Source organism: Lipophrys pholis (assembly GCF_963383615.2).
Source record: "Lipophrys pholis genome assembly, chromosome: 16".
In the NCBI taxonomy this organism is placed as follows: domain Eukaryota; kingdom Metazoa; phylum Chordata; class Actinopteri; order Blenniiformes; family Blenniidae; genus Lipophrys; species Lipophrys pholis.
This window is the reverse complement of record NC_137634.1, coordinates 8,111,189-8,233,084: the sequence shown is the minus strand read 5'-3', so window position 1 is coordinate 8,233,084 and position 121,896 is coordinate 8,111,189. Positions and strand designations below refer to the sequence as shown.

The following is a 121,896-nucleotide window of genomic DNA, read 5'->3' as shown; positions in this document are numbered from 1 at the left end:
CCTCTCCCACTCTTGTCTGTGTCAGTTCATTTTGTGAACTTGTTTTGTCGTCGTCCCGTTCCCTGCTTCCTAGTGTCATTTGTGTGCTTTACGCAACGTTTTCAAGTGAAAACAGAACGCTTTCGTTGCATTTTGGGTGTCTGTTTACATGCCTTGGAGCCACGGAAAATGCAACTTTTTAGAGACTCTGAAGTGGAGCTTTTTGAAAATGCTCTGACTCAGTCTCTGTGTAAACAGTGGAAAATGCAACAATTGGGAAACACACAAGCACGAATAGATTGGTACAGATCTGAACACCAGACGGGAAGTTGACTATTTTGAAAATTTGGGCCCAAATTGAAAAATTTTGAAGCGCAAACTCATCCTAGCAAGTAATTCCAGTTTACCTCACATTTGTTTCTGTGGATAGAAAAGGTAAAAAAAAACAGCCCAGCAAAACATTATGGTGACGGTACACCATGCAGAGACAAAAACAAAATTTTAAATATAAAATATAGATTTTTTCACACCTTCAAAAAATGTGTACGCATGGTGCGTACAGGATTCCGGCTGGCGGCGCCACTGACTCTCACTTACAGTGCCATCTGACGGCATGGCCGTGGCCACGCTTGCCATGGAACAGAAGGTGCAATGTAAATGGCCTGAACTTGTTCAGATGGGCCTCAAACTTGACACATCGCACCAGAGTCCTCCCCTCATCACGGCCATATCACAATGACGACAATCAGTTATGGCGCCACTTGCTGGAAAAAGGAAGTGGATTGTAAATAACCTGAATGTGCTCTGTTCTGCCTGAATCTTCACACATTCCATCACATGACTCTCAGTCATAGCTCCACTTGAGGGTATGGACGTGGCTATGCCATAAACCTTAGTATTCACCATCAAACAGGAAGTGAACTGTTAATACTCTCAACATCCTTTGATTGGCCTCAAACTTTACTCGTTGCTTTAGAGTCCAGATCTGATCATATGACAATAACAACCATCGGCCATGGCGCCACTTGCTAGAAACAAGAATTAGGCCATACATGCTCTGATCTGGCTCAAATGTTACATGTTGCATGAGAGTCCAGATCTGCTCACAGCCATTTGACGATTACAACCATCGGCCATAGCGCCATTTGCTGGAGACAGGAAGTACGGTCTACATAACATATCCAGGCTCCGACTGAACCCAAATTTCACCTTTCACCAGATGACTAACAGTTCCGCAAGTAGCGAGGACCAATTCAAGGCTGACTGCAGCTTTAATGTTTATAGCAACTGAAAGTTTATACCAACTCATGGCCCAGCAGGAAAACTTCACAAATGTCAGTGTTTCTAACATTTGTGTATAAATGGACATTGTTTTCAAAACGTTGCCCTAAAACTTTCCTGAAACAAAATTGCAAAAATAATGCGTTTTCACAGTTGTGTAAAAAGGGTCTAAAGGCTTTTCTGATGAAGACGAGGAACACTGTCTTAACATGTCAAAGGTTCATGGTCAAACCCTACTTGCTTGAAGAGGAGAAAGGAAAATAAAAAAATACAAGTATAATGAACTCCACTGAGCCAAATCCCAATAAAACCCTATTGCTATGGAATGTTTTCAGTTTTTCATTAGATTTTTTTGTAAGGCCTCATTATGACTGAATATATTTAGGAGGAGGAGAGAGGAGTCAGTCCTCCAACTTTTAACTTTGAGCGGCTGTTCCAGCAGCAGACGCTAGGAGCTGTCCGCGGTGCTGAAAGCCTCGCTCGGCTTCCTCTTTCTCTCCATGTGTCCACAGCTCACACAGACAAGGAATCCGCTTACGGAGCCTCCAAATTAAAAAAAAAAAAAAAGAAAAAGAAAAGGACCTCCGCGTTTCACTTGATTATTCTCGACCGTCTTCACTCCGAGAGAATTCTTGAGGAAGTCATAGAGACCGAGCCGCTCGCCTCCGTTCACGTTCCCGACGATCAGACCCTCGCTTTGCTCGCTTTTTGTTGTTTTTCTCCGCTGGAAGTATTTTTTTTTCCCCCGCTTCCTCAATATATTTTTGCAACCGAAGGGACGTGCACGGTAGCGACGTGGACAGCGACCTCGACTTTGGGGAGACATGTGCTTGAGACGAGAGCGGCAATTTGAGAGCCTCTTCGCGGTTTTGGTTGTCGCTGCAGCCGCCGTGGCTCAAATACACGGACAAGGTGAGGAACTTGCATGCACTTTTGTGCAAATCACAGTTCGTTCTCCGTGCGAGACGGATGGCAATTTGTCAAATCTACAAGTGGTGTTAATTTGATACATCGACACACATGATTCGTTATTTCTGTGTAAAGTTGTCAAGTTGCTGATCCTAATCTGACAAGCAAAATATCTGTATATTTGCACTAAGTTGCAGACTTTTATTTTTTTTTGTTTAAATCCACACAATTTTTTTTAATTTTTGTTGTTACTTTAACTACATGGACAAAATATAATTAGAAGGACAACAAACGAGAAATCCACGTGGTTCCATTTTGTCCACGGGGGATGTCTAATGAGAGGTTGCCACAGGATGAAATGTGTTTAACATTCAGTCAATTACATGACAACCTACTGACAACTTCCACAAAATGCTTTACGTTGTTTTTAATGCACACGCACACACACACGCGCGCGCGCACGCACAACAATGTGAAAACAACCTCTGGGGAGGAGAGAACTTAATAAGACATCCACAAACTATAATGAACCCAACTCAACCTGATGTGATCAATGTTCTTGCGGGGTGGTTAGATGGTTATTTGTTCACTGAAACCCGGAGCAAACAGTCAGGAAGTGACTTGTTTGGGCACCGAGGTCTGTGTGACAGCCGGTGCTCGGTAATAAGACTCTAATCCTCGGGAATTGCTGAAGATTATTGACCAAGCTGTTTGACACAGTTGAGTGCTTGTGGGAAGCGGCAACGGATTCATGCACAGTGGCCTTGTCCTAATTATTTCTCTGGTGTGCGTCTGCCCTCTCTTCATCATTATAACTACGCTTTCTGTCGGAATATCTGTGTTTCGGGCCGGTCTACAGTTTTGCAATCACCCCTATGTGGAGGTGATATTTATCTCTTTTTTGTCAAGTTTCCCCCAAAGTAGTGCAGAGTGATCAGTATGCAGGGTATGACTAATGCCTCGTAAAAGTCTTGGAAAAATAAATAAATTTGATAAACACAATATACACCTGAAGATATTCTGTTGGAGCAGGATCTCTTAAGACAGTACAGTTGACGCATGCAGTCACTTCCAGTTAGTGAGGCTTGTAGTATAAAGTGAAATAGATGCAAGTAAACTCAACAAATGTCCTCATCTTTTTTGATGAAGCCTGTTATGGAAGCTGTCCATTCCACGTTAAAATTGAACGGATTTATGAGGAAAAAGTGATTACTAAACAATGTAATATGTATGAAGATGAATTTTTATTGCCTGGGCTGGTTTAGTCATTATATGCAAGCCCATTGAAGACCGAGATGCAATTCTGCACCGGTGGCTGCAACAATATTTTTCACCATCAACAAAACAGCTACTGATTGAATATCTAATAGAGGAGAGGTGCTGCGTTATTACAGTATTGGAATTTCCAACCTTATAGAAGTGAAGTTCAAATCATGTTACTTGTGCTGCAGCCTGATCCACTCAGAGGATATTTTTTTATTGTTTCAATGTTAATCAACTTGTGCACACACTCAGGGGTGATTGGGGGGGGGGGGCAGTTGTGTGCAGAGAAGTGTACATTTTCGGTGTTTTCACTGGCACAATTGCAGAAATCCCCCAGAACACACCTGCCTCGTTCACTCACTGCTTGAAACTCTTGGGAGAGAGGGGAAAAATGCACAGTGCATTATTTTTCAGAGCAAAATGAAATTTACCAGTTTCCATGAGAGAATTTCTTTGCTGTTGCTTAGCCAGCAAATGGTCCAACCACAGTTCAGCTTCCCAGGCGTTTCAGCTTGTAGTTCTTGGAAGTGTGATGATTTGTCATTATCGAAAGACTTAGACTTAGTCAAAAAAATTAAAGATGTGGTTAAAAAGTGGGTTAAACCTTTTATTGGCATTACTTGTTTTTTTTTGTTTTTTTTTTACTTTTTAGAAATCAGTCTGTTGCTTAGCAGGGAACACAAACAGTCATCCATCTCTTTCATGGCAAGGTTTCAGGAACTCTGTGTGCGTGTGTGTGTGTCAGTTTATAGTTCCAGAAATGAATTATATCTAGTACCAATGAGCCAAATGCTTTTATTATTAAGCACAAAATTGTTTCTTAACCGCTGGGTCATTTGCATATTTTTCTCTTTATGCGTTAATTTGCATTGCCCCTCGCTCTCTCAATTTGCATTGGCACGTCAGGCAATGTTTGTGATTTTACAATTTATTTAACCCCCAAACACAGTGTCTGACAGTCTTCATTATCTTACTTTTCCTATGTATATTGTGATTTCTTTAAAACATTCAGTCTCCTCAGCATCCTTTACACTTTCTGATGATCAAGATGTAAACTGTTCACTATTCATGAGTGTGGATAACCTGTGCGAGAACAGCGCACTGTTATAAAAAGATTTCCTTTTTTTGTTTTGTTTACTTCAGCTCTTCATGCTTGCATGCACCTCATGCGATTGTGATTACAAAGCTGCATGCTGAAAGAGGAAAGACTGATACATTATGATAATGTGGATATTTTAATGTGCTGGCTTTTGAATAATGTTATTTCACAGTCATTCAAAACTTCAAATTTATAACCGAATACATGAGGATAACTTACCTTGAATAGGAATGAGCGTAGTAAATAATCTTACCCAGTAAATTAATTTCTCAAGCTGCTTATTCTTTTATTAATTTTTTTTGAAATCACATTATTAAGAAGGATGGTTGCAGGGGCATAAGAGGGGACTTTAAAATTCTGCTCAGCACTTCTCAGCAATTTATGTTTCACTTTAAATACAAAAACAACAAGACAAATTAATCGTATTGCCCCGAAACATGTCCTGTGCTTTTTATGTCTTTGAGTCTTTTACTTATGTTCAGCGGAAATGAGAGCAAGACTCAGAAGGTCCGTGTTGAGTTTGCACAGCTTCCCCTTCACCTTCACCTTTACATTGACATAGTTCAAACAATGACAAGTTAAATAATACATGACTATAAAGACATCTTATTTCATCTTGTATGCTTTTTTAAACACTTATAATTATCCTATTCAGTAAGGTTATATTGAAATAAAAACAAACAACGTAATTAAACCAATAAATAGAATAAATTAGTGGACAAAAAATGTTTTTTTACACACCACAGCAAAGCATTCATAAGACAAATGTGAAGCTTATAATTATTATCCCAGTGCTTTATTCAGAAACTTTGATATACAACAATAAAGGGAAAACCTGAACCTCCCCTACATTAAATAAATTCCATTTAAGCGCCTATATAATGAATGTAATATAAAGTAGCTCTTAGTATTTTTACTGCATTGGAACAAGTCACAAGTGACAACAAATCCGTCTAGATATTTCTAATCAACATTTTATGCTTAATCTGCACTTGTGCATGAGTATAACAAGAGATTTTTTTGTGTTTGATGAGGCACCTGAAGTTATCTTGATGCGTACACGTTATCCCTGCCTGTCAACAATAGTCTGTTGTTATCTGGGGAAACGTGGTTTTATGTTTCCTAAATTATCTTGATTTAATTACATTTTATTGAGCTTCAATGGCATGCTGTGAATTGTTGTAATATCATCCACAACCTGGGTGCCATTTGTGAATAAACCAGACGCGGGGGAATGTTTTTGATGCGGACGTGTGTGGTGGGGGGGGGGGGGAGGTAAGTTAAGATAAAAGTTGCAGACTTTTATATGTATTCTTATCGCCACTCATTGTAAACTGTTCTTCTTGCTACTTTAACTGCATAGACAACTCAATTTTTTAATTAAACGCAACTCAGCGTGAGACTCAGTCTGTGCCCTGTGTGATCTTTGAGAATGTTGCATGAATTTCGTTCTCTGTTTGTAGGAGTTGGCAGCCCCGTTTTAATTCATTTTAATTATTTCATGTGTTTCCTCCAGTCTGCTGGAGAAGCACCTTTACTCACCAAGAGGGAGATTGATTAACCCCTCCCCACCCGGCAACTTTCAGCTATGTAAAGTTTTCAGTGTTGGGAGATATGGCCTCGCACATAAGCTTGATGGGATGAATGTCTGAGGAATTTAAAAGGCCAGTCTTTGCCTTGTTTTCAAATCATTCCTGATTTTCTTTCTTTCTTTTCTTTTTTTCGGGGTTTCTCTCAGCAGCTCAAAGCCACCGCAGCCATGAAGGAGTATATAAATGGTCCGCCATTAGGTAGCAACATCCACATGAATGACCGAAGCATCACATTGCCTCTCACATAAGTGCACCATGCTGCTATTTTTCTTACAGGTAAACAAAACTAAACTAGCAAGCCATCCAAATGTTATGGGGAAAAAAAAAAAAAAAAAAAAGTCTTCTCAGTTGGCCAGCGTTGCTCCGTAATCCAGCTCATTGTTTGCACTTTCAGCATTGATGAGAGGCCCGTATGATCTGCTAAGCTTTTAGCCAGTGTCACAGTCCTCAGATGTTCTTTGGGCCAGGCTTTACTCTACACATTCATCAGTATCCCTTGGGTGCCTGTAAACCTGCAGCCATTTTACTGCTTGCTGTGTCTTGAGTCACCCTTTGTAAGCTATTCGCAACAACATACCAGGAAAAAAAAAGAAAACACACACACACACACACACACAAAACCTGTTGTATTAGAGATGCTCTGACATTGTTGTCTGGCCATCACAATTATGGCCCTTGTCAAAGTCACTCACATCTTTATGCTTGGCCCGTTTCGTTTGCTTCCAATACAACAGCTGCTGACAGCTCACTCACCGGCTAACATATATCACCCGTTTGTCCGATATGATCACTTCTTCCGTCAGTATTTCAATATTGTATCTGCACAGACTGAGTTCCTGATTGGAATATTGTCTTAAGAAATTAACCACAATTTAGCATCCAGTTTATGTGGACTTAATATTATAAGATGTGCATAGTCAAATCCTGTCAGTGACTGACTACACAGTCAAAAAAAAAAAGGCATATTGTAGCTATTCTTTTGTATTGACACCTGTTACCACAATGGTAGCAGGAAGCGCCATTCACTTCAAACAAGCATTTTTGTGTGCTCATTCAACTCGGTAGTAATTCCCCCTGTTAGTCACACAAATGTTACAGGATTCAGAACTTGATTTTTGTATTCTAAGGTTGGGGCTGTTCAACGTTCACAAATGTTCATGAAATTTACCAGGATCATGGGGATAAGGCAGGATGAATTCTGCCTTTTGGGGAGGCTGCCGCTTTGAGCGGTGTGCGGGAAAAATCGGAACATCCTATAATTCCAAGGGAGGAAACAGAAATCATTCAACACCTGTTTGTTGGATTGCCAGTTATTAACTTCATCAAGGGCTATTCAGCATCTGTGTGCTGTCATAATTAGTTTAACTTTCCCAAGGCCTGTCAATGGTAAATGAGAGTCATTATGCCAGAATGCCCCTCTTCAAGGCTTGGCGCCTGCCTGCCTCAGCCCCTCTCTGTGCCTGTCTCGGTCTCTTTCACTGCCTCCTAGGTGGAGCTCACAGCTTGGCTGAATGCGAGTCATTTTCAACTCTTCATGTGCAAATGCCTCTCTCGCTCCGTGAGAATGTTCTATGCATCCTAATTTGAGTCATTGCCTCATATATTTTCTTTCACAAAAGTGGGGAGCTTTATTTGTCGAGGGAAAAAAAAAAAAAAAAAGACTATTTTTGCAAGGATCTTTTGGATTTCATCACTGTTTTGCTTAGAATGCCTCTCTAACAGCTGCGTTCACCCTATGGAAAGGAAACTGAATATTTTAGTCCACTGAATCAGGCTGCGCTTGGGCTAAATCTGGAAGATTACACAGTTCAAATAGAAAAACTTAGAAGAATATGAAATGATTGACAACATCTTTTAATACAAAAGTATATTCCAAGCAGGTCTCTAAATGCATCTTGAGATAAAGAGGCTGATTACTTAAGTTTATATGAATAATGTAATAATTATGGTTGTATAAAATTGGTCACAGAATACCAACAGTTTGTGTGTATATCTGAAAACACCCATTCATTCGTGAACATGTACAGTTTCTTTGATATTCTAAGAAAAAAAACAAAACTCTTTAAAATCTGTATTGCAAGCAAACGGAATTATTAATTAATTTCATAACTCAAACTACTTGACCATCAAGCAACTTTAGTGTGGTGACATGAATAGTCACTATATTCAAGGCTTTTAGATCAACTTACATTGAGCTTTTTGTGTCGACTTGATAAAGAGCATTTAGCTCATACTTGTATTTGAATATATATACTAATAACTCTCTGTCTCTCCCTCTCTCTCTCTCTCGCTCTCTTTATTTATATATATATATATATGCACAACACAGTCTGTAAGAAGCCACTGGCTGTTTTTCCTGATAGCATTTCACATTCTCTTTGTTTAATCAGTTTGACAGTTTGGATGGACCTGAAATGGCTTTCCTGCATTTAGATAATTATGTGAGAGGTTTTTCCAACAGCCTTTGTGTTTTGTCTCAACACAATCATCCCTTCAGAGATTTAAAGTAACAGCTTTACAATGAAATTGTCAACATGTATTCTCGGCACAGGAGAGACATTTTCTCAGGAGCAGACGCTTTGAGACGCCTTGCCCACAGTATTTCCCTCTCAAAGTGGGCGGCAGGGGGTTTAACTTCCATCGGGGCGGGCACATGGCACTGAAAAAGTGGCTAATTTGAATTGGGAGGGGCCATCCACATTTAATTTATATCAAGTGAAGAGAAGCCCTGTAGCAAAACTCCAAATGAAGAGATGTCTACCACTTTGTCAAGGCACTACATTGCAGGCTTACTTTATACCTGTTTTGCCTTTGGCCTTGTGCCTTATCGATCCCACCAGTCGTCGACTGGAAAAAAAAATAAATAAAAAGGAAGTCAGCAGTGCTAGCCTCCCTCAGGCCAAGCCTCCTTTCCGCACCTTTTACGCTCTGCCTGGCCGTGTACACACCTCCCTAATCAGGACTGGCGTATTTTGCGGCTGCAGTGGGGATGGCTCTCTGAAACGATTAGGCCTAGGGACAGCTCCAGCTCTCTTCCCCTCTTCTCCACGCCAGATCCCATCTAGAAAGCATTTCATCTGTGGCACTGGAAAGGCTTATGTAGGGTCGGAGAGTGCTATGTGGAAAGCAGCAGGTAATAGGCTGTGTAATGTGTTTGGGGGAGTAGTTTTAGTATTCACAGTTAGTGCTGACCTCTGGCAGGCTGAGCCACCCCCACAGTAATTTCCTCTGAAAAGATGTAATTGAATTCATCAGGATGAGTAAACATATTATAAGTAGCAGGGAGAGATAACAATGTTGTGGATAGATCAAGGAAGGGGATAGTCGTTCTACGAGTAATTGAAAATAGTCAAAGACAAACACAAGCAGTCAAAGTGCGCAGGGCAGTGGGGAGGGTTACTGCTTTTAACTTTGTTCACTTTTACTTTTACATGTCTTCCACTTTGTCTATGGATGAATTTAAAAACGTCTCTAAAGGGTTTTTGCGCACCAAAGATATTTTTCACTTTGAGACCTGGCCTGGCTACAATTAAGTTTCAGATCTCGGCCATGCATACGACTCCCATTACTTTGTTAAGCTGACGTCCAAACAATACAGGCACATCGTAGAAAACTACTATATGACCGTAACATTTGTTCTCTCTGGTGAGATATATTGAAGTCATGTCCCACAGGACCTTGTGTATAATTCAGAGGTTCTCACATCGACCACCATCTTCAAAATATCGAACATTGTCAGTCCGAGCTACTGCCGGGTGGTCAGGCAATTGTCTGTCAGTTACAACGCTGGCATCTGCCTTCGCTTCTCCCCTGGTGATGGAGAGCCAGCTCATTGTGGCCATTCTCATCTGTCAGAGCGGCGAGCGGCCTTAAAAAAGAATACTCGCCCTTAAGAATGGATTACTTAGTGGGGAACAGCAGCAGCTCTGTTGGACCACATCATTGATTGCTGGGCTATAGCTTTTAGTGGTAAAAGCTGGTCTGTGCATTTCTGACATTTCTTTCAGATGCTGTGTGAAATAGAGGGTGAAGCAATGTTTAGCAGCTTCACGCGAGGGGAGGAAAAGCCTTGTCGACCAAACAATACCTGTCAGATATGCGAAGTATTCAGCTCTTTAATTTCTGTGCGAGTTTGTTTGTCAGACTGCAAGACAAAGAAGGCGTGACATCTAAAACATCTCAAGTAGCTTCTTGTGAATATCTGAATAGAAACCCTTGTCTTTCCAAAGACGGGTCAGCTGATTTTTCTCTCCCTCGACGTGGTGAAATGGTTTTACCATCAAATGGAAAGCCACTAAAATCAAGACAAATTTGTTCTTTTCAAATTCTTGCCAACGTCCACAATAATATTGCATCAACATTCTGAAAATCCTTTTGAGCTGGGTTTGTGTTTGAACTGATTTCCGCGCGTTGGCAGGCTAACAAACATTGCGAACAAGGTAAATGTAACCGTTGGTATACGGGAATGGTCATATTAATGTTGGTCCTTTGCCCTGAAATTATGTCGATGATTGAATCAGCCTGCTGTCAAGTGGAAAGCACAAGCATTTGAAGGATTTTTCGTTTTTATTTACGTCTCTGAATGTATCTTCAAAGGATAGCTAAGCAACGATAGAAAGCAGAGACAGCCTTGCCCTGCTGAAGAGGTCAACAAATGTAACCTTCCTCAATTGCCTCATAAACTATGTTGCAGGAGATTTCGTTTTAATTAAATATTTGCTGCACTGAGGAATAATTTGTGCAACTTTAACATTTTAGTCTTAAATATTAGAGCTGTATTTGCATTGAATAGGTGCATTTAATTACAAATTTCTGCAATATTTGTTTACTTTTTCTGAAACAACAAATCGAACACATTTCTGCAAATGACAGCTCACTCCATATTTTTCAAACTTGAAATCATTATGAGGTTTTATAACTGCCTCAGAGTTACACACGCACGCAGAAGCGAGATTATTCTTTGATTTATGCAGGCGGCACTTGTACAGTAACAACGTGTGTAACATTTCATCGTTACATTTGTTGTTTCTGTTCCAGGAGCGAATGTGAGTTTATCATCACATGGAAAAATCCCTGTTTGACTTCTGCCTTAACCTCCGCCTCAGCAGCTTGGGGGAGGTGCATATATTCAGCCCATGAAGCCTGCCTGTGTATACTTTGTGGGATTAACTCTGAATTATAAAGGCAAACAGTGAAATGGAATTCTGACAGTGAGGGATCATCCTCACAAAGACCGGACAAGGCCTTTTTACATGGTGTGTACTCGGAAATACCAGAGTGCTCGAGATGTGATTAGATACAAACTGTCGAGGTTTCCGAAGGGGTCAAAATCACTAAATGAGACTGGAGCCATATGGTAAATGAACTCCAATGCTTCTACAGAATGATTCAAGCACTTTGTTTTGTTTGTGAGAATTTAAAAAAACAGGTTCAAAACCCTGCACAGCTAAAATGTTTTTTTTTTTTTTTATCCTAGATGACGTTTAATTTGAAACAGGAAGTGACAGAATTCAGCAGGATAGTTTAAAAAAAAAAAAAAAGGTAACAGGCACACAGTGCAAAAGAAATTAGATAAATATGACAAGGTGACGTTTGTTTTGCAACAATAACCCTTTTCAAGTTGCCATGTCTTTGTTGGATATTTGGAAACGGTGCGAATTTACTATTGCCTGACTAACACAGATATTGGTGTTATTTTTGCTTTGGTATAGTAAAGAGAGCGGGGAAAAAACCAGGCAGAAGATGTTCTTCTAGTGCTGAGAGATCTGTGAAGCTTTTGAAAGGAATAATATCTATCCATCTTGTAGACTCACATATGAATGTCTGTCTGAATATAGGTGGAATAAGGATTGTGCTGCCTCTATCAGGTGGTATGAAGTGCCCGACTGTTCATAGTTTGAAAACACAAAGCCTACAAAAATATATATCATATTTAATATACATTTTTTTTTTCTATTTTTAAGATATTGGGTTATTTACAAACCGCAGTATTCTTTCACCTCCACCAAGAGCTTTATATTCTGAATGGTTGGGTGGTCGGCAGGATATCTCAAAGGCTTGTGCACAGGTTTCAATAAAAATGGCAGGCGAACAGATAATGGGACAAAGAAGAAATTATTTATCTTTCTGTGAAATCTGGATCAAATTCTTATGTGCTCACTGAGTTCTTTCTTCCTGTTAAAGTTAGTTTTAGATTCAAACCCAAGTCATTGTATGTAGATCTCAACGGACTGATTGCACAGAGATGTTTTTCTAAGAATCCTAAAAAAAAAAGAAAACATGTAAAGAAAATGACTCTTACATGTACACATTTTGTTCTGTAAAGTTTTCATTTTACCGGATCATACCTGTGAGACTATCAGTCGAATTTGTTAAATTTTTTCCTGAAAACGTCTTTGGAACAATGTTCTAAATAAATACTTTTGCTTTATTGTTTTTAGAAGATTATTTTACTGGCCTTGATCACAAGAAATTTACTCTCCTGTATGACTTTCATTTCCTAAACAATGGGTCATCCAATCCTGTTTGTGACTAACACAAAACATTGATCATATTCATTAAGTAATCAGCATTTACAGCTGATCAAGTGCATGAATAGACAAATATGTTGTGTTTTGGTAATCGTCACATGGATCTTGATGTTGTCAATAATGCACTCGCGAAAGGAAACCATGAGATGACATAACAGTTTATAAGAACAAAGTAATACCTTTTAATGCTCATTTTAGTTGTAAAAATAAAATATATGTCATCCAACTTCTCTTTCGGAGACCCACACGGAAAGTTTGAGAACACTCTTGTAAATAGCATTACAGGTAATACGTAAGCAAATTGCATACTGCATCTACACATCCTGCAACCCATCACCCATGGTTGTTTTGAAACCTTTTCCATCGTTAGACTATTTTGATGTCCTCTTCAGTGGGGCGGACTCTCAGTCTATTAACCACATTAGCGCACATCACACAGTCCAATTAAATGTGTGGGAACACGGAAACAGTGGGGCCCTGTGAGAAAACATCCATGTAAAGAGCAAACAGGAAATCTTCAGGAATTCTCTCCAAATGGGAGAATAGTGTCCGAATAAGTGTAGCTACTGGAGCCACAATACCACAGGCAGCAGCAGCAGCAAAAAGAATTCTTTATGTTGTTCATACAGAAGCTATACTCTTTTCAACTATTCTGCCATGTGTAGAAACAAATACTTGAGCCACTATGTGTGGTGTAAGGCATGTGAAATGACTCCCTGCACTCAAAAACTAAGGTGGCTGTTAAAGGATAAACAATAACACAGCCGTATTAACTTTTGAATTATGTCCGTTTACTGGCAGACTTGATTTCTCAGCCTCTCTGGGATTTATTTTATTCCCTTATCAAATGGTTCTCGCTGACCTTTTGGAGATTGGGGGGGGGGGGGGGGGGGAGGAAAAAAAGAAACATGAATTTGACTTGTGCCTGCTTGTCTAGACTCTAAGTCAGATGTTTCACATGTGGTTATGCCCGTTCACCAGAACATTTTGACCCACTTAATGTGGTGTTTCGCTCCTCTTCATCCATGATTCAGTATTAATGATGTAAGCATATGTGCGATTGGGCCTGGAGGGTGAAATCACTCGGCTGCTTTGTGAAATCAGAACTGCAGCACGCAGACCTCGAGCGGGAGACTGAGGGAGCGAAGCAGATATGACAGAAGCGGTTACTGTAAACATGGAGGGAAAGAAACCCTTGAAAACCTGGAAAAATTGACAAGCAGGCAACAGGTAACAGCGGGAATCAAATAGACGGCAAGACAGCAAGTCAACTGCAAAAAGAAACAGGTCAGAGAAAAGGGAAAAGTGAGGCGGTTCAGCTGTGAGACGGGCAGCAGGACATAGAGGACGATAATGGGAGGAGTCGCAGGCGTGGAGGTCAGGGCGAGGAGGGTAAGGACACCTGGTGGACAGGTGAGGAAAAGGCTTCTTTCAAAAGAGCTGTCACTCATGTCCTATTTCAACCCATCAAAAGGAAACGACTGAATGGAGCAGTTTATCATGCTGTTTTACTGATTCTGGCTTCTTTTACAGTGTGTCACCATAACTAGCGCAATTACATTACACGTTTACACAACTCAGTCACATTTACTGAAATTACTGAACGTTCAGTAACCAATAAATGAGCTGCAGAGATGCTGTCTCTCTTTCCAGCTGCTTATATTCACCTTAATCATGTAATCATGTAATACTTTTTTTTATCAACCATTCAAACACTCATCTCAGGTGTGTGAGCCTTATTATTATTATTATTATTATTATTATTATTATTATTTATTATTATTATTAAAGGAGGGTAAAGATAAAATGTAACTCCAGAGGATCTAATTTAGATTTAATTCTTATTTGCTGTAATTACTGAAGCAACTCCACTACTCGTTAAAGAGGTAACTAGTAGCTGCACACAAGCACTAGTCTTCTTTTTGATGATTACGATCATTTATGTTGTTGTGGGATAGTGGTGTGGTGGTTATCTCTCTTGTGGTACAGTGAGAAGTTCCTGGTTCCAGTGCAGGTTGGCCGTAGTCAGAGTCTTTAGAGTCAGAGCTCATGTGACGTGCACCTCTGTGAGTAGTCCACAATAAATTAAAAACACTGCATAATAATACAACATGGAGCTCTATGAGACAGTTTTGTGCAGAAGGCTGACCGCAGTAAAACAGAAGACAATTTGTGGTAAATTGGCCAAAAATAGGATGTTATTTCCAAAGATTTGTACCAGGATGCTTTCCTTATTCTTTATTCTTTTCTTCTTTTTTTTTTGCAATGTGGTTTTCATCGATATTCTGTTGTGTGATTATCTAAGCTTCTCTATGTTTTTCACTGTCAGAGTATATCTTTGGATCCTAAATTCCATATATAATCTCATGTAATTTGCTTTGTACATTGTGTACATTTTAATTTATTTTACATCTAATATTTCATTAATTGTGAAGCGCTGTGATTTCCTTATATTTTTGTGCCGAGGGATTAAAAAAAGGGAAGAATTTCCATTAGAACTTGTAGCTCTCCAATTTCTACATACATGCATGCATTTGCGGTCAATTGAGTGTGTTTTATCTATGATGGACTGGTGTCCTGTCCAGACTGAAGTCTGCCTTTGCCCATAATCCACTGTCGAAGTTTAATTCTTTAGGAAGCATAAAGATGACAAGAATCTTGGTCCAGCTGGACAAACACTTGAGGTTCGATTCACGAGTGCAGCAGAGACAAAATAAGCCAATTGTATGATTCTAGTCTACTCCACAACCGCATCTCAAAAGAGAAAAACAGATCCTCGCTGCAAGAAGACATTAACCACTTTGTCATGTTGTGCTGCTTATAAATGCACCGCTTTCAAAGAATTGATGACTTCATCCTCATCCATATATTTAGGAATATTGGACAGTTATAAATAACGCTGCTTGCCTGCCTAGGAAAGTGCAATGTGTCTGGCCTTAATGGTCTGTTTATTGTAAATAATACTGACTTTGAGGAGCAGCCTGAGCCAAACCAAAGAAGATTTATTCTTTCTCACAGATGAGCTCTGAGCTGGCCCTCTGTTTTTTTTCCTGCTATTTTCTATCAACATGAGTAGCATCATAAACACAAAATTCAGTCGAGCCTGTTCTGCTGAGCCGAAAAACCGAAGAAGAACAAAAAACAAAAAACAAAAAAATATGTTTATCAACCAAGCAGCTTTGGGGGGAAAAATAAGAAAATATTCAGAAAGATCATCTGGGGGCATCTTATTTTGTGGAGAAAGTGGCCATACTGCTACCAAGCACTCACACCCATCTCCAGTTTTCTCCATTTCCGTGGCTGTACTTTGCATAAAATGTTTCGCTACATCCTGTGTTTTTCATCAGGACAAAAGGAGCTAAGCTGAATTTACAATGTGTGAGGACAGCTGTTGAAATAATGACTGGGTTACACTCTCCCGTACTGTCTGTCTCTTATTATCTCTGCACCCGGGGTGACACTGATTTTCTTTCTTTCTTTTTTTTCCCCCCCTTGCTTCGATTGCATAGGATGCTTTCAAAACAGTTTTTCTTCTTCTCCCTATTGCCAAACTCAGACAAAATAACATCTACGTCGTATAGCACCAAAGTAGCGTATTTCACATTGAGAGGAGTAGAACATCTTCAATGATCTTAGCTGTGAGGGAATATTTTGTGTTTTCACAGCGAGGATTCTGCCTGGGCTCGACTGAGGCAGCAGGTTATAAACAATTTGACAAGGAGGGTGCAAAACTGAGAGCGGAGTTACAGAAACAAAGAGGAAAAAAATAAGGCAAAGTATCTGGGCTCGTCTCCGTTCTATTAGATAGACGACATTAGCTACAGCATTTGATCATGTTTTCATCCGAAGCCATAACAAAACCGTCAGGAGAAATCAAAAATCTCACCCTGAAAACGTTGAAATCTCTGTGTGTTTCATTCAGAGCATGTTAAATGATCCCGACATGACAAATGTCATGTTATTTCATGCCCAGGTGTTCACAATAAGCCGGGCGGTTGGTAAATAGCCTGTCAATGTCAGCGACCAGTCCTGCTTGAAGGTGACATGTTCGTATTTAGTTGAACTTATTATATGTCCCTGTCATAGTAGTTTCATTTGGCGGGTAAACAAATCGGGAGCGTCTTGAAGGTTTTAGCAAAGCTGGGGGGAAAAAAAAAAAAAAAAAAAAAGAAAATCTCATCACAAAGTGCAGCACTTGGCTCCAGTGCAATTACCTTCTGTAAATGAAGCTCAGTCTGTCCTGCGAGTCGCTCACCCTCCGTGCAGGCGGTTTGCACATACACCGTGTCAACAGAGCAGCTCGGGCCTGCGTTTGGAAGGTGCGAGGCTGTTTACCTTTGTTGCTGTGTGGATTGATGAGGTGGCTGAGGCAGAGGCAGGGGCATGATGTGAATAGTTGGAGTATTACTGTGGAAAGAGGTGTTTCCCCCTCGGAGGCGGCTAACTGAGTTTGACAAAGCTGTTTCTGCTGAGAGGCTGTAGGGACGCTCCCTGGCCCCGCTCCAGGAGCTCCTGCTCTGCATGTAGATGCACATTTGAGGTAGTGATGAAAGGTAATGTAGAGACAGGAGGGATGAGGCGGCTCCCAGTAACACAATTTAAGTTGTGTAAGTCAGCCTATAGTGTATTTAATGTTTCACAAGCATATAGGAATACAAGACGCGTGATGAAGCGTGCTATGTTGGATGGTTGAGGGGCTGGGCTTGTGATATTTCCTGAACAAAATCAATTTGTCAAAGCCCAAATTTTAGATTAGATTTAGTTGTTTGTTTGTTTGTTTTTAACATTACTGCACAAACATGAAAAAAATGGAATTTGTAAAAACTGGTCTGATGCAGAGAATGACAATGAAAGAAAGGCATTGAAGTTAAATATCAGAACTGAATAAAAACCCAAGAGAACAACTTCATGCCTTCCAGCTTGTTTGTTGTTGGTTTTTTTTTCTTTAACTTGGTTGTGTTGATTCTACAGTGATAGATTCTCTTTAAATCTGTCTGTTTCTTGTTAGATTATTGATTTCTTCTTCTTTTGGTATTTTGCAATTGCCTGTTTGGACGCCATTGAGGCATCCGTGCAGCTTTTATAGGGGACAAACAACTATGTGATTTTTTTTTTTTTCCTTTCTGCACAGCTCTGACTGCCAAGGAAATTGGATTAAATGTCTGCTGTGATTTTGGAGTCATTTTATTCTCCAGCCTTCCCTTTTATTGCCTGTATGTGAACTTTCTGTCTCAGTATCCGTTGCCATTTGTGCGGGTGTCTCGTGCTCCTCCTCTCCATCCTGGCGTTTTAACCTTGTGAAACTGTGGGAAAGTTATCTACTGACTTGTCCGCATTTACTGCACTGGGCTGTAAATGAAAGCAGAGATAAGAGAGAGCCAGTTGGATTTGTCACCCCGTAAGCCAGCGGGATTTGCGAGTGCGCATTTCATTTCGCGGTGCAATCCGGTCTTGTCCAAACTGATTATGAAGGCAAATATGCAGACAAATTTGAAGATACACGTTCAAACAAACTCTAGAGGGTTGCAAATGTGTGGCTTTTTTTAAACCAATGATTTGCATTTACATGTCACTTTGGGAAAAAGTGGAAGCTTTGCTAAGATTAACTGGTCACACCGATCTCTTAGACAACTCAAAAGTGATTCTTTCAATTGGTAAGTGGAGAGAAAAAGCATCTTGTCATCATAGTTATTGCAAGTACAGCAGTACAAAATTGGTTTACACAAGAACCATAACTCAAACTATTGAACGCCTATATAAAGAAACGTATTATGTTTTACTTGTACGTTATATGCCTATTTCACAATTCTAATTCTCGTCTATAAAATACCACCATGAACTCAAATAGAGTAACCTATAAATGACCCTGTCTTAATAGTTGTGTTAAGGCCCCGTTTTAAGTGAAAATGCAAAACTTTCATTGTGTTCTGGGGTTCTATTTACACGACAAAGGTGCTTTTCAAGGTGTGGTTCGGGATCCCTCGAGGACATCAGCTTAGTTGAGCTCGAGGTAAAAACAGGTAAAAATCTGTTATTCAGGCAGATACCTTTTTGCCCTGATTGTTGTGCTTTACATTTTGACAAGAAAAAGAAATGCATTTGCTTCGTATAAAATTCTTTTTAGGAGCATAATTTTTTATTGCAGCTGTCATGAGACAAAATCTAAGTATAAAATTTGCTTTAGTGCAAAAAAATGTAAAACAGTCGTGGCAGTTGCAGACTATATATAAAGAGAAGCATCCGATATTTTGAATCAAAAGACTTCAACTATCACAACAAGAGGTTTTTATTTTCTGCGAATCCACGGCCAGTAACAGTAATAGCTGCAGAGCTGGGGGGCTGGAGGGCATAATGTGGTTCAAGCGCTCCTCCAGAGCAAAACCTCAAAGAATTCTTACTGCACACCTTATAAACCTCACAAACTAAAACACATTTTGACATTGTGAAAATCCTCTGTCTCAAGAACATATTGTGACCCAAAACAATCCGTCTCCCCCTCCTATTACGGCTTGCTTTTTAAACCTCTAAAACGAAAATTATTGACCAAGACACAGCCTGCCAGACGAAGCACATAGTGTCATATTCACCCTTTTCATTGACTTATGAATAGATCCTCACAATGGAAGTGTTTTAATAGATCCTCAGGGAGAAAAAGATCTGGTTGTTTCCATGGTAATGTGACTGAGGTTCATTCGCTAGCACAGAGTAATCCCATAAAGAAAGTTTACTCCAAATAAAACTAAGAGAGACCACGCCAAAAGTCTTAGTGCTTCGAATGAAACATCAGATTTAGGGTGAAAACAAAGTAGTAATAATAATAATCATAATAATACTGATAAAAATAATGGGTTGCCATATGGTTAAAAGCAAGCCATAAACACAACAGACAGTGCTTCCATTACGCAAATGGATGTGGAAAGGCACTTCAGTATGTTTGCTCTTTGTCTCAGGCCGTCTGAGGATTTGGTGAGCTTGAAGACAAACAGCCCCTTGATCTGAAAGCTCAGAATCACGAAGAAGATACATCAAAGCGCGCTCCCTCTCTCTAAGATGCTTCCGTTAGAGGCGGGAAGATTGAGTGAAGGAAGGGAAGATAAAGGGGGAGAATAGAGGGCAAAGTTGGTGCATGTGTGCCTGTGTACCCAGTGTGTGTAATTAGAGTGGGCTTTTTTTTTTCTTTTTTTTTTCCCGGGGAAATATGTAGGGTGGGAGATATATTGGCTAAGAAGAGCCGCAAAATAAAATCCTCCTATCTAAGTCTCATATCCCCCACGGTCACATGAAGCCTCATCACTCCATCAAGTGCCATAAAAAGACCTGTTAAATGATGTGCGAAAGTTAGGACTTCAAAGAAACTGAAGCTGCTCCTTGAATATTCTAAATGTTTTTCTGTGACGTCTTTGCTCGGAAAGTTTGAATTTGAGTGGATTATTTTGATTTCAAACACAGGTTAAAACTGAGCCAAAAGCAAAGGTTTTTTTTGCTGAAGATAAAGTACATGACCTTGACGAAAAAAAATCTGTCATGAAAATCTCCTTGAAAAACATGTAAAGAAGTTAAACCTGTGTGTGTGTGTGTGTGTGTGTGTGTGTGTGTGTGTGTGTGTGTGTGTGTGTGTGTGTCTCTCTCTTTGTCCTCTGATCGAAGAGCGACCTTGCGTGATTACTATTAGCCGGTTCCAACTCTAGAATCCTGAGACCCTCAATTGGACAGAAGATGGATGACTAGTCTTGCAGGAAAAAAAAGACAGGATGACTAGTTTAATTAAAGTTTTGAAGTGTGCAAAAGTGAACCGTATTTAAATACATGTGTGCACTAATTAATCTTACTGTGGCACTGTAGTGTGAATACAGCAGATGATTCACGCAATGACAGATCATGACATTAAGGCCCCGCTCACTCAACGTTTTGAGTACAAACACGTTTTTTGTTTTTGCGTTTCTGTTGAAGTTAGCGTGCAAGTAGGTTGCTGTTGTGTGGTTTCATGACAAAAAAATGACCATGCACAAAAACAATACATGAATCAATTTAAAGAGAAAATTTCAGTTGGTAAAATATAAAATGCATTAAATGTGAACAGTTTCCAGATGTGCACATATTTCTTCAGCGCCAAATCTTGTAAAACAGAATTTGAAGTTTGTCGGTATTTCTTGGCTGATATTCCCATTGTTTTACCAGTTCAGCCCGAGTGAGATCAAATTGGGCGTTACGCGGCCACTGAACTAAAATGAGTTTGACTTCTCTGACTTAGATCCCCTTCAGGTTCTTGGCCATGTTCTGGGTTCAGTTAATGATTAAGCAGAAAGCTGTCCTTCTGGCCTTTATTTGAAACACTTCCTGTGAGAGAAGCTTCTTAAATTAATTATGTTTGCCTAATGAATAATTAAGCCCGGGGAAAGATAATTTGGTGTTATGCAGCGAGCCAGGCCATTGTGCATGTAGAGGAACCGGTGCTCTGCGTGCCTGGCTGATTTCACATCGGGAGTGTGAAATGAGAATTAGCAAACAATTTGCTTCCTGTTTCATCCTCCACCATGACTAAAACATCAACGCTGATTATGTCTTGACAAGTGTCAATACTGCACGCCTGTTTGTTAACTGTAGCAGAGACAGGTTGTTTATGAGGTTCCATTATTGTGGTTTTGAATTGGATACTGTCATTGATTCACACTTTGAATGGAAGCAGATAAATGCCATTGTGTGCCAGGTTGTACTGCTGCATAAGTTGGAGTACTGTTTTAATGACGGCAGACATAAACGAGCCTCTTTTTTTTTTCCTGTGGAGGTTAGACACAGATGATGGAGATTAAGCCAAGAGAGAAGACATTTAATTATCTAAGTCATGCCAATTGTCACAACTGAATAATATATTAGAGTCACTGGTGCAGGTTTTTAAAAGGATAACACGCAATCCCATAAAGCAATAAGGTTTGTAATTAGTTTTCTCCGGGGTGTTGTTCCCTTCAAACAATCCTATTTATGTATTTGTATAAGTATATTATATCCTTTCTGGGAAAAAATTACATTACATTCAATTTTTCTGGCTAATCCACTTGAAGAGGGTCTTCATGGATACTCCACCATTTTTCTCTGCCTTTCTTTGGGCAAAACTGAACACAAACAGCCAATCCTGCAAAGATGATAATTACTTTCTTATGGTTATCGCATGCTATTATAATGCAATTGGGAGTTACACAGCCTATTTTAGATAATGTCACAAATCAAGCTCACAGCCGAGATTGAATTGTGTTTATGTTTTCTGTATTAATATATACACACCCTGGTTGGATACCAAGGCAAACACTACTGACAGTTTCAATTTTGTAGGCCCCAGTGATTTATAGGCTCTATGAGTCAGTCACACATAGAGAGAGAAAGTGAGAAAAAAGAGAGACTCAAGCACACACACACACACACACACACACACACACACACACACACACACACACACACACACACACACACACACACACACACACACACACACACACACACACACACACACACACACACACACACACACACACACACACACACACACACACACACACACACACACACACACCTCCACCCACCCTTTCCATCTCCTTCACTCGTTCTCACCCCCCTCTTTGTCCCTCCCTGGTTATAAAGACTTGCCAAGAAATCATTGGCTCAACAGAGAAAGGGCAAATCCTCTTCAGCCAATTTAAATTCTCCTGAGCACATGCTGCCGACTATTCCAAACTAATTAATAGACATGTCATGAATAAAAACACTTTGATTATGAAAAGAGGTTGCCCTCTGCCTCCTTTTAGGCTTGTCATTAGTATGAGGACACATGTGGTGAATAGCTGGAGTGTTGGTACCAGCAGCCAGAGACAGCCACAGATGCCCTCTCTTGATTAAATTTCTCGCTGCATGTTTTATTCAGAGCCGACTGCGTGGACCCAGAGCCGTGGTCTGTGATTAGCCCTACCTGTACCAACAGGGGAGCCGGGGCCGGCGGGACCAGGGAGAGCAAAGCCTATTCAAAGGGCAGGACACAAAGACATGTGAACCAAGAGCCCCCGCTCTCACAAATGCACTTCATCACCTGCTACCCTCCTGATCTCTCAGTCAAAGTGACACACAGCGTGGACCCTCCTCGTACACAGCAGCACTGGAACTTTAGTTGAGTTTATGTTAGTGTGAGACTGTGGTAGTCACACTCACTGAGTGCAGACAGCATTTTTTTTTTTTTTTTTTTGCAAGATTTAATAATTTTGTATAATGAAAATCTGTGTATATACTGAATTAATGCATCTGCACTGCTTATGTTATTTATGCACATTTGGCAACAGTGTGCACAGAAGCATATGCAATGCAGTTCATTTTTACTGGTGTAGTCTGCTTCAATGACACATTCAAAAATAAAGTATTAATTCATTTGAACACTTTTTTTGCCCCTCAGAACAATTCATCCACACATAATATAACATAAATATTCAAAGTAATAAACCTGTCAAAGCATGAGTGACATCTGATCTACATTTCAGAATTGAATATTGCTCTAACCCACAGGTGCATCTCAACATATCAGAATATAATTGAAAAGTAAATAGTTTTGTCAGGTATTTCTTCACTGAATTGTAATTATGATTTAAGAAAAAATAGCCTGTAGTTAAAAAATGTATAACAGACAATAAATAAAAAAAAAAGCCTGTCTTATCGATTAAAATTACAGAACAACAAAAAAACTAACTCTACTTCTGTATTAAAATATTTTGAGATGCTCTTGTAAAACCAGAAAAAAAAAGTGTAACTATCACAAATTAAATAAGGATTTGCTGGAATATTAGTTTCCAGAAGGGAACTGCATCACAATCAGGAATGGAGAGCATGCATGTTGCAGCGCTTCTCGGCCGCTTTATTGATCGTATGCTACTCGTGCAACATCTCTGATACATGCACGGCCTCCAAGCTGTTATCGAGGGCTATGTGGTGCCTTATGGTGGACTGTAAAGAGGTTCTGGCTGTCAACATGTGGTCTTCGGCCCAGCTGACTTGTCCCAAAGGAGAGCCAGACCCCCTGCAGGAGCCATCTGTATCTCGGACAAGGCTATCCATCATCCTCACTACAGCGCTCAATTTAGGGTTTTTCTGCAGCCAGCTTCGGCTGGCATTGAGCAGCTTTACATGTACGTGTCGGTAATGAGAGCCCTTGAAACCTACCTAGTGGCTCTCAAAGCCAGCCTCAAGGTCTGAAGGGAATCAATGAGTCAATCTCTGAGGCTGAGCGCACACCCATCTTCCAGGCTTGTTGCAAATGTGGGTTTTTACTCACTGTCTATCCAAACACTCAAAGGACCTGATTTACTCAGACCCTCTATAAGGTGTGTGAAATTGCATTCTGCAATTGCAGAGATTTCAGTTTGCATGTTTATTTTTAAACAAATTAATGCCACGAGTGACATCATGCATCGAATGTATTCTAATGTGAGGATTCAAATGAGGAATTTGCTTGCATTACTGCTTTACTTTGCCCTCGAGGGATTAGATCGAGACTTGAGCCTCTACAAGCATAAAATGAAATCTGACATGATGGAGTTGGTCGTATTAGTGGGGGAAGTTATCAAACATATCGGAGCGTTGCAGTAAATAAATCTAACTGGGGGAGAAAAAAAAAGAAAGAAAGATGCAATATGGGAGATGATCCTTCAAAAAGTCAAAGCTGTGGTAAAAACAGGACCGACAGAAGAGATTCAGAAATGATTGTCAAACCTTGAAGAACATAGGCCTTTCAGAGTGTCTCATTCTCCCACACTTTTGGGAAAAAAAACAAACAAACATGATTTTGAGAATTTCTTAATTTGTGTTGATGTCTGGACTTGACAACACCTTCTCATGCAGACTCACAATTGTTGCCTTTTATCAAACTAGAATTTATTTTGCAGAAACGTACAGTGCAACCACTAAAGTAGAAAATTTCCAGCTGTGAGCAGCCCTGACACTGTAGGTATGATTTTCCTTTGAGTGCACTGAATAGGTAAAACATCGGTTAATGTCGCAGAATTTTTTTTTGATCATAATGTAACTCTCCCGGGGGCAGCCCGGCATTGTATCATACCTACAACACTAATGGCTGATGTTGTTGTTTCGGACTTTGCCGGATGTTTATTCTACCAGTTAAGTTAACCCTTGGCACATTCATTTGCATTCCTGGGGCAAATGTTGTTCGGAGAGAAGGATTATACGCAGTTCATGGTATTGTGTTTTCTCATGCTTGAGGGCTGCCTGCTGCAACCATACGAAAATGCTTCTCGTTAATTTCCTCAACTCTCTCCTTCCAGGTAACCTGCGGTCTCGAGCTTGCATCTTTAAACTTTAGAAACCACCGGCCTATTGCTAGAAAAACAAGCGATTGCACGTCGAGCATTAAGTCCTGCCTTTGATGCAGCACAGAAACAAGAAACCTTTTCTCAGCCCGTTAAAAAACACCCAAAAAAACACACACACCAGGGTTGTGGGGGTTGTTATCTTTTGCAGCCATCCTAGTTGCATTTGATGTAGCATGAGAATGTGTTTACCTTAATGGTTGTCTGAGCCTCAAGATCCTAGCGAAAGCTCGTATCAAACACCAGCTCACATTGCCTGGATTCAATGTCTGCCACTGATGCATTCATCTGTCCAGCAGGTTGAGCAGGCAAAATCCATTTTGTGTCGGTTAATTCAATCACCCTCAGCTGACTGCTGCATGCTGATGGTACTCTTACAGGCCACGGGGGCTTTGAAGAAAGCAGATAGAAGAAGGATCCTCTTGGCAGGGGGGTGAAATGTCATAGCTCACTGCTTTGGCCAGATGAGGCCCTGTTACACACCAACTTGGCAGTTCAAGACAAGATAGTTGCGGCTTATCATACGTAAGCTCAGGGAGCGGGGCCAGTGGGCTTCCCCACATTTTGTGTAGTGGTACTGAGTCCACGTCTCGACATTACAAATCTCATTCTTCATGCTGACGTGCTGAGCTCTCACGCAGTTTCCCCAATAATCGCATAGACTTGTTGGCGACGCATCTAAATCTCTTTCCCACAGGTTCCTGGTGCTGCGCGCAACTTGTTATGTTTGCTGAACCAGATACAAAAAGTGTAAGCAGCACAACAGCCTCCCGAGGTCTGTATGCAGCAGGCATGCAGCGACAGGCGTAACACCTAATCATCTTACTGTGGCCAAAATCATTCTATCCAGGTTGTGCGCTGCGGTCGCCAAGAAAACATATCATGCAAGATTAAAGTTTCGGGGAGTGTGTCAAGGCTTGGAAAAAAGAAATACAAGTCAATATTGTCTTCATATGCTCCACAGATTCTGACATGCAAGCTAAATTTAGGACCCAGGAGATGAACACAAACATGTCCGTACAACATAATAACAACCTCGCCAAAGCACAAATAGTATACAAGTTTAGACAGCGGTGTCATGGTAATGCTCTTGACTGTCACATTTCTTTCCATTCCGTGGGGAGTTTGCATGTTCTTCCTTTGCACACGGACGATCTGGCTTCCGCAGACAAGCCAAACACATGCACGTTGAGCTGAACGATAACCCTCAATTATCCAGTGATTTAAATAGATATAATTTGTTGGGTGCTTCCAATGTGACATTGCTTATGTCGCAAGCTTGAATTGTAAATATGCAACAAAGCATCAACATCAGCCCTGTCTTCTTTCATCTGACCCATCCGTCTACCCTGACCCCTCACCTATGCTTCACACTGTTCCTTGTGTAATATTCACACATATTTAATCTTAACACACAAAACTACGCTGAGACGGCTGCTGTATTGTGCACCTTGGCATAAAACCTGGGTGACCTTTCGTATCTCTGGTAATAAATTGAAACAATAATCTGGATTATAAAATATATTGTATGAAGGTCAAGATTAAGCCCATCCAAAATCATCTGCATTGTTGACTCATGTTCCGTGTCGTATGATTTAGTGCCATTTCCTTCCGTCATTCTCTCACTTTGTTTTATTGTTAAAGGTACCTTGACAAATGCAAATTTGTGCAGAGCCAGAGAAAAACAAGTTAAATAAATCTGAGTCAAACTGATCCACGTCTTTGTGGATGCAGAATATTCCTTTGCTTTCATCTGTGCTACTGGAATGTTTCTTTTCTTTTTTTTTCCCGCAAGTGCTACTGTGGTAGGTACAGTAGGATAGTTAGCTGCAGAAAGCTTTGAAACTGGTTCTATTGGATTTCTATCGCTGCGTTTAGTTCACACGATCTGTGAGCTGATGTGTTGTTACTATTCTTAGCTCAGACGAGCCTCCAGAGGGGCCCTTGCTTTTATTTTGATCACACAAGACTATATCCTGATTTTTTTTCCCCAGTAATGATCCCGATCCTCTCCATCTGTTAGATTGGCAACGAGGCTCCCTGTAGACAAACAACCAGTCAGAGTCTTAGAAATTAAAAGGAACATCTCAACCACGCAGATATATAGAAAGCTAAAGCATTAATCATATGTTGAGAGCTCTGCTTCACCTGAACAGCTTTTCTTTAGAGGAAATTACTGGAAGCTATGTGCTCAGCGGTACCCATTTTACTGCATGTTACACTAACCCACGTAATTGCTCGCAGGAACCCACAATACTCTTTTGCCTCTTATAGAGGCTTTTTGAAAGTGAATGTCAATCCAAAGTCATCACTGTCCTCTTTCTGAAATAATAACCTTTTCCTTTTAGACTGTTCTCTGGAATTCGAGCCAGCAATTTCCCACATCAGCTTTGATGAATGTATTCAAGGGTACAGTGAAAATATAGAAAATGGGTGTGTGTGTCTGCAAATACAGTTTTCGTGTGTCTTGTTCAGGGCGTGTATGTGAGCACTTGAGCATGTGGCCGAAGGACTGTCACTAATAGCCGAAATTACATTTCTGTAGATAAACATATGGAGATTACGGGCTGTGAAATTGACTCCAGACTGTGAAATGGGGGGAAGAGAGAGAGAGAGAGAGAAAAAAAACAACAACATTGATGCAATAGCTCCAATTGTCAAAGGGCGGAGCTTACTGCTCTGCACATGTGAGTACACTGCAATTCAATTAGTGCCCTTGATCATCTTCCTCACCAAGTCTGATGTGGTGTGACTCCACGATCTGGGAGAAAGTTTTGATTTATTTGTTCATTAGCAGCTCTCTCTGCTGATGTAGACCTCTCATCAATCCCTGTTCAGTCCCAACAAGCAAAATCCACTGACGTCCTGTTACCACGCCAGAGAAAAATAGGGGAAAAATAGTCGCGCTTCAAAACAATTTCTAAGACCGTCCATTGCCAAAATGATCAACTAACTAACCCACAGGATGACAATTCCACCCAAAGTCGATTAAGTATTAAATACTTTGGCACGGGTGAGGAAGGAGAGTGGGCCTCGCGAAATGCCAGGAGGATTAAGTTGGAGCGGATATAGTGTGGCAGCAGGATGCTATCCGAGAGTTGCTGTTTCTCAATAATAGAAATGTCAGGAAAGGGGAACGAGGGATGGAGAGGAGGGGTGAGGGGAGATGTCCTCACTGCAAGGCCTCAGAAATCACAGCCAGTCGAATTCATCGTTATTACCTCCCACTCACACCGGCTTTAGGATGGCATTAACCTTTGCTGCTGAAGAAATTCATACTTGTGATGTTAAAATTCTGGCGAGGGCTTTATTGAGATTGTTTGAAAGAAAACTGCTTGATAATTAAAGGTCAGTGTAGTAGTTGTTTTTCAAATGCATCAAATGTTGTTTCCCCCCCCCCCCCCCTAGATATCTCAATCATTTCCACTTGTATGTTTGTTTTATAAAGTGCAGTAATCCCCAACAATCCATTAAAAGGCAGTTCCTTTCAGTCAAACAAACATTAAAACAACCTTAACTCACAGAGGAAGTGTTGCTCATTACCAGTTTCATGCTTTATTTTATAATGTTATATCTCTCCCTCAGCGATCATTTTGTCAGCATCAGTAATGCCTATAAATCCAACTGTGGAGGAGATTAGTCGCTGGGAAGTGCTGCTGCCCGCAGTAATTAAAATTCTGCTGGATGGCCAGGGTTTCTCTTTCCACCGTCTCCTCCCAACATCACTCGCTTCCTGTCTTACTCACTTCCTTTGTCCTTTTGTCCCTATCGATAGTTTTAATCAGTTACAGTACACTCCAGGCCTGATAGCAATATTCTTTTTGGACTTAAGCAGATGATAAGCAGGAGGAACAAAGGGCCTTTCTGAGACATAAAGCCAGAGATTGCCATTGACAGCCGTCTACTTTAGCGGCGTTAAATCTTATCACACGGATCATGAGTGGGCCGGTGTACAGTATTATCTAGAAAAGGGGGGGAAAAGCATCAGAGCTTTATTGTTTGTTATTCTGTTTAGCAGACATCTTTTTGGTATGGGTGTGGTAGTGAGAGTCCTCCTCCACTTCCAATTGCTGCATAACCAACAACTTCTGGTTGATGTGTGACCATGTGTGTGATGTAACAGCATAAACCCCTTTGAGAGTGCTGGAGTGTTGGATAATTAGTGAAGTTCCCATCCTCGTGTAGAAATCCACTCACAGACAAGTTGCCATTAAAGAGTGTCCGCGCACCAATTTCACCCAAGTCGTTCACAATATAATGATAATGAATGTTCAATGTTCAATGTGAGTTTTATCTGTTGATTTGTGGTGCATTTTTCTTTTAAATCAAACCATGTGGCCTTCAGCCAATCCTGCCTAGAAATGAACTACTGCGAAAAAAAAAAAAGAAAAGACCAACAACACAAACCCCGCTGTTGTCTCGGGCTGGCTGTCTTGCTCAATAAACACATATTTTATGACACTGCAGCTCATGGATTCACAATTGCACTCAATCACAAAGGGAATGGAATACCATTGTGCGGCATCTCCGTGCAGCATCAGCGGTATGCAAAGTCATTGCAAATTCTGTTTGCTCATATCTGACAAACAGCCCAATAATTTATCATTTTCACAACCCAACTTAGCTTTTTCAATTTGGACCACACTGCTACAGAGGAATACCATGTCCCCCCCCCCCCCCCCCCCCCCCCCCCCCCCCCCCCCCAACCCAACCCAATCGAATGGCTGTTATGTATATATAGAGTAATTAAAAAACAAATAAATATGCAGGCTTGTATGTAATGGTATTATGAAAAAAAATAAACTTGAGTTAAATTTTTGTTATTTTAAATTGATACATCCATCAATCATTTTAACCTCCTTTAACAAGGAAGCTGAAGCCAATCCAGGAGAAAAGGTAGACCACCTTGCTAATATGGTAGACATACAGAGGCACTCATGCATGTATAGTAATGAGAAAAAGCTGGAACCTGTGCAGAAAACACTCGTAAAGATACAAACAGTACAGAACGATCCCTACACTCGCAGGTATTTTAATCAAAATGTATAATTAATTTTTTTGTGGCCTTGTTTTAGCTTGTTCAATATAAAACAAATAATATAAAACAGCTAAATTCAATCATCATTAAACCATCTGCTTTTGGCTTAGTATAGTAATTTATTCAATTGTTTATGCAATAATATTATTTTCTGGCTAAAATATCTATCTATCCAGAAAATATTATGGTTTCAGTGAAATACAGCATTCCTTGAAAAATAATCACACTTTTTAATTACAATTTGAATGCACTGCGACCAATCAAAGCATAAATAGTTGATTTACCATTTAAGTATGTTTACTGTGAAGTGTTACCAGTATCTAAACACAGTAACATTTTCTAATTCACCTCCGCATCTGACATACACAACCAGGAAGTCCATGCCTTACATCTTGTGTCTTATATCACACACAGACTGGGGATCAGTGGAAAGGGGCAGGGCCTCTTGAGATAAATGTATTTCCGCTGTCATTCCTCGCCTCTCTGTTTGCTGCAGTAAATCTATTTGCTGCCTGAAACCTCTGGATGAGGAGCACAACCTCTCTGCGCAGACAAATATTTCCTTTGGTTACGCCCTCAGATCTAAAGTGACAATGCTTTGTTACAGATGTGGATGTTTTTTTAGGGGTTTTTTTTATGTACCCAGAATCACAACAAAGAACAGACATAAAAATACAGTAAAGCAATCAGCCCCTTATCTAAATCTGTCAGAAAGCAGTGCTGCCAACTCGGTGCAGCTCAGCAGTCTGCACTTTGAGAGATCTTTGATGACAGTAATCTGCCCTGTTTTGCAGGCTCTGCAGTGGACCATTTTTCAAACTCTGTGAGATGTCGCCATCATTGCTTTCTGATTTATTTATTCCCACCCAGTTTTTGACACTTGTTGCCACAAATGTCAGCTGTTTATCTGCTTTATCACCTTATCGAACCACCCTTTGTCTCTGACTTATACGGGTTGCTGTTGGTCGATGCGTCTGCATTTTATCCAGAAGTTCTCCTCGGAGTTATGAGCAAAAATCTGAGTTTTAATCAACAGCTTCGTCCGTGCAGTCGAAACCTGATTTTGTTTATGGCTCCCGTGACCTTTTCTGTACCATAAAACTCTGCCCGTGCCAATCTGGGTAATATCGTGGGGTCATCGCTTCATCAGTTATCTCTCTACTATAACAGCAACACGACCTAGACTCCCTCTGTCCTCAGCCATCAGACTGAGGGAGATAGATGGTTTTATCTGTAAATGTAGCCATTGCACTACACATGCTGACATAAATTCCCACCTGATAAGAGGAGCACTTTACAGGCCAGTTGGCAGGTCATGGCTGCGCCTGTACTCCCCTCCACAGCATGGAGAAGAGTAGTCACCAGAATATGTGGCTGCACATTTATATAAAGAATAAATCCAATGATACATTGTCTGATACTAAATAAATCACTGTGACCCCGCTGAACTATGTGTAATTTCTAAGAACTCTTTAAATCGATCTGCAAATTCGTATTGGAGCACATTCTTAATGGCGAGGAGCAATGCAGCTGCAACAATATAAAATAATTACCCTGCCATTAATCTGTAATAATGATTGTGTGTGTTTATGCTCCCGCACTGAGCTCCCCCTCCCCGGATGAAAGTTTCCCACATGTAGTAAATGAGTTGATTGTCACTGTGGCTCTGTGTGGCACGTCCCTCATTCTCAGATGTCAGTCCGGTGAGTCTGCCATCAGCACTATTGATGCTAAGCTTGATGGATATCACAAGGTAGGGAGCATCGACTGGAGAAAGCGACAGTGTTGTGCAGAGAGCACCCGGTTGTCTGGATTAGAAGAGTGCCACGGAAAATTCATCTAACGCGAAGGCAAGCACACCTCGAAACCAGTTTTAGAAAAGCTTTAACCAACCAAGTGTGGAAAATCCATCAGGACATTTAACAAGAACCACTTTTTTAAAGGACAAAAAAAACCAAAACATTTATAGGCGTATACATTTTGCTGAAATCATCAAAGTACATGGCATTAATGTAGAATTCAAAAAATGGAAAAGTTTAAGGACATTTTAGTCTATTTTCAAATGGTAATTCCAGGCAAAATTTGACATTTTTTGCCTTTAAAAAGTGAGAACTTATGCCATAAACATTGTACAAGAGAATATTAGACTGTACAACTGTGTCTAGTGAATTACATATTTTAGATAGAATTGTTTCAATACATGTAGTGAGACATAAGCAAACAAGATGTGACATGATTTATTAAACCTGAACGTAAGCATTTCAATTCGTCTTGACCTTTGATTTTCCCTTTCGTAAGGGTGTTCCCTAGCATGTGTAATCTTCTGATAAGTAGCATATTCTGGCTGAATCAGACTTTGTAAAAAGTATTGATACATAGGAATTTAACAGCCGTACCTGTTATAGTTATAGTTGTTCGATAAAGCAGTTTTTCATTTTAACTCACTTTTATCTATAATCGATATTATCGATATTAAAATGTGTTTTGTGTGTTTAGACTCAACAACATGAAAACTCTGAGTGACAAGGTTTGCTGAGCCGAGACTATGGACTCCCTGACTCACATTTGGCTATGTTTTATGTCTTTCATTTCATTTCTTCTATCACGGAAATGTGCTAAAGCTATCATGATACGTGGCTACAGAATGGCGGGGGGGGAAAAAAAAGGAAAAACAACTCTTTCAGACTCAGTTAGGATCAGTTTTTACCTAACCCCTCGGCGGACGGCCGTACGTATAGGCTGCCGTCCTTTTAACCTTGTGGTTGGCACAGCTCGCAGCACTGACACTCTGATGTGTTGGAGTGCTTGCTTATTCACCTCCCCCACGGGACGGAGCCGACAGGTAGCTGGAGCTGTGTGTGTGTGTGTGTGTGTGTGTGTGTGTGTGTGTGTGTGTGTGTGTGTGTGTGTGTGTGTGTGTGTGTGTAGCTGGCTGTTTGTGTTTGTAGTGATGACAAATGATGCCATAACCAGCCCAAACAATATGACTGTGCACTAATTTGATATTTAGGTATGATTATTGCTTCAAGGGCGAGCTTATAAAAAAAACAAAAAAACTTCTCACTAATATATAAATACTCTGAAACTCTAAAAATATCAAGGTGGACATGCACAAAACTACATAAACACACATCAAACCTTCATTTTGACATGTCATGTCACAAGGAATAAAGCAGGGAATACTGTAAAGACATGTTGGCTCACCTTTATAGGACCTGTTTACTGCTGTTCCTGGTAGGTTATCTAAGCTGCTTTTGTTGCTTCCCACTGCTGTAATTGGTTCATAAATCTTTTTTTTTTTTTTTTCAAGAACAGGTGTTGTGTCAAGTTCTGCATGGCTGCTGAATATTACGCCCCCCTCATTCGCATTCAATTAGGCTCTTCAAAAATAATGTGACTTAGAAATTAATTTAAATAATCAACTCCAACAGACCAATCTACTGATCTTCAAAGAGATAACTTGGAACAGTGCTAATTTTCTGTGACTTACACAATGCGTTGTGGATGTCTCAGGATTTAAACCAGAAGAAAACCACAACCAGTCATTATGTTATCAAGATGAAATAAATGATTATGGGGAAGGGGCGGGTGGTTTATTTAAGAACATCAGAGGAGCTGTAAAGCTATATTTAGATTGTTTTAGTGGAGGTTATCGTTTGTGAATGCGGCAAAATGTTGACTCGTAAATTTAATGATTGCAAAGAAAACAGAGGAGAAAAAAAACGGTGCTTTATATTGATGACGAAAAAGTCATCTAAGATTTAAAAAAAATAAAAAATAAAATGTTCTTTTGTGCCAGGAAATAGTATCATTCAACCTAAATCCTTCTCACAGGATTCATGGCAGATCAAACGTTCAACAATGAGACAATGTGTATCACAACATGTGTTTCCAGTAATGCTGGCTTCCCTTATGCTGGCAGTCCTGCCAAGATTTAAGGGATTAGAGCAGGGTTGTATTTTCCATGGTGCTACATCCCGCTTAACCTTGCGCTCCTGTGGCAGCTGCTTTCCACTCAGATTAACCATCTAATGTACACATTTTCCACATTTACTGTGGAACAGCAGCTTACTATTCCTCTTTTTTTTGGTCAATATGAACATTCACATCTCATTTTTCTGATTTTCCCCACAAATCTATTTGAAAAAAATATGCATTTATTTTGGGAACAAATGTTGACATTATTATTTTCAACCCCTGGAAGAGATCTTACCAGATGGACTCAGTATTGAAGTGGAGGGGCGACCTCATTTACGTATGAGTCATACTAATGCAGAAAAGTAAGTATCGGGAGGAAATGAACAACTAATTGCCTCATACTTGAAGTGAATAAAACAAAATAACGTGTGCTGTCTCTTCTCATTGAGCGGTTTTTGAGGGTTTTTGATCTTCAGGATAATAACTGTTTCATAAGCCAAGCTCTTGAGATCCCTCCTTCCTTAATTAGTTCCACATGTACTAATGCGCTTCATTTCATGCCAGAGATCATTTCATAACAGTTGGTGCCTTTCAGTTCAAATGTTTCATTTCCTCTTCTGGCATTTTGATATTAATAACATGTAATGCATTATTACCTGCTGGGCTCTGCTGCGCCGTGGTTGTGCGAGCATTACTGTGCGGCAGCGGTGCTGCGTCAAACCCACTTACAAGCAAGGCAGTGACATTGAATCTTGATTAGACAGGTATTTGAATTTATCTCCCAGTGCATGAATAAAAACACCTACCTTTTTATATAAAGACGTGTGAATTCATCTGCCCTTTCAAATCGTAAAGGTTATAAAAGCAACATCTGAGTAGGAATGCACAGTCAAAGAAAATGCATGTGATGAAAAGAATCTCTACCCCTGAAGGCTTTAAAAAAAAAAGTAAAAGAAAAAAAAGCCTGCTGCTGATTGGAGAAAAAAATAGACTGTACATGTGGATTTTTTTAAAAGCCAGAAAACAGTAAAAATTCAGTAAATAAATGCATGTTGTGGCACTCCCAAATGTTGAAATCTATTGTTTTAAATATTGATATAAAAGTTTCATATTATAAGTCCAGCAGTTACAATCTGCTTGAAAATATTATTTTTTTGTATACTGCACATAAAAATACTTACGTGTGAAGTTTGTACAGATAATCATATAAATCTTCTATTTTGTTAATCTGTCTTCATCTAAATATTTTGTCAACATGTCAAGTCTCTCCAGCCTTTTCTATTTCACCCATTTTATGTGGACCCCTGCCATATATTTCACATATGCAGGCTCCACGGAAGAGCTCAGCAGTGATGAGGGATGACATTTATGATAAATGCACTGACCATAAACTGTCAAATCATAGCAGAACCTACCTCCTGGCCGCTCCCTTAGTTACGCTCTGCACCGCCCCCCCCCCCCCCCCTCCCCCCCCCCCCCCCCCTGTCTTGTCCGTGTAACTCCCCCCTCAGCACTGTGCATGCCTGCCGTGTTGGACACACTTAGTCAGGGTTCACTTTGACGGCAGCGAGAGTGAGTCACGTAGTGGCCAAGGGCACGGGCAGCCAACGTTAGTCACCATTAAACATCTTTTCACCTCTCTTACCGTGACCCCTATTGAACTAAATATCCCCGCCTTGGTGTCACCCAAAGAAATGTAGAGGAGGAAATCAGGTGGTGTTTCTGAAGCGTGCTGCCAGAAAAAGAAAGGAGGGTAAAAGAGAGAGACACATATAAAAGGACACTGCAGGAGAGTGGATGGCAGTGGGTTACGTCTGCCGGCACACTTTTATTTTCTTCATCTCTTATTCATCCGCCCAGTTTATCTCCTGCTGACGAGTTGTCACTCTCCCAAAGTCTTTTGTCCTTTTAAAAAATACACTGAATAATTCACCCTGCTTCATGCGTGATATTGCGACTGTCAGTCCACATCACTTTGAAAACAGATAAGAGAGAAGTTTTTGGGTCATGTTTGTGAAACCTGCCAGAGGATACTGTTCAGTGCTGATGGTTCTGGGTAAGGATTTTCAAGATTTTTAGTGCTTGCAACTGTCCGGGGCCTTTCTAAAATGAAAAATGTGAGCAGGTCTGTTAGAAATGTGTCGCATCCTCTATAGACTCTCGGGAGAAGCTGCATTTTTTTTCTTTTCTTTTTTCAGTCAGGTATAGACCTGACTGAGCCCGGTTTAAGCTCTAAAGCTTTTATAAATGCACCATGAGCAAAATCCAGCATCAAGACGCCGAAGTGAGGCGTTAAACCGCAGAAACAAGCAAAGAACAGCAAAACAAGTCAAACAACAGAAACATCTTAAGCCTCCTACTGTCACAAACACTGAGGATGAAAGCTGTTTTCCATCTCTGCTGGTGGTGGATGGATTCGTGAGCTTAAACAGAAACACAAGCAACCTGAACTCTACATTCAGGAAACACAAGAAGGAGGGGGAAAGAAAGACAGGGTGGAAAAAAGGAGATTACATGACAATAAACAATAGTTTGTGGCAAATTACATTAGTGCTCTTCGTGTGGCTGACGAGGGTTGATATTGCAGCTTGAGAGTAACACAACATGGTTGATCACAGTCCAGGAGTTGAAAGTGGGAGCGACTCTGAAGAGAACGCTGAAATCAAGAGCCGCTCATCTGCTATCTCGCTGCGTAGCTTCAGAATAAACAAACCGCTGCAGATGTGTGTATCGGCTTTGATGTATGTCTCTTGTGCGTGTGATAGCACAGGGGTTAGTGCGGGCGAGGGTGTGGTGACCACCTGCTGTTTTTAAAGATCTCCAGGAGCCGAGCCGAATTCTCGAGAGAGCTCAAAGACGAGCATACAAAAGAGACATGAAAGAGGCAAATCAGAGGAGAATATTTCCCTCAGTGCTCAGGCATTGTCAGCGGTGTCACCAGTCACCAATTAAGGCTCCTCCAAGTTCTTCTGGTTCAAGTCAGTCCAGATGGCGTCCGATCTAAAAGCCCCTCGAAGGCAAATTCCATACAGAAGACTCACATCAGCTGACATTTAAAATAGAAGCACGGTGCTTCCTATTTTGAAAAGGATTACATATTGAAAGCTGAATTTTGGTTAAGTTTCCAGATATTATAAGTGGACATAACTTTGTAAGGACTTTTATTAAATTATATTACGGATAAATTATCTTTCTGGGATGGATGCTGACTTTAAATAGTGTCTCTGTTGTCCACTTAATATCAGTTTAATCACAAGACATTAGCAGATGCTACATGCACCGGATGGGAACTATAAAAGCTGGTTGACTCATATTTATCCTTAGATAAGACAACTATTGGATGCAGGACATAAAATAACAAGAGTATTTTTTTTTGTCGGCCATATACTGACCATATACTATAAATTCAATTCCCATGAAAGGCCTTAATTTATATAATTGTGATGCACTGTGATGGTAAAACCTATTTGATAATCATATCTATAGCAATATTAATCACCAGACATATTATTGTTATCATCGACAAAGAAAAACACCTTTCATTTATAGTTCTATGAATACAATTCTGGGAATTGCATAAAATGAAATTGCTCCACAATTCTACAATTGGTGACAATTTTTAGCAGCTGGGCTGTTTGTAGAATCTAATCACTTGTCTGAAAATTATGTTGTTTTAAAAAACATTTTGAAAAATGGACAACTCGCTTGAGCTCAATTACCTCGTCTGCGTCACACTCTGATCCGCAGGTAGCTACATACACCCCAACATTCTAACCACATGGGGTAAGATTATATACTGTACATAGATATATTTAAAGTGACAAATGCATCTGTCTGTGGCTATAATTGACACGAGTCGTCACAGATTTGATTTCTAAGTAGTTTCCATGAAAGGCCTTCTGATTGCTTCAGGTCGTATATAGTTAATCTGACTAAATGATCCACTGTTGTGTTCATGTGTTTCCTTAAGATTTTCTGCTGCAGTGGGTAATAACAAAAGCTTTTGTTGTTCCAGCTGCCGCAGAGAATTTAAGAATCTATATTTATAATCATAAGACTGCAGTTTCTTTCAGTCATTATCACACACATACCGTCGGAGTTTCCGAGGCTTAGGGAATTTAGTGCTTTTGTGATTCTTGCCACATTGTTCCAAGAGTTCTGGAGAGAAAAATGCATGAGTGAAGGGTTCAGTATCCTTTGACCTGGCGAGAAGTGCTTTCACAACACATCCAAGAATTAATAGTTCATAAAAGCAGCCCGGTGCCTTCCACATGCAGATGATGGCTGCATGAAAAGCCTGCCAGCACTGACGAGGAGACATGATGAATCACGTGTGAAATCGGATGTGAAGCGTGGTTCAACCTTGTGATATTGGAGAGGTGTGGGCTGACAGCTGAGAAAGTGTCTGAGTTATACATGTACCTTGTGTTTGACTCCGGTGTCGTCGTTCTGAGTGGTAAACGGCACAGTCTTGTTGCTTGCAAGGACCTGTAATTATTAACACTGGAGTAATGATGCAAAAATACAATGTTGAACACATAGAGGTGGACAAAGCAGGAGCAGAATTGTTGTGCTTTGAAACAAAACAAGAAAAACTGACAGTTATACAAAAAAAAAATTGGTGCAGTACTGCGTATTTATTCTCTGGACCCTAAATCCATTCAGGCTAAACCACTTTAATTTTCTCTCTTTTATTTTTTGACTTTTCCACACAGATTTGCTCGTGCACCACATGTGTTTGTAGATCCTCTTAGGGTAGCCATGCTTGAAATCCAATTTTAGTGAAGCTATAAAGCACCAAAAATAAATAAATAAATAAATAAATAGAAATAATACAAAAAAAAAAAAAACTTAGAAACTGAGATGATTCTTTCTATTACTCAGAAGCCAGCTGACAACAACAGCTCTGCTTTAATGCGGCCGTTGTTGTTCTTTGTTACAATGCAGGTGGAATCGGCAATGCTAATGTAAAGCTTGTCTCCGAAGAATAACAGCTGGCTGCCAAGAAACTTGTTCATCGTCTGGGCTTTATTATTTTTTTTACCGTCTGCCGGAGCTTCAGCTTTATTGGTTCTGCAGGTGCGCTTCAATTACCTGGTATGGTAATTTATAGCACTTCATAATAACATGCTCCTGCACCATGAGGCAGAGCTCTCTTTTTTTTTTTTTTTTTTTTTTTTTTTTGGAAAGCTGAAATAAGATTAGAGCTGAATATCTGATGTCTTCCAATCATATGTGAGCACACTCGGCAACAGTTTACTGAAGCAAATTGTTGCAGCCACTTGGAAGAGCTATTTTTAGGTCAAACATCTTGTGGCTCTTAAACAAATCATTTGCTTATTAACTCTGGAATATCAAGTTAATATGCTCAATGAAAGTTTTATTCCAACCACAGAGCTTCCATTTGTGACATACATGGGATGATTTCGATGGCTCATTGGAAATCAGGTCGGAAGACAGATAGATGTTAATAATGCCTCACTTCAACACAATAAAACAAAAACAAAAAAATAGTCCATTACAGATGTTTCAGGTGTGAGCTAAGATATCGGTGATGCCGCCATGAAAGATAGTTGCCAAAGGCAATGGTTATAGGAGAAGTTATTTGGACATTTTACTGTGTTTTGCTCCAGAAAATATCCTTAAAATTGTCTTAATGTTGGAAATTTTTGGTACTATTTTGTTCTTTTTTTAAACTTATACTCTGTGCCACAACAAAGAAAAACTTATTATACGGTATTTTATTGGTCTGGTCCACTCAAGATAAAATTGGGTTGTATGTGGCCCCTGAACTAAAACATGTCTGACAGCCTATTACTCATCAACAAATCTCATTTAGTGCTTATGGGCCAGCCATTAAAAACTATATGTTATACTTCAATGACAGCTTTAGGTCTTTAAGACCTTTATTAAATGTTTCTTGGTCCTGTCTGCTGGCTAGGTAGCCTCAGTCAATATAGTAGATTTTACAAAGGGTCTTTCCCTCCATTCCCCTCAACCACGCTGCAACCAGCTGACATGTTATCCGTTGGTTTGTTTTCCCTTCAGTTCTTGGTTTATCCGACGGATTTCGATCCTGTAATTTTGCTTGTATTCCACCCGTCCTTGACATTGTAAACGCTGAATAATTTCTGTGCTATGTGAAGGGCAGAGATGTGGAGCGACAGTGGAGAAGTACTTTCACAGTCTCCATGGAGCCAGTCAAGTTTAAAATGGAAAAAAAATGACTTAATGTTAACTCTAAAATGTAATTTTTAATGATTTCTCTCTTCTTTTTTTTTTTTTTTAAATTCTGGTTCTACCTCCCAACTGGTTACAGTGGACATTATCTCTCATTATTATCCGTGGCAATTTCATATTTTAGAATATCCTGGACTCCCTTTCACTCCATCATAAAAAGGTACAGCGGCACTATATGAAAGGGAGCATTTGAATTGCGCTGAAGTGAAATTACCACAAGTGGTTGGCAGATATGTTTAATATAGCCGTGTTGGTGGGAAGAGCAACATAAATTTCAGCTGCAGAGTTCTTCAGAAGTAGACAATACATCACATTGTTTTTGGAGAGGACGACTGTTGACCTTTCAGCTGCTCCTCTTCTTCCGAAAGGCCAATAAACCGACTTAATTTGTGCCTACTATTTGAACTATTGTCCAGATGTAATGTTATCGAGCCAAGAAAAAAGTACCACTGGAGAGCACCACGGAAACATGCCGGATATAAACATGAACGAAACACTCTATATTCACTATAATAATGCAACACTGTACTGTAGTGTTTGGTACCTTGTTTTTTGTCTTTTTTTTACTACTGTCAGTAACAATTCTGCAAGCAAAGAAGGCAAAACGCAGCAATTGTCATGTCATAATATTTCATTCCATAAAAAATATTACCGTGATATATGAGTGCGATGCTTACAACATTCTTCATTGTGGCTTTCATTCCTGTCTTGTATCTTTTCGTTGGTGTGATGTTTACCTTATTAAAGTTGAAAATAGCGAATCCAATGCCTGAAGTGGGTTGAAAGTGCTGAAATCATCATAAATAAATTGAGTCATGAAAGTATACAGACACTGTCTTAAAGGAAATCAAGTTTATTCTGAAATGTGAATTATATTTTACAGTTAAGTAATGTCTACTCTCATTTTCTACAGTGAAACACGTTTTGCAGCAGTGCTGTGTTCACTGTGATTTATTTCACAGTATCAATATCTTCAGTGCATTTTGGCAAATGTGCTGTGAACTTTACCGTGTGTTTGTTTTTGTTTTTTTTAACTTTGATATTCTGAAGTAATGTAGTTGTTTTTGTCAAAATGTAAACGTAAAACTTTGGTTACAATTTGTAATCAGCATTTCAGTCATATCAAAATAATAACTTTCTTAGTTTTTTTCCCCCTTTTACAGTATATATGCATTGGTAATTGTTCTTATGTAACAATCCTCTATTACAATAGCTTCAAAGATTTTGATTGTGAATGACTGCTGTAGTTGTTATTGGACATCAATAATCATTCGTGAACTGTTACCAGTCAAGGCTAACTGTTTGACACAGAGGGCAATTATTATCCAACGTTTATTTACCTTTTGGTAATTCAGTGATATAAACGAGATAGTGAGCACAAATACATCAGTATTTATGCAAAATAAAAGGCGCATTGAAGACCGTGTGCTTACTCCAGGAGAATGCAGATTTTATGTGAAAAGCTCATGGAAATGCGACTTCGAGTCTCCTGCAGGGTGCTTCTTGGCTGTGAAGGGTCCTGTATCTATCAGACCTCTACAGGAACCACTGTCATCCATCACTGTCAGTGTTAATATTGTTTCCCTTCACCTCCCAATAGGCAGCTTGTGTTTTGGTTTACAGCATTCATGTTTTCAGACTCGTGTACTCACAGGCCCTCACCTGGCTGTGCTCTGTGGCGTCCCCCTGCCAAAACGCATAAAACTAATTTCAACATTACATGCAGCCGGCATATTAAAACGCCTCTGGTCGAACGCGTCTTTTTCTCTCTTTCTCAAACTCTCTAATGGCTGCCTCCGTGACTTATTATCGTTTGTGTTTTACATTTTCATCCTTGTTTGAAGGTTGCTTTGAAAATTTGACATTTCTTGGATCTGATTCAGTTAGAAAATTAAGATTTGTGCTTCAATTGATTGAATTTTCCACCACCATTACTGTTGCTAGAGTTTCATACTCAAGGGCAGAATTAATAAAAAAAAAAAAAGTGCCTGAAGAAAGTGTGCTTTTTTTCCCTTCAGGTATTGACACCGACTAAAATATTTTGAAGCTTTCGTCTTAAGTGCTGAACGCCCAAGCTGAAAGCTGCAGCGGAAGAAGTCACCCTGTAGTTAGTAAACCAAAATGATAGACATCGTTTAGCCTCTCCTATGTTTATGTGACTGTAGTTTCTGCACTCTGACACTGCTTTCTAGTATTTCTGTCATGAAATGAAACATCACGCTGGAAGAATGAGAACCTTTTTGCGAGTCTTACTGGCTGAGAAGTTGTCGTGTTTTTTTATTTAAGTGCGATCTAACCGGCATCTGTCAAAAACATACGTCAATTTCGGACACGCTGGGTCTGTGTTCCCTCTGGCTTTTCTCCTCTTTTCTGCACCCTTTGACCAATTATACTGCTTTCTGCTTTCAGAAAATGCTCTCATCGCGCCCATTCTGAGTGCCGAAACAATTTTAGTCAGCTCATCCACCTCCTTCCAGCCAATCCCGTTATACATAAAAGTCAAAGTTCACTCTTGAACGCGAACACTTCTTTAATCCTCTAGACTCTGAAGAGTCTTCATCTTTATTAAACTCAACTTTAATCTTTTTCATGGACACTCTAAAGCTACGTAGTTTCAACAGCATGGGAGAAAAAAAAAAGAAAAAAGAAAAGATTATGGATAAGAAAATACAGCCCACTCCCTTGCATCTGTTGGTTGTCCTGGTCACTACACCAGATGTGACTGAGGAAAAAAAACAACATTGAAGTTACAATGTCTGACATGCTCTTCATTGCAGGTTGAGGAAACGGTACATCCTGCTCGAAGCAACAGACAACAGTTTGCCATGTTGCACAGAATGCCATTGAGTGCTGTTATTACAATCACCTGGAAGCACATTTCGACAAACATGACTGTTTTAATGGTTTTACTTCTGCCACGTAAGGGTTGTCGTGGATGCGGATTGATGACACGCGATACTGTCTCACGGGAAAATGGCTCTTGGTTTGATTTACAAGGGGAACTATAGAGAAGTGTACTGTCGAGAGTGCGTGTGTGTGTGTGTGTCTGTATGTGTGTATGAGTACACCAGGCATTACTGATCACAGGAGAGGTGGAGGGTGTCAGACTATAAAGGGGGGAGACAAATGGAACAGACAGTCAGGTGGGAAACAAGGGTACGAGGTAGATTGTGTGAGATGTTTAGTCTGGACTTAAATAGACACAAAGCCTGCATTTATTTCATGGCAAATGGCAGGACGCTTATTTTAATGGACAATAACACAGCAGGAGCAAATTCCCTTGGAGTGTAAAACTGAGACAATAGATGTAGTGTTCGTGCATGGTCGAACAAAAGAACATAAAACCTTTTTGAAAAATGAGAGATAATTCAGAAGCAGAGAGATATTATTCATTCAAGTAATAGAAAATCAAATGTTCAGAGTCTGGCCAGCAACATCGCTGAGCGATGACCCAGATGAAGGTAAAGGAAGATATAGGACCCTTGCGGAGCATGAACGCAGGTGGTGATGGAGGAGGGGGCTGGATGGTTAGAAGGAAAAATGCAGATTATGTCAGAGAGGAAGAGGGTTGCACGCCATGTTTTCTGGAGGTGAAGAACATTCATTTTAAGTCAAAGTATAAAGAGCATAGGATAGAGATCAGCTGTGGAAATATTTGTAGGTAAATAATTACAGGAGTGGAAGTTGACATTTCTTTAATGACGGTATGTGGCAGCTTTATTTCAGCCTGGTATATTCAAAGTGTTATTGTATTTATTTACAAACAATTAGAGGTTACCTGTGCAACCTCTATCAGATCCACTAGTGTGAATTTATGTGCATACAGATTTTTTTGGATTTTATTTATGTGGATGCAAGTAAATGCAGGACAAATGAACTCACTATGAGCTCACTTCATATGCACTAGCTCCTCGCCAAGTGCAAATCAACTCATTAAGCAACATGTAGGCTGTTTTCTTTCAGGATGCAATACGACTGCATCTGTGCCATTAGTTCACAGACCAATGACCGATGAAGCGCATTGTCATTTGCTGAAAAATACACATGGGAAATCATGAGATTATGTTGCATCCAACTCTGAAGTGCACAATAAAGGGACACACACAACAGTTGTGTCAAGTGTTGTCAGGATAAAGGCCATGATGGGATGAACTTTACCAACAAAAAAACATACATTAAAAGCTACCGGGAGCAAAGCAACCAGCCGTTCGCCTTCTTTGGTGGTCTCCCCTTTGATGACCAACCTCTGACAATAGTTTCATTAAAAAGGATACGACAGCGTGTTATTCATTGCTTGAAGCCTTGCTGGCCATCTTGCTGGTGATTGAATTTCCAGATTGTGACTGACATATGATAACGAACTCGCTGAGTCCTTGAGGGCGAAATGAGTCTCTTTGTTGCCTCTGGTTTGTGACTAATTCGGTGCTGTAACAGGAACCTCCCCCTGAGATACAGAGTATTGACAAGTGTTGCGGCCGACATAGGCATGTCAATCTATGACAAGTACACAGATAAGGTTGGAATCGCTGGTGCAGCCTTTTAGCTGTTCCTTCCTTGAGCTGATGGATTTGTTATGGAGCTGGGAAATCATTTGAAGAGGGGCGGAGAGTGCGACATCAATCAAGTAGCTTTTAAATTCACCGCTAATGCCTGAGCTGTCAGGGCCAGACGTACGACCCCCCCCCCCCCCCCCCCCCCCCCCCCCGCCTCCCAAAGAACACTCGTTACTGTACAGCATGGCTCTATTTACAGTTACATTATGGACTTCAGCATTACATTCTGATTAACTGTACACACCTAATGCCGTAGTCCGACTGAAACCACATAAGTATTAAAACTTGAGCCATGCACAACTTTCACAATGACTGTTCCGACACATTCAGCATTTTTCTCTCAACACAATAAACGACTGCAGATTTTTTTGAGTGGTAAGTTTTGTTTCACCCACAGCTCTCATCTTAATTGACTCCACCATGGAGTAAATGAGAAGAAAATGAAAAGATAAATTACTCTAATGGAAGGAAATGGAGTGTGAAGAGACACATTTCTCCCTGTTTTTTTTTTTTTTTCTTCTAAGATGCGGAGCATCAGTAAATTGAAATACAACAAAGATTTGGCATCTTATAGCAGCATGGTTACAGAGGAAAAGGCCATTTTATTAGTAGGCTTTTACACAGTAATGCACAGTCTCATTTCTTGATTATTTGGGGGATGATTCTGGAAAAAAAAAAGGGGGAATTCTGGAGAATTAATTTCTTTGGTGGGGGGGATCTGATGCAGTTAAGCAAAAATGAAAAATTGAGATTCTGAAACGATTTCTTCCCAATTAAAATGCATTCAACCCTCTGCCGCACAGTTCAGATTTGTTCAAGGATGGCCCATTTACCCCCTGCAGCTTAAGTGCTTTACAGTAGATTTCATGCAAATACGAGTGCTGGGTAGCTGTGTGTTTGTTCTGCTCCAGCTTAAAGGTCAGGCCATATGAGCTTCCGAGCACCATTAAGACACAGTTTGCTTAAAGCCTGTCTGAAGGACAATGCTCAATGAACCAGAACAGAGACAGGCCATGATAAATGAAAAGGAAAAGTTATGGTTCCGCTCAATGAAGTCAAAGGGCAGATGGAGGATAAGAGTGCGTCTCATCTCAATATGCTGTTATCCTCCTCACCTCTCAAAAAAACAGACAGACAGTAAAATGAAACTTTGATGCTTTCGAAATTGGAATGTCTGCTCAGTCATGGATGCATTATTGCATTTTTGGATTGTAAATTACTGAGCGAGGAATGAAATGGTGACCTTTTGTTTCTTCTTTTTTTTTTTTTCCCTTCACTCGTTTCCGAATTGCTTGTCCCAGACTTAACTTAATTTAATTTTCTTCGTTTCCCTCCTGCAACATTTATTTTTTCTCTCTTTGTCTATATTTTTCCACTTTCGTGCACCTGTCACACCCACAAGCAAAATTAAATGATCAATTCATTAAGTCGACTAATGGAATCATTTATCAGTTTCACCCCATTATTTCCTATACTCCTTTCCTATCGCTTTATGCAAACCTTGAATCTGCACATACTGCAGGAAGAGCGGGAGCAGGAAACAGGAAATTTTCACCTAAGGTGTTAGGATGAATTTGTGAGTGCAAGCCTCCACTGAGAACCCTGGAAGGAGTCATGTAGAGCGATCTGAAGGCCTCGTATCTGAGCCCAGCGGAAGCCGCTTATTGATTTGCTTGTCTAGTGGCTCTCTGTAATAATAAGGAAATAAAGCCCCTGGATATTAGGAGATTGATGTCAATCAGCGGCCTGCCTCAAGTGTGGCTTGTCCCATCTTATTAGCGCGCTCTCCATGCACTGAGTGTTCACTGATGACTCCATTGATATGCAACTGAAGAGAGGAGGCTGTCTGTTGCCATCTTGAGGAGCATTCCCCCATGATTGCTCACTCTGTCATCTCAGTCAGGATAGACTGAGAAATTACCGTGGATTCCTGGAATATTACGGCTGTACATCCACTGTAAATGTCACCCATAATGAGGTTGGCTGGACACTCTTGATTTGAATCGGGTCTACAGGCTGTAGGACTGCAAACACTCCTCATGATTTTAAACATATTTCTGTGACTATTTCATTAGAGAAGCATAGAATGTCTTGGTTATTCTCTTCATAAAATAGATTTATTTTATTTCAGTTTATCTTTTCATCCATCCGTCATCTGTACAGCTTCAACCCCAGTTAAGGGGAACTTCAGCTGATCCCAGCTGATGTTCTGGGGTAAGGCCGATTTTTCCTCGTAATTTAATTGAAACAGTGAAAGTCCATATATTCTAGTTATTACAAACTGAAATATTAAAATTCTTTTTTTGTGTGTGTTATTGTACATCATTTTAGCTTGTAAGTCATGAAAATACAGTATCTCAAAAATATTCAAAGATTTCATAACAGAAATGTTTCTCTTACTTCTGGTCACCATAATTACAATTACAAAAAATGCTGGAAACATTTACCTATTTTGACATTGTACAAAACACTATTCATTTGTGATAAACTTTGTTTGTCTGGGATTGGATATCCTGGAGGGTATCGTAATGACTTGTAAAATCCACACAAAGCTGATTTTCTGTGCTTTCTGGTACTTTTTGACTCTTTTAAACATCACAAATCATGTAGGAGTTACCATAATGTAAAGTATGCATGCGTAAAGAGGGTTAATGGGTAATAATATGCTTTTCAGTGAAGGAAATGGTTTTCTTTTCACAAGACAGTGCACTTTGCCTTGTTTTCTTTTTACATAATTGGATTTGATTAGACTTCCTCTTATGTTCATTCTGATTAGTCTAACTTTTTAAGTGGTGTTAAAGTTTAAGAAGAGGGTTGTTTTGTCCTTAATGGTGGTTGTAATGAAAAAGGAGGCCACTCATGTATTGTTCTCTTTATATTATTGTATTTAAAGCTGTGCCTGTCCTCACTGTGTCGTACTGAGTGAGCACACACAGAAGGAACATCTTGCTAAGTGAATTTCCCCTGGGATAATAAATTGTATTTTATTGTATTTGTAGCACTACTTAGAGAGAGACAACAGTAATCTCATTCTGTCATGGTAACTACCACCTTTAATTTATGAATTAGCTCTAATTAACCAGGAACCGCGTTGTGTGATGTGATGCAGTTTTAGACATTAGCTCCTGGGTGTGCGGCACAGTTTCTACTTTCAGCTTTTGGCTCTGCAGAACTAAATGAACTTTAAATGAGATGCAGGGAAACAGAAGCCTCTGCGATTGTTAGCGTCTGTCGTCTCCTTGTGATTTATCTCAAATCTTGTCACGAGCTTTGTCGCAGGATGACTTGATGCTACTTGCTGGTGTGTCAAGGGTTATGATAGCATGACACCCATTTTGTGAACCTGACAGAGCACATCAGGATCACTTTGTTCTGAGAGCTCACTGGTTGAGCCAGCACACGACAGCAGATTTATAACTGGTTGGAGTCCTTCAAGCACAATAAATGTAAATAGGTTGTCAGCAGAGTGTGATTTCTTTTTTCACTATGTATGGAAAAGTGCAGGGCTCGCCTATTTTTTCTTTAATGGAAAAAACAAAACAAACCAAAAAAAAAACAATGATTGGCAGAAGTTGTCATTTTTCTCAGTCTCTCAGCAACAAATGAACAAATTTGCACATTGCTATTTAGAAGCTTGTTGTCGCTCCATAAATATTTCACATCTTGTGTGATTTAAAAAATAAAAAAGAAGCTCAATTTAGTTTCACATTATACTTCAATAAAAAAATGCAAACACTGCAATCAAAATAAAAAAATAATGTGCTTTAACTGTCAAAAGTAAAATGCAAATAGCAGGAATCCAGCAAAGTATTTGTGGTAAAAGCAGAACAGAGTGTACATATAATATAAATGTCATCAAATTATACCAGAGATTTACAACTTAATTTCAACTTCAGGAGAACGTTGGGCCTGTAAAAATGATATGTGTGCACACGCATGTGGAAGCTGATTTACTAATGAGGCTTAAGGAGGATCACATCTGACAAGCCTGCAAAGTAACACACACTATCGATTTAGCACGTTTGCCTTCATGAATAAAGAATATCGAGTCCGTCTCACTGATTGAGCTGGAATTTATAGTCATAAATTAATGCAACACAGACTTAGTTTATCTTTGTGTCTGTTTTTAAAAAAACCAAATCTGCTCAGCCTTCAGCAGAGAGGCTGCTGTTATTTCAGTGAGAGGCTTTTCACCAGCTCGCCCACAATTACTTGTTTACATTTTTATTATAAGACATTTTCTTGAGCTGTATTTGCTTTTATTTTGTGCTTGTGGGGCCTCTGTGTGCCATCCGATCACTCCGTGGTGAACCAAATAAGCACAAAAATATTTTTTTTGTAATTTTAACAATAAATCAATTCCAGACATATCATAAACATACTGTATACAAAATACAGATGTATACAAAAACGGATTTGAATGCATCTATACGTACTGTATTTACACCTATTTACTTTGTGCATCCACACACATGTATACATAATTACCGAAATACACATCCACACAACTTATGGAAATTAGTAAATCTATATTTTATGAAATACATATACAAAAATAAATAATCTATACCCATGTACCATGCACATATTGGTAATTCAACATGTCTGAAAAGGGGTAAGAGGAGTGATACTGTCTGATTTTTCCAGAGTAAATGGAAAACCATGATTTGAATACTCCGGTTTTCATGCAATGTCACTCATAGTTTGATTTTAAGACAAACACCCAAAGCCTATTTGCTTTGTACACAATGTTAGTAAACAAAACAGATCTATTTTTTTAACTTAAAAATGATATGCAAATCTATATGATACGCAAACCCATAAAGAAAATATTCGTTCATCCCTTCCAACAAATCACACCCTGATTGATGCATTAATTCACATGAATTTTAGATGGAGCTAGTTTTAACTGCTTTATTAGAGGAAAATTGATTAATAGTATTACCATGGATTAATTTACGAGCTATTTTCATCAATAATTCATTTGTAAGAACTCTGTAAATAAAGAGAAAGGCCCACACAATTACACAAATCACTGGTTTGTAAAAGAAAAAGGAAAAAAAAAGAAAAGAAAAGAAGAACCTTGGTTTAGCCCACTAATCAGCTGCACCTCAAAATTATTGAAAACCACATTGAAATCATTAAAATCATGAAAGGAAAAAGCTGTGATTTGAAAAGAAAAAAGCTGCACATGTTTTGAGTTACGCAAATAATGATTGTTCCCTGAAACCTCAGCTGTAAACACCCAATTAACGCTCAGACATCAGAACAATGTGGCAGCGGTGCCTCTCGCCTCTGTAATCACCACAGTGAGGTCTCCAACCTGTACACATTGATCGCGTATTGATCAGTGTATGAGAAACTCTGGTTTAACCCACTTCTTCACTCTTACTCTCCACACTCACTCGATATTCTGACTGAAGGGCAGCAACTGGATGTTCAAAATCTGCCCAATACAGATAGAGACAGAGCGGAAGGCAGAGATAAGAAAACAGGAGGTAGAGTGTAGTTACTACACTCCTGCAGCAATAACAATTTAACATACAGTGTGCGTCTGTGTGTGTTGCAGATTCCTCTGTACTTACAGTTATATTGTGGGGGGGGGGGGGGGGGGGGGGGGGGCAGCTTTATATACTCCAGTCATTTATGAAGACCTTCCTTTACACTCTTTATTCTCTCTGGTAGTGAGACATGTCAAATATGCTTAGTTCGCCTTTAAAGCGTGGTTTAGGCTGCTCTTGTTGTGACAGAATAAGGCTACAAGGAAATGTTCCTCCTCCATCTTAGAACATCAAAAGATCTTTGAATTGCTTCTGTCGCCGAGGAAGATGAATGTGGCGTGTTGTCGCGTCTGTCAGTAAAATATAAAACCATGTGTCAATTCTGTCAGCTCGGGAGAGGCTTTGTAACAAAATTGTTTACTCTTCCCTTTGAATGGCCTGATCAAACTTTTATTAGCGTGCCGGCTGGTGGTAAAACTACTCTGCATCAGCAAAATGCTACACGGGCGTGCAACTACTTTACAAGTTTTACGAGCAAGGCAGAGCTTCCCCCCTCATAGCTGAGTCCATTTTCACGTCAATTCAGACACTATTCCTCATTTAAAACCTTGATTCATGTTTGCTGCACTCAACAACCCTGCCAAAGAAGATTTTTGCACGGCGAACGCTTTAAATTAGATCTTCAGACTTGTGAACTGTATTCATTCATTCATTCATTCATTTATTTCTGAATTAAAAAAAATTTAAAGCAAGAGAAACTTATTATTTCAACTCGTTATTTCAAATATGTTAATTGAGTCCTTCGTCCACACTCTTTTCTGATGAGTTGTAACAGCAATAAAGAGCATTTTAATCTCCATAGACTTATAATCAACCTCTCCTATGGGTTAGGCTCTGAGTCTGCGTTCATGGAAAGGTCACTCGATTGCATCGCTAGAAGGTTACATTATTATCATTTCTACCATCACTTGTGGTTTTCACTTCTCGGTTCTACTAGTCACACAGCAGTACAAGAATTTGATGTTTCAGGAACACATTGTGAGAATATGATTTTTAGCACTGCACATTAATGAAATAGTTGTAAGGCCTGTTGATCAGTATTGAGTGAAGGACGCATCAGTCCTGCGGTACGAAGGATTAACACATGGAGTCAGACAAGCCAGGCCTCAAAGGAAGGAACAATTAGTCTGCTCACATATATAGTATTCATCTAGTATATTACAATAATTACAAGCACATAATATGTGTTTCTCTAACCACACACTGATGGAACATTTAGATTTGATCACTCAGATTATAAACACATACGCACAAAAAAATCTGTGAGATGGTTCTCCCACAGGTCGCCGCCTGGCACCTCAAGGGCAAATACGTAAGCAGAGATAACAGACAGAAACTCATTAGAGTCCAGAGACTCACACTGGGAGTCTGTGTATGTTTGTGTGTGTGTGTCTTGACTCCTTGTATGAACCCCCTGACTGCCTTCTGAGGTCAAATGAAAACAACAAGTACTCACACCCACTGGATCAGACTGGTTCTGTAGTGTCACATGGTCCCTCCTTTGCATGGATGGATACTCACAAAGATTGACAAGACTGACAGGATGATGTAGATAATTTGCATGTTAGAGACTCCCCCTCCAAGAATAAATGTAATTGACCCCATTCTCCAGGACTCTTCTGCTCTCATCTTATGTGGCGTTGACAGTCCTTTGCCAAGTTTGAACGTGCGTGATGTGCATGCACCCTGATGAGAAAGTAAACATCAAGTTGAGACCGAAAGCATCTTCTGGAATGTTTTCCCCGCATCAAACCAGAACACGCTAATAGATTGGAATCAAGCAGGCATAGAAAACGGACTGAACATCACTTTGGAATTTCATTTATCACTGAATGTCAAGCATGTTGACCATGAGGAGCATTTGAGATAGGCTACTGCAAGCTGATCTCTGAATAACGTTTCTTAAATAATCTTACATCTGTTTTGGATTCCTGCTGAGGCTTTTTCATCCCTTTTGGAGAGCGGTAATGGAAACACTCACATAGGGATATCTCACTCATTTGCAGCCTGTGTCAACAACATCCTTTCATCTACGAGCGTGAAAAACCGCGCTGGCAGCTACTCTGCCTCATTAAGACATACTGTCACCCCAAATGCAAGCTAATTAAGGTGTCAACGCTGATGGCATTGTTTCATGTGTACATGCACATAGGCATGTGGGAGGATAGCACTATTATTTTCAATATTTAGTTTATCCATAATGCATTCTGTATATGAAAAAAAAAAAAAAACTTTTTTTTTGATGGACACATTTGATCTTGAGGTAATATGATGAGAGTTTTTGAAAATCAGATAGGGGGCTGTTTAACTGTGCTTTAATTTAAACGACAGCCAAAGGTTGATCAAAATATTTTCAACACACACAAATCTAATTATCACAATAGTGACAAACCTTCCAGGAAAATGACAAAAGAGTCATAAAGGACTCTTTGTTGTAATCTGAGTGTGTCTCAGCTGGGAAATACTTGGTAATTTCATTATTTCTTAAAAGCTTGCTGAGCTAAGCTACAAGAAAGATCTTTCTTTTCTTTTTTTTTGCTCATGCTCATTCTATGTGGTGCATTTTGCACAGGGGAGAGTAATTCATTAGTTTTCCCCAATCAGCTAATGTGAAGAAAATGTATCAGATAATGGTGAAAATATGGCCCTTTTGGACTCACAGTGCAGCAATTTGACTTTAAAATGCACTGGCGGGGCACGAACTGATTGTCTATCTGCAGCTGTTAAAAGCTATGCTAATGTTTAAAGCGACAAATGGCAGAGGTTAGTCTCCTCAGTTGGTTTTTTCCCACTCTTTCTAAGCAAAGGGCATCTTTTCTTCTACTTTTTTAGGAGGCTGTCGGTAATTTTAACATGCACTGATATGCATTGAATGGTTTATTTCAACTTGTATATACATATTAGATATTATTTCATCAGGTACGATGGAGTGACTTTTCCTCACATTCTTCCACACTGAGTATACATACATACATGCATGCATGGGACTGAACTACTAAAGGTTTACATGTACAGTATAAATACAAACATGATGTTGCACACACACACGTTTGGAGGTTGATGTACTGAGAAGGAACACACACTATCAATCCAGCGCGTTTGCCTTCATGAATATGGAATATTGGGTGTGTTTTCCAGATCCTGCAAAATCCTGGGAGGAGTTTTTGCTAATAGATGAATATACAACGTGCAATGTGATTTACTACCTCTGAAAAAAAACATTTGTATTATTTATGATTGCCGCACATTCTGTTCAAAAAGGAGGAGCTCAGCTGGTTCGCCACAACTTTTGTTTGGTTAAATTATTATAAGGTATTTTCTGCGAGCATTAAATTTTGAGTTTGTGGCAGGTCATTTCCCATATCGCATCGTTTTGTTTGCAGTTATTTGTAATTGTAACATTAAACAACTTCGATAATACATTTTAAATCATGAATTTACAATTGACACGTAACATCTCACAAAACACAAACCCAATGTGGAGTCCATTTGAAAGAGTGTTCGATTTAGCAAGCTTAGTACAGTATCATACTCTATTGCACTGTATCCAAATCAGGGTCATCGGTAGCTCACCATTAGTTTAAGAAAGAAAAAAAAAAAGCTGTTCCCGATGGCCTTCACAGAAAACAACAACAACACACACAAGCTAATGATGAGCTACTTTTTCAAAGGAACTATGTGTGTGAAAAAACATTGCTATTCATCCTAGGTCACTGAAATGTTACAAATAATTCACTTATTGTAATAAGGCGTCTAAATGGGAATCGTCTATCTGGGAATCGTCTAACTGGGAAGCGTCTAACTGAGATGAAACCCTCCTTCGCATTCACGCCTATATGAATTCACTAAATCTATAAGGATGTCTTTTAACTGTCTAAGGAAACTGGAGTTCCCAGTTATAAAGAAAGAAAAAAAAATGAATATATATATAATGAATTACTTTACTTTAATCTTGCAGGGATTTTCATGTCATCTAAACTATTTGTGTTTTATATAAATCGGATCAGCTTTGCAGGGACAGTGAAAAAAGGAGCAAATATTGTCATGGTTTTGCCTGTTTAAAATAGATGGGATTTTTACCGACCAGAGATTAAAAAAAAAAGAAAAAAAAGAAGAAACTCAGCAGGAATCAGGATATACAGTACCACATAGACCAGAGATGGGAAGCACATCCCCCACCCAATGCCCTCTAGCAAATTGCAAAATGCTGATATTGACTGATAAGAAAGATATCACAAAGACAGAGGTAGCCAACATGTTCAGCTTTAATTTCTTCAAGTGTTTACTTTCACTATCACCTTGAAATTATGTCCCATCCACTGATGGCGAGTTATCATTTCATCAAATATCAAAAGCATCTGCCCGCGGTTGTCTATCTGTGAATGTTTCATTAAAGCTCAGTCACCTTTTTTTAACGGATTAGCGGTGTCATTGACAAAACAGCAAAGAGACTGTGCTGAACATACTGTGCGGTTGCTTTTACAGTGTAAGACTGCAGGATGGATGTTAAAAGCATGCGGCAGAATCAAGTATCTCTACTGATGTAGAATAATTATTTTATGAACGTTGGATGCATTTTCCTCCATTGATTTGTTGTTGAGAGAATATTTTCAGGGGAGGGGGATGAGTATACCGACCAGCAAAAAAAGGCCTGAGTAAAACATGCATGGTATTTTTATTTATTTTTTATCTAACGGTACTAATACTACTTGGTGTTAATTTCTCTGACGTTTCACTGCCTGTGGGGTGTGTGATTGTGGGATTTGCCTTTGATAAACTTTCTCTTTCTACAAGCCACAGCTCATGACTGTTGGTATCAATGGGGTACAGAACCATAAAATAATGTCCTTCACAGTATTCTAATTAAAAGTGAGCGACACACCATGTCATCTCGCAAAAAAAAAAAAAACCCAAAAAACCCAACAGACTTTAACAGTGGGACTGCATCCTTCACGGTCTTATAAAGCGTATATTGCATCTTGCTAGTATGACTGATATATCTCAATCATTTAGACATATTTATGACTATTAAAGCTTCCGAAATGAATGCTATTAAGGATTATAATAAGCCATCATCCCTTTCTCCGGAGCCACAAAAAACACAACGCACACACACTTGTACATGCATAATGAACTGATTAAATTAGCAGCGAAATATGTGTGGAAGAATTATACAAGAGGACAACCCCTCACCTCATTAGGCTTAATTTTGGAAGATTATAGGCTTGCAGAGTTGATGGTTCTATAATGAAACTGTCAAAAAGACGTAGTACTCTCTCATACTGCACGTTGCTTTTGGAGTTCAGTGGAGTGTAATATTTTGCTTAATGTAACCAGATTGTGTTTTTTTTTCTTTTCTTTCTTTTTTCTTTTTCCTTTTGCTCTCAGGTCCAAAAGAAAGAAACGGCATCAGTAAGAGAACACTGGGGCCTGACAGGGAGCTCTTCACACACATATCCACACAGGACACCGAGAGTGAAGTCCATGCAGTCACCACGGCCTCACCAGTGAACATCCCCAACCACCAGCCTGTCCTCAGGGGCCTGCTGCTTCACGACCACCTACTTACGAGGAACTTTCAGGGCGACCAGCATTACTTCAGGAAGGATGGCTCTGTGGCTGCGTACCCCACCATGCCAGGTTATGTGTCGGCTCCAAACGCAGGAGACTCTGTCACTCAACTTGTGTCCCATGAGGATGCCCCGGCCTTCTCAGACATTGCCACTACAGCCACTGCGGCCGCTACCTCCCCACTGACGACATTTTCTCCCACGACTCCCGGGTCACCCATGTCCTATCCTCCAAATAAGTCATTGAAGGCAAAGACCAGTGGAGCAGACAAGGTAGAGCCAACAACTGACACCCTCACCACACAAGTGACCCTGAAAAATCGAGGTCCTGGAAGTGGAAACGTCCCTGCAGCTTCCGTATCTTCATGGGGAAGTCGGTCTCAGAGTTGGGGCGGTCTTCCACCGGAGGCCACGCCTGCGCCCGCCTCAGTGAGGGCGGAGAAGGGGGCGGTGAGGGAAACCATCCTGAAAAACAAAACCAGCCCGGATCCTCTGACTCCCAAGTTAACTTCATCAACTCAAGGAAAAGGTGTGACCACAACCTCCACGACCGTCATTACGACCACCACCATCACCACAGTGCAAACATCAGGTAGGCGTCATCATGTGGACACAACCTTTGAATGACTGCTTTTTTTACCCACCGAAAATTGGAAACTGACCTAGAAAGTCCCCCTCAAAAAATGTAATGCAAACATCCCAAAGGAGGAAGAAAAAAAAAATTAAGCATCTGTTTCACTCCTGATCATTTGGCATTCTGCACACATCCATCCATCTCTCCACTAGAGATTACAGAGTTGCTCATGTGTCAAAAACAATCTCATTTTTTTTCTTGATGTGTCCTGCCTGTCCTTTCCACTGGCCACAGAGGGCTGAAGGCCCAGATGAGCGGTGTTGGAGGGGATATCTGCAGAGATAGTTAGAGGGTTGAGGGGGCAGAAAGACACAGGTGGGCTGTCAGAGAGATCAGTGGTCCGGGAAAAAAGGAATCACTTGTCATTTTACTGTCTCCCACAGAGCCGTGCGGTCTGAATTTCACTGACCCTGAGGGTAACATCGAAATCCTACAGCAACTTGACTCAGGAGTAGAGTGCAACTACCTGATTACTGTCTACCTGGGATACGGCATTGAGGTCCAGGTCAGTGCTGAACGCTCACAGTGATGTTGTGCGTAATTTGAAACTACGCATTTCGTGAAATGTCTTTTTGTAAAAAGTTCAAAGTTACATTGGAAAACTTGACTAGGCTGCTTATGAAGCAAAAATAAAATAAAAAAATAAAAAGAAGCTTTAAACACAAATCTGAAGTTCAACTTCTGGAGAAAACACACTTTTTTATTTATTTGGTCTGCACCAACTGTGATTAGGCAGGATTATTAAAAAGGTACTGTGTGTTGCTATTTGCTATCGCCACACTGTGTTTCAGCTGGCAGGGGGCTGCAGGTTGAGTGCTGGAGATAATTACTGCTGTGCTGATATTTGGTACAATAGCACGACCTTGAGTGTGATATTGCTTTTATTCCACATTTGCACAAATTGGTCAAAAGGAAAAAGGAAACAGACTTTTTTCTTTGGTCGTTTGTTTTGTCTCCACCAACAAAAAATGGTGCTGCCAATAAACCACAAAAAGGGTTTTTGCCAAATAACACAAAAGCACATTTATTTGTTGCTGTGTTTCTACATGAACTTAGATTGAGCGCCTTTGAATCGTCAGCATTTATTCCCGCATTTCTGGAAATTATCTCATCCAACTGAATTCTTTCTTTGGAAAATACATACAATAGATTGCTTTATTGGTATTTATCATGCCTCTGATGCTACAGAATTAGCAATAATAAACATTTTAAAATGGAAGAAAATATGGTTTGCATGTGGAAACACGTGAGTGACAAAAACAAACCAAAAACTAAATTATACTGAGCTTAAAAGCCTACAGAGCAGCTGGGAAGTGCATAATTGACATGAGGATGTCCCCAAAATGACAATGGTTAATCAACAAATATTAATTATACCCGTGTGGACGAGAGGTGTGCTGTTTGAGGCGATATAAAGCACTTCTTAAACACCACAATATTGCAAAGAAGTATATTAATGCTGTATGAGTGCCGACATATTTTGGATTAATTTCAGCTCACAGTGTTTGCTGGTCTTGTGTGGGTTGACAGAGATAGGCAGACAGTGAGTTTCTGGGCTGGGTGGGTGGATGAGGGCACAAGTGACGCCGTCTGTCTCAGGTTGAATGTTTGCTTGGTAAGTCTTTTCACAAAAGGTTATAAAAATTAACTGTCAGTGTGCGCGTTCTCTGGCATTTGCAATTCCTCAAACGCCTCATTTACCACTGGAGACTTTAAAACGTGTGAGCTTTGTCTTGCTGCCTCTGGAGGGCTAAGATAAGTCTTGACAGAGTATATGTTTGCGAGTGTGCTTCTCTCCCAAAGCTTCCACTGGGCAACTTAAGTAAATCTCGAACCATTTATAAAGCACACACTCACTTACCTGCACATGTGCATGCATACCTACTCATGCATTTGATGTATCAGCTCCTAGTTTTCACAGCTTCACCGGCGCGTTTGGGAGAATTTCCCTTCCTAGAATTAAAAAGTGCAATCCTATAAAGGAGGGGTGGAGGGGGAAAAAAAAAATCCATATTTTATTCACACATCAAGCAGGGCTGATAAAGAAAGAGGAGGAAGCCGTGTGGTTCAACACCGACATGTGAACAGATGGTGGGTGGGGGGTAGGGGAGGGGGAGGGCGCAGTCTCCTTGCCTCCTACAGCTAAACTGATAGTCATCTGATGGCAAACTATACAGACAATTGCTTGGCACAGCTGAAGAGAATGAGGAGCCAAGGTCCCCCGTTCCTTGGGAACACAAAGTGAGTAAAGATGAAGCGATAGAATTTGAAATCAAGCATGTGTCACGCCTCTCATCGGCTGTGTGTGAAGCTCCTCTTCCTGGAGGCTACCCAGGTTTCAAGGTTGTAAAGGCACAAAAGTGACCACGGAGGAGCAGCACGCATGTAACACATAGTGCCGGCAAAAGTCATTTTGCCACACAGTTTTAATCTTTGAGTATGCACATTTCTTCGTCTTCCCGCTTCCAACAATTTACATATATAAAGCTGTGTCTGATTTGCAGCATTGCAGCTGCAGTTACACCAGCACCCAGAGATTAAAGCCAATGAAGCCTGATGGGCTGCAGCTTTCCCATTTTTCCTCAAGTAGTGAGTGACAGGACACTTGTGACTCCCGTGTGCTGTTGAGAACAGTGTGACCAAGCAGCAAATACTTCAGTTTGCAGCAAAAGTCTTTATTTTAATTACACAGATAGATCAACTGGAAACCCACAGTTCAAGTCAATGTCTGTCTTTGGAAAACTCCTATAATTGAATATGCTCAGTGTTTGCAATCTCAAAGATTTAAAAAAAAAAATAAAAATCCTTAATGCTGGGGTCTATATTTATATTTAAGTTCAGAGGCCACATACAATTTGATTCTGAATGGACCATACAATTAAGATTATAGCCTGATAATGTATACCAATAGTCTCCTCTTTAATGCAAAGAGCTCTGAGTGTATGATTGAAAGTCTACAATTGATCAAATTTTGTTCTTAAACCAAGTTGGGATTATTAAAGATTAACTCAATGTTGACATGTTATTTCAAACAGTGCTTCCTGGTATGAAGGTACAGTCACATTTCTAAACATGCAAACTCCAATAAGGATTTTATATTTTTCTTTGCATCTAAACATGCTCTCCAAATCTGCCTAAAGATCTGAACCCCTATCTGCCACAGCATTTCTATTCAGTTGGAAAAATAATGTGTCACTTCCCAGAGCACACAGTTTTCCACAGCCTTTAATCCAACATGCATGTTTTCACAAAGTCACCCTCACAGTGTGGCTTTGATACTAATGCTTCTTCGCTGGCAATGAGGTGACTAACACTGATCTCTCCGCTCGGGTCCTGGCATTGTGTCATGTCTTATTCAATTTTAAAGAAACAAATTCAAAAAGCTAGTGACCTCAATTAAAGGTATGTTTTTTGGAGGTGTAATTTTGATACTTTGTGAGGTCTTTCTAGGATCGTAAATGGATGAGCAGGTGCTCCATGTTTGATGTTCATTAAGTAAAAGAAAAAAAAAAGAAAAAAGATTTATTCTGGCCTCGATTTCCTTTATCTGCTTCACTAGCTTGTTTGTTATCCTCACAGTGTTTTCCTGGAGTGATCACACCTTTTTCTTTTGTCATTTGACAGTTTTTAGGTTTGTGACAATAACTTCTTTCTTTTTTTTTCTCTCCCTGTTCTGTTAGACACACAAAAGCAAACACCCCAGGTTAAATGCTCTCAGTCGTCTTTGATTGTCTCGTTATTGATATCATTTCACTGTGCCGACCATTAGTATGAATGCAGAGGCTGAATGCTTCACACCTCCAAGTAGAGAAGCTGTAGGAGGGACATTATACTTGAAGTGCGTGTTCTTGTTTTGGCAGCCGGCCTTCATTATAGAGGGATGTTATCATTACAGCAGGCAGTTCAGCGGTTTGCAAGGGCAAAGGAGGGAAATTGGATGAAAGAAATAATGTGAAGGACAGTTATGGGAGCTGCAATAAATATAAATATTGATGCTGTATAGCTATGGTTCACTAAAACACTATAAAAAGATACAGTGTCATTTACAGAATCCAGAGACTCTGGTAGGCAGCATTCAAAAAATATCTCAGAGATTGGTGGCGAATAAATAAGAAAGATCAGGCCCTTTCTGTGCTCATTCAATACTTCTTTCAGCAGTGTGGGAGAGGAAAGATAAAAAATGTATCATGAGAAAAATACTGCTCTTAGACTGACTGTTCAACCTCTCTGACATCTTACATTGCACTGGCACATCTGCAGATTCTGACTGCAAAAGGGGTTTTATTTGCAGAACAGTTGTGCTAATTTGGAGTCTGATACAACGGAAATGTTTCGCATTCAATCAAGAAATAAAAAGTCACTCAGTTTACTTCTTGTGATTTCCTTAACTTCCTCTTTTTTTTTTTTTTTTTTTTTCAAATTAAATTCTGCCAGATCCCGGCTTTTTGACGAATGTCTTGATTTCCTCTTTGTGTTACCACAAAGTCATGTTGAATGCATTTCAGATGCATCATTATATTTCTATGGCGCTTGACACACTGGTTCATCCGTTCCTAGAGAAATGCCACAATATCCAGCAGAAAAGAGTCGAACTTCTGTCTGAATTGAGCACGAGAGGTGCAAAGTGGAAAAATAAATGAAAAATGTAACTCATTGCCACATGTATTGTGCAGTATTTTAAACTTTAACAAAAATAAAGCTGTTTCTTTGAGGATTGTAATTACACACTGGGCCCATTAAACACTTTAAACGTTTGTCTTTTTGATGGTTCAATATAAACATCAGTTCTCACAGAAACTACAGAAAATAAAACTGAGATGTAACGTTTTGTTTTTTTTGTTTGTTTGTTTGTTTTTTACAATATCAAGAACAGGAACATTACTTAAGTTATATCAACTCAAGTATCACACTTCTCCTATTAGTCAAATTAAAATGTAAATTTTTTAATTATCCGGGAACATTTCTCTTGCGACCTGTCTAAATATAATGAAATCCTCTATCTTTTTGTTGTGAAATGTATTTTCTAGTAGATATTGATTTCTTTTTTAAAACAAAGAAATAAAACCTAATAAATGGAATTTAAAATAGTTTTTTAAAAAAAATTTTTTTATACATTATCTAAAGTGAATGCCACATAAATTATAAAATAAACTTGTAGCACCAGCATGCCTCTGGTGATGCTGTTGTTGCTATGGATACCCATAGCTAATAACAACAGCAGCTTTTAATGTTAAACGACCGCATTTGAGATCATCAATAGCATGAGTTCTGGCATTGATAGCAACTTTGAATGGGTTTCAAGATGGAAATCTTTTGAACAGACAATATCCAGTTAGATTCAAAGCCAATACACATCTGCTCCTTTCCAAGAAGGTGAGCTATTTCGGGGGATTTTCTCATCAATTCAGAAAACAGTAGGATTTTATATGCATTTAAACTGCTTTTTCGAAACTCTGGGATTGTATTTCACCACGGGTTGTGATGTTGTGTAGATAGCGGCAATGTGCAGATCACTTAGCTACTCTTCAGATGCTAAATGGCAAAACTATGATCTGCAGGGGGGGATTGTACAAAAGATGTAAAGAATTGATTCCAGCTTGACAATATCAGCTGTTTCGTTAAGGATAGCAGTGATGGATGACTTGAAAGCCGTAGCAGACGGTAACATTACAGACAAAAGGTTAATTTCATGGTACACTTACATCATTTCTTTTATGTTGTGGAAACTTGCATAAAATATAAAGGAGTTTGGATGTGGTGATTAATTACTGTTAATAAAGATAGCCTTTTAAGTTTTATCTAAGCCCATATAAAAACGGCTATCTCCTTCATTAGTCTCTGATGACAATTTCTGCGAATATTTTACATTGGGTCGGCCTTACAGGTGTGTAGCCTTAAGGTGTCAAAATAGAGTTTACAAAGTCATCACAGAAGACAGCCTCTTTTTTTCATCCCCACTATATAAATACACATGAAAGTGCTTTTTTGGACCAGTGAATTGGTGATATCCAAGACACGTCTTATTTTTACACCCATCTCGTCTTCTCCGCCACAGTCACTTTTGCAATAAGCTTTTAGTGGAGGACAGATGGAGGTTTTCCAGAACTGGGCTGTGGCATTAAAGTGCTTAAAATCTGCTTTTTATTTGATCAAATAAATCCAGCGAGTTAGCTCGCTATCAGCTCTTTCCAGGGCCATCTGTCTCCACTGCTCACTGATCTACCGGCCTGGGTCTCAAGGAGTTACCATCTGAGGCTCTGCGAAGGTTGTCCGCACTCTGTTTCATGCCATGTCTTGTACTCTCGCTTGAAGAGAAAGTATTGCGTGGGAAGCGCTGGTTAATATGTTTCAGGGGTTAGAAACCTAGACATGGCCAATTTCTCTCACAGCCACAATGACTGATTACAGTCGTGTTTCCATTTACTGACAGGCTTAAAGCAGCGTCGTTGAAGAAGATGTTGGAAAAGGATTTGAGGTCAATACTGTATATCTCATTTTTCTTTTGCTTTTTCTCCACTCTTCCAGCCCTTTGATCCTCACTCCTTATTTTTTTTTTCCCCATCTTACGGTTGGTGATTGGGTTTTTTTCTATCTGTCTCGCTTCTTGGCTCAAAAATCCCCAAAAATATTTAGAATTATTGAGCTGAAATTTAATGAGAAGACAAATTACTGCTCTCTGCTTAATAGTACTTTATTTTCCACAATTAAAGGCATTTGATAATTTATTCGATTCATACTGTTTCGCGAAAGCTAAAGATCATAACAGGACTTTAGTTAATGAGCAAAGATTGCTCAGTAAATAAAAAAGAATAGAATGGAATAATAGGATAAGTGTATTTGTAGCCGAGCTGAATGTGAACTATCTTTAAGATGAAAGAAAAAAAACAAAACTCACTTGTGTTTTGTTTGGTAATTGAAGCTTATAAATATCAAACAAAGGCCTTGGGTCTCAGAGGGGAAAATTAAAGCTTTCGAGCCAAGTTTTTCATCCTCACATGAGTGAGCATTGTTTCAGACGGCAACGTGACGTAAAACCAAACATCGAATGATCTGAGGGCTGGATACCAATCAGCTTCATCACACAAATGTGTTAACTTCTTGTGTCTTTGAAACTAATTATCATATATAATGACTAATGTGATACTTCTGCTTTGAATGTATTATATATTGATATAAACAAGGATGTAATTTTCCCCTTTGCCTTGGAAAAGCACATTTGATCTGAGTGATATTTTATTACCTTTCACAGAAACCCAGTGACACGTGCATCCAATTAACACAAATTTTCAGACATAAACCAGGGGTGTCAAATATGCAGCTCGAAGAGCGTCCAATGCGGCTGACGAGATGACATTTTCCAAATGTGAGAAATGATGACATTAACTGCAATATATTTATTTGACCACTGTAGGCACACAGGGGTATAACTTACTTTCTTTCCACTCGTCTGTAATGTGATGAATCAGTTCAGGTGATCAGGATTACTACACAGAATAATAAAGTCTCTTCATTAGAGATATGCATTGTTTTTGTGCCTTTAAAAGGGTAAACATTTTGCCCTTCAGATAATTTTCCACTTTTAAGTAGTCAGTGCCCTATAAACCACTTTTCTAATACTGTGTATTTACTACCAAAGCATCTCTTGACCCATGTAAGGCTTTGACTTTACAAGACCTTTGAAGGTTTTATTGGCCATCTGACGTGAGATGAAGAGGTGTTTAGGTGGGTGGTACGTGTCAAAGTAACATCCGCATGAATGCCACGACCCGAGGTTTCCCGGCATCTGATTGCCGTGAGCAACACAGCTCCTCCTCCACCGGCCTGCCTTCTTCCCTCGGTGCATCCAGCTGCCATCCCTTTCTCCTGGTAAGCACTCTGTATGCAGCTGGCCGTCCACCGGAGGAAGTTATGATTCATCACACCGGGTCACCTTCTTCACGGTCCAGTTCTGATGATCATGTGCCCATTCGAAGCAGTGGATCACTTCAGCATGGACACTCTGGAGGTGGGCGCCTCCGTATGCAACAAGCTGTGATGCGCCGTGTTCTCTAAGACTCTCTTCATTATTTCAAGGTTTTTTCAGCAGTTTGTGCTACAGTAGCTCTTCAGTTGGAATAAACCCCACAGCCCGCCCGTGGCTCCCTTCGCGCATCAATGAGCCGTTGGCACCCTCGGTCACTGACGAACCAATTGTAGCGACACAATCATTGTTATTCATTCCTCCTTTCAGTGGTTTTTATGTTGTGGCGGTTGGTGCATGCACTAATGAATTACACCTGAGGTGGGACTGTTGAAGATCATTAACAAAATGCCCCTCGAAGAATTGAGATGTTACAGAGCATGCCGAGTGTTTATAGCTCACCCTGACTTCAGGGTTAACGATCGGTATTTGATGCTGTGTCTGCGAGCATGCTCTTCTGACTCTAGTCAATAGCCATGTTAATAAGCGGCACCAATACTTGACACATAGCCCCCTCTCTCTGCTGGGTGAATTGCTGTATTGATTCGTGCGCTCTTATTTTAATTCCACTTTTTTTCCTTTTTTCTCAAAAGGAGGAGAATGCACGAGACATTGACCCTGGCTGAGGGTGGCCGATGAGGGAGGCGATTTAAACTTGTTTTATTGGTGTTCAGTGACTGCTGGCAGTCTCATCAGATGAAGTGGCAATATAAAAAAAAAAAGAAGTACAAAATGTCTACCACAAGCATTTTTTTTGTCACTTTTGTGAATTCAAGCTCTCATCTTTAAAGTTCAATGCCGAATGCAATCCGCCTGTCTTACCTCTGACATCCTAAAAGTGGTGTTTTAATAAGATAATGTTTGGACTTGCGTACCCAGCAACACAAACGGCCAGGACGCCGCAGATGTGTGGACGAGAAAGTGAGCCTGACTGAGTAATGGAAGCCAAGACAGGCCTGCTGCCTTTAATCAACATGAGATGAGGCAAAAGAAAACCTTCATCATGCCGTGCCGTGCGAGAGTAAGCCAGGACATAAAGGAGGCCAGTTTGATCTTGATGAGCTTTTTAGGGTGTCAGGGCTTTGCTGAGATGAGTTTTCATGGGGCCTAGCCATCCCGAGAGGAATGCTTTCAGGTGACACTAATTGCTCCTCCACTCAGCTAGCTGTCATAAAGGGAGAAGTCTGTTTGGCAGAAAGCTAAGTTCTCCCCAACCCTTTCAGTGTTGTGATGAGGAAGGAAGAGTAAAGATGCAATACTCCCAAATCTGAGGAGTAATCAGCAATGCATGAATTTAAATCTATGCAAAAATGCACACTGCAGCAAATAAACTGAGCTGTCAGGGCCCGAGAGGCACCTCAGGAAGTGAGTCTGATTTATCAGAAAGGAAGAATCTCATCTCATAAAACGTCCTCTAATGCGAAGCAGCTTCACATCGACTTCACCGTGGGCATCTGTAGGAAAAACAAAGAATATGCAAGAAGATGGTCATTGTAGAAAGTTTCCATTTTGGCAATCGCAGCGGATATAAAATAGACCAGTTCAATGGGAACATAAGAGACAATGGACAAGTTAGTATTGTATTCAGCTGCTGGCTCCTGCATGTTCTCATTAACATTCAGCTTTTGCTGATTGGTATGAATCCATTGTTTTAGGCAGCAGGGCAAACAGGAAATGGCCTTGGCTGTTTTATATAGAGGTGAATGTTCAATTAAGATAACATTTTTCAAATAATGAGCAGTGGAAGAACTCTTTTGTATGAATTAATCAGGAGATACACAAAAACACCAAGTTGGATGTGGTGTAAGAAGATAATTCAAATGTAAGCCAGAGATAGGGAGGCAAAGAAATAGGTACATTACCAGCATGCTCCACCATATAAAGCAGTGGGTTTTATCATAGTAATGATGACTCTGCAGCTGGTGAGTCCACCACTAGTTGTTGATTTATTGCCCACAGCAGCAGGGTCATTTAATTTCCATGTATAGCGGTATCATTTTGATTACATACCGCTCGTTCCTGCATCAGCAATAGCTCCTGTGAGTCAGTGTAAATGTTCATTGCGGAGCACCACCAGATGTTTTCAACAATAAAAAATCATTGAGAGCTGCTCTCTGAGGAGACTTAACTCATCTTGTATACTCGCCGATAAATAAAGGAATTTAAGATTACATATCTTAAAATATGTTACATGTCAGGCTTATTTGACAGCTTATTTATCTTGAAGCCTCTTGAGAAGTATACGTTTCTTGTCTAAATTGAATTTTTATTCATTAAAAAAAAATATTAAATGATTGTAAAGTAAACTCGCTAATTGCGGGACACAGACAGAGTTAGCTGATCTCGTTTCTGGGACTAACTCTATGGTACCAGCATTGACAGCAGTTGCAGATAAAACCTCATGCCAGGCTGCTTTCTGTTTGGATGTGATAAGATGGACCTTCACCTCTGCTCACTGTTCACTCTCACACATTTAACACAACGGCTCACTGGAAGCTCCCTGTTCTTCAAAGGTCAAGGTACACAGCACGATAAAGATATTAAACCTAACAAATGCGCTTATCCTTTAAGACATTATTTTGGATGTTTTCCTTCATCGTTAGTATTCCAAGTGTGGCTCGAGCACCGTCAATTGTACTGTGGCCTAGCACGATAGCATATTCAATCCAGTGGTTTGATTGAAAAGGCACTGGCTGAAGGAGAGAGATGACCTTCTTTCCTCTAGTTCTCTCGTTTTGATTAGTTTCAGGAAAAAAAAAAACTATTAGAACAGTGATTGGAAAATCGGGATGGCTTAAAGAAAAATAGCACCTATTTAGAGAGCAGTTTTTCTCTATGGGTTGGATTTTTTTTTTTTTTTTTTTTTTTTATACGATGGGGACAAAAAACAACACTAAGCAGATATTCTCTCTTGTCTCTACACAATTCTCAAAAATGGAACTGTATATTGTATAGATAGCATCGTCTGATAATGTTGGAGCAGAAGTGTGCTTGGTCAGCCAAATCCCCAGTTCCACAAATGTTGTCGGCTGAGGCAGAGATTCCAGCTCGGACTCACAATACAGCCGCTCTCATTACAGTCTGGAGGACTCCGCATTGTGCATGCTCACACGTGTGCACGCATAAATGTGTGAACATGTCTACGGGGCGAGAGAGAGAGAGAGAGACGGTGAGAAAGAAGTCCCTCTGGGCATTTAGCAGCAGGACTGGTGCAGATAAGGTAGTCTGATGTCTCCTGACATGGCCAATGATTCATAATTGAGGCAGGACAGCTGTTGCTAGCTGCACTGACAGGTCTCAGGGTGGATGACAGATGATAGGGCCCTCTGGGGCCGAACTATCCATCAGTCCAAATGTTCACCGTCCACTATCTGCTCACCTATCCTCCACAAGCCTTACACGTATATGTTAACCAAGTGGTCCTAGATCTGCAATCATGGTTGCGATCTTTGGATGTGATAAGACGCTGCAGAAACGCTGCAAATGCACATGTGATGGACTGCACACAATTAACATGGAGGTGCACTGGAAATAAAATACTTTTGCTGTAAAGGTTTTTTGCTGTTTATACAATAACCGTGCATATTTCTGTTTTTTTTATTCTTTACATTTTATCAACAGTATGCATGCAAATGAATATTTAGCAATACATATGAACCACATAAGTCTCAGTATTAGTTCAGAAAAAGAAAGACAGTCAAACAAGGCCTCTTTCTTCCTCCTACCAGAGCAGTGCAAAGCTATATAGTATATATTTGTCAGGAGAACACTTGAACAGACCAATCAAGGACCATAACTCATAAATGAGATCATATTAAAAGGAGACAAATACCTAAAACAACAAAGTAGCAGAAAAACATTAAATGAAACTCTGTTATTCTCAAAGGTAAAATGATTCTAACGGGATTACTTTGCAAAAGATGAACATTGATTAGATTTGTGTACAGCAAAAGCAAACCTGAAGGGAATACAAACTTAACGATTAAAGGGATTTAATACAAAAACTTTAAATGTATCGACGACAACCCTAAATCCAAACCAGGGAGGATGCTGTATAAATATTAAAACACAATGCAATGATTCACAAATCTCGTAAACCTGTATTTCATTCTCAGTGGAACAACAAAACAGAGGTTTATACCGAGAGATTCTACCATTTTATGAGCTATATGTGCTCATCTGTGATGGTTTGGGGTTGAATTAGTGCCAATGGTGTGAGTGGTTTACACATCTATGATTACTGAATAAATTCTGAAAAGTACATAGAGGTTTTAAAGCAACATATGTTCCCATCCAGACATCTCTTTCAGCAAAGGCCTTGAATATTTCAGCAATACAATGCTATACCATACAGTACAACCATCACAACAGGATGGTTTTGCAGCAGAGGAGTCAGTGCTGAATTGCCCCGTCTGCTATCCAGACCTTTCAAACATTAGATTAAAAAAAAAAAAAATCAGCCAACAAAGGCTCAGAGTTGTTGAGCAGCGAGAAACCTGCATCAGACAGAACTGGGACAACATTACCCTCCCCAAACCCCAGCTGCTGGTCTATTCACGTCTCCGATGTGTACACACTGTTAGTAAAAGAAGAGGGCAAAGCTATATGATGGTAAAATGCATCTTTAAATTTAAAATGAGCAATCCATTCCCCCGAAAATGGTTAAATATCTGAGTTTCAATATTAATAGTTGGTGTTTATTGTTAAAAAAAATATACATTTTAAATTGATGATTGTAAATCATTTCTTTTTACATTTAATTGCGGAATGGAATTAGGGTTGTATTTCAGGAGTTTCCTGCCGGATAATCCTTTTAAAATAATTTTTTAAAAGGTTAAATGTGTTGCATGTCACATTTTAAAGAGCAGGCTGTTCTTCATAATAAGGATCTCTGACCCTGAGCCATCTGCAAGATTTAATAAAAACATTGACTCAAGTGGCATGACTTCCCTTTTTGAAAATATATTCAGTTTTCCTGTATATAAACATAAAAAAGCAAACAAAACAAAAAGGTTTTAAGCATTTGTTGGACTCTGAGGACACCCACTGTGTTCTGGTGAGCGTCTCTGATGTGAACATGTTTGTTTACAAGAAAATGCCACAGGATGCGCCTTAAGAAGTTCAAGGCTTTATTCCCCCTGCCAGACAGAATCCTCAATATATCAGACCGGAGTTTGTTCTGTTCCTAAACATATTTCAGACCCTTCATTCATTCTTGAAACAGTAACTCTCTGTAGCCGTCATGGTTTCATGGTTTGTCCCTTCACACTGTGACAAGGCAACATGATCACGTTCTGCACTGGAAGTACCAAAGTACAAATACATTAAAGTAACTATTGAATACTTCTATGAGTATTTTGTCATTTTAATCAAACTTAAGTACATTTCAAATCGTCTTCTTTGCTGATTCTATAACCAGAAAGCATCAGATAAATAGGGAAACCCTTTGATCTGCATTTTCCACTAATAACCAATACAACATCTTTTTTTTACAGAGAAAATCCCTTCTTTATATCTACCATTGTTTATAAATCAAAGCACCCGAAACTAAGACGTGTTACACAGATATTTCAAATCAAATACTTTATATTGACGATGAAAATGAATTTTATGAACATAACTCATACAAATAGTAGATTTGATGTTGTTTCCAATATTGAGTGAAATTTAATCACAGCAGCAGCACTCTTTCCACTCTTATCCATATTGGAGTTACTCACCATCCTCGCCAGATGCATCCCTATCCACCAGTTAATAACACGAGCAATACATTTACATGAGGAAAAAAAAAACGGAACCTGCAACTAGAAAAACAAGAAGTCTGATTCCACCACGGGAAAATACTCTGATGACTGAGAAGAAAGAAGGCTGACTGCCTGCTGAAGCTACCTCAAGAGACTTGCTTGCAAGCAGAGGTGATAGTGCTCGGAGCAGCGACTGCAGACTTTATCTCTCTGTTTACTCTGTGGCGTAACACTACTATTTGAAATGGTGGGAAATGTTTGTTGTGAGTCTCGCCTCCACTGACACAGGTCACCTGGATATCTTGCAGCGGGTATCACTCGGCTGTTTATCCAGCTTTATAAAATCTGACCCATTTATAAATTCCAGATGTCCTGATCTCTCATCATAATTCCTCCATCCCTGAGGGGATGTTTGACTTATTTCCTGTCTTTACACTTCAAAGGAGGAGGTGCTTTCCATTTTTCTTGCCACATGCTTGAGCAATGTTCCCTCTTGTAACCTTTCAGTGTGACTGTACATGATGTGCACCCCGTGCGAGATACATTTATTGTAAATTACTAAATCATGTCTCGTCGTTAATTAATTTTTGAAATTAATTTCCGTCTACACCCTCGTAACATGTCAACAAAAAGGTTAATACCTTTTGGAGACGGAGCATTTCATACTTTGAGAGTCACCATTTTTCTCCTCCCAATTGGTGCCGGGACTAACAAGGAGCCAATTTAATTTGGAAGGTACAGCAGCAATATGTTCATACTTCTTTGTGCCAGTTCAAGCTGTAGCTGTAGCAACCAGCTGGAGTCAGCGTAGAAAGCTGCAACTGATATCAAGGTCTCACAGTTGTCCAGGTAGTGAAAAAAAAAAATACATGTGCAATTTGTGAGAAAAGAGAAGCAGAAGACTTTACCATTCAAAATTGAAAAAAACAAGCCATTTAAATTGCTGGTACTTATATTTTTTAATGAGATTTCACAATAGTACATCCATTCTTTTTCGGAAATTAAGAACAATATAAATTAGGCATGCGCTGATACAAATGTTTTGAAAGGACAAGCATGAATACTAACTTGCCCATATCGAGTGTACCGATACCAGGTCTTATTAAATTCCATTAAGCCTAATTTATACTCCATACGTAAACGATATGCAAAGAATATGCATTGCTGTGAACAACCTACGCGCATCTGCAACAGCCTTGAAGGCTCCAGTATATTACTGCGACAGGGACCAAGCACACACACACACACACACACACGCACACGCACACGCACACGCACACGCACACGCACACACACACAGTTAAGGAGTGTAATTAGTTATACTTTAATCATGTTTCGCATGTAGCACTGCTGGTGTGTGAGACCCAAAAACCCTTTAGCATGTAGCATGTAGCACGACTCTTACTAAAATCCTCTTGAATCTACTAACACTTAAACTAGAGATCAGGTTAACTGTACTAGTCACTGGTAACTGTACTGGTCACTGGCGATGAAGTTGGTGGTGTTGTGCGAATTGGCCTCCTCTTGATATTTTGGCAAAACATCATTTACAGTCTGCTATACTTTTGTATACTTCGACCTGCGGACATCGCTTGTGCTTTATTGTCTACCCGCTGCTGACGTCGCGTAGTAGTCGCCGGGTTGTATCGGGAATCTGTGAAAATAAATAAATAAATAAAAGATCCCCTCTTGCAATGACATTTGGATCATTGCAGAAACAAGACATGGGTGTGAGGGCAGGTTGTTGTTGGTCACTGGCTGGAGGGAAGGATGTATTGAGCGAGGATAAGAGGCTTTCCACCTCTTCCACAGAGAGCTTTCCCAGGAAAAGCCTTTGGATCTCTAGCATTATTTTTTCGTTCTTTTTTTTTTTTTTTCTTTGACTGAAATATGTATGAACCACGGTGGAACAGCTGCTATCTCTCATCAACTCGCTTTACACTGCAAAACTGTGCACAGTGGTGAAGGCAATCAGGAGATAAGAAGTCATCAGAGGATAATTAATCATTTCTGATGGAAAGTGAGAGAAGGAAATTACAGACTCAGGTCCAAACAACAATAAAATCAAACAAACACACACAAGAAAAATCACATGTCCGGCTATATTTACATCCCCATCAGCTTAGCAATATCCGAATAAAATAACTAATGTTTCGACTTTAAAGGCTGTTATCGAGAAGGCAGAGCTTTAAACAATGAATAATCACAACACAATTAGGAATTCCCGCTGTGTTGATTGTCCAACACTATCATTTTGTAAATTTGTCAGGCTCAGTTGCAATTTCACATCGCCTACATTTCAGTCTAATTCCTCGAATATATAGGTGTCAATGTGAACTTGAAAGAAAATTACAGCGCTGTACTGTGGGGGAAAATTATGAGTTATAAGATGAGCAAGTTGCCAAAGTAACCTGATTTACAAAATGTCCAAGCCCTCTATATTAACTGAGAGGAAGGAGGAAAAAAAAAAAAGTAAGAAGCGAGAAAAAAAAAGGAGAACTGTGCCTAAGGCTTTGTCATTGCCATTACCCTTGAGGAAAGGGGAATCTGGGATTCTAAACTCATGCGACAATCCTTTATCACTCAGTATGGCACTGCTATTTGAGGCTCCTGCAACAACTGGAGAAACCAACAATGATAAAATATACTTTTAAGACTGAAACAAGTCAGTCGCACCAATATCTGCTTTTCGATCATTTCATTTCTGAGCTTGAGCCGCATTGCAGCCCCTAAAGTCGCCACGACTCTCTCACAGCTTGTGCTTTGTCTCACACCAAGAGTTTTTCACATAATAAGGTATCAGTGTTACCGGCTGTTGGGATCTGTTGGCTTTCGAAAGCAGAAGTCTTCCGGTGCGAGTTAAGTCTTTATATATGATTTGTGTCTGTTTTAACCGTAATTGTCATTAGTCTCCATTATGTTTAGAATGATAATTGTACATCTATTTTTTTTCATCATATTTTTACTTTTAATAATATAAAGGGAAAACCATGCTGGGTAAAGAATCACCCTCCGACCCTCCCCTAAAGCTCTTTGGCAGCCCCACCCCCCCATGGGATGCCTGCACCATACTTCAAAAATTGCTGGCCTTGAGGGGTGTTGCTTGATTCTGGTATTAATTTAAAAAGTCCAATCATATTGGCTGCTCTCCCGGTTCATTCCAGAAGAAGTCACCTCCAAGCACGGTCTCACAGTGTCCATTAGCCTCCCTGCACTCATTGTCAGCTCCCGTTGGACTGAGTGACAGTTGGTCTACGTGACCAAATTCATTTTGCTGCCGCCGTTGCGAGGGGCGCTCATCCTGCCCACTGTCTCAGCTTTTCCAGGCGGCTGCACCAACACTCCCGCACACATATTACCTCAGGGACAGCAGATGGAGGGCAGCCCTTTTTTCTGCCTCGTGGTCTCATACCTGAGACCTGAGCCCACTGCCTATGACGGGATTAGCTTTCCGAACATGTCATGAATTTCACTACAAGCTCAAGCTGGCATCTGCTTTGATGGGACACTTGTCTTTCCAGAAACTGGTTCCCCCCATTTCACATCCAGCTGAAAGTTTGTTGAAGCAATCAGAGTCAAATTTCCCTCGACTTACATGGGTTTTTTTAGGGGGGTTGTTTTTTAATCAGCACAAACACATTTTAGAGCAGGGGTGTCAAGCACATTTAAGTTCAGGGGCCACATGCAGCCCCATTTCATCTTGGGTGGGCCAGACTGGTAAAATAGTGCCATACTAACTTACTTTTTATTTTTTTGGAATTTTATGTTTTGGTGCAGATTCTACATAATCTTAATGTCTATATTATCACACAATCAAGCACGTGCCTCTAAAATTACTACATTTTCAACATAAATCCAATTAATGATACCTTCTGGTGCAAGATAGATAAAGATAAATAGATATTCCTATATTATCCCACAATGGAGAAATGTACATTGATACAGTAGCCAATAGAAGATTAGCAAAAGGAAAGGATATGAACAATAAATAAGTATGTAAAACAATAACAACAATAACAGTAACAGTAAAAAAAAATAAAAAATAAATATATATATATATATATAATCCACAGCGTTATTTACATTCTTACAAAAATGTAGTGTGTGAATTGTCCATGTTTGGGGTTATGTGGGGGGTGGTGGTCCTACTGGGAGTAGTGCTGGTTGTACACTCTCACAGCTACATGGTTGAAGGGCCTGCGATACCACTCTTCTACACACTTAGGGAGATGTAGTCGGTCGCTAAAGGAGCCCTCCAGTGTTCCCAGGGTGTCCTTCATGGGGTAGGTGGGAGTCATTGCCCACGAGAGGAGACAGCTAAGCCATAATTTTCCTGTCTCCCTCTACCGTGTCGAGGGGACATCCCCGGACCAAGCTGGCCAAGCAAGAAATAAGTTTGTTCTTTGAAATGTTTAGCATTTGGTGGGTGGTTAGGCACCTATAAGGTCAGGATTTGGATAAAACCAGAAACTGAGAATAAAACTACATGGAAATTATTTAGAAAACACAGAAAAACACAAACTATATCAACAATTCAGGGTATGATTGCTTTGGTTCAGACACCAAGAAAGTCTTGATTAGATTTGATGAAATGACATCAAGGTTCGGTGCTTTACACGTGATCCCATTTCCAAACCCGAGGTGGAAAGCATTTTCTTTTATCATGCAGAAAAATAACTGCAACCTGCTGTTGGTTTCACGTTTCTCTTTTATAGTTCAGCGGGGAATGAATCAGGTGTTGTTCCAAAAGGTGTCAGTACTCCATTATCCAGACAGTTTAACTACATGCAGTTCTCTTGAGATCCCCTCACCAGATTTAGCTGCAGATGCTGCACAAACCTGTTGAAGACATAAAGCACGGCTGACAGAGTTGCTTGGAGGCGCAAACAGAAAGCAGAGAGAGGATGAATCAATTGTGCAACAAACCATGAGTGGGATGACCCAGACAGATCCTATGATTACTCCAACGCGTGTCTGCAATCAGGCAGTGGGTTAAAGAAGGGACGGCTAAACCCAACATATCCCTCCATACGTGTGCTGGGAGACAACTGAGAGAAGTAACACAGCAGGTGGCCCATTTTTCTTTTTCAGAGCAGCATTGTTGGACTAAACGTAGTTCTATAAGGAAACACAACAGTGATTTTACTGAATTCAGACCCCACTGGGTGAAGTCTCATACTACACAGTTCTCTTTATGTGAATGTGCGTACTTACTGATTTAGCATATTTGCAATATATTGTGACCTACACAAAATAAATAAACCCGCATTATACATAAAAAGCCTTGCTTGGGTAGATACTACAACATCAATAATGCGTGTGAAGAATAAACAGTAGAGGTATCAGGCTGGGCTGAACCGAGGACATACAGTAGTTCTGTGGTGATGGTGCTTTCTCTGTTAACATGACTCATTAGCTTTCAGCATCCTCTTCCTGCTACCTGCAGTTTTCACAGTCAAATCTCAACATTTGACCACTAAAACCAAACTAATAGCAGTGAGGGTTTTAGGCATTAAAACACACTCAGGGCACCACAACAAACAAATTAGGTTTTTTAAGCATTTATTTTTTATTTTTTTCAGATATCAGTGCTAATTGTAAAAGTCTACAGAAGAGCAATTATTATTATTATTTTAAATTTCTTTCGCAAAACAGTCACCTTCTATAAACTTTGTGCAGGCTTTTCATGCAGGTCCAGCTATTAATCAGCAAAAGCACACTCTAGAACCGAGACCACCCGAAGTCAACCATTCTGTCGCAGAGAGACAATCACCGAATAACCTCGCATGCATGTTTTTAAACCCATCATGCAAACTCCACATTTGAACATATGTACATTTGAACAGTATTTCTTGCCCTTTTTTTTGTTTACAAGAAATCATGATAAGTTTTAGTTTTGCAGGATAGAACTAATACTTATTTTTAATTTTTGATAAAACACTGAACATCATAATGAAATGCATGAGAGTTTGCAGACCCCGCTAAAACGAACATATGCTGTTTGGTTTCCAAAAATCTTTGTGCAAAATGTTGGACAGACACAATCTTTGTAAAGATAATTTTTCCAGCTACTGAAATAAACATGTGTTTAGCTGTAAAATATCTCTTTCACTCCGTCTCTCTCTCTCTCTCTCTCTCTCTCTCTCTCTCTCTCTCTCTCTCTCTCTCTCTCTCTCTCTCTTTAAGGTGCTAAACGTGAGTGTGTTGGAAGGCGAGCAGATAACAGTGGAGGACACAGGTGGTCAAGAACCCTTCATCCTTGCCAATGAGTCAGTCTTGATGAGGGGCCTTGTGCTTCGCAGCTGGAGCAACCAGATCTCCATCCGCTTCCGCAGTGACCAGCGGCACAATTCAGGATTCCTCCTGCTGCATTACCAGGGTGAGTCAGTAGCATGCATGCTTACAACCCGGGTTTTGTCGTAGTTGTTTCCAAGCTAGTGTAGTCCCAGAGCAAAGTAACTGAAAATACATAATTTTCTCTTTCCAAACAGGGGTTTGTTGATTTTCCACAACAAAAATACACACTCGCGTGCCCAATGAGTTGATCAATTCCACTTTCATACTGTCATCAAACCGCTTTTTTGGGGTTTTCTTTTTTTAGCATTGCTCTGAAATGGCCATTGCTCAGATAAAATCTGTGAAGGATAAATCATCAAATGTGTCCAAATAAAGGTGTTACTTGCATGAAGCAGACGCAAGCCTTGTCGGTACAAATATTTACTGTATGTTGTCGGCGAATATAATGGCCCATAATTCCTTTCCACTCCCTCGCTTGTTTTGTACGTGACATTGATCTTCCTGTGTGCGTAACAATGTCTGTTTATCTTTGCAATCACACAAAGTGGCCACCAATTACATGCCCCATCGATTTGAGCTGACGGTGGAAGCTGGTGGACAAAACATTCATTCCCCCACATTACGGTGGCACTTTCATCAGGCAGAAAATGAAAGCAGCCATCAAAACAGAGTGCTGCTGATCTGGGATAAATCAGCCCATTGCTGTCGGACGTATGAATATCTCGGTGTGGTCCGGCTGAACGATGACAGTGAGGGGTCAGGGTGATGCATAGCTGCAGACACGTGGACACAAATGGCTGAAATATATAAGGACATCACACCATCGATAGGCGTGCTTTTCTCCTTCGCTGTTTCCATTCCGACACATTTTGCTCCAGTCTGAGTATGTGAATGTAGAAGAACACATAAAATACTGGTGCAGCTATTCACCCCACCTCGAGTTGAAAGAATCACGCGCCGCGTGCTTATAGACCTCGTCTCAGTATTAACCCTTACCATACCTGTTATAAAAACACGCAGTTTGTACATGGCTGCCTTGAACTGCTGGGACTAACATGGAGGCGCCATCTGTTTCACTTCCTTTCTGTTGCATTAACAGCTTCACCAACATCGGCAGCACGCTGGCTCGCTGTTGTAAAGTTGTTGTTGCTTTAAATTTACTGATTCAAGTAGGTGGAGGCAACTATGCCTCTTTTTTAATTTCACTCATGGGATAAGGACTTCTACGAAGTGTTCCTTATCATCAGAGCCCAAGGTTGTTCACTTTGTTCTTAAAACTTACAGCTCCAACTGATTACACAATTTTTGCAAGGAGAGATTTCAGTTTAGGGCCTGTGAGGTAAATCAAAGTATTTGCCTGCTGCACATGAAGCTTTTGAGACTTGTAACCCAGGACAATTATAGCATTTATATATTTATATACCTGTTACAAAGAAAATATTTGCCAATAAATCAGTACACTGTGAAATTAAACAGCCTCCTCTGAGGCACAGACAGACTGAGACTTGCAGGCATTAATGATTACCAGGGTCTAGGTGGAGGACCCAAAAAGCATATGCTTGCACTTGGAAAGTCACATAGCAAAAAACAACAGTTGAAACCCACCAAAACCCAATTTAATGGGAAAAGGAAAAATGGCAAATACAATTGAGAGAGAGATACAAAAACTGAATGACAAGAGAAGATTGAGACATCTTCACCTGAAAGTATGCTCATAACTGCATCTTTTTGAAATAATCACACCTATTCACACAGATTTATATAATATTACAAAAAGATAATATTGACATTTAAGAAAATAGTACATTCAGGCTGAAATGCAATTTGGGAAGAGATTGAAAGGAAGGGATGTTTGGGGGATGGGGGCAGGGCCAATTTGAATAGAAATGAAATTGAATTAAAACCTAACACATTGAACTACTACACCTTTAACATGCAGGAATAGACCTGCCTGACTTCTCTGCTGATGACGTGTATTTTGTCCAACAGTGTCAGAACAAGTAGATGTGTCTATCTCTATGATGACTTTCTCTCTGTGCATGAAGCCCTGGTTTACTCTAAACTATGTTTTAGATTAGGGGTGGATTTGAGAGAAATAATTCAGCAGAAGAGAGGAAGTATTGACCAAAGGAGACTAGATTCCCCCGTCTGATTGTATTTCACATGTTTCATATCACATTTTTAACATTAAAAAAAAGTCAGAACAGAGACAAAATAATGCCAAGGACAGAAAAACACAAATATTTGAACAGTTCGGGTCAAAATGGATGTCTGAACCTAGAAATGCCACATGATTATACATTTTGCCAACAATGTGTCATTAGAAAATAATTATTTAAAAATGAATCAGTGACGTCAGTGTTTTAACACTCTATTTGGCATCAATGTTAATGGGACAAATTTGGTTTCACTAATGACAAAAAAAATGCTACAAGCAGATTCCTAGAAGATTGGACATATTGTTGACACCGAAGATATTTCAATTTGTGCTCCTCTGCTTGGTAAGCAGAGTATCCCCTTGTCCTTTATAATGGGCTGTGAGAAATGTGATTGGACAAGCGTGGAGAAGGAGACAGAAGTGTGGAGAGACACATCACAGCTCAGGGTAATTAATATCTGCTACAGCGCCGGCTCTGGCAGACTGATGGATGCCTCTATAACGTCAGCAGCGAGGATGACACTTAGAACATGATTAAAAGATGAGGTTTACTATTTACGTTAAGAAAGCAGCGGCAACGGATATGAAAAGGTGCACACCGCTTTTCTGATCTTTACGTTCGCTCAAACACACAAACAGTGATGTCCCATGCCATTTATGGCACAGAAATGACCAAAACAACATAGTCTTCAACATCACTGGACATATAATGAAGAGACACGAGAAAGTCCTAATACGCAGAACACAGACTGAGACACCGGAGAGCTACAAACACAGAAACACAGACAAACCAGGAACCAGAGCACACAGAAGACGCTCAACATTTACCCCAGCCCCCAGGTGAAACACATCAGGGACCAGGAGGGGAAGTCAAGGAGCCTGAAAACGGAGACAGAGTCAGAATCTGAAAAAGAACACAACAAATGAAACCTGAACCGTGACACAGATATTTAAAAAAGTTAACTTTTAGGATCCTACATGAATACTAAAATGTTCCTAATCCACACACCACCAAACTAATGGGATTTGCCAATGAACTTAAGCCCTTTTTTCTGAATATCTAAAATATTTGAGATAATTTTTGTTCTCTTTGCAACTTTATCGTCCTCACTCTAAAAACTGTATAAGTGTCAATGGCAACATTTGTTCCATGTCATTTTCTTTTAATAACACACTCACTGAGTTATATGATTGCTCAAGTCATCCAGTGAAGTTCCACGATATTTTTTTTTTAGCAGCAAATAGTGATTACAAGCTGCTTTCTAAAACAGCTGCATGCAAGATTAAATGTTAACAGCAGAGCTTCAATTGTTTCAAGAGTTTGAATTAATTGTGTGAAATGATGTGTGAATTAATTTACACCTTTCATAAAAACACACATTCAACACATGCCAAACGGGTTCAGGGGAAAGCCTTTACCCAGCATGTTTTTAAAAAAAAAAAAAATATGTGGAGGAGAAAACGAATAAAACATCTGATTCTGTTTGTCATTGTAATCGCGCAGTTATACTTTCCATGCGATCAACATCCTTAACGCTTTTCCCTCCTCTGTACTACTGAGGCGGCCTGTGTGTGTGTGTGTGCGTGTGTCTTTGGTCGTCCTCACCCATTGGTTCCCTATTTTTTATTAAAATGATATAAAACAGTTTAGTGCATATACATAAGTGTTACATTTTCATAAAAATAATTATGTAGTTTTGAAAGAGTCAATCTGGCCTTATAAAGCCATGGTCTTATGACTAGAATGCCCCCTGGTGTGAAACATTAAAACCACTGAGAAATATATCAGACACCGTCAGAATTTAATGTAAAAGTTTATGTGTTTTATTGTAGTTAATTTATTCATTTTGATGCCGCTTCACCGGTTTGAGTCTGCCATGCAGCTAAAAAGTATTACTCATCAAGTTCATTCATTTCAAAATAAATTTTTTTTACTAAATTATAATAGTAAATAAAATAATGGATTAGAAGACTATCGCATCTTTTTTTTTTTTTTGCATTTTCACATTATCCCAACCTATCTTTGATGAAATGATTATAGGACTGAACCAAGGTGCTTATTCAGTGTAACTTTCCAGTGTGCTTGACCCTTCCACAGACAGTGTATAACATGCAATCAACAGTGTTAAACAGATTTGTAAACACAGCACACTGTAAACAAAGAGTGATTGTCTGGCAGTGATTGGCTTAGACAGAATTGCATGAACTCGTTTGGCGAGTGCTCCAACACAGCGGACGTTCTTGATGTCATTTGCAAACGCCCTGCACTGTGTAGCTTTAACTAATAAGCTGCATTGACAAGTGAGGTGGCCAGGGGGCCTTTGCCACTGGCGGCGAGCCAATATTTTCCACAAGTTCAGAGTAAAGCATTGATGAGATTCTGCCTCCGGTCCAAAGTTATTTCTCTTTAATAGCCTTTATTGAGTAAATGACCATTAAAATCGAGTTTTTAACCCAGCCACATAAATATCAATAGGGCATATCAAGGCAGAACTGTGGTCCAGCTTTCTACAACTGAATCACTTTCCCAGAGACAACACTATTGATCTTTCAGTAAAAGGTAATGCTTTGATGCACCGCCAGGACATGCGGCTTAGATTCGGCGATAGTCAGACTCCGCCACAAGTCACCTGCAAACTGCTGCTGTTACATCTTAATATCAAAACAATAGCTGACGAGACAGGGCAGAATGTTCTCTGCTCAGAAACACATTTCACTCTAAATGTCAGTGTAACACAACGGATAATATTCTCCAAATATGCTGCTATTAAATATAATAACGATCTACACTACATTCATTATTTCTGCTGTGTTTTCTGCCACCTCATTTCATTATCTCCTGCCCTCACCTTGCTGAATTTGATCGTATTCCAGCCCTCCACCTGAAAGGATTCAGGCAACACACACACACACACACACACACACACACACACACACACACACACACACACACACACACACACACACACACACACACACACACACACACACACACACACAAGCACACACACACAGAACACGGCAACAGTTTATTAGACCTAAATTGAAATGCATTTTCATTGTTTTGTCCAGATAGACTGGGTAACTTACTATTACTGGCTTCCTCAGCTCATCTATTGTGCCCTAGTCAATGACATGCGTCCATTATTAGCTGAAGAGCAGCGTTCTCAATTTGAAGTGCTCCGACAAATGAAGAAATGTGCATGCAGCCGAATGAGGCTTGTTAATGGCAGGAGGGAGAGACTGCAGCGGCCAGAGCCAGAGCTCTTTCCGGAAATAAACATTTTGAAGATTGTTCTATAAATGTTGATCAAGTGTTTACAAGACCTGAAGAAACCGAGTCACTATCGGACCTGAAAATCTATTTGATAGAGGGGATAGTAAAAATTAATTTTGTTATTGTAATGGGGATGAATTAGTCCAAGCCCTCTGTGATAAAGCCCACAAGTACATATAATTGTATTAAAAAAGATAAAATACCTTCTTTTTTTTTTTAAATGTCTTTAAAAATCCAATTAATGTACAGATAAGTAAAGAAAAAAAGCTCACAGTTCTTTGTTCAACTTTTGTGGAGAAACACTGTGATTTCAACAAAAGTAAACTAAAAGAACATTCAGCTCGTACTGAGATGGCCCATTATCATATATTGGCTATGACATATAAAACACATTCTATCTTTAAAACTGTGCCGTTTATGTCCCAGAGGAGTCCAGCTTTTCGTTCCTGTCCTACGCTTATTAAGGACACCGATTTTAAGTGAGTTGTTATCTTGCATCGGGGACATTCTTGTGTGTTTTTGGAACTTTCTTTTGGAAATGGTGTTGTGTCTTAATATTATTGGTATTACAAAAGGTGGGAGGCAACAATGTAAGAATACTGGCACTTAAGAAGATTTTTTTCTTTTCAGGTGTGTTTCATTTGCCTGATGATGTTTAATAAGTACATTTCAATACATATATTGTCAGATGAACGGTAACAACAATGAGAGGGAAGATTAACAGCTGAGACCAAACAGTGAGTGTACAGTTTATGATTCACACAGAAACACCAGAAGCAACATAGGCAAAAGTCCATGTGTTTCACATAAAGCATATTGATTATTGGCACCAGCCCCCACACATCTAAGTTGAATGAATCTGAATGAGTGTGAAAAGCTTGAGGGTTTTCAATTCAGCTTTTATTAGTGGCTGGTCATAGATGTTTTTGTAATTCTGTATTTTCTTGCATAAATAATTAGATCTACGACTTAAGATGGTGTTTTTTTTTCACTGATAATCTGTCTGTATCTGTAAGGATAGGTAAATCATCAAAAAGTTCAAAACAATGTTTACCTTTGTACTTAAGAACATTTCAGAACTTTTATGCCACTTGAGTGGAGTCAGTACTAATACTTTTAACACTCTTTTTTTCACTCAGTCGGTTTCAAGAAAGAACGTAACTACTTTTGCCAACTTTGAGCATTAGTGACGTGTTGATCTGAAATGCTACTCCATATGGTTTGTTATTGAGGTCTTAACCTGTATATTACCAATGTGACTATTTTTCTCTGCTTTCCAATAAAACAATAACTAAAGGCATAAGCTCCACATCTGTTTCCTGTGGCTCTACAGTAACATGAGCTAATCTTCCTGGCTGTCTGCGCCATGGATCTATTATTTCTAATGGCAAAACAATCAGACTTTATGGCCCAGCACCACATCTACTGGAATGGAGGCAGTACGTAATTTAATACTTCAGGAATTGGCTCCACAATTTTTGCCTCTGGCTCTCCCACTGCATGCTCAATAGGGATGTAAATGCTGCTATGATAATGGCAATAACTAGGTTCATTGGAGCTAGTGATAAACTATGAATGGAATGAATGACCCAGGGGCAGTGTACCTCATCCCTGTGGCTCACTGATTTACTGCAAAAGGAAAAGCCTGTTTCATTATGGTTGTAACCAGTGGCTTGTATAAAAGGAAAACATAAGTCAGTAGTTTCACAAACCTTTATGGCCATTATGCATTTAGGGCTGTTTTCCCATGAGTCCAAGTTCAGAGATTGATAGAATGACATTTTGACTTCGAGGTAACGCTAGAAAACATCCCCAAAGTGTTGTTTTTTTGTCTGCAAGCGCAAGCACTAATCCAGCCTCCCGCATGGAGTCTAATCTTCCTGCACTCTTTACTGCTTTCTCCCTATTTCATACCTGAGCCTCTTGTCTCTTAAGTGTCTGTTTTTACTTTCTGTGTGTCGCTGGTGAATCATCTGCATTTATGATGCTGTTAGGAGGCCAGTCATTAAGCCTGTCTATATGTCAATATGTTTTAGTTGATGTTTACTTCATTCAACTTGATTCAATGGGACTGGGTCCCATTTAATACTGCTAAACCAGATTCTAAAGAATCCTATTTTGCTACGACTTAATTTACTTAGCACGCATTAACTTCAATATGAGATGGGATGTTGTCATGTTTTATTTAATTCATGCTAATACGCATGGATTGGAATCAAGCCGCAGAATCGCATTTAAAAAAAACAAAAAAACAAACCTGGGTGGATCCTGCTGCTGGATGTAGCTCACATCTAAATTCAGTAAACCGAATAGTCCTAATCATATTATCGTAAGAAGATTAAGGTGTTTACACTACATGGCTCATGCCCAATTATTATCATAATTGCTTTTAAGACTGCAAATATGGTTTCCAAATAAACAGGTCTTCTCGATGACCTTTTCTTTGTTGTTTTCTTCCTGCTCCTCTATTAGCGCTTAAATAGTCTCTGTATCAGCTCCATTAAGCTCAAACATGACACACAACTTTGATGGTTTCAGTAAAGTTTAAGCTATTAAGAAAAAAAATAAATAAATAAACCCTGTATATTTGCAGCTGCACAATCACATTGTTGTAACACAAGCCGTAGCGTGCCCAATTACATTGCCTGTTCTTGTTGTGCCCGCATTTCAAGAAGTTTAGAAGTTTTAGTTGGACCATTAAAGTGCCTCCACTAATGAGGTGGAACAGTGTGGTTATTAGACAGGAAGAGAAGGTTGTTTAATAGCATCCATTAAAGACTTGGTTAGCTTACTTCATTATCCATGGGAACTCCATCCCATCTTACGCCATCTATTTAAAAACAGAGACAGGACAACAATGCAAAGCAAGTCCAGGAACATTGATCTTGCCCGAGCTGCTATTGCAACTCTTTGACAACCACTACAGAGGCAATTCCTCCTCCAGCTATCACATTACACACGCGCTCTGATGTCGGACTGATCAGCATTGCTTCTATTTGTCAACCTATCTTGCAGTGGCTCCACGCCGAACCGCACAGAGACGTTAATGACCGTCCTGCTGCAAAACACGTCTCCGTGCATTTGCATACCGCCTGTGTTGGTAAACTGCAATTAGGAGATGGAGCGCGTATAAACAGAGCTGAAGGTAGTTTATAAAGCATGTGTAATTGTGCGTGCGTTTGAGAGGCACAGAAATGAGAGGACAGCGGGAAAACAACCCCGTTCCCCTCCACCTCCCCCTCGCCCCACCCACATCTAAATATGTTTGTGTGTTTGGCAGTGGTTTGGAGGCGAGACAACACGGTCAACAATGCAACAAAATAGCAGGGGGTTATACACAATGCAGGACACAGAGGATTATGTTGTGGAGCCGGTTAACATTGTTGGCAGTTTTTGGCCAGAATTAGACTTTTGTGCATGGGTGGATCATGAATAGCCAAATACCAAATTGAGCAGTGAATAATATGTCTCTGAAAATTTTATTTGAATAAAAACCTAACCTACAAATAGAGCAAGGGAGTGAGTGGGTCTCTTTAAAAAAACAGTTTCATCATCGGGATATTGCCGGGGTTGTTGTTATTTGCACTGTAATTACAGAACTGGTAATTATCTCATTAACTTAGCCGGGATATAATTGCATTGCATTATGGCATGAACATGTTTTCAGTCTTGAAAGGTTCCCTCTCACTAATCACTGACGTACTCATCACAGTAGACAGGTCACAGCAAAAAAATCACCACGCTTTCTCCATTTCTCTGACATGAGCAACAAAGGAAACTGGCATCTGGCACTTGCGTTTTCAAGAAACCACTCATGAGATTTTGCGGTTTTTGTGCTTGACAGTATTAGCTGGGCTTTGGGCTCATTACAAGCCAGAGAGATGCCAGAAATACTTTAGGAAAAAAAATAAATGCAGTAATTTCTGTTGTTCTCTCCCTTCCTCTCCAGCTTTCGTGCTGAGTTGCACTTTTCCCAAAGAGCCTGCCTCTGGAGAGGTTTCCGTGACACACCTCCATGCTGGCGGAGAAGCATTTTTCCATTGCTCCACCGGGTACAAGTTGCTGGGACCCAAAATGCTCACCTGTCGCAATGCAACCACGCCTTACTGGAGCGGGAAGGAGCCCAGATGTGTGGGTGAGGCCCCGACCTCTCATGTTAAAAACATTCACACACGCCGGAGCAATAAAAGGCAATGAGGGAACTAAGGTGGAAACGTTATCTACGGGACCACGGAAAATCTTTTTTCTTTTCAGTGAGAGCAAAGTTAATTCTGGCCAGAAGATTTCATACTTCACAATTTACCATGCCCATTTTAGATTCATGGCCAAATCACTTCCAAACAGGGACGGTGAGAAAATCATGCTTTTCTCACAGCCCTGTAAGTATAAATCTTCACACCCAGCCCACTCGCACAATCGTCTGAAGCAGCAGAAACAACTCTCAATGTAATCATAGTGATATGACATAAATCGACTATAACTTCATGCATTCAAATGTTCACCTTAACTGGGCTAGTTTGTATTTTATTTTAATGCAGAATTACCTTCCAGGACTGTAAGGTTCCTAATTTAAACATGTATTTCAGCTTGGAATCAACTCAAATGTTTTTGCCAAAAAACTGTTTAATTACATGTGAGAAATAATTGCTATATATATGTATACAGTATATATATAATTTATTTAATTTTTTTTAATAAGGAAGACGTATGCCTTCGGGTCTCCTTGAGAGAACAGGTGATTTTCATTAACAAAGGCTTTCACTAAGTTGTCTCCTACCGAGTTGATTAGTTGCGCTCGAAGGCCAAATAGGTGTGTTTGCATGTGATTAGCAGCGCGGGGAGCGCGTCTTTGGAGACGGGACAAAACAAGGCCAATGGACCTGGCTTCCTTAATTAGAAACGGACCACATGACTATTCTTCTCCTACTGGTAAAAGCTCATCTGCCTCTTCCAGCCTTTCACTGTGGCTGCCTGCAGCTGCTCTGAACTGATACTGCTGCCGTTTTGCTGCTCTCTTCACAAACAATCACCCACTCTTAGACCCGAGAGAGCTGCCTCATGTAGCCCAGCCAAAGTCCATGGGATATTGATGCAATCTTTACTCAGAAAGGGACTTTTTACCCCCCCCCCCCCCCCCCCCCCCCACACACACACACACACACACACACACACAGTTGGTGTCATTACATTTTCCATCTACTTTTTTGCCATCCAACTCTTTTGTCCTCTTCATCTGTCCTCCCCCCCCACTCTTTTTCTTCTCATATAGCATCCTGTGGGGGAATGATAAAAAATGCCACCTACGGCCGCATCGTCTCACCTGGTTTCCCTAGCAACTACAGCAACAATTTGACCTGCCACTGGGTCCTGGAAGCCCCCGAAGGCCATCGGCTTCACATTCACTTTGAGAAGGTGGCTCTGGCAGAGGACGATGACAGGTGATTTATGAACACTGCCAACAATCAGCCATATATTTGCTGTGAAGGGAAGCGTACAGCAAGAGCACGGACATGTCAGAGCCTTCTAAAAAAATATATAGTATTTCTATAAATTTCGTTTTAAGCTTTTAAAGGCTATAAATGACCAAATCTTTAGGGAGTGACAGGTGAATTTAAAAGAACCTTTCATCATTATAATGCTTAAGGACTTTTTTTTGCCGAGCAAATGAATCGAACGAGTTTGAGTGTAGTGAGAGATTGAAGACGGCAATTGCATTTCACTTTTCTTACTTAACTACTGAGCCATGTGGCCATTGTCATGCATGGCCATTCACCTCATTACAGAGTGTAGAATGTTATCACAAAGTTATTACAGCCACAACTGGAACAGTGAGCAGCTCTCAGGTAGCTTGTAACTCCTTTTTTTTCCTCATTCTTCTTTTACTTTTCAAGGCTCATTTACATCTATTCTAATCTGTCTTGCTTTCCTCCTGTGCGCTGTTTTTTAGGTTGCTCATTAAAAATGGCAACAACATAGATTCTCCCCCGGTGTACGACTCCTACGAGGTGGAATACCTGCCAAATGAGGGTGTGCTTAGTACTGGACGTTATCTTTTTGTGGAGTTCACGACAGACGGGACAATGACTTCCACCGGTGCGGCTATTAGATATGAAGGTATCCAATCATGCACACTCTCGAGTTGGCTAATAGCGTCCTGTGCCCGCCTTGTCACTTACATTTAATATCATACGCTCTGTGTTCACAGCTTTTGCCAAAGGAATGTGCTACGAACCTTTTGTGAAGTACGGTAACTTCAGCAGCAGTGACTCCACCTACAGTCTGAGCGCAGTGGTTGAATTCTCATGCGACCCTGGTTACACTCTGGAGCAAGGCTCGGTGGTGATCGAGTGTGTGGATGTGGAAAATCCGCAATGGAACGAGACCGAACCGGCCTGTAGGGGTAAGTCAACAGATTCCATCTGCTCCCAGTAATTGGGGAGCATTAAATCTTTTTAAAAATGGGTTTCCACCAAAGAAAAACCTAGAGTTAGATATGACTGACCTAAGGACCCACGGATTACGATGTCTGCTTGATCGTTGCAGGGGTTTGGTAAAGTTCTTTTGTTCAACTACTAAAAGTACCACTGGCAGTTAACTACATCTTCCTAAGCTGCTTTGCTCTGATCCGTGATAAATTTCCTTTTTAAATTATAACAGTGATTTGCTTTGATATGCGTGCTTGCGGGGCAGATTTCAAAAGTGCTTCAGATTAAAGGCACACAATAGCTGGCCTAAGATGAACACTGTCAAAGTGCGGAGACTATGCACTGCGTTTAATAGTAGTTTAACTCCGAGCCCTCTCCCTCTCTTCTTTGCGGCACTCTTCCCACATACACACAAACACAACGCGCTGACCTTACTGCGGGTCTGTAATGCCTCCATGGTCATCCTGCCACAGAATGGAATTGAAAAGCTCTCTAGTAAAGCTAGATATGAAGAAAATTTAATTTCTGCTCTCGTGGGTCACGGTCACCGAGTGTTTCTGTGTTAGTATGCAGTTTTACAAGGATCACACCAAGGAGCTTACCCACTCAATTTCTGGTGTGTTTCATTTGCCATTATGGCTGTGGTCGTATTCAATGGAGTCACAAAGAAGTTGAAGGTCCATCATGTCAGATTTGAACAAAGTCACATTTTGTGCACAGAGAAGTAGCTTGCAGTAGCTTTTAGTCTGCCTTTGAATGAATGAATGAATGAATGAATCTTTATTTCAAACATACAAACATAAAAAAAAAGAAAGAAGAAAAACATTCAGTCTGCATCTCATATTGGTGTGTGTTTGCTTTTGCTGTTAGCCACGGCCACTGTTTCATTTACAATTATATTCACCATTTAAACGAATTGTTGAACTGAGAACAGACTCGGGGTTTCAGAGTCGGGGTATGGAGGGCATGGTATTCTGTCCCACCCCACCACTGACCTTGAAATGGTCGAAACTGGGGACTTCTTCAAGGGTGCAGGGTTATGCAAAGGACTACTTATTACAAACTTCATGAATATTTAGAATTTGAATCGTGATGTTTGTACATACTGCTATATTTTCTTTTTGAAACCGCCACTAACAAGATCCCTGCAGGCTTCCAGATGCCTGCAGGCATTGCTTTGGATGCCCCACATGCAGCGGTAGTTCATTTGCTGGCAAAAATTACTCAATACACCATCTTCTGGTACAAAATGGTATCACAAGAGAAAAAACAGGCAGAACCTTGTTTATAATCCTGCTAGTTTAAGTGGACCTTGTAGCACAACACAACTGTCTTTAAAAGGACATATCGATAACATAGCTTATTTTCCTGTTTTGAAATATTTTGTGTCTCAGTTTTAACCTGTAGCGTCTGTCTGTTTCGCAGCTGTGTGTAGTGGCGAGATGACAGACTCCGCTGGTGTGGTGTTGTCTCCTAATTGGCCTGAGGCCTACGACAAGGGGCAAGACTGCATCTGGGGTATCCATGTGGAAGAGGACAAGAGGATCATGCTTGACATTCAAGTGTAAGGGACTGCACCCAGGTGTAAGACTGGAAATCGCTCAACAAGGAGGTCAGATTGACCTGGAGATGTCACTCCATCTCCAGATTTAAACCTCCTCTGCTGCTTGGCTGTCTTTTCCCACATCCACATTGACACATTACAACATGTACGTGGGGAGGTGTTTCTGTGCTTTCAGTCTCTAATTAGCCTTTTCCCATTTTAAAAAGGCAAAAAAAAAAAAAACCTTACATCTGCTACATTAAGAATTCTTTGTTGCTTCCAGCCCGCTCTCCGACCAGATTAGCCAGTAAGCCTCCGTGCTCTCACTTCCCTGGTGTCTGCCTCAGAGTTGGCTTTGAAATGAATATGCTCTGGCAGTGAACTACTCTGAGCCACTTATCCAGCCTACCCAACTGTAATTCTGCACACAGGCACACAGATGTCAAAATAGACACACACAGATGCAGGCACACTGTTTCACCTTCACCCGTCACTCTTGCATGAATTATCCTCTACACTAGTGGGATTTAAAGTGTGGGGTGGGCATCTCCTAGGGGGCAACAGACAACTTCAAATAGCAGGGAAAAAAAATTGGGGGTCAAGAGAAGAGATTTTTCACTGCTGAGTCCCCCCAATTATCCTTAATAAGTCATAAATGGAGGATGAAATTGTTAAATATTTCCTCAAAACATTCATTTCTGCAACAGTGAATATTGTAAGTGTAATGGAGATGCAATTTACAAAATGAAAAGACTACGTTTAAAAAAATGACAGAAATTTCTCAGTAACGCATCAAAGTAGCACATGACCAGTCAAGGTTTTTATTTGGATCAGAGTCATCAACAATATGGTCATACAATTTGCAAAAGTTTAGAAAGTTTTACATTGAACCAAACATTACTACTTGCTGTAGCAATGAAGCAGGGGGTTGGGGGGAGCTGGGGCACAATGTGTGAGGAGGGGCTCATGCGCCCACACTTTGAAAAGTCCCTGCTCTATGTCACACACACACACATGCACACACACGTACACACATTTGTTATCAAATCAGACTGCACCAATTACTGGTCGTAATTCAACCGCAAAGGCAAAATAATAATCACATCACCCTGCTTACTTTATAGCTCTCATGGAGCACTTCTGTAGAAAAAAAAAAACAACTCAAGCTATTTAAGCATGAACAGGAGAATCTGCATCACTGTCTTGTTATCATATATGGATTTATCTGTTCGCCTCAGCTGAGTGATTCCCATAAATATTACTACATACATGCATCCTATGGTGAGCACAAAAGCTCCAGCATAAGTGATTTGTGTTATTGCCTGAAGCAGTTGTACACAAGAGGGCACAGAGAGGTTAAAATTAAACCAGTGGGAATAACCGCCCGGGGTTGTAGAAAAACAGCCACTGACAAATCTCAAACAGAGTCCATTGTGAGTCGTTGGTCACAGTGGTCATTACACATGCTGGAATTTGCTTCAGGTGTGATGTTTTCTTTGTCTTTGTGCCGTAATTCTTTTTAAATCGGTACGATGCTAAAAGTGATATAAGCTTAAGTAATGACACGAGGTCTGGATGCTGTGCAGGCAGATTGCGATGCAATATAGATTAACACCTAAACTACTATGTTGCGACGTACATAGAGTGGACAAGAGCACACCAAGATAGAAATCATTAATCACTTTGCAGATTTTATGAGCTCTTTCTAAAAGATTCATCGTGACTATATGAAGGACGAGCGATGGACAACAACAGGACGGGATGAGGGTTTGTTTGGGTGTCTTTCCTACAATGCCTGGAGCAAAGAACTGTGAAAACTATGCTATATAACAACCTTCAAAAAGAAGATATCTCTTCCACAACAACAACTGTCTGCCAGTACTCTGCCAAAAACACATAAAGCATATGTAATGTGAAACAAATGTGGCTACAAATTCATAGTAAATTGCTGTGAAAAAGAAAAACAACATAAATGTTGCTTGTGAAGCATGGATAATTAGAATCAATGAATGCAGACTGTTACAAAATCCATCAATTCAGGGTATGTACACAAAAACAATACACTTTCCATTTTATCACACCATTACAATTCTTTCTCTCGCTGGCTTTTGAATGCAAAACACCCTTTAAATATATAGGCTACACTTTACTCAGCAGTCTTTACCAGAGGCATCTCTGGATTACAGCTGCTTTTTAAGAATTTAGTGTCAGTAAATCAATGAATCAAGCGCTCACTTGTACCAACTTCAGGTCAACAATTTATTTTCTTTTGGGAGGCCAATAAAACCCAACTGTTATGGTGTCGTGGCGTATACATCAGGCTAAACCTGCCTAGTTTAAGACAAAAAGGTGAACAATATGAAATGCCACAATCAAAACTATCATCCAGTCAATCAATATGCTCTCAGCCAATCACTGGTACCAGTAAATGTTGCCAGCTGTGCGTGGCAGTGGTTGGGACTGCGGGAGACAGAAAGGGTTAAGCGTGGTAGTTGACTCAGGCAATGTGCCCTTGTTATATCACAGCACTACCACCCTGATGTTTCATAATTGGGAGGTTTACGCTCTCCTAACCTAAACGTTGAGGGGTCATGAGACCCACAAGTCCCTCGGACCTCGGACCTATGCAAGCACTACGCATAAAGATGCATTCCTCAGCGTCAGATTGTTTATGAGTTATCATTTGCTGTTTCTACAGATTTTTCAGTATTTAAATATGCCCTGAACAAGGAAGACACACAATGGGATTCACAGCTGAGCTGAGAACAGTGCCCGCAGTCTCTGATGTAAGGAGCTCCAATACTGATAGCCACTGATTCAGTCAGTCGTGACTCTGATGCAGTGTACTCAGTTCACTCTGAGAAGTCCTTAATTTGCTCCTCCATCTGCAGCAAACTGAGGGTTTGAGGAAGTGCAGATGCTTTTCTGTACATGCTCAGTTTTGGAACGCCGCCGCTTGGTCACAATACGCATAATTCCCCAAACTTTATCTCTCAGGCTTACAGGCACTGCGATATGAGCCATCACTCAAATGTGATCCACGGATCAAAAGGGAATAATAGCATCAGAGGATAGCAACAGAAAACATAGTGTCTGAATACCACACAGTGGTTTACGTGACCCTGCATGCTGCTCTGTTCTTTAGATGGAGATTAAGACTCAGTGATTAATATCTGATTTTGAAAGTCAACTAGTGCACCTAGGGTAAAAAGATAAAAATAAAAAAAAAAGATCAGAGGGGATTTTGTCCATGCTGAAGTAAACAACTTTGATTTGAGGTAAACTGATTTTCATTCAGAGATCTCATTTTTAATTTGCTCAGACTTAAAGTTTGTTTTAATCCAAACCACAAGAGGATGCTCACTATAAATTAATGGTGCTGTGGCCGGCTTTAGTTTATCTGGAGGTTGGTCAGGCGTAGCTTTCATGGCAGTAGAGAACCACAGCCTGTCTGATCCCTGCAGACCCCGCCATTACCATCATGTCTGCTTCGCTCAGCTTCAGAGCAGCATTCCTAAAGGCTTGGTCAACATGTAATTTGCGTCCCTGTGTATTTGTGTGCATGCGTTATGCATGTTGAAGTGACAAAAGGCTCTTGTGGATAAGAGCTGTCTCATTACGAGGGTGGGCACACACTTTTCCACATTAATGAGAATGTTTTCTGTATTATCATTCATCACTGTGCCTGTGCTGGCAATTACAGAGGAGCAGTGTGCATAATGAGGACTGATTAATTAATTTAGGCCAAACAGGAGGGCTGGCTCTCTGCTAATTAGCATGGAGCATGGCTCGAGCAAGAGCCAGAGACAAGAGGTTACAGCTGATATCCCCACCTGTGGAACATAGCTAGGTAAATGATTTACATGTGGATGTTAGCATTCAGAGTTGACTGTAACCACACATATGCTTCAGAATACAATACGATAAGGCTGACTTTTCAGCTGTGCTAATGTTTGTGTCAGTATACTGAGCGGAAGCAGGGCCTGCAGAGGTTTTTAGAGTCCTCTTGTGGAGACTCCGAGCATCGCATGCTACCTGCACTTGAACATGCATTTGGGTGGCTCCATGGAGGTGCCTGGAAATTGGATGGTTGCTATTTGAATTTAGCTGAGCCGAGCAGAACAATTCAAATGTCAAATGTGTGCATGAGAAGATGTAGAAGGTTGCCTTTGAAGGCTCGATGCTGAAGGCAATTTCTATTCTGTTAGAGATTTTCCTGGGTTCTTTAAAACTTTGACAGGTCAATGAAGGTGACAAAGCGCCCGGAGGCATGTAGAAAACAACTGTCATCCCGTCATCTGCAGAATTGAGCTGGCGCCATTAGTATGCAGAGGAGTTCAGAAATCCTCTAAAAAGTTCCCGCTCAAACAGACCTTGGAACTTTGCGAACACCCAAGCCATATCGGTGAAGGAGACGTCTCTCAATAAGGCACACATATATTGACATTCGTAAAGTAGGTTTTCTTCCACATTTGTGAGATAAATGTATGCATCTGCTTCTTTTTTGCGACCCATGTTCAGGCCAATCTTGATTTGAGCCAATCGCAAGTTTTGCATCCCTCTACGCATTAAAGATTTATGCTGCATAAACGGTGAATATTGCGTATGTCAGTTCTGTAAAACTTGATGAAAAATTTCAATGCTACTCTAAAACAGAAATAAAAAAGAAGTGTTGGGAAGAAAGAAAAAATAAAAGAGGATACAGGGATGAAACATGTCTTAGGTTTCTTACCAGCCTCCAACACAGAACTGGGGGTGAGTGCTTTTCATGACTTGAGGGGGCAACTATTAAGGGGCCAGGTGGGATGACATTTGGATGGAGCAATTGCCAGGTTGCTGCAGAAAAGGCAAGCTGAGTGGCCTGCAGTGTCTCACCACTGAGTGCTATGCAAGTCTGGACCAAAGGCACTGCGCATTTGGCATTCTTCAGGGGTGTCGCCGGGGTCTGAAATACACTTCAAGCAGACAGCTAAGTGAATAGATGGCCTCAGTGGGAAAATTTAAAATCAAAGTTGACTGCGGGGTTCTTGGAGAGATAGTGACTGAAGAGTGGGGTGACTATTTAGGTTTTTTTGGACTTGCCTGCAGCATTGTCCTTGAATGGGAGTTAGCGCCACTGTGATGTTGTTAGGTGTGATTTGCTACTGTAGAGTTGGCAATTAAAAAGAACAGATGTCCCACAGTCCTAAAGTGAATAGCAGACTATTTTTTTTTTCTGGTCTGGAAGGAAAACACAAAGTTTTTAACTGATGTTTTCACAGTTTTGAGGGATGACGTAGCAGGAGTACCTTGCATAAAAACTGAAAAAGACAACAGCGCATGTAAGAACATTTAAAATATGAATAAGTAAAAGATGTGCTCTCCATGATCCCATCAGGAAAATGAGACAGAGGCACTGGCTTAGTCTGGACTTGTTTAGAGTTCTGAAGTGGAAATAAAGGGCTAGAAGCAGTTTTGTCCAACTTCAGTGAAACATTAGTTTGGTCAAGATGAAGATGAATAAATGCTATTGAGCTAGAAATTTAAAGCCAAGAGAAAACAAATGAACGGTGCTGATAAGCCACAGTAATTGAAACTGGAGTGAAATCTATCACAGGAAAATCACAGAAATAATAGGATCTTTGTGAAAAGAGAAAGATTTAAGAGCAGGTATACTTGGTATGGGTGAATAATGTCTAAACCTGTTCAGTGTGTGGCAAATGCAAGCAGCAGGCGTGTTTGTTTTGAAAATGATGAAATGCAGGGACTGGAGGTAATCTCACGGTTTGATTGTCAACTGACGGATCCACATCCCTCCTTCTCGGGCTCTCTGAATGCGGGGAAACCTCTGGGAGGAGATAAGGTGAAATACAGTGTGCTGATATGGTGGAGAGCCTTGATGACATGAACAGCAGGTAGAGGGGAGCTTGAATAGAAATGAAGTGTGTGATGTGGAGATAGAGAAGAGGGGAAAAAAAAGGGAGACTAACAATTTAGCTGCGCTGTTCCTTTGGACTTCTCAGATGGACACTTCATATTTATTGTGATTGAATGAGATGAGACTCTGTCCACTTCTTGAGAGGGCTGTGAACCTGCAGTCTGGAGATAGTGTTATTACTCTCCCCAAAAAAATCTCTATTGGCTGTCATTCCATGCAATGTGTGCAGGGTGAATCTTATTCCTCCATCAAACGTGGTGTGACAATAATATACAGCACTGTAGCCTTTAGCCTGATAACCTCATTTGTTTATTCTCTTGATTTCCTGCTTGGAGGCAGTACGTGTGTATGCACTCAATGTGTTTTCATGGAGGTTTTATAGGTGGCATTGTCATTCCCATCACTCCAATCCACAGGCCAAACAAGCCATTGTTGCACTCTTAAAACTAAATGAAATGTTCCTGTAGCTTCAAAACATTTAGTCATTATAGTGAAGATAACACAGCATGAAACCTTGCATATACAGCTCAAGCCAAAACCGTAGTACATGTTGCATTTATATAATCTAAGAACAATAATTAGGAAACCACTAACATTTGATGTAGCACATAGCGGTGTAGGAGCCTGTCTGTGTGAAAATAATCAATTAAAGAAAAATCCAACAGAGATGTAACGGCCTGTTCAAGTGCTCTAAACATTGCGAGAAATAAGAAGCCAAATAATATTATCTACACTTCAAAAAAACTGTTTGATAAGAGAAATTGCAAATAGTCCTGTCTGTCCATACTGGATTTAACTGTAGTTTTCCTCTGAAAGTTCTTTATATCTCTGATTAGCTTTTGAGTAATATGGTTAAAAACCTCCTTTCAAGACTTCGGATCACCTTCCACAAAATAGATAAGACTGTTTTCTGTGCAATAAAATTAGGACTATAAACAATTGTTTATTTACTTGTAAGTCTGTCAAAGCTACAGGGAGCTACTGCAGAGAAGCTGCAGACCCCTGAACTCGCCGGAGGGAGCACAGTGTCACTCAGAATATCAGTTCATTCGAATGCCTTCATCATACGTGTCAAACCAGAAAAGCTTGTCCAAATTTCTCCTCAAGCAGAAAGTCTGCGCTACCTGTCAAATCCACTCATGTTTTAGAATTTAACTGTCTTTTTTTTTTGGATAACTCAATCATGCACTCAGTATAACTATAATACTTGTGATCAACGTACAATTCTTGTGATCTGTTTCTAATCTGGACCAACATCACTGAAATTGTTGCATTTTCTGCTGATTTTCAGCAGCAAGTTGTGCATACTCACAGGTAATGTGGACATTCTGCAGGAGAGGTTGTGAATAAAACATTTGGGAGAGGTAAACAGACTCTGGTCATTTCCCTCGGGCACAGACTATGTCAATCACAGATAACATGGGTCCATCTGCTGCAGAGTCTCTTCAAGGGGAGAAAAAAAAACCAAACAAACAAGATGCTTAAGTTTGGTTAAGTTTAGAATACGTATTCACAAGTTGTTTCTGCAGTAGCCTAACCTCATGGGCACCAACAGTCAATCTGGGATAAGAAGAAAAAGAGTAGCTAGAGCTTCAAGCTTAACTCCAGTGCAAGTATTTTATTGCACTGTCCATCACGGCGCTGGCACAAGTCGTCTTTGGGGAGAAAGAAGTCCAAGTCTATTGCTTTTACTTATATATACAGTGTGTCAGACAGGTGAGTGGACTCACATGGTAAGCAGTGGGAATAGAGTAAGAACTCATGGATGGGTCATTCAACAAACAAGCAACACAAACCAACTGAAGTTGTGGAGTAAAAAAAATATGCATAATATGGTTTTGAAGGTTCAAAACCTTCACTACCAGGTGAAAAACATTTCCCACTTCATCCTATTTGAATCTGTTACAGGGACGGCGTCTCTGCCACACATTGTGCATTCTTTATAACCTTTTCCCATGAATCCAGCGTCTTCTGTACCACTTTATTTTAGTTTATGATCATGAGGTGTTGGAGTTAATCCCACCTGTCCACATAGAGGAGAGATACTCTCTGGAAAGGTGACGACTCCATCACTGGGCAGACAGAGGGAGACTGACAATCACTCACACTCTCACACGGGTTATTTGGAGTCACCATAACTTCTCGTACACATGTTTTTGTAATGGAGGAGGCATAAACTGGACTACCTGGAGTTAAGGTTTACAGGGAGAACATGTAGACGTATCACTGGAGGGAATCCAAGCCCAACAAAAAAGGTTAATAGAAGGAACTAAAGATTTGTCTTTGGCTTTTCGAGGGATTGGGCTAAAAAATGTATTTATTAATCACTCACAATGAAAGGCAGCAGTAAGGTGACTTTAGTTTAGCTGGCACAACATTATCACATAGTTTTTTAGGGTGTCATGTTTTTTACGAACGTGAACAAACGTGGCATCTTAAGCAGAGCAGACCTTCTCTTTCGGAGGCGAGAGCAATAAACATTTCACCACAAACGAAAAATGTTTTTATACTTCCCTTCTTCTATCCGCAAACCTTTGGACTAAATTATATTATTACTTGGCTTGATACTGACAACAACACATATTTATAAGAAGGAAAATGCAGTGGACAACCTAGACAACATAAGTAATTTCTTACATTTTGTGATCTTTGCATCTTTCGTACACATATGTTTGAATTTTAAGATTTTTCATTCAAAAGTCCCACAAATCGTTGTTCTCCAAGACAAAATTTCACCTGCTCCTGAGATGAATGTTGATTTTTAGCTTCTGATGACAGACTTTGTGGTTTCTCTCTGTGCAATCACTTTCTGTGTTTATGTGACCTCAGTGATTTGAACCAGCAGCCTGTCATTCGTCATTCTGCTTTTCTTTTTTTTTTCTTTTTTTCAGCTGCTGTGTTTTTTATTTATTTTTTCCCCTACTGGGGAATGTAGGCTCAGTTTTTCAATCACATAAGTGAAATACAAAGATGCTATCAGCAGAATGAATTTAGAGCTCGTTGGGTCCATGAAAATGTATTTCCATGCAAGTCTTAAACTAGGCCAAACTGTTTAAGAAGCTGCATTTACAAACAGTCAATGTGTTCAGTGTTTTCTGTTGTTCATCGTGTGATATTTATGACTTAAATAACATTGAATTGGGTTTACAGAGAAATGAATGCGTGAGAAAACAATTGAGAGAATGAGGTGTGATCACAACTCAAAAGAAAAACTGGACGTTTTGGAAATTGCAATTCGCATTACAGAAGATGAAGAAAAAGCTGTGAGGATTGTTATCTTACCTTTTCGAGCAAACACCAGCCTTCCAAATACAGGTTGTAGACTTAATTGGTAGCTTTGTGACCAGTAAATGGGAGGTATAACTCCTGTAGGGGACGGGTGATTCATACCTCTAAAAGCACTTCTCCTACCCAAGACACTTGTGAGGATGGCATTGTGCTCTAATCAGCACAGTTTAGACGATATTAACACTAACCGAATACGGACATACCGCCACTCTGCACGGCTATTTCAGCACCGGCACGCCGCACGAAAAGAGCAACCACTTTTCCCTGCTTATTATATCTACAACTTCTGTGGCTTATCATTTGGTTTCCTTTTTTTTTTTTCTTCGTTCTCACCATTCTCCATCCCCTGTGTCTGAATAAATGTCAAGCTTTACTGATGCTCCATAAAGAGAGCGAGGAAATATGAATCTCCAAATGGGAAAGGTTAATGCATTCTTAAGTTAATCACTAACAGCAGAGTTTCTGTCAAATGGTGGATTCACTCCCTTACATTCAATTTGTAAATATTACCGCGCAGGACCACATCCAGGTGTTTACATTACTTATTAGGTATTTATTTACCTTTTCAAGTCCTTCCGTGGAATTGTTTTCCTGTACGGCTGTTTGTGATGTATTGCGTTGTTTTGTTTAGAGGCTGCTAAGGGATAATTAAAATGCTATATTTCTTTGGAGTGTTCCCTTATTGTGCCATGCCCATATATGCGCATTAGTACATATTCATGAAGGCAATGTGGTGGGCGAAGAGACGTGCATCATGAATTATTTAGTGTTTACTTCACATTGGATCCATCCAATATAAACAGAATTAAACTTTTCCAAGTACTGCTGACATGGCTTAATATCATCGGCTTTTGCTTTCATCAGTGAAGCAAGATAGCACTCACAGTTAGAGCTCTGAGCACGGCGCTCAGGCCGTCTGGCTGAAGTTTAAGTCATTATATCAGGGAGGAAAAAAATACATAATTGTCCTGTTTTGTTTTTTTTTACATTCATCCTAGCCTCCATCTGGGGAAGAACGACCTGCTAACCTTCTATGATGGAGATGACCTGACTGCCAACATTTTGGGCCAGTACAGTGGAACAAGGCCGCACTTCAAGCTCTACACCTCCATGGGTGACGTCACCGTCCAGTTTCAGTCCGATCCCGCCACAAACATCTATGGCTACAACAACGGCTTTGTGGTTCACTTCTTTGGTAAGACACTCATCTGTTACATATATGATTTGGTATGTATAATTAATGCGGCAAGCATGAGTAAAATTGTAAGCTGACCTCAGTAGCCCCATGAGATGGGAAGTAGAGAGACTTTTAGACAACAGCAGCAATAAATCTATCTATCTATCTATCTATCTATCTATGAAAGAGAGAATGTTATTCTGCCTGGAACTCGATAAGTCTTTTCCTTCCTGTCGCTTCCTTCCTGTCTCTTGCTGTGTCTTTGTCTATCTGTCTACGGCTTCATCCCAAATGGCTGGGATTAGCTAACAGCAAACACATACTCACAATAACAGGATGCACTTAAACGTCAGCTGGTTTTGTCCACTGCTTTGTGTTTCTGGCCGCGCACGCTGCAGTCACGGAGCCACAGACTGAGTAGTGCCAAACCACATGCTGTGTTCCTCCAAGCAAACATCACAGGCCTCTATTTACATTTTCCTCCCAAACTGTCACTGTGTAGTGTATAAAGAACAGAACATTTTGCAGTCCTATTCAGTCCCTGGAGGGGGGTACTGCATATTAATGCTTGAATTTCCTTGAGGATACCCGTCAACACTCTTACAACACAAATCTTGTTTAAAGAATGAAAATTTTATTCGTCTATTATACCAGAAATTATATTGAGAATAATTCTGTGTTCACAGTGTGATAGTTTCCCCTTGTTGTGTTCACATTGCTGTAGTTAATTTCCATGTTTTTTTTTCCCCCTCCCTCTCATCTGCGATGCTCGCAGAGGTGCCGAGGAATGACACGTGCTCCGAGCTGCCGGAGATCACCAACGGCTGGAAGAGCACATCTCACCCCGACCTCATCCACGGCACCGTGGTCACCTACCAGTGCTACCCGGGGTACGAACTGGTGGGCTCCGAGATCCTCATGTGCCAGTGGGATCTCAGCTGGAGCGGAGATGTGCCGAAATGTGAAGAAGGTGAGAGGAAGCACACAAAACCTCTGTTCATGCTGGGAGAGTGTGAGATCATATGAGCTCACCGATCATGTGCTCTGAGACTCTTGTCTGCTTTGGTGTCACAGTGAACTGACTGAACTCGTTCTGTTGGTGGGTTTAGTCTGAACACACAGGCTGCAGGGATTTCACAAGAGTTAGAGTTCAGGCATGATGATAGTTTTTATTTGTTACTTCAGTTTGAATAATAAATGGACTTTACTTATTTATTTTACCACTCCACCATTCGTAATGATCTTTGCATGATCAGTCACATCCACACCAACAGCTCTGATGGACGACGAGCTACTTTGGCGTCATCGTGTTTCCCAAGAAAACAGCCCATTGAACTGGGATGATGCACGATCGGACCACTTACCTTGCGATTTGAAGACAACCTGCTTTGCTTTAGGCAGACTTATGTTGCAAACCCACACATGTGATTATTTCCTCCCAAAGTCTAAAAACATTCAAGTTAATTGGTGGCTTAAACATAATCATTTTCAATTTGTGTGTTTGTCTCTCTGTGTTTACCCTCTGATGGTGTCAGGTAACTTAAATTCAATAAAGCAGTATAGAGGGTGGATTTATGGATTACAGATGGAAACCCAGATTAAGAGTTGCATTGTGGGTGATACTGACACCAAATTGTGGGTGGGAAACTTCTAAAATATATGAAGTGGTTTTTTTTTTAATTGTTATATTAATCAAGAGCTTTTCTATATCAACAGTGTCAAACACATTTTAGTTCAGGGGCCACATGCAGCCCAATTTCACCTTGAATGGGCCGAACTGTTAAAATAGTGCCTAAATAACCTTTAACGTTTTGTGGAGTATTTGTGATACAAATGTCTACATTTGTGCAAAACCAAACAAATTACAATGAAAATCACTACAATCTTAACATAAAGACAATTTTAATAATACTGTCTGGTGTAAAAAACAGTAAAACTGGAACAGATCCTCATTACTTGTGCTTTCGATATGCCAGTTCTGACATGTCAGGACCCCGGAAATGTGGAGCACAGTCGCAAAGTGATCGCAGGCACCCGCTTCACGGTTGGATCGACCGTGCAGTTCTTCTGCAACAAAGGCTACGTAATGTCCGGCTCCAACGTCCTCACCTGCTACAACCGGGACTCGGCCAAGCCCAAGTGGAATGACAGGCTCCCCAAGTGTGTCCGTAAGTCAAATTTGTTTTTTTACAAATACATTTATTGCACAAAACAAAGACAATGAATGGAATATTTCATTGTTTTCTGTCAGGTTTTATCCCTTGATAAGACGAATATTGCAGATGTGTCTAACCACTGTCCTGTATGTAGATGTCTCTCTGCTCTTAAGAAAAGGAGTCAATTATCGCAATCAGTGGTTTTACCGCAAGGAGAAACCTGAAGCATTACTGGGACCAGGTTTGGAGATCCCTGCTATTCAGTGTGAATATTTATGACCAAGACATGTTACCACTGAGGCCCGTGCAATAGAGTAGTGGGAAGCACTCTATGACCTCAGGCCATTTTCGTGCTTAGGGACTTTCTGGGGTAAGGTTGTATATTCTCAGTGGATATGTGTTTTTTTTTTTGTTTGTTTGTTTTTTCCTCCATGTAGCCTACTTCGATTTCTTCAATAGGTGTGGATGTGTGTCTCTCTGTGTTAGCTCTGTGATGGACTGGTGATTCTCACCTCACAGTGAGGGTGGGTGTTTTCTGTGTATTGGTTTCCTCCGGTCCAACAACATGCATTTGAGGTTAATTCAGGTTTCTAAATTGATATTAGGCGCCTCTGTGTGGTAGTTTGTCTCTCTGTGTTTGCTCGTAATGGACTGGCGATCTGTCTGGAGTGTGACCTGTCTTCACCCTTGATACTCCTGCCCACCCATGACTCTATGTTGGATAGAAGATAAAAGGTTGGACACATAGCTGAAAAAAACAAACATCCAAATACCTTCTGTAATTTGCCTCTTTTTTTTCTCTCTTTAAGCTGAGAGGTACGAGCCGTGCAGGAACCCTGGCGCTGCCTCCACCAGTGCGCAGAGCTCTGAGAAGGCCTTCTACCAAGCAGGAGAGACGCTGACCTTCTCCTGCTACTCCGGCTACGAGCTGCAGGGTCATGCCACCATCTACTGCATCCCCGGACACCCATCGCAGTGGAACAGCACTCCTCCTGCCTGCAGAGGTAAATCCTACCCACGCAATATAGAAATCCTTTACTTTTTCTACAACCCTTAAAACACTTAGAAATCTATGTATTATTGATTTTTGTTGCTGTTTGTGTATGCATTTTGCTCCTTTTGTGCATGAGTGCACTACATGCACCGTGCTTCGTGCCACTGCTGGAACACACTGAACTGTAAATGTGTCTTCGCAGCATCCTCAACGCAGTTTGTCAATGAACGCAGGCTAGATGGTGAGTCATGTCTCCCAACACTTCGAAGTGAATGTATTGATATTATCATGGGGTTGATATTCTACATAAATAATAAATGACGCATCCTTTTGTGTATCTTTCCTCTAGTTGTTAATGTGGATTATAGCATGGAGGGAACCAATATCGCCCTGGCAGTTTTTATTCCTACTGCAATCATCTTGGTGGTTGTCCTCGGGATTTATGTCTACTTTGCAAAGTGAGTTAGAACCGAAAACTTCATGCATGTCATTTGCAATTGAATGAGCGTTGACAGGGTGTCTGTTTTCCCCGCTCTTTACCCAGACTCCAGGGGAAGTCAATCAGAATGCCGACATCCTCGCCACCGTATGACAACATGACAGAAGAGTCAGCCTTCGACAACCCTATATACGAGAGCGGAGTAAGTACAGATGTCATGAGCATGCAAGACGTGGATTCACACAACACCAGTGTGCTGTCATGATCCTCTCCCATCTGGCTGTCATCCTGTCGTCATCCCGTGTTTCACCAGCAGAGGGCACCTTCCACTGCATCTTTCACCAGCATGCTCTACCATCAGCAGGAACTCATGGTCTCGGCTGATGATGTAGCTCATGAAACTATGACACAAAGGCAGTTTCCTTCATGTCATTCTGTGTCAGTCGTCATTAACATCCTGGATTTCCATTCATCAATATGTCTGACCCATCACTTGTTTTATGTGTTGCTGTCTCCTGTTGTGGAAATAAGCACTTTTGCTCAGACTTGCCTGTAAAAATGAAGCTGTGATTGTAAATCATTTTCTTTTTAATAGTTTTTTAACATAAGAGGTGTGATTGCATTTTGGAAAAACCTCATGCATGGATGAAAGAAAAAAAAAAAAAATTATTTACCTCACCTTCTGAAACTTGTTTCCATTTGATTCACAAGTCACAACATATACAGCAAATTCACAATGAAGCCAGTTCCCATCAGATGGCATAGGATGTTAAAATTGACTCTCTTGGTTCTGTCTTTCTCTGCTCCTTCAGCACTGGCAGAGTCATTCTAGATACTAAAACCCGTCAGTATGTCCACTTTGGCTGTAATGCAGAACAACTATGAGGTGAGATCTCCTTCTAAAGCTGAGAGCACATCATACTGACTTCCCCTGAATCATCCCTATTTATTTTATTATTTGTATTTTTTGTCTTGTCTCATCCCCAATATTTTTGTATATACAAAACTCATTGGCACATGTGTCTTCAAGTGTTGCAAGCGTTCCCTCGTGATTAAAACAAAAGGAAAAACTAATTTTACTGTCTCTGCCATGTCATTGGTCATCCTATCATATTGTGCTGTCGCGTTGTGTATAAGCTGTTTATGTCAAACTAACATGGTTTGTTGCAAAATGTGAAAATTGCAAAGAAAACATTACCTGTGATTGCAAGTTACTGAGTGATTCCTGAGCCAAGTGATCAGTATTGCGGCAATAAAGCTTAAACAATACAGCAATGGAGCATTAGCATCAAAGCCAAACTGTAAGAGTGAATCTTAACAAAATAAATAAATAAATAAATAAATAAACGCTGAAGGCAGCAGGACTCTCTCTCTCTGAGAAGTTTTTTTTTTTTTTTTTAACCACATTAGTCTGAATAGAAATATTATTATCAGAAATACTTCAGATCTTTCAGAAGCAGTGGAGAGCCAAATAAACTTCAAAGTCGCGGCATTAGTATCATTTATGGATGCGACAGAATCCAAAGAGAAAGTATTACCTGCACATGAAGGCTGTAGTTCTTGGACATTTCACAATATTTTTGCATCTTGCAACTTTTGGCAATATCGTAATAATGATAATAATGATAATGCATGGGTTTTATATTTATCATTATCTCGACCTGACTATGTTATTGTGTCACTGATCTCACTTGGGCTCACATGTCATACCTGAACCAGAATCATTTTGAGTCTGATCTTTTACCTAAAGTTTAAAAAAAAAGAAAAACCTCAGACAATGAATTGGTACAAGTCGTTTGCAGATAGTGTGTAGAGAGTATTTACAGACACTCGAACTAATCTTAGAATAACTAATATTAAAAGTTATTTCTAATAAACTGCTTGTATGCACTGCATGTAGTTTTTCCATCTAAATTCCTACTGATGATTTTGCATGTACGTTAAATCACAGAGAGCGGAAAATAGAAAACATGATTGCTGTATTGAGCCAGAGATGTTTTGTAACTGTGGAATGTTGATTTTTTTTCATGAGTGGAAAAAGCTCATTTCACAGCTTTCTCTGTCCTCTGTTATTGTTTCCTTAATGGATTGTTTGTCTGGTCTTTACAGGACAAATGAAAAAAGATTAAGAGGTGTCCATTTAGAGACCTTAAAGCAGGAATTGCTCAAGCTTTGCCTTTTGGGACCCTCTCTGCACTGCTCAAATTTTCCTCCGACCCTCTTTTTTTTTTTTTTTTCTTCTTCTTCTTAAATGTTTCCTTTTTGTTTCTTCTTTATGTGTATTACTGTAAATATGTTTTTTCTTTCCGCGATCGAATCTGTGAATCTGTGGAACACCATGGTGATATTTTTATAAAGTAAACCGGTGATGACCAATGGTGATTGTATGTTTTTGAGTACCTGTCGATGCCCTTCGCCAGTGAAATAGATTGAGGGTAGCGGGTACTCTTATTTCTTGAGATCTGTTGGACACTAACTCCCTGTCGCTCTCGATTTTTTTCGGGGGGGAAAGTTTGCCATTGTTACTTTCTCTTCTTTGTATGTATGAGTCTGCTATTTGTAAATAAACTGCCTGTCCAATATGAGTGCCTCACGACTGACTATAACCTGAGAAATCACCTGTGAACATGTTTGTAAAAACTGAATATTTCATTTATGTATCCTTTTGCATTTGTTGACCCGACGGTATTAGCTCCTGGCGCTCACGTCGATCCTTTCAAACGTGCAGTTTCGCTTTGACTCAAGAAATGGCGCCAGATATTTTCCTACCTGCTGACGTGTGGTTCCAACTGCATATAGCCTCAGAGGATTCCTCACTTCCATCTTTTCATAATAAGTCACATTAGCTATGCACATAGCACAGTTTCTCAAGTCGCTCTGTACAGTCTGCTTCAAATGATACGTAGGAATTAGCTCATTTATGTATGCACCAGAATGTGGTTGCACCGCAGCATGAGCTCACCCCGAGACAACACCCAGTGAAATACAGTGACGGTGTACAGTCACGACTGAATTTAGATAATAACATGCTGGCTGTTGCGCGTCACAGATGGGGTGTTTACTTGGGGATGGTGTTGTGGTGCATGCCTGTGTTAAATCTGTAGATAGACCTCATCTCCTTTGTGCTTATATGTTATAATCCAACACAGTGGCTTTCAAAGTGTGGAGGGGGGGGAAAAAAATCCAAGGGGTCAGGGCCTTCGCCCGTGATTATATTTTCACAAAATCAAAAAGAAATTAGTGGAAGGTAAAATCCTCAACTGTTTGATGAAAAATACATATTTTTCAGAGCAGCATCTATTGTAGGTGTAATAGAAACTAACTAAAAGTTGAAATTATGTTCATTTCATCCTCCCACACTTTGAAAACCTCTAACTGATCCTTTTGTTCAGCATCACAGCTGGTGCAACCACATCCAGGAGATCGAGCCCTCTTCAGATATCTATAATCCTCTGATTAATAATAAAATAAACTGTTGTTTAAAGTATCGTCACTGTCATTTATGAGTAAATGTATTGGTTCTATTGTCGGTCTTTTCAAGTGTGCAGTGTGAAGACAATCCTAAGCTCAGACAACACAACAGAGCTTGGACTACACAAGTATTGACTTGTGATGTGAACCATGCGACACTACTTATTAGATCTATCACTAATGTAAACGATGAGATCGCAATTGCACCTGTACACCACTAGATGGCAGCATGATATAAAGTAGCATACACATGGCGGATACATTCATATTCTCACGTCATTGTTGTGCACATGCTGTTGATCTCATTCATTCAGTTTGTTTTTTTAGTGAATAATATAATAAACTGTCTCCAATGAATTTCAGCATATTTTTTGATTAATGTCTTACAACAAGCGCTGATCCAAAAACAAAGGTGTAAATAGGATGTCAGCTTTTGGGGGAGACAGGTTGAAAGCCAGTAATGTGCATGTATATGTGAAGGTTGTTTAGTTTTTTTGTTTGTTTTTTTTTCAAATAAAAAAAAATTACAAATTGATAGCGAATGTAGTGAGAATAAAATGTATTGATTGTGAATAGTTTTACCCCATAAGCCGGCAAATGAATGAGGCCTAAATAGGGTTTCTTACATTATCGTGGAAGTAAATAAAATGTGGTTCATGCGTCTGTCACAAATACATAACAAACACCCCCCCAAAACTCATCCTTAAACAGCTTGAATCATACAGTGTTATATTCAGACATTCAAGCACGTTCATATCCAATACTCTGGTTGTATTTGTCTGTTACCGATTTTGCTTCAGCCGCACTAATTAGCACAATAGATCTCACCCCTCAGTATTTACACATCAGATCAAGAATGATTGATTTTTGCATGTTCACTGTAGCTTCAGGATAAACGACTCTGAAAAATCCTAAAATGTCTTCAATATTATAACTTTTTTCACTGGATCTTGTTAAGCAGTCTCACTTTGTCCCACACACTGCAATGGTAAAAAAAAGTCTCAATGGTTAACCTTAATCTGTCCTGTCAGATTCTCTCTTCCACTCTGCTTCAATTTGCATTTAGGCTCAATTTCATCCAATAAGATGATTCATCATATACGAAGTGCATCCAGCCAGAAGGCTTTACGACTGTGTCCTCGGCTTTTGTTTTTGTGCCTGTGTTTATGTGGGAGCTGGTTTGTCTCAGTGGATCATTTGGAGTCAGTCACCCATGGTTTCAGCTGAGCTTTCACTCTGATGCAGGGTGGGGGCATCAAGCAGCTTGGGCCATTAAAATGTAAATTTCCTGTGTAGTCTGAGGACGAGGGCCACAACCGCGGGATCTACTCATGTAGTCGCTTGTTCTCTTCACTTCCTGTGTTAATCACTGGCAGGCTGGCCCAACGTCCACTGTTGGAAACATGGAGAATGTCAAAGGCAGGTAAATAAAGTATACAATAAAGCACAAATACACAACAGATGACTTGATATTGGTGTTGGAAATTCCTGTGATTGTTGCAATATTTCTTATGATTTTAGAGCCAATCAAATTATAACCATCTTTTATGAGCTGAATGACTGTCGTGTGGTTATTATCAAGACTGCAAGTAACAAATTACACAATTTTTACTTTTCCGTAGTTAACTAACATCTTTGGGTATCTTTTTATAACCCCAATTATGTAAAATCACTGACACTAAAAACACATCGACACCCTGTCATCTGATTTTATAATCAGAAATATTTACTGAGTACACCATCAACGTGTATTAGTATTCAAGACCATTGATCTGCATGTAATTTAAGTTCACTTACTCAACAGAACATTTCTCATTTACATCCAAATCTTGATGTACAAAACAAATTCATCTAGTATTTTATTTATCTGAGAACAGTTCTACAGGTAAATCTAATGGAACGCTATTAACAATATAAAGTGTTGTTTACAAGTGAGAAGATTCAGCTCTCCTCAGTATGAATAAGAGTGCATAGAGAACTTAATATTGATAACGGTTTATATCATTATAATATGTCAAATGAAGCACAGGTGACTGTATTTAGATTGAGATTGCAAATTGACTTTCCTTTGTGGGGGGGGCTGTGCTGTCGATGAGGAAGGGTTATTTCCATATCTCACCAGCAGGTGGAGCTCTACTACCAATCCAGGGCTGTAAAGGCGCCCTTGCTTTGTATCAAGTGCATCACGAGGGAAGACCATCTCCAGCACTTAATACTCCCACAATGCACTGGTGGTGGGGCTGCTGATGATTCACAATTAAACTAAAATGCCCTGCTCACAATCCAATGGAGACCAGGACATGGCAATTAACCCACTAATACAGCAGACCATTAGACCTCCCTCCCTGTGTCGGCAGCTCTGGGGCACACGCTCCCCACAGGGCTGTGGGATACGTATTACCAAAAGGTAGTTTAATGTAATGATCCATTCAAAGTGTCTGCTGTACTGTTGGGTTAGAAATGTTCAGCGGTGGTGTATGCAAACACTGGTGGAAAATATTCATGAAAATTAAACTGCAAATTGCAGTTTGAAGTCAACTGTGCATGCCGCGTAATATACAAACAATGAATACTGGATTAAAGTGCTGGGAATATTTTTGATTATTTTGCTACCGGTTGCACTATATAAAACATTAGTCAAGGTTCCTTTCTTGCTTTTCATTTTGCCAAAATAGCAAATGTTTACTTTCTCTTGGTTATTGCCTTACATTTGTACGTTAATCAGATTTATTGGGGTTTAGATGGTCCGCCCTGAGGGTCTTTGTCATGTTTCACTCCTGTGTTTTTAGCTAAAATTGACAGATAGCTCTCCCTCCCTCAAGCATGATTCTATTAATCAGATTAATATGCCATTAAGACAGCAGAGAAGGAGAAATAACAACTCAGTAATGGAACCAGGACACATTTAAGCTGTCTCACATTTAAAGATGTACCAGGGGCAGAATAAATGCATGCTTGTACTGGGGTGACCCTCACTTGTATGACCTTTTTTTTTTTTTTCTTTCTTCCCCCCATTCAGCTGAAGTGTAGAAGCCAGGTATGTAGATGAAATCCTCATCTGTACATCTTAACAACTAAAAAAAAAAACTTGTGTTTGCAAGGTTACTGCAGCCAAATTTCAATAGGGCAAAGGCAATAGCAAGGAAAAGGTTACCGTTCAGTAAATGTGCCACTTTTGCAAAGAAATTACAAATTTCCAACATTGCACGGAAAAAGGGCAGCTGTTGAGGTGATGCTCACATCCATGAATTTACAGATTCAACACTGACAATTACTGCAGTGTTTGTGGATGGATTAAAGACAAGACTTAAAGTGAGCCCTTAAGAGCCATTTACCATGTTAGGAAAAAAAAAAAAAAAAAAACCCTCTCCAAATTGCATACTGTACTGCATTTGTCACAGTCCCCGGGGAGCACGGCTGATGAGACAGGCAGCCATGTCATATCTCACAGACAGGACTCACTGTCTTTGTTATTTCTAACTGCAGCCTCAGGAAGCCATTTTGCTCAAAACAAAGGGTAAACCCTTCACACGCCTCTGGTGTGGCTCGGTGTGGCAAAATGCCAAATCTCCCTCTCCACCAGACGTAGGGGGTCTGGGCTTCCCCCGCGCACGTGGATCCCAGAGACACATGTAAACAAAGAACCGCCTTGAATTATGTGCCATCCCCGACATCTAGACCAGGGGTCTGCAGCCAGCAGCCCGAGGGCCACACGCAACTCTTTGCCCTATGCAGTGGGCCAAATTGGCATTTAAATAAACAATATTACTCTATTTAAAAGTTTGCTGCACACCAGATATTTTCTGAGGTACTTTTGCAGTTCGAAGTAAAAAAAGATGTAAAAATAAATAAATAAATAAATAAAAATCATGCTTTGACAGTTCGTCAACTTCTAAAATCAAAATTTGGACTTCCTAGTCAGTTTGCAATACATTTTTTATTCATTCTTTTTTAAGTATGGGATAAAAATTTCACTTTTAAAAAAAAAAATAGACCCATATTTACTTCTGGCTGAAACTCTTAAAATAACAAAAAACATCTAAAACAGCTATTTCATTAAAACAGTTCTGAAAAAACAAAAAACAAACTTAAAATAGCAAGAAGGGGCTAAAACACAGAAAGAAAAACTAATATAAGAAAACTAGGTTAGAAATGAATAAAGCAGCTATAATAGCTAAAAAATAGCTAAAATAACTGGAAATAGCTTCATGGGTGCAAATGGGCTATTGTTGCTCTCAAATGTCTTATAATCAACATGAATCACGTTTCATGTGTTATCTTCATGTTCATCTGTTTTATGACTGCAGACAAATTTTACTCATTGAAAAATGTTTTTTGGGGAAAAAACCCAAACAAAAACAGCTCTTTCAGTTAAAACGGTTACACACTTCTGCTCTACAAGACTTATTCACGTATATAACTGAGTAACCGGCTGGAAATTGAGAAATGTAAAAATCACACATCAAATTACTTTTCAGTGGATCTCTGCATCCATGAAATGTGTTTAAATAGTACTCACGAACTGTGCATTGTAGCTATTTTCTACTTCTTTGTCACATAAGCAGATTACGAGTGCCTTTTCCAACGTATTGTAAGTATTTATTTATTTTTTCTTCCACTGCCACTAACGGGGGAAAAGACGGTGTCATTCTATTTTTGAAGCTTCATTGGTTATACACAGATAACTGTGAAACATTGATGTACTTACAGGACCCATGCGTTGTTAGTCTACTATATTGTCTCCAGTCGAGTATCACCACCATGATGCTTTAAAAGGAATACATCTACCGCCCCTCCCTTTTTTTTTTTTACACGCAAAGTCCAGGTGATAGCTTACTTAGAAAGACTACTAGATGATTAATGTAACACTAATACTCAAGAGCAAGGTGTGGATATGTGGAAAACTGGTAATAAATCGGTTACAGAAGAAATAGTAGGAGGGTGGGGAATGTGAAAACAAAGTGTTGAGGATCTCCTCGGACACCGGGCGTCTTTCAGCTGGATGAAGGATGCGAGGGATACGGAACCGAATAGGGAAAATGAGAGGATGGATCCATGGTTGAACAGATGCTCAGAAGAGTGGATAAGAAGAATGGATGATGGTGATAATGATGCAGCAGCAAGGCTGTGACGCCCGGGACAAGTGAGATGGATAACTAGGAGATCTTCATTAGAACAGATGCTTTGGAATCAAAGTCATTTAACCCAAACTGAAAGAAAAATAAGAATTTGTTTTTTTTTTTGAATATAGAAGTGCGACTGTACTTTTTTTTATTTTTTTGAAGAAAATTCAAAAGCTGTTTCAAAAGCACCTTACATTGCTTTAATGTGTTGTTACATGTTCAGGTCCAGGGTGTCCGGCAGATTAGAGATGCACATATCAAAGAAAAATATCATATGAATCTAGAGCAGATGTGTGTGTTTGGCTTCACTGTAATGTTTCAGAGAGGGTTTCGATAGCCTTTCCTCATCTTGGGGATCGAACATGAAAAGAACTGAAAAACTGATGTAAAGAGTTTTTTAGACCTTTAACTGTTTGTGGTATCTCATTGAAGATAGACTTGGTATATTAGTATTGGAACTCTGGGAAGTTGTTAAAGACTTTTTTTTTTTACATGTAGGGCTTTCAGTGTCGACCGTTTGAGTCAAATATAAGCCGGCAAGAGCCTCAAACACAGCTCGCCAAGCACATGGTAACAATTTCAATGAAAATCTTTTTTTTTTTTTTATCTAATTTCCAGAGAAAAACAGACACAACACAACACTGTGACCCGAGCTGAGATGTCGGGGATGCTGCCATGGCAAACTAGCTTCAGCCTCAAAGCCAGTCAGGGTGCGCTTACAGAAACATGCATAATGCAACAGTTACAGAAGATATTTACTTCATGTTGAGATTGTAGTAATTTCGTGTTGTAATTGTTTTGTTCTGTGAAAAAATTACATGTCATCATCTGTGCCTCAACAAAAAAAAAATTATGTTTTGTTCAAACTTAAAGGCTATTATGGCGCTATTTTACCACTCCAACCCACTCAAGGTGAAATTGGGCCGTTTGTGGTCCCCCAACTAAAATGTGTTTGACATCCCTGTTGAAGATAAACACATTTATATGACATATAAATACAAATAACATATTTTGTGAAATGACATTCATCACACATATTTGAATGAGAATGTTTGTAAAGGACTTCCCACACACTGTTGAGTACAATATAACATAGCGTTTGCACTAGTTGTCTGTGCACAGTGCATATATTCAGGCACGGGTATCACATATTTTCTTTATTTATATATATATATATTTTTTTAAAGAAACCAATTAGGCGAATACACAATGAGTGAGAGATCAATCCCAAAGCAATGGACATGATTAACAACAACATATAGAACAATTGGCAAGTATCGATTTTGTGAAATACCACAAATACACACATAGGCATTATACAAGCTGCACATTCAATGTTCAGTACAACTATTCGGGCATGTATTCTGTGATCGTCTTCAGATTATTGCCATGCGTTTTGGAAGAAACGGAGAAACGTGAATGTTATCAAAAATGGTCACGACTGATGGTAAAAGACGAGATTTGAGTGTGTGTGAATACGATTGTATGAATGTGTGTGGGTGTGTGTGTGTGTGTGTGTGTGTGTGTGTGTGTGTGTGTGTGTGTGTGTGTGTGTGTGTGTGTGTGTGTGTGTGTGTGTGTGTGTACAAAGTAGTAAAATCCCATCCGTGTATTGTGCGGGCCTGAGCAAGATAGGAGCTGTTTTCCCCTTCCAGGATGCTGGGCAGGTTTGAGATTGAGGGGTCTGAACAGAGAGGGGACAAAAGCAAGCGAGCCAGAGGGCGAAGGGGAGTGGATGAGCCGGTGAGATGATAATGCAGCATGACACCTCTGAAATGAATCCCTGGTTACCATGGCGAAGGAACAGGATGGGACACTCTCTGAGGACCCTCAAATAAAGCCAGCTGTAAATGATGTTTGATTAGTATTTAGATCATGTTTCTGCACAGCAGAAACATTTTGTCAGCTGTTTGTGCACCAGTGGCGACGCTTCCCCTGCTTTCAACAGGATGCAAGATCCATGGAATCACAGACAAGCATCGTTTTTACAGCATATCTCACAATAATCATGAATCATCTAAATCAGTTGTTTACTTAATCTTTCTTCGACCACAATTCTTCTATTAAAATACATAGGGTTTTTTGTTTTTTTTTTGCAATCAAGAACTACTTTAGCATGATCACACTGTTTTTTCTTTTGCCTTTTATTATACAGAAGATGTTAGATGTTGGGAAGTGGTTCGCACTATCACTTCAGAGCAAGAAGATCTCAGACTCTAAGACCTTGAGCATTTCCTGCATGTTTATTCCACCAATTTCTTACCACAGTCCAAAGGCACGAGTGTTACAGGAAATGGTTTCTCCAAAAATTATTTAAACAGACCCATTCCGACACAATGCAACTCACAGTGCTTTTCACAAAAATAAAGGAAATACATTAAAACAAAGCGATTAAGAATCTTAATCTTAAGCGATTTAGCTCATGAAAGACATTAGAACAAATAAAAACTCTTCAAAAATGAGAATATATAAATCAAAATCTTTATTATGGATGAAAGTAATAACATAAGTCAAATCTATTGTTTATATTCTGGACCAACGTAAACAACCTCCTCAGCATCTTAACCCCCCCTTATTTGGATGGATGGGTATTTCTGTGCAATCACTAGCATGGAGATGCTCACGCAGCTTGCTTGCCATATATTTCACAGTTCTGTTGGTTAATTGCTCATGCCTCACAGTGAGTTTGAATGTCCTCCTGGTTCTGCTTGCATGTTGTGTGTGGGATTTCTGGCTCCACCAGCTTCCTCCTGCAATTCAAAGGCATGCATATTTGGGAGTTGAGTGAATGTGTGTGGTTGTCTCTCTGTGTCAACAGGGTGACCTGTCCAAGGGACACCCTGCCTTTTTGCCTGATGTCAGCTTGGATTACCTCTAGTCCCACATCACCCTACGTTGGACTAAACATTATGAAAGACAGATAGATGGTTTGATTAGACCATTGGATTTGACTTGCGTGCTTTTGAAAACGTGACCGAATAGTGATCCAACACCTGGTCGACTTCTGGAATTGTTGAATGGACTTCTGTCAGTGTTTGCTGCAAAGTGCACAAAAGCATTAGGATATAATAGCTTATCCAACCTATATGTAAATTGACTGCAGACAATCCTGTTTGCAGGAAGATTAAGAGAAGGGAGGTATTTGTTTGCCACATAGCAAACATGGAGCCAGTGCGGGTGTCCGGGCCTGTCTTATTTACTCATGCAACTCAGCATGTTAAGTAGTTTTATTTAACAGTCAACTGGCGCATTTTTATATGTAAATGCATTGCTGTAGAAGTGAAAAAACAGGCTTATCTCCAGACTGAAATTTGACCATTTGCATATTCTAAAGGGTGTACAGGAGGTCATATTACCAAAGTCAATACAAAGCGTAGAGCCGCTATTTATACAGAATTGGTGGCAGGTGAAATCTAATGTAAAATAAAGCCTTGCAAATGTCACATCTGCTCAGCTCCCCCATAACAATATTGCATTATGTCTGAATTACTGAATTGCATAAATGTCAGGGGGAGTATATAGTGAATGAGGTGTTTTGTTTTGTTTTTTTTCCCAATCTTGCAGTTGAATTGAAAGAAACATTTAGGAGCCGGGAGACAACTCTGTATGTGGCGTCCTGTCTGGTTTGCCCCATGTCCAAACAGCTTGGGTACTTTTCATTGCTGCCTTTGCACTTCTCTGCTTTCTTCTGTCAGCCACAGCAGCAATGGACTGCTTACCAAGCCAGAACTAATCACATCTGACTGCTATCTGTCTCCATCAATTACACACTAGGCGCCTCTTTGCCCTCATGCTGCTGCGGAGTGAAAAAGATCCTACAAAGCATCCACAACGGACACCTGCTGAATACGGGCTGGGGTAGTTATTTTTGGGCTTTAAGATGCAGCCGCGGTTTCATTTGTTGACTTTACCTGCTTATCGAGCGGGTCTGATAATGAAGAGCTGGGAGTGGTGGGGCGGGGGATGCTGGTCTGAATCGGTTCTGCTAACACAGATTGACAGTCACTCACTCAGGTGGTACAGCAGTTATCAGCCTCCCTGACCCTGTTTGGACGACTGGAGGAAATACAAATTGGAAGAAGACGCCAACAAGCTGCACAGAGCTTGAACCACATTGCACCCCAACCACACCCGGGCCACCCTATCCCACCACACTTTGTCTCACCTCCAAATAGTACATTTCGATGGAATGACCAATTTCCTAAAGTTTTTTCGCATAATAAGTAATTATTGCGTACAGCTCATTGGGATCAGTAGGCAAGAAAAGGCGAAACTATTTTTGTTTTCTCCGTGAGTTAGATGCTAATAAATCAGGATACTTGGTAAGTATTCATATAACAGTCATACTAGTTGTTTTACTTTATTATTTCACAAGTATTTTAAAAGAATAAAAATGTTTTTGATTCTTTTAAATCATAATTTATTCTCCAGAATTTAAAGGAAACAATCAAGTCGGGAAAATGCATCAGCCTGACAACCAGATTTTTCTTTCTCTTGAAGCGTGTTTTTGCTTTTAAGCATTAAAAAAACCTAAATTTTTATCAACAGATATTCACTTTTACCCAACAGCAAAACCAAAACACTTTAATTTACCTCCAAGTATCAACTTTTCATCAAATTGTTCAATTATCTCCTGTTCAAATAAGATCCCACAGATTCTGAGTTGATATGTCATTTGGTTTAAGGTGACTGTTTTTATTAACTCCTTTGCTAGTTTTTCTCTGCTTGTTGCACTTTGAGCTCTTTTTTATTTTTATTTTCACTACAGAAACGTTTATTGTTGGGGAGGATTTCATATACTCCCCCTTCGTCGTTCCTTTCCTGCATTGTTAGGATTTATTTCTTGTAATTCTGTATCATATATTTCTGTACAATACATAAGGTAGGCTTTGGTGTCATGATACATATTTTGTTCTTATTTTGAGATTCTGACGCTCTCATTTCAGGCTTCCGCTCCTCAGGTCTGATTGCTGTGATGTGTTTCATCTGTGCCTGAGTGTGTGATTGTCCTCACCTGGTGGCTGGGGTATATACTGGGCGTCTTCCGCTTGTTCTGGTTGTTGGTTCGTCTGTGTTTCTGCGTCGGTAGCTCTGCAGCGTCTCAGTCTGTGTTCTGATCTTGTCCAGGCTCTGAACTTGGATCTGTGGCTTTTTTGCTTGCAGATTCTGAATGGGTTAACTTCCCTTTGATGCATGACTCAAATGCCTCTGAACTTCACATCTCTTTAAAAAATGTTATTTAAGATTTTCATTTATGTACAATAGTTGACACATACAGTGTGTTCAAATGGAGGGGGGGCATCAACAATACATTTACTTTAAGCCAGAGTGGTTTCTGCACCCAATCCATAGTCCAAGAGGTAAAGGGGTGAACTTAACACCATGCCTTAGCCTGTATTCCTGCGTGTAGAAACAAGCGTTACTGGTGTCAGTGTAGTGATATTTTCCAGTTTTAATACACCTGGGGATGTTACCAGTTGGGAATGTGCACATAAAAAAAATAAACATCCGACAAGAATGCTTTATGAAATACTGAACATGAATGACAATCAGAAGGAAGGAGATGATTTTTAAGTTGATGTCATGATAGACGTCTCTTTACTTTTAAGCTAGATATCAAAAATGGAAAGATTTAAGTGGCTTTTTCCACTTTGACCGCCCCATTAAGAAATATTACTTATAAAGTTGCACGAATGACGACGTGTTAAGTGGTCTCAAATTAATTTCCAGGTTTTCATTTAGTTTTGTTTTTGGTTTTCTCAACAAAATATGGGACCTTTCCCACTTCCCAGTTGCTCATAATAACACTCATTGAATGTCTCTCACCCTATCAGATTGTCCTCTCAGAACTAACTGTAGTCTAATGTAATTCACTTGAACAGCTTCGAGACGACGAAGGCATCCCTGTGTATCACTATTGATGATGTGTGTTATTAAATGCTCACTTCAATGCTTGTTCTCACTGTACCTACTCACAGTGTTTCTGTAATGAATGAAGCTGCCATTTGTGGTTGATTTTATTGATGGAGAACTCAATACTAATTAAACTAAAACTGAATCATTACCAGTTTCATAAATGTCAAATCCACCGATTCACACAACCCGTTTTCTTTTCTTTTTTTTTTTTTTAGATCGCATTCGCTTCATTCTCTTCACACGCTTTGCTTCTGTCTTCGCTTTGTCAAGTATATTTGATCCTCTCTTGCACACCATTCCAAATACCCGCTGTCTTCGTCGCCAACTCTTCTACTTGTTCACTGTCTAGCCCATGTTGTCCCATGTTCGGGGGACATCTGACAGAGACAGATTGCTCGGCCACAGCTTAAAGGTGACTGCCTCGCTCTGTGTTCCCTAAAGCGTCGGATCATCGGAATCCATCATGGGCAGGAGCACCCATCTCCACTTAGACAGAGCACATGGAAGAGACAACAATAGATGGACGACACAAAACAGAGAGGTGGTTGGGAAGGATTCTGTCTGTTCTCAAAAAAGAGAAAAAAAAAGACATAAAAAATAATGCAGGTTGAATGAGGCTGCAGTCACTCGAGTGCAGAGGAAGGCAAACAGTGGTGGGGCAGAGAAAAGCAGGATTCAGGGAGAGATGGCGAGGACCTTTACCTCTGGCCACAGAAGCATGTCTGCAGGGGCTGGGTGGGCATGTGCACAGGGGCATTTATCATTATTGGCTCACACCTCCATCCCTTGCTCAGCCTGACATCCCTCCCACCATTGACATAAATCATGATTTCTCCATAATAGATCCCCTCTCCGCCATGAAGGGGAAGAATGCGCAGTTCATATCGATTTCATCCTCGCGTCACTCCTCCTCCTCACATCAGCCCGGGGCAGCGATGCATAATCATTATCACCCATTACTGATTGGGAATTTGTGTGATGTCAGGTAAAGTTTACTTTAACACGGCTTAATTTGAATGTATGAGGTACTCAGAGGGGTGTAAATACTTTGTGAGCAGAGCTTGTGTATCAACATATTCTTTGTTGGAGCCACTGATGACAATCATATTTCTCCAAATCAATAATTAGCGTAGACTTTGGCATGTGAGAGCATATTCGGATAGCTACGGATCAACACTTTATGCACAAAAGGTGAAGCGGTGTTTGAAATAACAGAAGGAAGAATGGTTTGAAATATGTGAGAAACAAAAAAACTTCGGCAAGCTCAATAGTATGAAAGGGATTCTGCCGGAAAAGCTTGAAACTATTTTAATAACACCTGAGATTGAAAGAATTCTAACAATCTTTAAAGAACATGAATAATATTGTTAAAACTATTCCAGTGTATTTAATTACACTTAATACATTTGGGGGGGAAAATGAAGGACTTTGTCTTGAGGAAAGATGGACACCACAAGCAATGCAACCAAATGTACAATGGCTGAAAAGATTAATTACTGGCATGCTTTATTTAAACGTTGGATAAAATGTTTATATATATATATATATATATATATATATATATATATATATATATATATATATATATATATATATATATATATATGAAATGCCCAGTTTGTTGTCTGAAAGGATTTTTGTTTGTAAAATGTCCGTTTAAAAAAAATGGAGTTAGTTAGAAGTAAAGGCCCAGGGCAGCAAACAACTGAAAAATACTGCAAATCACTTTTACCTGAAGAGAGCAGAAATTTAAACATTAACAACTCTGTTAAAATTCAACTCCATAAGTCAAGTACTTCACACTTAAACCATTAGTATACATTACATATTAATTAGTACTTGTCGAGGAGAAAAGGGTGATCTCAAAAGAAGAAAAAAAATGTATTTATATGATTTTTTTTTCTTTTGTAAGTCCTTTTAATTTAATGGATCCTAAATGATTTAGAGCTCAAAGTTTTGTTTTTTGAAGGTAACTGAAAGCAGAAATAAGAACCCTAATCAGCACCTGAATCATTAAAAGTCATACATATTTCATTTGAGATCTTTTTATAATTAAACATTAAACTTTAATACATAATATGTTAACCAGGAGGGACTACCTGACTATATTTTATAAGTGTCTTGATTAATCACTTGGCAGCAAATACATTTTCAAATTATACGATAATCAGTCATTTGATGTTTCAGCTGTGGCTGAATGAAGACGAGAGCTGAAGGGAAATTTCCAGCCAAGCACAAACGTTTCATTAAAAAAAAAAAAAAAAAAAAAAAAAAACATAACTCACAAAAGATGACTGAACTCCTTTGTTTCTGTTTTTTGGGATACGAAGCCAAAAACAGCCAACTGCTACTATCTCACGCTCGGATGTTTTTTACTCCACATCATGTTAATGGCACATTCATAATGTTCCAACAACTTAACGCAGGCTTCATTTGTGGATGCTCGTTCATCCCCCGCTGCCACTTTCGCACTGTGTGTGTGTGTAATTTCAAAGCCATTTATAAAACGGCAAAGTAATATCACCATGTGTCAGCCTATTAGGCAAGAAGTTGAACAGCGTCCATTTTGAAAGCAACGTCTAAATAGTAATTATTTCTGGTTATTGATTCTCTTTTACTTAATGGCTGTGTTATTATTGTGTTCGCTGGTAAAGTCACTTCCTATCTATTCTCATTTGTTTCTACCTTGCCTGTAGACGTCGGACCCTTTTCTCACATGGTCTCGATATAGGTACCACACTTTCATGCGTTCATCTTTTCTACTGGTTTCATCCAGTAGAAGCTTGTCGGGGCCACCGATAAACTGCATTTACAAGTATAAACTTGATTTTCAGCGCAAAGCAGCTACAGCTACAGTGGTTATGACGATGGCAGACAATATTTAAAGACGTGAAATGAAAAACATCTAACTAGTATGAGAGAAGTTATATTTATTGCATTTGGTATGACAATATTAAAGATGTGAAAAACATTATGAAGCATTCAACCCAAAATACTACTTGACATGAGTCAAGACACATGAAGGTTGACGGTGGGGAAAGCCTGATCTGGGCAGAGATAGGATCTTAAGGATATGATGCAGACTGTCTGAAGTGGGACATAAACTATATATATATTATATTGTCTCTATATCAAAAATCTCTTTTGGTCAGTTGCAACTGCTGAACGAATCTGCATTTCAAATAACTCCCATCACTTAAGAGGCACCAAATGCACACACATATAACCGAGACAAGTTTACAGACCAGAGGCAAAGCATTGAGGGTTAGACCCTTCTAAAACTTCCCATTACATCTGTAATTTAAAAAAAAAAAAAGGCATAAATTGGCCTTAAAACAAGTTAACTCTCAATAAAATGTGTTGAACAGCTTTTGGTAAAATACCAGAGTAACTGTAGTCACAGTTTTACATCACTACCCATGACAGAAAAATAAACGCCAATAATCCATTTACAATGTTTGTAGCAATCTGTTAGTTATACACACAGA

At 39.9% G+C, this 121,896-nt stretch overlaps 1 protein-coding gene across 3 annotated transcripts; it reads left to right on the top strand.

Moving 5' to 3' along the window:
• Positions 1-1,701: 1,701 nt before the first annotated feature.
• LOC308122062 (seizure protein 6 homolog) lies at positions 1,702-107,386 on the top strand (the record flags this gene model as incomplete). Of its 3 annotated transcripts, XM_080483683.1 has the most annotated exons (18): positions 1,702-2,172; positions 55,708-56,481; positions 56,907-57,028; positions 76,414-76,606; positions 85,909-86,094; positions 87,229-87,397; positions 87,907-88,073; positions 88,165-88,359; positions 89,810-89,948; positions 100,131-100,327; positions 101,085-101,279; positions 102,286-102,477; positions 103,275-103,469; positions 103,662-103,700; positions 103,809-103,917; positions 104,004-104,100; positions 104,711-104,784; positions 106,008-107,386. In XM_080483683.1, exons 1-17 carry the CDS (start codon positions 2,085-2,087, stop codon positions 104,735-104,737), a joined length of 3,084 nt encoding a protein of 1,027 aa, XP_080339809.1. In that variant the 5' UTR covers positions 1,702-2,084. The 3 variants fall into 3 exon arrangements, with proteins under 3 accessions (XP_080339809.1, XP_080339810.1, XP_080339808.1); XM_080483684.1 differs by lacking the exon at positions 106,008-107,386 and having other exon boundaries at positions 1,755-2,172; positions 104,711-105,651; XM_080483682.1 differs by lacking the exons at positions 104,711-104,784; positions 106,008-107,386 and having other exon boundaries at positions 1,755-2,172; positions 104,004-104,163.
• Between the last annotated feature and the right edge of the window lie 14,510 nt (positions 107,387-121,896).